Genomic DNA, 140,372 nt, shown 5'->3' on the forward strand with positions numbered 1-140,372 from the left:
CAGTCAGAGTGCTGCCATGGTAGTGTGGGGTTCAAGTCCTGCTTGAAAACAAGCCTTCTGTATTCGGTGCTGCCAGTGTATTGGGTCCTGCTTTAGGCCCATGATAAATCCACCAGCTGCCTCCACATGCAGGAAGCTCATGAGCTGAGGTGAGCCAGAGATTGAGACGGAGTCACATCTTTATTTATATCCTTTGTGAACACTGTATTTCCAGGCAGCTCATTACAAAGAACCCACAAAGAAACACAGGACTGGAATGACCCTTAGATGGGCAACTCTTGCTCCTCATCATACAGTATCTTTCATCCTGCTGAAACTAATTGTCTTCAACAAACAAACAAACAAACAAAAAACAAACCTGTTCTTTCTCTATTCCTTTTCTCTAGTCTCTCTCTCTCTGCTTGTCCTTGAATTGCAAGAGGTCTCAAGTAAGGAAACTTCATGTTTAATGTGGCAGAAAGAGGTGTCAGCATAAGGCAAATTTATAATGGAAAGAGGCATGTTTCCATGGTATAAAATGGTAAAAGGAAAAGCTACCAGAATTTTGGACTGGAGGCATAGGGGACATCCATATAATATCACAGGAAACATTTCTGTGCAGTCATCCATTAAATGACAGGCACTCACGCATGCATCATGCACGCTGCTCACTATACCTTGTGTGATAGCTCACCACGTGGTACACCCGCTCCCAGAAGGAATTTTGTTTTCTGCTTCCACCAAATCCTCTCTGAGTTTTAGACACCAGTCACCACTTTAACTTTGGTACCATAGTGTTTTTAACTATATCCCAAAGGCTGATGGATTATGTGCTCAACCAGCTCTCTTTTCACCTTGGAAAACCAAGGTAAAATATAGTTGCATCAGTGAAAGGAGGAAGCCTTATAGATCTGCTTTAGCAACATGTTCAGCTTCCATAGGGATGGGCTTTGCTTTGCCTGAGACAGCAGCCTGCAGTTCACACCGTGGAGAAGAATGCAAAACAGCACCAAGGGTTTGCTACGATCGTATCTTGGTTCACTTTATCAAAGAGTCCTTGAATTTGCTCCTGACACTGGTTGGAGAAGGAGTGAGAAGGAAGGGCTGCTTGCTGTCCTTGCCAACTTATGTCAGCTCTTCCTGAAAAAAAATGTTGAGCAGGGTGAGAAATATGCTCTGTGATCACAGGGACCCTTGATAGACAAAACAGGATCACACTGATTCTGGCTGGAGTTTTGCCTTTTTCCTGTGCTCTAGCAACAGAGAGCACTGAAACAGCTTGCTAAAACTGCAAGGCTTTCACACCATCAAGTCAGGAAATTCCTTCTTCCTTAGTATTAGTGATATCAATTGAATTGGCTAATTAGGGACATGCAGTTTCTTGGTACTGACTCTGTCAGGTAGTGGGGGTCTGGTACAGAGCTTGTGGTGTGACAGAGCAGGATGAGTTTGCACTAAAACTCCTCTCCACCTTCTGAATTTGTGCATGGGCACCTGCCTACCAATTTGTACTTTATGTTTAGAAGTCAGCGGAGAAAATGCAGCCTCTCCATGAACTTCATCTGAAGTTATTATCAGCTCCAGGAAAAATTCTAACATCAGAATTATCATTATGAGCAAACACAAGGAGAAAGGCACTGAACAGTCACATCTGCTCATGGAACAACATCCACTGCCTTAAGTCAAGAAACCACCCATCAATTCTCTACCCAAAAGCTGGGTGAAAGGATAAGCTCCAGCTGTTCAGCTCAGGCATATGTGGAAGAGGAGAGAGATGGGATGTGGAGGAGGATTTCTGAGACAGCTGGAGGGGAGGGTCTATGTGCAAAAAGAGCTTGCTGGGTGATGGCTGGGCAGACTGCAAAGTTTGGTACACAGAGATGCTTTCAGACTGCCAAGAGAGCAAGACCATATGAGTGCATTTGCATCTAAGGACCTGGGTATTTTGCAAAGATCACGAACTCTGAAGTACTGTGCAGCAATAAAGCAAACGTAGTTAAAAATTGCTCTTGCGAAGGCTGTGTTTGTGCTTTCTAGGTACATCATCCCTCAAGGGGGCACACAAGAAATCAGGTAACTGCAAACACGATATAATTATGAAGAACATGAAGCATGAGCTACCATTGCCTGAGATGTGGGCAAACACGTCAGAATTTACATCCTGAGAGGATGCTCAGAGTAGGAGGTGTGATCCAGGGAATAAGTGTCACAGGATAAAACACAAGGCAGTAAGTGGACACTAGCCAGGTCCTTTTGGCTTTGGCACTGATGGGGTCTGGACCGCTCACTGATACACATATGAATGAGTATGCTAAGAAATTGGACTTATGATGGCCTGACCTATTAGACACCTTATGAACATCAATCTCGATAATCCAAAGTAGTGAATGCTTTCCTCATTCTTCCTGTTTTCCTCTATCTCCAGATGGAGACACTGAGGAAACAAGCTGATTTGGTATATGTGGCACTTAAAGCAGCAAAGGGACTGAGGATGGGAATATGCCATATGTCCCTTCCAGAGCAAGATTTGATCCACTGGGCCCTGCTGATTTCTCATACCCATTAACCTAATTCTTTGCCTTATATATTGAAGAAGGATCTCAAGTTGCTTGCTTTGCTGTAATTAAATACCTGGCATCAGAACTTCAACAGATGTGGAAGAAAAAGACACACCTATCTATGAAATGAACAGATCTGCATGCTGCAGGGAGAAAAGATCATCTGGGAGATATTCACTGCACCTAATTGTTGGGCTAATCTCCTAATTTATGTATTTTTAATTGCCAAAATGACAATGGCATTCTTGATGTGGCATGCATCACCCAAAAATGAAATGCCCTGCAGCCACTCAGAAGGGTTTGCTTCCATTGCTGTCACCTCTGCAACCAAGGTAGAGTTGGATATAAGACTGAGATGGGACAGAAGCAAATTCAGCATTATGAATTAAAATAGGACAGGATGACAAGGGTCCGTTTTCAGTCATAGGTGAACACCTTCTTTCCTGTGGGTTTCTGTATCTAACAGGCCAACAGATTTCACAGCAGCAACCAACAGATTCTGCAAAGATACTTCTAGAAATATTAGGTTAAAGTGAAGAAAGGAGAAAAGATCTGTAGATTTAAAGCATCATGAACATTTATAAAATGCTTAGTCTTAGACAGTAGTCAACAAGTCATCGTGACAGGTGACCATCCAATTTGGTGTTCCTTCCCTGAGAAAACTAAATGCTAGGTCACCTATTTTGTAAAAAATGTAAATACTTGTTTTATATGAGTGGGACAGGAAAAAGGTGTCCATCTGTCATGACACACTGATTTTAAAGTGTGCAGACTGGGAAAAAATGTTTTGTACAGCTGTCTTGATGTTTCAGATTTATCCTGTTTATTTTCTGACCTTTATGTTTGTACTGCTCCCATTCATCAGCAATGGATTTGCATGAGAGCAGAAGCTGCTGCCTGACCTTAAAGGCAAAACCACAGCAGTACTTACATGACACTTGAGTGCCACGTATGTACACAGATACCCATCCTGGAGTCTGCTGGAAAAATGATTCTCCTGGATTGATGCTTGTGCGACCCGACAGGTTCCTCTTGCTTGTTACTTCTGTGCAATAGCAGAGATCTCATACACAAGAGAACTCAATGCAACAACAATTGACCTCACAGTTAAAAATGTGTGCAGTGTCCTGCTATAAGTTTGCTAACTCGAACTTCCACGCTTTGCATCATGTAGTGTCTTCCCCTGAGAGATTAAGGTTTTCCAGAACCAGATCCAGCTGTAAACATGCCATTATATTGACTTTCCGTTTCTTTCAGTTGGTTGCTACATTCTCTCTGAAACTGCTTGTGTGAAATACATCCACTAACTGTATTACATGAAAGAGCAAGAAAAGGAGGAAAAGTAAGAGAATCGCTTCCTTTGAACAAGCAATTCCTTTGGGAAGTTCCATTTTAATGAACAATGTCAATCTGTTTATGCAACAGAGGTCACAGTGAGGGTCCGACCCCTGTGCTGACAAGCAGAAGCTTGAGAGCTCTTACTTTTTTTTTAGCAATTTCCAAAGTGCTACTTATGTATTTGTTATGAACTGTGCTCAAAGTCAATCATCTGAAGACAAAAAAAAAACCAAGAGAGAATAAAGAGGCTGGTTAGAAAATAAGAATTTTTTCCACATATACTGGTCACATTGGTTGAGCTCTGACATACAAATATCAGTTAAACTCTTGCAATACCTCGGTGAGGAGAGTTTAAGTCCATTTTAATTCAAGTGTATTGTGCTACTCACACTGGGGAACTCAGTGGGGCCTGTTGAACCCCAAGTGTAGATTAGAGCAACCCCAAAGCTGCTTCCTTCCATAGTAGAAAGCTTCAAGAAGCACATTTGTGCCCTATCCCAGTAGCCCAAATCTCACCACTAAGCTGGGGCTTGCATGAAAGGCCAGTAATGAGCAGAAGATATTTCCAGGGGAATCAGCTCCTCCCTGTTTAAAGGGTCCTTTGATCTACAAGAGAAATCTAACAGGAATTTAGCACAGCTAATAGTCAAGCCTTTGATCTTCCCTTTGGAGTTTCACCGGCTGTTAGACAGCCTGAACCCCTACTTCCAGCAATATGAGCCAGACATTTCTCCCTTGCACATTACAGTGAATTTGCCACCTCCATAGATTCACCAGTGTTGCCAGGTCTTTTGTTCCCATTCACTTTTCTTTTGGGTCATTTCTCCCTTGAAACCTTTTCTTAGACAATGGACCTTTCCTTCAAGGTGGTGGATATTGCTACTGAGGTGGCAGGCAGCGTGCTGTGGCAGAACATAGAGTCTGAGGCATATTTGCCTTCTAAAGAATATCCTGCATTCTTTCCAGATCTAAATGGGTTTAAGTTTAAGGAGGCTTTGATGACAGATGCCAGTGCCAACCTCATATTCTATTTCTGCATCTAAATATTTGCTCTTAATTAAATTTACTGCTGAAATTAACACTGGAGGTGCCCAGATTTCTAATTGGGTCACTGCAAGCCAACTTTACATCAAGCTGAGAAGTCAGCATGCTTGAGAAATATTGGGAAAAAAACCTAAATATTTACTAAATGTAATGAGTTAGAGAAAGGTGAAATGTGTTAAGTATGTTAGTCTGTACCTCTAAATGTGTTTGACATTCTCAGTAGCTAAAATGGTGGTTTAGATTATCAAAAGGAAGGCATCCAACAGCTTTGGTATACTGGTCAGTAGTCAACTGTCAAGTACTGTCTTGACCCTATATGATGTTTTACCTAGATGGAGTTATTTTACGGTAGTATTTCCCAACCATATTGCACATGAGGACTGAGAATGTTTAAACAGCATTTTGGTCCAGCTCCTCTTCCCCCTCAACACATTCCTCCCTGGAAGGGCTACTGACAGCCCCTGACCCTACTGCTGGCATGGTGATGGACTGACCTAATCCTATTCCTATCCAGATCCCTCAACCTTTCCCCTTCTGGTTCCAGGATAGCAGTGCCTCTCCACAGCTTCCAAGGTTTATAAACTCCAAATAAACTTAAAGCAAAAAGCAAAGTCTGGTTTTTGATTTCCCAGCCTTCCACAGTCTGCAGAGCCCACACACAGCCAACAGCCAACATCACCATGCAGAACGAAAAAAGTGGTACCAAACAGCCAGACAAACAAGAGAGTCTTCCCACATCAGACTCAACCTTAGACTGGTCACATAAACAGGATGTGTTCAGTACTTGTCCTCCTGACAAGCTCCCACCCAAGTTGATCAGTCTCTGTGTAGTCCCTGGAGATGAACACCACCTTCGGGGGTCCCCAGATAGGCTGAGGCTGCTCATTAATTCCCTCCTGGTCCACACAGGGAATCCCAAGCAGATTGCATTGAAGTTGGCTGAACCTCAAAAGGATGACCTGGAAACTGCAGCAATGACCTTCTCTACCCAGTCTACATAGTCCTGCTGGTGGCGCTGGACGTGCAGCCTGCTGGTAGCATCTGAAGTCAGCATTTCTCTTCTTTGCTCCTTGATGTAAGTGGTGGGAGCCAGCAGAAACTCAGAAATGTCAAGTTTGGTATCATAAAGCCCTGTTGACTCTCAAAGATAATTTGTAGTGCATCAAGATGGGGAGCACTTCCCACCAGGAGAATATTCACAGACTGCTGAATTCAGCAAAAAGATGCAATTATTTCTTTTTCCGAGGGTGCAATCTGGTCCCAGCGGTGAGAATTAACCCCACAGACAAATATTAGCCTTAATTTTGGTTTAACAGCCGGGATCAGCTACCATAAGTTTCAAAATTGTTCTCTTGAAATGCACAACTGAACCAGGGAGGAACAGGGGAGAGCACAAGTCCCCGACAGTGCTTATTTAAATAATCTTGCTGACAGATCTGTTTTTTTCTCAAAATTTCCAGTCTGCACAACAGATCACAATATGAAATCAGGTACTGTCACTGGGCTCTGGTAAATGGGAACATAAGGACTAAAAACTCCCTTTCCATATGAATAAATACTCCAAACTGCACCACTCTCATTGATCATACTGTCACCAAAATCCTGCAGGCAGCATTATAGCCTAATACTGAGCAGCACCCATCATTACTCACTTCACAAGCAGATATAGATTTTCAGCTTTCATTTACTGATGAACATGTTCCTAGATTCTAAAGGAGATTTGGCATCTCTGCCTAGGAATTACTGACAATATTTTCAGTGTCTCTGAGACATTTAGGGAACCAACTTCCCTTTAATTTTAAGACTGCAAGCAAAGGAGAAGCTAGTACATTAATAGGGTAATTTTTGCAGTGTTTTAATGACTGACTGTTGAAAACTTACAACTCCCTTCCAGTCTGAATTTGCTGAGTTGCAAGTCCATGTCAGTGGAGCTTGTTAGATGTTTTTCTGTTTGAAACGAAAGGCAAAGTAAATACTTATGAATTGTAGTTCCATCATTCATCCTTCTTCTGCACAAATGGAACATGGCCCTAGTTACAGCCTTACTAGTAGTTAAGGCCAATTGCCAAGGCTTTTGCTATTATATAATTCTTACAGTCCTTTTCTTCACCATCTCTATCTTTGCAGTAGTCAAAAACATTTAAGATGGAATCTACACTCATTTTAGGAAGGAATTGGATAGCAAGAGCTGGGTTTACAATGCTTCTGTCTACTCCCAGAGTGCACTTCTAGCTAAAAGAGGACACAGACAATAAAACAATGATTATGCCAGATTCAGAGATTGAGAATTTGATAATCTGACATAACCCAAAATACAATCCCTGCCTTACACTTATATGGCTTCACTGTTCTGCTCCACTGCACAGCGTGGAAAGCCGTGGCTGTAAGCCAGCAAACACCCAAGCAAAGTCAGATCTGGGTGCTGCTTGTAACCAAGGGCAGCTAAGCCAGTTTGTGGTTGTTCTGTGGCCACTGTGTACTGGCTTGGTTCCCCCCAAAATCATCTTCAATCACGCAGAGATGATTTACTCCTAAGGAGAAAGAGTGATTCTTGACAATGAATCCGGAGAGGCCAGATGAAGAGAGCTGGGAAAGTGGAGGTGAATACCAGAAACTGAAGGTGCTGCTTCATGGCTGGGAAATTGGCTGCAAGAAACCTGCTCAGCCATTAACTGCTGAGGACTCTGGTTGAGACCAAGCCAGGGAGGGATCAGTTCTCTTGAAGCTCCTCACTCACCTATGTTTTCTGTAATGCCCCTCAGAGTCACTACAGCATGTTATTTTGCAGAGATGAACTGCCATCTACTAAACAAAAGTGAAAATGTAATGAGGTTTAAAGACAAGAAATAGCTCCAAGGGATATGCTCCACTTACAGAGAAGGCAGGGGAAGAGGCGAGGTGGTGGGGGAGGGGATCTGCCCATGAGAAGTCTTGATGAAGGGACAGGGATTAGTTTACAACAGCACATTTAGGGCTGTGTGTAGTACCAAAGTCAAGACACCAAATTTCCCAGGAGATTTAACACAGGACAGTTCAGAGGCATTCAGAGCTCTCAGAAAAGGCCCATACCCAGAGCCCCCTTACTGCAGATAAACTTAAAGGAGCAGAGGGGTGGCTATCAGGGTGCCACAGGATCCTATCATCCCACACATTGTGATTCTAGCTATTTTCTTCAGAAAGGCGGGAGTGATTAGGCAGAGACAGGATTTTACCAAAGGCAGCGTGAGAAGATGATTATCCTCTGCAGAACACAAGGCACTGCAGGTAATTACTTACTGCCTGTGGGACCACAAGGATTTAGCTAGGGACAGAGAGTATGGAAAATTGCAACGTACTTTAAATGACCATTTCTGCTGAATTCATGATTGTTAGTATTAAGTAAAGTTATAAATTGCAGTCCATAATCTTGTCTTTCAAAGGTATTTTGTGATCTGAGAGGACTGAGAGGGCAGAGTCTGTTTTGTCATGAACCATCTGTCTCTGATGATGGCATGTTTTTGTCCTTAACTGTTTACAAGAGTTTGGCAGAGGGTGGATGGTGATGATGGTGGTGCAGCTGGAATGGTTGGTTGGTTTTACCACACAGTTTCTATAAGATTACCTGCTGCTTTGGATGAAGCTTTTTGCTCTCTTGAAATTGCCTCTTCTAAAATGCATGAATTACTCCTCATGATTATGTACCTGGTGACAGCAAGTACAAACATGACAGCTCAGCAATGCAGCAATAAACCTGCAGACACCTCTTCTTCCAATCTTCCCTCTGATTAGGTGTTAGAGCTCAAGCTCTGAAGTTTTTAGGCTAAGAGATAAGCTCCAAAGTCAGAATGTGGGAGGGAGAAGAAAGAAGACTTGAGCAGAGGAAACTCTACCTTTGAGTCTGAACATCCTGAAATTTCTAGGATTTGTTCATTTCCCATTTATAATGGCCAAGCATAGATGAAATCTGCCACAGGGATCATCCACAAGTCACTTGTCATCACAGAGAATGTCTGCTGCTGGTGAAAGGAAGAGACCCCCCCTGAGAAGGTTAAGGCAGGCTGGTATTTTCCTGTGAGACAGTCAGAATTGCCAGTCAGATAACTTCATTTACGTTCACAGCATTCTGGAGACACCCAACACCATATAAATATAAATATACACAGAGAAGAAGATTAATGATGTGAGAAGGTGGGTTATAAACACAGATAAAGTCAAGAGCAGATGACAAGCCAATCTTGTGAAACAGGACTTAATTTTGCTGGAAGATGAATTGCAGCTACTGTGAAGCATCAAGTTTTAAATGCTTCAAAGATGTGTATTTTAGGTCAGTTGGCCCTGGCATCAGCAAGAAACTGAAATAGTATTTTTATATCAGAGCATGGATTTTACTTAGGATTGGAGGTCACCTATTACTCTGCAGAGAAACTGATGACCAGACAGTAGTGTGTGTGTGTGTGTGTACATATACATGGGTAACAGGCTCTCACAACTTCCATAAAATTTAACATGCTTGGAAAAGCTCCTTTCTAGCAGGTAAGGAGAAGAGCTAGGAGAGAAAATGTTAATATTTGCCTAGATTATTAAAATCTCCTCTTCACGGTTTCTAAAGAATCCTGTTATCACTGCTCTTGAGCTAACTGCCTAAAAAGACAGCCGTTCTGCAGCTGAGGCACTCTGCACCACAGCAGTCTGTAAAACAAGATAGATTTTTATCTGGAAGAAAAGGCTTTTGGAAAAGCAGCAGCAGCCAGGGGTAGAGAGATGTCAGAGCCACTCAGCCCTTCCCGTGTGGGCTCCATCCCGGGTGACAGCGGCCGCGGCAGCTGCAGCTGCCGCCCATGCAGGGCTGTGTCTGCTCGGATGAGGAGCGGCTGAGGCTTCATCTCTGTGACTGCAATGCTGGGAGCCAGGATGGTTGGCAAAGGGGGCTGTCAAACGATGTGACTGCAGGCTTCTGATGAGAAAGAGATGCTGTTTGGGGGGGGATTTTGCAGAGAAATGCCACAATGAGCTGGGTTTTCTTTGACTCACTCTGGGGCAAACTTGCCTCAGATTAGCACTGATACCTGAAAGAAACCTGAGATAAACCCAAATCCAAACCCTGACCAGTTTTAATACTGATATATGTGGTGGTTTACACCTCTGCAAAGCAGACCTCATGCCTTTCTGCATGCACATCTTTCTGTCAGAGGGAGGGGTTTTTAACCATCACTGTACGTGAGAATAAATAACTACATAAGGCACTCAAAGAGTAAATCTCCCACTTCACAGCACCAATGAATTAATCACAAGATTAATTTTAACCCCTGTAGAGAGAGATTATGTTTTCTCATAACAAGAAAACATCTGTAGTATTTTGGTTATGATGATTTCATGCATACCTGACTTTTCTTGGGAAACTCTGCTTCATGGATTCCATTCTGATTTTTGTGTTCTTTTTGACCTTTGCAAATCTTTCTCAAGGTCCACAAAAAAATCTCCACAGTAACTAGTTTTATTTGATGCCTATCTCTGTATTTCCAGCTATACCTGGAAGTAGATCTCAAGGAAGTTCAGACTGGACATTAGGAAAAGGTTCTTTACTGAGGGGGTTGTCAGTCACTGGAACTGACACCTTAGAGAAGTGGTCATGGCACCAAGCCTGCCAGAGTTCAAGGAGCATCAAGATAATGCTCTTAGACACATGGTTTAGTTTTAGGTAGTCCTGTGAGGAGCAGGGACCTCCACTCCACAACTCTTATGAGTCCCTTCTATGATTCTATGGTTTTCAGCAGACAGGAGCAGACCCTGACCACCACCCATCTCTGCCAGTGGGATTAGTTCACTCTCAGTTACCTCTGCAGTTTATTTGCAGCATATAAGAAAGACTCAACATTGCTCTACCACATTTTCAGCCCAGAAAATGCCTGATGTCTACTAAAAGTTCATAAAGATTTGTAGTAGAGATATATGAGATGAGCCCAAGCATTCCAAGTGACACCTATGCATGTGCTCCAACCTCCAGCATCACATCGATGCAGTGGGAGTTCTGACAACTGAGTACACCACGGCAGTGCTGATCCTCCTGGCACCGCTTCCAGGGATGCTCAGCAGTCCCAAAAAATCTCCCTCTTGCCTCTGAGTACGATGGGACGGACAGGCGGACAGGCGGACTGACGGAAGGCAGCGAGCGCATTGAAGGCAGCGCCCGGAGGAGCCGCAGCACCGCTCGGTGGTGACGGGTCCCTCTGCAAGTTAAGCATAAGGACACCAGCTCGCTCTTCTTAAACGCGCTGCTTAGCACCGCTGCATCAGTTTGTGTGGCACCAAGAAAAGCTGTTTTCACACCGTTGCGAGGCTTTTGCTCTGCTTCCTTCCCCCCGTTCTAGTTCCTCCAGGTGGAAAGTCCTCGCTACCCCAGTTTTAAAGCCCCTGCACTGGACTATACAGCAGTAATACTGGGATGCTGCTTCTTCATAACCCTATGCCTGACTGGAAGATGCAATCAGCTGTGCTTAATACCTCGAGTGAAAAAAAAAATTACTGGGGGAAAAAAAGGAAATTTCCCAATAAATTTCCCTTACTATCTTTACAACTTTTTTGCATTCTCGACATGTAAGTTAGAGAAACATAGGATCACTCCTCACAAAAGATCTGTGACATTAATCAATTTGTAATCAGTTTGTCTCTGGGGAACACATACATCATTGTTTGTGCATCCCAGTACCAAATTCAACCATGATCACAGTCAGTGCAGGTAGATTCATGTTATAACAATGTATCTGTAGCTATAGGAGTGTTCTAAGAAGTCTATGCTGTGGATTACATCTTGAAAATTCAAGAGTCCTTATCCAGTACCCCAAATGGTTGCTGCCTGAATTGCTGGCAAGAGTTAACAGAAAGTTGACTTCATATATGACATATGTCCTTGACTGTCAACATGGAAAAAGCTTGTAATGAGATATGAAGACATAATCAGCAGGTTATTTTATAAAGCCATATTCTCTATGGTTGTATTAAACCAGGTTTTTATTATGCTATAGTCATTTCAACGAAACAGCCAGGAGAAGAGTGACAGCAAACTAACCTGTGCTTGGGATTTGAGCCCTGGCAGCCAGCATCTGCAAGTCAAGTGCTAGTGCACCTACTAACCAGAAGCATCTCTGCACAGCGACAAAAAATAGGTAGTGGAATCAGTTTTTTGATGTGACTTACCTGAGGGGGTTTGGTGAACTAACACCACAGCACAGACAAACATTTTGAGTTAAAAGCCGTGAATCCAGTTATTGAAGGATATGGTCTGCTTCCTCGAGTACTCACACTGGACAAGGACTGTGTTAGTCCCAAATCCCAATGACTGCAGAGACCCAGGGTCACGGCAATGAGCTGTGTTTCATCATTTAACTTCCATTTCCTTTTAAACACCTAAACAGTCTCTGTGACATCTCTGCAAACTGAAGACAAACTGATCTCTCAAGAAAAGTTTATCTGTGGTTTTCGGCCTTTAAACTGAACTCACCAGGGGTGTAACTTCATTTTAAGAGTCTGAGGAAAACAAAACAAACCCAAAACAAACAAAAAAACCCCACTAAAATAAAACAAACAAATGAAGAACACAAGAAAAGCTGGGTAAATTTCAGCAATCTTAAATCTGCTTTTGGTGCCTGCACTTCTGTTGGTAGATATGTGAGCATTAGCAAATCAAAAAAAGCTGAAAAATCACTGAGCTGGGATACTAAGGGATCAGGATTTCTTAATTCACTCTCAAGGTGAGAAGAGACTCCATCTCAAATGATGTCACTGTAGCATCAGCTTCAAGCCAAGCAGATAAATGGCCTTGCAAAAAGCTATCTCAGTCAGAAATGGTGTGAATTATGTCAAGGTTGGGCTAATGCAGAGATCAGAAAATGGGGTTTCTACATAAGCCAGAAAGCAAAGTGCTAATGGCCAGGAGAGCAATATATAACGAGTTCTTAAGAAGAACAACAATAAGTAAGCCATATATTTTCTCACCGGCAGTCAGCTGCATGTTGATGCTTTAATGAAGTTACAAGGCAGAACACAGGAGTATCTAACCTCCAGAGAACATCATTAGTGGAGACAAACTACATTTCACAATGCTGCCATTATTTTTGCTAGCATCTCATTAATCATTTAATGGTCATTACTCATTATTTGCTTAGCCTGGGCAGAGTACACAGCTGTGGAAAAGTACTCATATTCACAGAATCATGGATTCAGGTGGTCCCTGCCCCCCAGAGCCAAGAGAGCTGTAATTTTTCTCTGCTGCCAGTGACCATCAGGAGTTTGCATAGGAGGAAATACTGCATACAGTATATTTCCTTCTTCACAAGCAGTTGAAATGGAAGTTAATTTCTGCTGTGATCACTGAAGATGCTGAAAGATTTCCAGGCAGTGAGGGATAAATTCCTCTGTCAGGTTTGGAGATGAAGGCAGTGATATTGCACCACTGCCCTCACATACCAATGGAGGACTGAAATTGTCTGAAAAAGGTCATAGAAAATAAAGCTCAGTTTCAACCTGGTAGTCAAATACAGGCAAGCTCTCAAGGTGTCTACCCATGTGCCCAGGGATTAGAAACAGGTTCACCTGAATGACAGAGGAACAAGACACTTGTCTGCAGGCACTGCTGCTGGTAAAGGCCATTTACAGTGTTAATGGCCTTCACTCAAACACAGGTTACATATTTCCTCTAAACCTTGAAAAAGCATTAACCCTTGTCCTCTCAATAAACACAGCCAGGTGGAAGGAGTTTTCCAGTTTACCAGCTGAGAGATGCCAAAACCAGAGACTGGAACACAGTCCTCCCATGGTGACCTGGGAAAGTGTAGGTGCTCTCACACCACAGGGATGTGGCATTTCACCAGTAACTTACACATCCTCCCAGCACCTGGGGGGAGGGTCCGTGCAGATCCACACTTAACCCCATAAAGGGAAACTGAGGCAAGGAATACACATTGCTCAGTACCTGCTCTTTGTGGCCATGCAGTGTTAGCTTTAACCAAACACCATGTGGAGATGGCATCTCTGTGTGGCATTTAATGACCCAAGACATTAGAAAGGAAGAGACATTCAGAACTAAACCAATTTCATAGCCATCTGCTACAGTGAATGTGCTGGGCTAGTTCTGCATCCCGGTTTATCCCAGGGTAACTCCACAGCCAGCAGCAGAGGCACAAAAAGGAGCAGAGTGGTAACTCAGTCTCCTGTGGTGCTGGGGGGGGACCCTAATTGCAGCATGCACTTGGAACAGGACCGTGTCTCTAGGTGGGTGTCAGAGTTGCTGTGCCTTTGCAGATAAATTGCACAACCTCCCATTTTTAACAGGTGAGAAGTAACTTTTTTTCCTTTGTGCCCTTATATCATCTAAGGAGCAGTTGACCAATCCATTTAACAGTTTTCTAAAGATATTTTTCCTGTGGCAGACATTTGGGACAGTAAAAACATCATTCCAGATAATTAAATAATTTGTCAAAGTTATAAACAAATGCAAATGAGTCCTAGTGAGGTAACTCATGACTTTCCATGCCACAGGCCAGGAGCGCTCCTGTGGAAGCCCTATGGGTCCTTCCTCACTGCCAGGAAAAGTGCTCTTGGCAATGGCCTGTTTCCAGCAGAGCAAGCCTTGGGACAGGTGAAATGTCTGCTCCTGCACACCGGCTTTCCTGTGGGAAAGACAGTCCAGTCCCAGCACAGAAAAAGAAGACCAAACTGTGACAAAGCAACTCACATCCCCAGCAGCTCCCTCATTGCTGGGGTTTGGGGGAGGCCAGGAACCAAGCTGTATTACTGGCATAGCCAACGTGCTCCTGCAGGAACCAACCCAAGGTGAGTGTGGAGTTGGTGGCATAGACCAGGGGCACAGGCACAGGCACGCTGGACCTGCACGGCTGGCTCTCTGCTCCCTACCAAAATATACGTATAAGGGCTTGGTCTGGATATGCCCAAGTCCAGAAGGCACGAGTGCTGCATGCACAGCATCAGTGCTGCTCCTGCATCGCAGGCTCAGGCACAAAGCCAACCACACTGTCCTGCTGTACTTATCCTATTTTAAATGACCAAGTTTTGATGATGAAATCATCCTTTTTCTCAAAGCAAGAGGGACTGATAGCTGTGTTGCACCAAAAGGGCTCTCACCTATATGGTGAGGGTTTCCCACACTTGTACCCACCACTCACTCAATCATATGAGGCAAAACGCCTACAGCTGGTATTTTACTCCCATAAAGGAGCAAGGAAAGGAGGCCCCTTCCCTTGTGCTGTGTTCTGTAATGCTGAGGGAAAAGCAAAGGGTTGTCCAACATGGACCTCCAAAAGATGCACTGAATGACAGCTTTCAGTGCAGTTTTGGAGATCTGCTGCCGAGGAACAGCTGCCTTCCTCTGAGGACAGTGCCCTGGAGAGCCACAGGGAGCCTCATAGCAGGCTCAGAAGAGTCACTACACTGCTGGGGATGTGGGGCAGGTCCACTTGCTGGAGGAGAGGAGATAGATTATTTTAGTCCTTGTTTCCTCTTCATTTCACCCTAAGAGCTGAGTAATCAAATGTGCTTAGTTTTGGGAATCATTTTGAACATTTGCCCAAGTCTAGCAATTTACTTACCTCAATAGGCCTTTCTCTCTTTCCCCTGGAGGCTTCTGATGTCTTTTTCCACAAGTTAAGGAATATTCCCTTTCTTCTACAATTCAAAAAATCCGTGTCTCAGCTCTGAGTTACTGGTGAGATCCCATATCACAACAGAGCACAGTGCTCACCCTGAAGCATCCTTTACAGACCACTAACATCGAGGCCAGGAGACTGCATTTGGAAGAAGTAAAATTCCCTTGTAGATTGTCCTGTCCAGAGGATGTTTCCAGAGGACGTTTCCTACTCCTTTTATATCTTATTTTCCTGAGTTGTGAGGAACTATTTAGCCTTTACTATGTGTTTACCCAGGAGAGCTGGAAAGGCAAAATTATTTTTTTAAAGTAATTGTTCTACAGAGAGTGCACAATACTTTCTGAAGCAAAGTCAGCACATAAAAGCAAGCCATTAAATGAGAAAACCACCGAGTATTAAAGCAGTTGAGAACCGTAACCAGCTGCACCCTGGCTAAAAATCGTCTGTGGAGTTCAGCCAGGAGTCATGATGCCCTATAACAACAACTTGAAGGGGTCCTGATATCCTATAATGTCAAAATGGAAACATGAGCTGATTAGCCGTGGTTTTTTATTGCTGATGGATGAACATTAACAGTCATTTCACCCACCGGTAAAGGAGAACACAAATATTGTGGCTGGATCAGTTGTAGTTCATTGAAGTAACTGCGCAAGTTGTTGTTCAGATTGGAAGAGATGACACTGTGGCCCTGTGAGTCATCTGTATGTGCCTGTGAACAACTACAGGTACCCCTCCCTGCTGATCCCTTTCAGCGTGATCCCATCAAGGCAACCAGCCCTGCAATGGGAGCCAGTGTGGGCAGAAACCTCAGTGCTGGCAGCGAGTGTACTTCAGTGGAGATGTTTCCTTTCACTTTAAACAAAATAGATAAACATAACACCCTTTGCCACCCCCCCCCCTTCCTGAATCCATTTGGAAACTTGAGCTGAAAAGAAACCTGAAAATGTTCTTGGAGGATAGCTGTGTAGAGAAAAATGATGTTGAATATGTCCTTGTATGGCAATGAGTTGTATTTATCTGTAAAATGAACTTTTGAGAGGAAAAGAGGAACTGCCTTCGGGATATTTAAAATGGACAGAAGATGATAATCCAATACCATGGAACAAAAGAGCCAACTGCTCTGATTGCACTGTGCCCTCTGATGGGGAGCAAGAAGTGCCCCAGTGCAAGGGGCTCGGACATGTAAGTGTGGTACAAATTCACAGTACCTATAGGATGTGTCCCAAAGTCCCATTCCAGGCTTTGGAAATGATTCTTACAGCCTTCTGACTGAAGGGTTGGTCCTTTCAACCTATTTTCATAGGGAAATCAGAGCTCACAGTGATGTGGTGTGGTCAGGGCCAGGCTGTGCTCCCTGCCTTCCCCCTGCCCCACTCAGAGTTGGGGACTTGAGTCACCAAAGAGAAACGGGGCAGCAGCAGTAACACAGATAAGCACTTTTGACTTACCTGATTTCTCCTGGTTGATGAATCACTCAACAGCCCTCGTTCAGCAGAGAGAGCAGCTCACAGGCATCCACCAATGGCTCTCCACTGAGAGTTACCATCTCCAGGAGGGAGGGACCCAGCACTACTGGAGGCTGTCACTGGCTAGCACGTGGGACAGCCCTGAAAATGAAAAACAAGGTGGAAAAAAAAGCTGCTGGAGGCTGTATCCATCACCTCACATAGAAATGCTACCAACCACTCCAGAAGGCAAGCATTGGGCGAGAGACAGACCTGTGAAAACCGTGTGCCAGTGGGGAAGCCCCAGCACAGGGTTTATCCATCTGCCACAGCAGATCTCTTCCATCCTCATCCTCCTGCCCTGGCTGACTGAGGGCTGAGCTGCATCCCCTGCCCTGTGGCAGCAGGAGAGACAAAGGGAGACAGGCTATTCTGGGCAGCCCAGGGATTTTCCAGTAGGAGCACTCCCTGCCAAAACAACATGATGGACCGTTTCCGGATGATCTTCCAGTACTTCCAGTCCAACTCAGAGTCTGTAATGAATGGGATCTGTGGGCTGTTAGCCCTGGCTAGTGTGAAGATGTATACTTGCTTTGACTTCAGCTGCCCCTGCCTGCCCCGGTACAACATGGCATATGGCTTGGGGATCATGTTCATACCCCCCATCATCCTCTTCCTATGCGGCCTCATCCTCAACAGACAGTCCCTGGTGATGCTGGATGAGTGGAGGAGACCACAGGGGCACAGAAAGAAGGACCTAGCTGTCATCAGGTGGGGTTTGCAGTGGGAGTGGCATCCCTCTTTTTACCTCCTGCTTAGTTGTCTCTCTCCATAGCTTTGATCCTCCTGGTAATTAATTTTCTTGTAAGCTCATCTCCTGAGACCCTTCTCCATGAGCCTGGAGGGGCAGAGGCTTGGCAAATGCATTTACTCCAGCAGAAATGAAGGCAGTCTATCCCATCCCAGCAAAGGAGAGCAGGAGTGCCTCAACATCTGGATTTGTGACATCACCCTGGGAAACTGTGTTGCTGCTTGCCTTCTCATGCACTTACAGGATGTCTCCTGGGGCTTCCATGTGCAAAAAGATGAGGCATTTCCATTTAAATGTGCAGAAGGTGTGTCATTTTCTTATCGTTAGGCTTGTGGTTTCCCTCCCTTCAGTTGAGTTTTTACTGACTTACACTGGTGGAAAGGAGAGGAGAATCGCATTCCATTTGTTATGTACAAAGTTTTGTGGAGAACACAGGTTGGTTCAGCGTGTAGTAAGAAAGGCTGCAGAGAAAAGGAATTTTCCAGGTAGAAACTGAACTGATGAGAAAAGAAAGTGTGAATGTGGAAGAAAAGGGAGAGCTGATAAGGATCTGTGCATGGGAGACATGAGTGTACAGTCAAGGCAAGCATGTAATGAGGAGACCATACACTGATTGAATGCAGGCAGCACACAGAGCACTGCCACGTGCTGATGCAGGTTTCACTGGGAGGCAGCACCAACAAAGACATTCCAGAGCACAAGAAGCATCAACTGGGACAATGCTGGGGAGAGTCGTGGGAGTCAGTTCCCTGGCTCCGAGAGGGCTGCTTAGCATGGAACAGCCTGCATTCATCAAGGCTCTGGATGAGGAGAAAGCTCCCAGCATTTCCCCACTCACCTCTCTCTCTCTTGCCCCAGGTACATGTGTTCCTCCATCGTGCAGCGAGCCATGGTTGCCCCTGTTGTCTGGATCATAGTCACCCTTCTGGATGGCAAATGCCTGATCTGTGCTTTCAGTGGCTCCATGGATCCCGAGAAGTTTGTGGGCTTTGCCAATGTCACCCCAGTGCAGGTGGAGCAGCTGCTGGCCAAAGTGCCCTGCAAGGACGACGAACTCATGAGGAACAACACGTCCCACAAGGCAGTGTCCAGGTACCTGCGCTGCTGGTCCCAGGTAGGTCACTGCTGGCAGAGCCCCTCATGTCAGTGAGGTGCCCAGGCATGTGGCATCTGCTTCTGCTCTTCCTTCATTTGTCTCCACTTCACCATGGTCAGGCTGGGAGCAAGGCTGTTCTGTGCTTCTTTATGCCTTAAAGTACTGCTACCCTCAGCGATAATCTCAAGTCGCTCAGGTAGGGAAAAGGAAGGAAACAACATATGGTTTAACTAACAGAACTTTCTTTCTAGAAGAACCAACAGCTTCTAAACCCAAATAACAAAAAGCAGGATGTAAGGAATGTAGATGTCTCCGAAGGCACTGTCCAATGTCAGAAGTTCTTTCTAATTCTAACCTTGCAGACAGGACCTGCTGTTTTAAGGACAGTGCAAGCATAGACAGATGAAAACAGCTTGCTCAGGAATGATAGAATAGGACATGATGGGGAGTGGAGCCCTGACTGGATTCTGCTCTTGGTACAGGAGTACCATGTCAGGGATGGGGACCGGTGGGAGGTCATTGAAAACAAGCTCTTCCCTCTTACCAGAGGGAGCTGCATGTAGTCTGGGCTGTCTTCACCCTGCTGTGAGGACTCCTGGGCCCTGGAGCCAGTGTAGGTAGCAGATGAGCATCTCACTGGAGAACGAAAGGAGTCCCCTTTCCCTGGAGCACTTCCATGCTCAAAGCAAATGCCTATCTGCTCCAGGCTAACTTTGCAAACACTTATCCTTACTGAATGACTGATGGACAGATAAATATCCTATATTTTCTGGAATGAGATTACACCAACCCTCTGAGTGCAGATGGGGGTGCTGGACTTCAGGGACAGATCAAAGACAGGAGTTCAGATATGCCACATCTCCCCTCCAGCCACACGAACTCCCTGTCTTGCTGATACAGGCAAACAGCTCGTACCTGTCCTTGTGTCTGTCTTGCTCACAGCTTATTTCTTATCATCCAGGCACTTGGCTGGAGCATTTTGTTGATCCTTATCATAGCAGCTTTCCTTGCCCGCTGGCTCAGACCTTGCTTCAACCAGGCCAGCCTCCTGCAGGCACGTCACTGGAGCAACTACATTGACATCGAGCAAAAGATATTTGAGGAAACCTGCTGTGAACACAGCCGTCTCTTTGCTCACAAATGCATCCTCCACTTCTTTGAAAGCATGCGGCAAGAGATCAAACTGCACAACTTCAACTTGCCTAGGGAGGGAGAGGGGGATGAAGGAGAGGAAGATCTTCTCCAGGGCATCACAGATCAGGACCAGGTGAACAAACTTCTGGAAACATGGTACTATGACAAACCTCCCCTGGATGTCAGTCAGGCAACCCAGAGACATCCTCTGGGGCGAGAGAGATCCCCTCTGCCCAGGGCAGACAGCCCCAGAACCCACTCCAAGTTCCCCCAGCACACCAATGTGTAAAGGGGGCTTTGTCCTGCAGACACTGAAGGAGTCCTGCCAAGTCTCTGCGCAAAGCAAGGACCAGTGGGCAGATGATAGTGGTGATCACACCTTCCCCCAAAACCCCAACTCCAAAGTCTCTGCTTCAGGGCATGCCTGGCAAAACCTCCAAAATAAACAAACTCTGAGGATCCAAAGGTCCAGGACTCAGTCACTGTTAATGACATTTCTCAGCCAAGGGATTTGTGTGGCACTTTTGCCATATTAAAGAGTTTGAAGGTCCTTACAGCTGTAATAAAACCATTCTGGCTTTAGGAAGGATTTAACCAAGGGAGCGACATCTGGCTGTGTGCACAAACCAGCTGGAGCAGCAGCCTCACAGAGGTGTGAGGAGCTCCTGCCCATTCCAGTGAAACCTGGCTCAGAGGGTTAGCAGTGCTGACTCAGAAATTATTTAATTGGCAATTCTTTTAGTACCACACTAACACGTTTACTCAAAAAGGCAAAACCACCTCCAACATCTTCCCATCTGCTGAAAGCTCTGGTTGCCCCCCAACCCAGCTGCCAAACTGTTCTCCCTCCCTCTAACAACCCATCAATACTTCCATGCATTTTAAAAATAAAATATGGCAACACGCTGAAATTTGTGGAGCAGCATAACTTGAATTGAAGATACCCCTGAATAAGAATAGGTTGGATTGGGTTGGATTTGCGGAAGGAAAAGGAGGTGGAGGCTTTGCTTAACACATCCAGAAGCACGGGACTGTGCTGGGGTTCAGGTACCTGCTCTAAGCACTGATGCTGAGCCGTAGAAAGGACACACTGACTCTGCCTGAGAAGTCTGAACAAAGATTTTAAACACTCTCCTGCTACAATTGAGTACAAAACAATCTATCCAAAGGATCATCCTTGCAACACCTATTTGGGCATTTCCATCCATAGTTAAAAACTGTTTGATTGTAACCTTGTCTCTGAGCCTCTAATGCTGGTTGTTTTCTTACCTTCCTTTTCCAGCCCCTTTTGTACATGGGGCCAACCGTGGTGCCAGTGTGACTGATATTTCTGTGTAGTGTTGCTGCTTGGATTCATTAAAGCCTTTACTGCAAACTAACCCAGTCCAGACACATCTATTCCTCCAGGCTGAGCCTCACACTGATGTTCACTTTGTCCCTGGGAGTGAGGGGTGCAAGGTGGAGGGGCTATTAGGAGGGGGGTGAAGAATAAATGTCTTCTTGGGCATGCATGGATAGATGGGGCAAGCAGGGCTTCCAGGTGGAAAGAAGAGGGTGGGAAAGAGACAAAGACACCTTGGGACTAAATCCAAAATGAGGGATCAAAATGAAAACACATATATTAATCTCCCAAATTAACTTGTGAAGCTACTGGCAGGTGGGTCGTCTTCTCCCCAGGATGGTTGTATGCATGGGTCAGAGAAAGAGGAGGTACTTGGCAAAGCACTGGGAGGACAAATAATTCCATGGCCCACCTGTGGGCAGCTGCATCCCTCTGCCATCTAAGACCCAGTCAGGAGCTGCAGGGCACAGAGAGATGGGCTGCAGAGCTTTTCTTATTTGCATAGCAAAATCATCTCTGGCTGAATCCTTGAGCTCTCTTGGACGTTCTCAGAGAGTGCACAAAGCCAGCTATGGCCTATGCTGGCTGGGAATAAAAGAGTGGTCTTCCCACCAGGAGCTCTTTAGGTCCAGGGAGCTTCCAAGCTCTCGTTTGAAATCAGCATTGCATTTTGAATTTTGTCTCTGGTTTACTTTTATCAGACACAATATCACAAATCTGAGGCTGTGACTCAGTTCGGACTCACCACTCCATACTAGTCAAATTGACTATTTTCCTAATCTGCTCAGAGCAGAGGTCTGCAGCTCCCTTTGCATGCTGCTTTCCATGTTCTCAAGTTTGAAGTCATCCCAGGGTGGCCACAAAATATGAAATGCAAAAAAGGGGAAGAGGAACAGATCTGCTATCTGTACCAGGAGTGAGATAACAGGAGGGTTTAGGGATACTGCTGTAGATTTTGCAGGTCTACAAAGGCTCATATGCTTCTGGGAGGATCAGTCTGGTCATGGAGTAGCTCCAGTTGGATGGGGCCATGGGTGTTCATTCCTCCCAGCCTCCTGTGTTTCCTTCTGAAGCCAAAGAACTCTCCTCCATTGTGGAAAGTGGATCTGGCACTCCACGGCAGGACAAGAGGCAACAGGCACAAACCCCAAATGCAGGAAATTCTATTTAAATAGAGGAAAACATTTATTTTGAGGGTGATGGAACAGGCTGCCCGGAGAGAGTGGGGCACCATCATCCATAGAAACATTCACAACCCAATGAGATGTGACCCTGAATGTGCTTTGTGCAGTGGGAGTGGACCAGACAATCTCCTGAGGTCCCTTCCCACAAGCCACACAAAGAGTGTGTGCCCTCCTGTGGAAGTTGGGGCAGAGAGGGCTGTTCACAAACTTTAGCAGCTCTGTCTCTCTGGGCTGTTCTGATGCCTGACCTACAGATATGTCTGAGGCCCTCAGGGATCCTCATCTGCCAAGAGCCTGTGAAACAGCAGGGCTGACTGCAAAGACATTTCCCCAGTCACTTTCCAAACTCTCCTGAGGGCAATTGTTATTGCTTTCATGCCCCTCCTCTCCATATCCCACACTGACTGGGACATGCAAAGCCCTCCTCAACTTCACAGCTTGGACTCTGTCTTGGCATCCAGGTGCAGGACCCCAAGGGAGGAAGGACTTGGGCATGTACCCTCTCTTCCAGGACCTGGTTTCCAAAGCACAAGCAGGTTAAGGTTGTGGAAGGAAGCATCAGCTCTGACTCCTCTTGCAAATCAGTTGGAGTGAACTTGCTGTTGGGAAGCTCATGGAAACAAAATCCTCCCTAACAAGGCAACGTGGAAAGAGAGACCCAGGCATTGGCTTCTATGGGCTCTTTGTTGGTTCCCACTGACCTATTGCTGGCTTCAGTGAAAACTGCTAGTGCTGCACACCAAGCAGACTCAGACCCTTCATTCATATTTAATGAAAGGCAGAGTCTTCCTGGAGATCAAAAAGCTCTCTGCTTTTTACAAGGTTGATTCACGCAGGCTTTGATGCGAACTGCCCTTCAAAAAGCCACTTACCAGGTGAATAGGGAAGCCAGCCTGAGTTCTTAGCTAGCAATACAATAAGCCTCATCTATATTCATGCAGCAAAATCTCTTCCCATTTGATGAGATCATGCAATTAACCTCTGCACAGCAGGCAAAGCTAAGACTGCTCAGGTATTACCCACGTGCTTTGTGCTCACCTCTGTGGTGTCTGTGAGGTGAATTCAGCTTCATCAGCTGAGCCCCAGGGCTGTTGTGGGGGAGACATCAGAAACTTCAGCGCTGACTAATGGTCAAAACACCTGGTTTGGCTTCCCACCTCTGTACTGACAAACTGCAAAACTTTGGGGAAAACTTCTCCCGTGTGCCACCCACCTTTGTACAGCTTGCCTTCCTTGGTGACACGCCCCACAGCCACCAATGCAGCCATGCTAGTGTCCAGTCAGATGTATCTTGATACTCATGTCAACAGCCTGGTGCCTGGACTGCCTGCAACTATCTGGTTTATGGCCACTCGCAGTCCCTGTAATCCCCCATCTTTTGGCCAGCTTTAGGGAGCAATCTAGTGCACCAAGGCTGCTTTGTGAACTGGGAATAGAGATGCAGGAGAGCACTACCAACACCATCCATTTCTTTTGGATTTGTCCTGTAGGAGATAAGCCTGGCCTAACTACAAGCAATCACATGTCATTAGTGTTTGCCTCAGTTCTGGCAAGCTGGGGAGGAGTCTGTCTGGTCAGATCTATGTTGGCAAGTGTGCCCCCAGGTCTGCAGAGTTGACAGCAACAAGTTTTCACTGCACTATGCACTGGCGGCATGGGAAACATGTCCTTAGACACCTTAGCCTTGGGCCAAGGCATATAGCCAAATCCCAGCCTCTCCTGCTGAATGGATGCACATTGCTGTCTCAGGTTGCCCTTGGTCTGCCCTTCCCAGAAGGATTCAAGTGATCTTTAGAGGAACAGGAGCTCCACTGCATCCTCAGCCTCCGGGGCTCCTGCTATCTGCTGACCTGATGGGCAGGAAGGGTTCTGCACAGTCCATGCCTACAGGTGATCTGGTACCTCTGGGAAACATAGAGGGAAACATATTCCTTTGGGGAATAGCAGCTACCCTTGGGCCAGAGCAGTCACTGGCAGGATTTGCACATCCTTGTTGTGTTCCCAGTTCCTGCACATCCAGGATTCATCAAGGGGTTGGGGTTATACCCACAAGAGGTAACTGCAAGAAAATCATTCAGCCTCCATCACTGCCATTCAGAGCAAAGTGCACTCAAGCCCTTCAGAAATGATCATTGAAAGTGGTTGAAAAGAAGAAATCTGAGGGAAAAACATGAATCTCAGAGCCCTACTGGGCAGGGAGCATCTCCTGAGAAGGCAAAGGTACTCAGGGCTCAGATGCTTTCAGCAGGATCCACCTGCAGCCCTCTCTCCTTTCTATGCCCTTTTTTCTTCACTCCCAAAGCCACAACAAGCACTATGTGACTCTGGGTGTTTCCAGACTATTTCAGCCAGGGTTTGAAGGATATTTTAGCAAGCCCTGAGGGCACAGGACTGTCAAAAACAGGGAGCTACAAGTGTCTGCCTGAAATGTGGATGTTTGCAAGATGGAAAGGAGCCACTAACAGACCTCGGCAATACAGATACAGAGCATCAGGAGCTTTACATCTCCTTCCTCTGCTTTTCCTTTTCCCTTCACTCTGCGGAATAAAACAGAAGAGGTATTTCCCAGTGAAGCAGGTACAGAAGAGGGGGCTGGAAAATCTGCAAGGTGCTTGCATTAGATGTTGCTGAGGCAATGCAGGCATGGAGGGAGGGGGGAAGTTCTAGCACCTCACTTTTCCGTGTGTGTCAGCACTGCAGACGTGGAGTGTTCCTTTCAGTCCTGGGAGGAGCACCCACCTCCTGCATTTGCAAACAGGTTCACAGAGGCCAATCAACCAATTCTACATGTACCCGGGGCACAGAGTGCTTTGGAGAGGACACAGCCAGGATAACACTTGCACCCTCCAGCCAAGGGGACTGGTAGCTGGGAGACTGCAGAAATGGGGATGTGGGGAAGAAAAAACTCAGGTTTTGCAAACCAGAAAAAAAACAGGTCCCATAGATCCAAAGAAGAGCAGGAGGAAACAAATTCTGAACTTTTGCAAGCAGCAAAATCATCAGAAAAAATTATTTTTAAGTATTAGGGCTGTAAGAGTGTGTGAATGAAACAGTGAACTGCACAGAGACTTGGTGATGCCCATCTTTGAAGAGGAAATCTGAAAGAATGAAGTAAACTGAGTCCACAGATTGGACCTCAGTGGGAAGAGGAATCAAGGGAAGATGGACAAGTTTCGAATGATCTTTCAGTTCTTCCAGTCCAACCAGGAGTCCTTCATGAACGGCATCTGCGGGATCATGGCCCTTGCCAGCACCCAGATGTACTCAGCCTTTGATTTCAACTGCCCCTGCCTGCCACACTACAACATGGCCTATGGGCTGGGCATCCTCCTGGTGCCCCCATTCATCCTGTTCCTGCTGGGCTTTGTGCTGAACAACAACATCTCCATGCTGGCAGAGGAGTGGAGGCGGCCGCAGGGCCAGCGAGGAAAGGACCCGGCTGTCCTGCGCTACATGTTCTGCTCCATGGCACAGCGGGCCATGATCGCCCCCGCCGTCTGGGTCTCGGTGACACTGCTGGATGGCAAGTGCATCACCTGTGCCTTCTGCACCTCCGTGCCCGTGGAGACCCTGGGCAATGCCAGCCACCCCCTCCTCTCCCAAGGGGAGATACAGCGGGTCCTTGCCCAAATCCCCTGCAAGGAGATCTACCATGGACAGGAGCTCATTGCCAATGAAGTGGCCGTCAGGTACCTGCGCTGCATCTCACAGGTAAGAGGCATTGTGGCAGTGCCCTCACTGGTGGTTTGGGGTTAGGCACTGCCAGCCTTAGTTTCCCTTCATGGAATCTCCTTGTTGAAATCAAATCGCAGAAGGAGAGACTGGTGATTTCGCAGGGGTACAAGGTGTTCAGACTCAGCTCTGCAGAGTTATGCCTCCAGTGTGGTGCAGAGGCTGTAGCTGTAGGTTGTCCTTATAATTTGGTACCCTCTCCTGCCTGGGCAGCCTGGGGCTGCAGAGCAGTGACACACAGCCAAACCATATCCAGGGATTTATTCAGAGCAAGTTCAGAAGGGTCTGATGTGGATGTTACTCAGTAGCTGGCAGGCTTTTCTGTTGCCTGCAGTTGCTCTTGCTTCTTATTATAACATGTGAAAGCAACAGGATGATAACCATCTATGCCACTTGCCTCTGCCACTTGCATGGGAATAGCCAGTGTGTGTTTATTAACCATCCCAGGGAACCACAAATGAAGATGTACCACTAACTGCTTGTCCTGTGTTTAATTCCTCTCAAGCACTCTGCTTCTGGCCATGCTGGATGGTCTGACCTACCTGTCACTCATGTATTCCTGTTTAAAAGCAGCTCTTTTGCCTGATTTCTTTAGAGCAGACAGGGGTTGTTATCCCATTTAAGAGAAATGGAGCCACAGGGACTTCTCCAAAGACACAAAGCAGATTTTCTTGGGTAGACCCCAATTACCAGCTGCTGGGAAACATTGGGAGCTACAAAACAAGAGGTCCCACCTAAACACCCCCGTCTCAGGTGCTCTTTTAGGGGGATGCATTTACAGGGGGTTTCACCCTCACAAGCTCTGCCTGCACAGCCTGGCAGCAGCCTGAGCCAAGACTGATGGTGAACAAGACAGACTGGTCCTGGCTGTGCCCTCATCTCACCCTTCCTGTCAGACCCCATTAACAGGGGAGTTGTCACTGCTGCTCACTCACAGTAGATGTTACTGAGTCCAACAGCTTGGAAAAAGAGTTAGACAGCTGTATAAACACAGGGTATCTGGAACGATACTGCAACTCAGAGGACATAGACTGTCCTAGACCCAGATGAGGTGCAGTCATATCGGAGGCAGGACCAAGGGCTGGACGCAGGATTGAGCCTGGTGTTATTTATGGTCACTGCCTGCTGATGCTCTACGAGGTGAGAAGCGAGAGGTGCTGCCTATGTGGGTGCACTGAACAAAATTTCAGCGTAGATGCACTGATGTGGTACATAGGGTCTCCTCATCCAGCTTGCAGTGTAAACACAGCCAAATGTCAAACAGCCCAAAGGAGAGCCAGGTTTGTTCACAGCCTGGGGCTCCTGCTGGCTGGTGGGAAGTGCCGGGCATGTGCTCTGCCTATCTCTGATGGGTCTGGTTCCCCCTCATCCCTGCAGGCCCTGGGCTGGTGCTTTGTGCTGCTGATGACCACGCTGGCTTTCTTGGTCAGATCCCTTCGGCCCTGCTTCAGCCAGGCCGCCTTCCTGAAGAGCAGATACTGGTCCCACTACATCGACATCGAGCGCAAGCTGTTCGACGAGACGTGTGCGGAGCATGCCAGGAGCTTTGCCAAGGTCTGCATCCAGCAGTTCTTTGAGGGCATGAGCACGGACCTGGTGGCTGCTCGCTGCCACCTGCCCAGGAAAACCTCTGAGGATGCTGGGGAAGCTTCCAAGAAGCTCTTGGGCATCACTGACCGGGGCACCATGAACATGGCCCTGAAGAGCTGGCACAGATGCAAGCCCCCATTACACCTTCTCCCACCTGCCCTCCCCAGTGGAAATGGCTGGGCAGGAGAAGGGCAGCCCCCCGTGCACCCCTCCACACCCCGAAGGGAGACAGCTGCCTACTACAGCTTGGTGTGAGGGGGTGCAGGGCTATGTAGAGGCAGATTGCACTTCTGGAAGATGGGCTGCAGAGGGGATAGACAGGGCATTCAAGCCAGGCAGAGGCAAGGGCCAGCACCACAGCAGCTGCAGGGGAACAGGCACCCAAAGCCTCAATGGTGCTGGTGCCATCCCATCTCCTCTCACATCCAATCCTACAAGCATTGGTAATTCAGGCAATGAGTTTTGTGCCAAGCAGGACAACTATGCAAGGTCATGATGGATGAGCCCTGGAGATGCTGAAGGGTGCAATGTGGTAGTCAGATGTGCCGTGTGTCCCACACCACCAAGCACCAGGTTGGTGTTATGGTGGTTGCCAAGAGAGACACGACCAGATGTGCAAAACTTCCTCTCTATTATGATGTGCTTGGCACTGAGAAGAGCATGTGGGATTAGGCAGTATTAAAAATCTCCTGGTGGAGAAAAAAGCTGGGGGTGTCCCTTTCTCCTGCCAAGTCATGAAACCCTAAAAGTCTTCCCATTCTGCACATTCTTCCACATACTACATCCCCACAGACACACAGCTTCCAGGGCAAGAAAGGCTTTAAAATAAATTTGACCCAAGCAATGAGCTAGTGAAAGAATATCCCATATGCCACTACATGTGACAGGAACAGCATGATTAGTGTCATAGGGACTATTCAACAAGGAATCCACAGAGATGCTCCTTGAAGGAAATGTCTAGACAAGGAGAACAGTTATCATTCAGCAGCGGGGATGGGGGGGGTGGGGGGAAGGGAGTGGGCCAGGCCAAGATCCTGCCACAAATCTGCCTTAGGACAGTTTATTCTTGTAATTTTTCCTGGATTCTTCCTTGACACAAAGACTGTTGTTAAAAACCACCTGGGTGTTTGTTTAAGGAGCCAAATAAATAATTAAGGCTTACTGTTCAAGCTCTGTGTGCTCAGACACAGGATTTATAAAAGCTGTTTACAAAAGCTGTTGGTGTTTCTTTACTTTGATGCGATGAAAAGGGCTGTGAGGGCCCCAGGCCAGCCCGAGCTGCTGGCGGTGTGCGAGTTGGGGTGTTTTGCTCAGAGGAGAAGTCAGAAGGTACTGCCAAACCTACACAATACAAGGTGGCTGCCCATTTCCACAGAAACTGGGGATGATGGGATACAGGCCCTTGAGATGACTATGGAAATTTCAGCCCAGAAGAGCGTTTCCCAGTGGCCCTGATTTTTTTACCAATATGCAGAAGGAAAACCCCTTTTGAGGGATGAGTTTTACCTCTGCTGCGTCCCTTCTAAAATGCTCATCCCCTTGAAATTTCTGCTGTGGTATTCTTGTTCAAACAACTTATTGTGGCTGGCTGGTAACTGAGGTGACTGTCATTTGCATAAACCTTAATTATCAATGTGTAACTCCACAGTGGCTGTGGGGAGAGGAGAACAAAGGACCAAAATGACGAGGAAATTCTCCTGGCTGCTGTGAGAGTGCCTGAGCAAGCCCGTAGTCAAGGGCAGGCTGAATCTGGCTAAGTCCCAGGAGAAAGGAGCGTGACACAGTTTTGTCATTAATCTTCACACCCCAAACTTTAATTAAGACACCTGCACTGAAATTAATAGGCACAAAACCTGATTTACATAGGAAAGGAGATTAAAAGATAAAGGCGGTTTCCACTCCTATTCTTTGCAGTTCAGTGCTGTTCGTGGCTCACTGAGAAAGGCGCGCTCTGAGTCCCCAAGATAGTGAGGAGCATGGAGGGATGGCAGGCTCCATGGCACAGCCATTAAGGTACCAAAATAAAAGGCATGTATTTGCAAAGGGAAGCTTTTGGACTTTTAATTCAGATTTTTAGGATTAGAGCTCCGCCCCCATGCAGCAGCTTCAGCAGTTGCAGAGAGTCCTCATAGATCAGGCAGGTTGTCCTCTCTGTGCTGGATTTTGGGGAATGTTGTTCACTGCCTTTGGAAGGAGTCCCTGGGGAACCTGACATGGCCCCCAGGACTTCAGCTGGGCTGTGGTCCCGGTGCTGAGCCTGTTTAGCAGCAGCGCCTTGAGTGTGGAGCAAGCCCCAGGGTCCCCATCAAGCCAGGGAGCCAGCTCCAGGCAAGCACGGAGGTGTGGGAGTGCCAAGGGGGTGCACCACACCCAAACAACTGGGAGCTGCAAAAACCCGCTTGAGGACCCCAGATCTGAGGGCAGGAAGGAGGACTTGGTCCAAAATCCCATCGGCTGAACTGCCAATGCTGGGCCGAGCCTAGATTTGCTCCAGGCAGAAGGGAACGTGGGTGTTGCTGAAGATTTGCCTGTGCTGAAGACATGCTCTGGGGAGGGCAGAGTTTAACCCTGGGGACAAGATGACAAGGAGGCTGGGGAAGGAGCACGGGGGCCTCCAGCCTCTGCAAAAGGCTGGGCAGAAGCTGGAGCTGAGGGACAGATGGCAGAGAGGAGGGAGCAACGCAAGGAGAAAGTGAGGTGTCCTTGGCTGCCTCACAGGCATCGCTCAAGCAGAGGAAGCAGCGAACAAAAAGCTGCGCCAGGCAGGAATGCACCGTGCTCACCAGACAGCAGGCTGTGCCCAGCCCTGCACATGTGGCCCCCGGCCCTGTTCAGCCCCCAGCCTGCTGCAGCAGCCCCACTGCTCAGTCCTGGGTACTGGGAAGCAAAACTTGGCCACCCCACAGAGCGTGATGGCAGGTTCATGCTTCTCTTGAAAACCCAGCCAGGCAAGTGCCTTCCCTGCTGTCTCAGCCAGCTCCCATGTACTAAAGCAGTAGTTCCTGCCCCTTCTCATGGGACCATGGGATTCCCCCTGCCTGCTTAGGGTGGCTCCCACCAGCATGACTGCATCCCCTGGGGGCCATGGGGGCTGCATCCACTGCCCAGGCTGGGGGAATCCACCATTTCCCCTTTGCACCCCAGCAAGGCACCTCAATGCTCCCGTTCTCCAGGAAAACTCCAGGCCATCCCGGCCAGCCATTGCACAGCTGCATCACGGGTCTGAAAAAGGGCAATCAGCTTTTTCCAGTGACTCATTCTCTGCTTTTCATTTCCTTTTTTTTTTTTTTTCATTTTAAAGGCACAACCTCAGCCTTGCACGCAGCAGAATCCAAGCGCCGCTCTTTGCCCCACCCAAGAACAACTTCCTCCCTCCTCCCAAAAGCCAAAAGCGGAGGGCATGTTTCAAACTAAATAAGGAAGCCTTAACAAACTCTTAAGGCTGTTTTCACCAGAGTTCATTTCACCCATCAGGCCAGCCTCAGCTGCATCCCCCCTTCTGCACAGCTCCGTGCGCTGCTGGGAACCCACCACAGCCAGAGCCCGAGCAAAAACCACGTGAGGGGCTGAGAAGGCTCCAGAACTGGTTTCAACAACCTTTCAAGTAAGTGACTTAATTTTTTCTCGTTTTCATATGTTTTGGGGAAAGACTTTAACAGAGGCTGCTAAAAAATTATCTGCTGCAAACAACTTTTCCCCTCCCCTCCTACCCAACCCTCTTCCCAGACCATAACTACCAAGCAGAGGCAGGGTAACCCCCCACCCCACCCCAAACGACATACTTCCCTTTGCCAGCTCCTCTGATTTTTGCTTTGCTGTTTGCCAGGCTCTGTCAGGAAGGTGACAGGTCTGTGTTTTTCAGGGTTGTTTGTGGGTAACTGATAACAGGGGCTTGAACTACAACAAGTTTGTGGGTTTAGCATCTGGCTGCAAACGTGGTGTTCCGCCAAGTGCGGCAGCTGGAGATGGAGGCCTGGCTCCCCACCAAGTGGTGGCAGTTTTCAGCTGGTCTGTCTCCTTTGCAGAGGGAGTTTTGTAAATGGAAAACTGGGAAGCTGCAGGAAGATGTTAAGGGCTGTTTGCAGTTGAACTCAGTGTGATTTTAATGGATTTGCCACGGGTTAGACAAAACAAAGAACAGAGGCCAAATTTCTGCCCCCGTTCCCCTCCACTGCCCCATGGCAGAAGGGGGTAAACCAGGATTTGTCAGGGCAGCAGATGAACTGTGGCACAGTGATGTAAAGCACAGTGTATGAGAAAGCCTTGTACAAGGGATCATGTCTCTTCTGCACGGATGTCCCTGAAGTCTTGTCCCTGCAGTTGGGGCTGGCCCAGGGAAGCCTTGCTCCGTGCATACCAACTGGGAAATGCTAGTACTGGGACAGATTTCAGGGCAGCCTTGCTGTGGGTCAGGCTCCCTGGGAGCCTCGGATGTGTGCCAGTGCTGCCAGCACTGCAATCTGCCAGAGACAGTTAGTGGGGTGCCCGGGTCCTTCCTGTCTCCAGCAAACCCTGGTGACAGCAGTTCCCCTAAGGCCAGCAGGTTTCATCACGTGGGTGAGGGTTCCCAGAGCTAGCAAGGTGCTTGAGGCTTCCTGAGATGAAACCCTGTGGGGATAGGGTGCAGACAGAAAGTCAACTAAGAACTTAATTAAATCTATCTTGCAAGTGGGCTGGAGGGATGGACATCACTGCAGAGAGCATGGATACATTCCCCAATTATTTCCTTATGCTTCAAAAAAATCAGGGCACATACCCTTGGTCCTGAGTGCCTGCAGCCCAGTCAGTGGGGTATAACCAGTGTTGTGCTGGGGGAAGCTACAAAGGCAAAGGGCAGTAAAGCACATCTACCACTGAGGTGCTCAGCTCAGGAGCTCAGTTTAAGGGCAGCAGTTTTGACTCTGAGCTGGGACTGCAGGCCAGGACAAGGGAGTACGATTATGTCAGCCAGCTGTGGGAGAGGGGAAGATCATCCTGCCACACCTAATCCTAGCAAAAACTCCTACGTAATTGCTGTCTCAGCTCTATTGGCATTCGGTGTTTGTGTCCCGGGTCATCAAGATAAGCTCTTTTCCCAGAAAAGCTGGCAGCAACAGCCCCTAAGCATCCCCTCACCCCTCTCAGTGGAGGCTGCTCCTGCCTGGGCCTCCCATACCACACCTCTCTGCACCCAAACCTGCTGGGCTGTCTCACAGCACCCCTTGCTGCCTCCCTCATATACCTTTGCCTATTAATTAAGTCATCAGGTCTAAAGAGGGAGGCAAAAGCCACACATGGCACCTTCAAGGCAGTACGGCACCAGCACTCACGTGCCGCATGCAGCTGGGCTAGTGTGAGTCAGTGGCAGGGCTGGGGACACATCCTAGTGCCAGTGCTCTGGACCAGTTTTCCCAGTAACATGGTGTCCTCCTTCATTGTAGGTTTGGGAGATCATCAAGAGTCTGGCAGCAACGCTGACAATAATTGCCTCTGTGGGAGGTGACTAAAACCAAAGAGATGGAAAGATGACGACCATGCAAATGACAGGGACAGAAACAGATGTCCCACCTGTAACCTTTGCTGTAGCAATGCTTTTGGAGAGCTTAGTGGGAAACTGAAGTGTCAGAAGTTTCATATATTGCTTAGGCTGAATCCCTTTACAGCCCCTTTTGAAGTATCTCTGGTATCAGCAATCAACTCCAGAGGCTCAGACACCAGGTAGGGGGAGGGGACATCAGCGAAGGTGTCTTGCTCCTGGAACAGCGCCTTGCACGTCAGCTGGCACAAGGCCTTTCTACCTCTCATTGGAGTGTTCCTCGGTGCTGGGAGGTGAGCCAGCACAGCCCCCCACAGCAGCACACACCTCCTCTCACCCCCGGGACGAGATGGCTGCCCTCATCGCTGAGAACTTCCGCTTCCTCTCCTTGTTCTTCAAGAGCAAAGACGTGATGATCTTCAATGGTTTGGTGGCCCTGGGCACAGTGGGGAGCGAGGAGCTCTTCTCGGTCGTTGCCTTCCACTGCCCCTGTTCCCCTGCCCGCAACTACATCTATGGGCTGGCTGCCATTGGTGTCCCAGCCCTGGCCCTCTTCCTCATTGGCGTCATCTGGAACAACCACACCTGGAACCTGGTGGCCGAGTGCCACAAGCGTGGTGTCAAGAACTTCTCTGCCGCTGCCACCTTCCTCCTCTTCGGCTCCATCATGGGCCGGGCAGCTGTGGCACCCGTCACCTGGTCGGTCATTTCACTGCTGAGAGGGGAAGCTTACATCTGTGCCCTCAGTGAGTTTGTCAAGCCATCCTCCCTGGACAAGTTTCCACCTGAGTACGGGGCTGACGTGCTGGCCAGGTTCCCCTGCAGAGATGTACCAGCAAACCTCACCAAGTTCAGGGACGAGGTGACACGGAGGCTGAGATACGAGTCCCAGGTAGGCATGCCAGGGGAAAAGCCACATGGAGTGGGTAAGACCCCCTTGCCATGTCCTAACGCAGCCTCTCTCTTCTCTCTCAGCTCTTTGGCTGGCTGCTCATTGGCATCGTTGCAGTCCTGGTTTTCCTCACCAAGTGCCTGAAGCACTGCTGCTCGCCACTGAGCTACCGGCAGGAGGCTTACTGGGCCCAGTACCGCTCCAATGAGGACAAGCTCTTCCGACGTACAGCCGAGGTCCACTCCAGGATCCTGGCAGCCAAGAATGTGAAGCACTTCTTTGGCTTTGTGGCACTGGACAAGGAGGAAAAGGAGCTGGTACAGGAGTTCCCGGTGGAGGGTGTTCAGCCGAGCCCCCAGTGGAATGCCATCACAGGCGTCTACATCTACCGGGAGAACAAGGGCTTCCCCCTCTACAGCCGGCTCCACAAATGGGCCAAAGGAGTGGAAGGGAATGGGCCAACCCCAGAAGGCCACGAACTGCTCTTTTTGGCTTCCTAAGACAGATGGGTGCTGGCAGCGGTTCCCCAGACTGCCTGGCAGGCCTTCCATATCAGTGCTCAGTGAGAAATTCACTGGGAACATTCCTCCCGGCAGGATTACTTCTCTCAGAAGGCAAACAGGGACCAACAGCCTCAAGGTAGAGAGTAGAAAGCAACACACTGAACTGGGGAACCCCTCCCTCAGAGAACAGTCTCACTGCTGCTCCCAGAGACACGGCTGAGCAAAGAGAAGGTGCAGCCCCTACCAGCGCATCCCATCTGATGCTGCAGCAGAAGCCTTCAGGAGTAAGAGATGGGCACAACATTTCTCACTGTGACTCCTCCAGTCCCACTTGTCTCCCCTGTGGCAGAGTTAGCCTCAGCCATCCTGCACATCTACTTGTTTTATTGACATTGGTATCTTCTTACCGCAATTGTGCAATGCCTGTTACACAGGCAGGCCCAGAGCAGTTTACAGACTTTACAGTACAGGGAAAAGAGGGAAACAGTAAATTCCTGTGTAAAGGGGGATGCAATATCATCTGGGAAGGAACGGATCAGTAATATAGCCACACATCAAATAACTGAAAGACTAAGGCAGGAGGAATCACCAATATTCCTGATATTCAGAAAGGCACTCTGTGATTATTAAGTTGAAATTTGGGTAGGACACCAACCTCCCTTTGTTCTTACTGAAGTGCCTAACAATTGCTAATGAGCCCAAATGGTCATCCCCATTTTATAAACCTGGGGGAGGCCATCAGCAGAATAGTTTTTGGGCAAGGTGGTGAGGTGGAGGCTGAGAGGAATCACTACAGTGAGCCACACCACTATCTGCAGCTCATTGAATTTCTCATCCAACCATTGGATAAGTTGTCTTTTTTCGGGTTGCAAGTTGCAGGATGACTTCAACCAGAATTAGTTTTACATTATATATAAACATATATATAGTGTATATACTAGCTAACTGTAGTTAGTTGTATTAATGGAGCATCTTTCTTGGAGGGGAAGGGGGATGAGAAAGCTGCCAGCCAAAAAAGTACATTGCATACACCCATCTGCTGCACTGGGACTGCAGCCCTGGAACAACGAGGGAAAGAACAGGATGGGGAAGCAGCCCTCTCCCTACCCTTCTACCACTGAATTTTCTAAAACTCTTTCCGCTGCCTTAAATGGTCCCTGTGAACAGGTCTCTTTTATGGACTTGGCCATACTCTGAGAAAGCAAAACCAGAAGGGTGTAAAATTACTGCCCTCACCATGACAGTGTGACTATGGCTTCAAGGCTGCTCTTCTGGCATTGCACAGTCCCTCTTCTCCCAAGGGTCAGCCCTATGTACACAACACTGTTTCAAGAGCTGGCAGGACAGTGAAATTTGTTTTTCCTAGTTGTACTGTTTCATTTTAGGTACAACTTCCTTTTACACTGTACCATCTACCAAAAAGCCTTAAGTTGTTAAAAAAACTGCTCAAACCCACAGAACTCAGAGGGGCTTACATACAAGAAGATTTGAAATAAATTATTAAATGAGAGTTATTTTTCATTGCCTTCTGAGTTGGTTTTTTTCCAGGGTGGCACAAAAGGCATAATTTAACATTCTCTTTGAACTGAAGAACTGGGAACTTATTTTTTCTTTCTATTAAACATTCAGATCCTCTCCTATCCAGATCATCCTAGAATGTTTTCAAGTATTACCACATATTACAAGTTAGTAACACAGCTTTTTAGTTATTCTTGCAGTGAGTAGCACAAATCTTGTACATCAGGATACATAATTGCAGCAAAGGAGAGAAAATTATTTAGAAACTTTTTTACAAGTATGGTGCCTTGCAAGAAACAGCTGGAGGGTATTCCCTGACATAAAGAGGCTGGAACAACCACTTAATGGGTGAGGCATGGCAGGATCCCTGTTCAGCTTCTCTACAGATTTGCTTTGCATTTGTGGGAAGGCTTGGCTCCCAGCCTCATCATCAGCTAATCTGCAGAAATGATCAGATGGGAATTAAATGAAATTGCATTAACTTGAGATGAAAGAGAATTCATTTGCATTTCTTCTCACTGGCCCTCGAGTGCGAACATGCAGACATGCACACCACCCCCACACACCAGCAGACACAAGGTAACTTGCTGGAACAAAGCAGTGTTCTTCTTACTTCCTTTATTTCCCTTGCCTTTCTCCTTGATAGTCCTAGTTGTTCCTTTGAACCACCTCCACTCTGGTTCCTTCTCTTTCCCTTTCCTCCTTTGAAGGAGCAAGACACGTAATGCTTGAGAATTGATTTTTATCCTAAGAATAAACCATTAGCACAAACCATCTTTTGCTCTGTTTACCTCCCTTCTCTTCTGCATTAAATCCAGTCACTTTCCTTGTGCTGAGATGGGCTAGAGGCTTATCCACCTTGTCCGTTTTCCCTCCCTCTTGTTGGAGAGGCATGTTTGAGTGGAGAGCCGACAGTGAGGAAGTAAGCCACCACACTCAGCAATAATTGTTTGCAATTGTGGAGATTTGTTTTTTCTCTCCTCTGCCACCCTAAGCATGGCCCCCACTGAGGCAACCTTGGGCTTCTACCCCTCATGGCCCCTCATCAGCACCCTCATGAATATCCCTGCTGTTCGTGTCACTCATCTTCCCCTAGTGACAATGCTGAGGTGAGGAACATTAACCCACATGACTTTACACACTGGAACAAGCAGCCAGGCTAGGATTCTCACTGAAAAGCCAAGAGGGAGATTAAGCCACTTGTCTTCCTGGTGTGCCAGATCACACAGGCTGTAAGCTCACACCCTCTGCTTTTCCTCCAAAGACTGACAACAACCCATCGCAGAGCAGCCTACAGGCTGCCAGGTAGAGCACACTTCCCAGCAGCAAGATGGGCTCAAACCAGGCTCCTCCAGTACAGAGAATTACATACAGGTATTTCCCTGCCCACTGTAGAGACTATAATAGCTCCAGTAATGAAGAAGAAAAAATACCTCAAAGGGATCTTGGTTTCTATTGCAACGCTTATTTATGTGTTCTATTATGCAACTAATTAAACCAAAAGAAACACCCACCATCATTGAAGTTGTGTTCTTTAAAAAAAAGCAGCAGCTGCTACTGGATGTTGCAGTCAGCTTCCTCCACTACAAGAGCATTAAGCAAAATTCAAATATAGTACCCTGCACTCCCTAGGGGCAAGAAGGGAAATTACTTGTTTCTGGATCCCAATGGATTTGGGAATGAAATAAATGCTGACTCATTCAGCCTTGCCAACACTGGGCATTCACAGAGGAAGAGCTGGGTCCTGCAGAGCTCTGGTTGTGAGTTCAAGGCACCTACAATGAGTAAGACTCCTCAAGTTTGGTATTTTAAAGCTGGGCACCCACTCACTAGTGTCTATGCTGGGTAATCACACCTGTTTGCATACTCTGCTTCTCCCCTTGCCTTGAGCTTTTCCTCTGTAAAACGTGGATGATCACATCCACATCTTAGTGGAGAGTTACAAGAATAGAATCATAAGGATATGGACCACAAGGCACTGACATCAGTGACAGAGCCTATGCAAGTAAGCAAGACACCTGGCTTTTTCCAAGCAGAAGGTTAGATTGGGATGACTTTTTTTCAGCACAAAACCCCTGCTTTTTTCTTTGACTTCAGTGATTTCTTTTAAGAGACAATGACTACTGAAAATCACAATTTTTTCTGTCATCAATCCCTGGCAGCTTGTTACAACAGATGGTTACTCAGAGAGGTTGTGAAGTCTCCATTCTTGGGGAAATCAAAACCAAACAGGATGTGAACCTGAGCAGCCTAGCCTAGCTGACCCCTGCTTTGAGGAAGAGCTTGAACCAGATATCTCCAGAAATCCCTTCAAACTTCAACTATGCCACAATCCTGTGCTGCTCTGACAATTCCTAGGAGCACAAAGGCACCTGAGATAGATCTTTTGAAGTGTTAATTCATCCAAAAGGCAAGAATCTTCTCTGCTATCTTGACAGTGAGAGAAATCAATTTATAAGACATTGTTGTACTTAAAATCAGTGCACCATAACTGCACTATCTCCCCCAGAAAGTAGAACAGGTATGGCTGATATGTCTTTTGAATATAAAACAGTCTATATTTAAAAATGTGTCATCAACAGAGTAGGATTATTTGTAACATCTGGACAAAGCTGCAAACCTTTACCTAATCATTTCATTTCATTGTTTGTTCTTTCCAGGCTGGTTTGGTCATAGACCAACACTCTCCAGAAATTCACTGTCCATGGACAGTCACAGCAGAACTCCATACTCTCAGTTCCCACACTGCATGGAGAGTCAAGTCTCTCTGCTTTTACTTGCACCATTATTTAGGTGTCAGTAAGGGAACTCTTGGTCTCCACATACTCAAGTGCTGCTCTTTTAACAGCCAGGACACTTTCTGCTGTACCAAATTTCTTTTCATAATCCAGGTAGCGTTTGAAGAAGAATTTCATCTTCTTTGGTGCCAAGCTCAGGTGTATGACTCTCTCAAAGATGTCCCTGCAAGAAACCAAAGTGATTCAGATCGCTGTGTCAGTGGCAGCACTCAATACAAGCCCTGTAACCTGTCTTAACAACAAGCAGAAAGTCAGGGGAAATACACAATCTACTGTGAAGTGCTTGTGCTTGAAGAAAGAGATTCCTGACAATTGGCCAAAATCTCTAAGTAGAAGTTTTCTATTTGCTTTCAGAACTCTAAAGCTGCTGGTCAACTTAAGCAAAGATCCATTCACTGTATTGGACCCTGCATTCATTAAGTAGATGTGGAAAATTACTTCCTTTCATCAACTCTCAGAAAACAGAAAAAAAAGCTACAAGATATAAAAGGGCTTGATCTCACCCTTCAGATATAAGGCAATCCCTCCAGAGGGACTGATCAACCTCAGTGCAAGGCCTCTACTTTCTGTCATGCAGGCCAATCAGAATCCCTCTGTCTTATGGAACTCTTTGGAGTCTCCTCAGTCCCAGCAAAGACTTCGTCTAGGTGATAAAAATTCTTTTTTGCTCTGCTCTGGGAAGTCCTGTACAACCTCACACTGCAGGGCACCTCTGCTCTTTTTGAGTGACCCTCCAGACACTGTGTTCTGCCCCTTCCCAGCCTGGTGCACCACAACTCACCGTACTTCCTTCTGGCTGCCATGTTTGATCATGATGTCCATGTAGATGGACCAAATGTCTGTCCGCTTGGGATAGCTACTGAGAGTGCTCTCAAAGAGGGCCTTGGCATGCTCTGTGTCCTCAAAACGGAACTCCAGCTGTGCAAACCTTGAAATGACATCCACATCTGGAACAAGTAATGATATCTTAGGGTATCACAGCAGCTCTCTCCATATGAACAAACACAAGTGATAATGACACAAACAGAGGCAAGCATAGAGACAGAACCACCTCCACCCAGAGACAAAAGGCTCTGTTGTAAAGTGGTCCTGGACTAAGGTGGGATCAAAGTGGGAGAGAGAAGGGTCACAGTTCACTTCCCATTTCAGCTCTCTGCAGGAGAGGTTTGTTCTTACATTCAAAATGTATCATGCAGCATCTACGGGCAGCCCCACAAACCTAGGACTAGACCAAGTGAATGGTCGTAAAGCTCAAAGTTGCCTTTGCTCTGAGTGCTTTGCTTCTGTGTATCACAGCAAATTCTATTACAGGTGGATTTAGCATTGACATCCAGCTTGATATTTCCCCTCCTGAGAGACAAGGGCAGCATGTTCAGCATCAACTGGTTGCACTTTTCACTTATTACAAATGGTGTCACAGGCAAAGATATCAGAGAGAGGCCCATCTCCTGGAGACCTGTCACCATTAAGATCCACATTAAGGATGGGGCACAGTGCTTACGTTCTTTTGTGGGCAAAGCCTTGAGAGCACGCTCCAAAAGTCTGTGTGTAGCCTCAGTCTGGCCTTGCTTCAAGAGGAACGAGGCATATTTCAGCCACACGGATTTCTCCTGACGAAAACGCTTCAGCATTGTGTGGTACAATTCTTCTGCTTGCTGGAAGGGCAGAGTTGGGTTAGATCACACAGATTCATAACTAAGACTTGTAGCTTTAAAACTCTTATTCTTAGGCCAGGTATCTCCAAACACTTATGACAGAAAATCATCAATGCATCCTTGTCCGCTGTCAATCATAACTATTAATTCCATTTAGGAACAGGACAGGTCTAACATCTGCCAGTTGGAAGCTTACACAGCCAGCATTCAAAGTTTACTGGCGTGACTGAATGGGATAAGTGCCTGGGACCTGTCTGCACTACCTTACCTTGTACTTCTCAGAATTGGCATAGATGTCACACAGATGCTGGAAGACTTTCAGAGGTTCATTGTATTGGACAGCTCTCTCAAAGACCTTCATCAGTGTCTCCTCAGTACCATACATGTTCTCCAAGTTCAGCAGAGCTACCCAGACATTCAGCTTCTCCTGTTCTTCCCTTAGAGCAGATATGAACAAGAATATTTAGCCTTTTGCCAGTCTTCAACAGGTTTTGCAAACCACCCTGCATACACTCACTGACTTGTAGCCTGCCTCCAGGACAAAGAAAGAGGACATACTGCTCCCTGAAACACCACTTTTGGAATAGAGCACAGCAGTTGTTTCACACTACAATTTTTGATCACTGTTGTTTGTAATTAAAAACCACAAGGATGATTCAAGAAAGCACAATATACTTAATCATGCAGTAGAGATGATTTAAGGTGCAGCCCTATGGCAAAAGCGACAAGAGTTTCACAGTTTGTTTCATGTTTTGATTTAAGGACAACATCACTGAAAGCATTATGCTCTTCCAAACCATTCTGACTGCTCAGAAGAATGTCTGTGCACCCAGTACCACCTTTGGGAGCTGCTGTGCTTGTGAGCTGCAGCAGGTCAGCTGTAGGTCAACTGTGGTGACTCAAGCCAGACCTTCAAAGGACCAGCTGACAATTGCTACCATTTAATCCTTCTGAGCTCACTGAAACAGACTCTGCCACTCCACACATACTGATACTACCAGTGTTCTTTCACAACTACCCCATCACTAGCCCCATTATTACCTGAAAGAGATTGTTTTAAGTGCTCTCTCTGCTACAGCTCTGGCCTTCTCAATCTCTGTAGCCTGGAGGTGGAAAGCCATGTACTGCAGCCAGAGGATGGAACTGTTGGGACTGCTCAGCACCAGGCGGTCAAAGTCATCTGCTGACTGGGGCTGTCGAGTGGGGTCCATCAGAGCTGCCTCTACTTTGCAAAGCTCCTTCTCCTTCTTCTGCTTCTCTAGCTCCTTCTCCTTCTTTGTTTTTTTCTTTAACTGAAAGAGCAAAACAGGAGGATGACGAAGTGCAGGCACTTCATGTGGGAATAGGCAGGCCTCACTATGTCCAAGGATAGGAAGTTTCCTCAGGAAGAGATGAAGCCAATTTCTTAAGATAAGAGGAAAATGGTACACAGACCCCACCACTCCATACACTGTTCACACCTCAAGAAAGAGCAGCAGTAAATTAAATGCCTTTTCTTTTAAAGAAATACATTGAGGGACCAAATACTTTGCTAGTTTGGCACCCCCAGCTGCAAGATTCACACTTCCCTTTCATTCTTCCATCTTTACCATCCAGGCCAATACTCACCACTATCCTTCACTCCATAAAAATCCAGGATACATGGGAAGAAATTGTGCGAGATTGGGGCATGCTGCTGGATCACTAGGGTGACTCAGATCTAAATTGGGAACTGACAGTGCCATAGTTCTCTGCCTTGTTACCCTGAGCAACAAAGCATTGGCCACGTATGGCCTTCACAGAGGTGAGTTTTGAAGGATGGGGGAAATCCTGAAGATCAAACATGAAAGGAGTCCATGAGCTGGTTTCTGCTTTTGCTGAATTGCTCACACTGGAAAACTCTTTCTAGAGGTTAGAGCATAAAAGATTTTTTTGGTGTTTTTCTAAATAAGAGGACTGTAATTTGAGAAGTCTTTCACCTCCAGGTTTTCCTGTAAATTTACAACACTCCAGAAAGTAAAAAACAGAGCTGACATCAAATACAAAAAAATTTCACTTTCATGAAACATTGTTAGACTTTAAATACTCATTTCTTTAAAATGTCAATGTGAGAAGCCCTATTTTTCATGCAGCCATGCTAAAGTAGTGCCTTTTCTCCTCTGCTTCAGAGATATCTGCTACTAACTCCAGTGTTCGGAGTAGTTAAACAAGTTCTGTGTCAGCTGCCAGAGATGTTCCTTTGGGTTAGAAGGCTTTGCTATGGGGCAGACAGACATGCAAACACCAAAACATCACATTGCAGCCACTGTTTGGTGTCTCCTATGCAGACAACACTAGAATACAGTACCTTGGACTGCGGATCTTCCTCCTCCTCGCTCTCTGAGCTTTCTTCCTTCTGATTCACCAGAGGTATATCCATTGCATTCATGTCCTCATCCCAGGTGAAACCCATGGAAACCTGCAGCCTGGGAGCTTCACCAGGTTTCCTTATCTGTTTGTAGGAAGACAGAAGATGCCATGAATTTTAAGTTTTTACACTAAGATCAGACAACTGCTCCTTGCTTGTGGCATCTCTCTGGCCAGTACTATTGACTTCTTACACTTGCAAGCAGCCTACTAGCAAAAACATTAACTCTGTGGTCACCTTTGCTGTAATTTAAACTCAAGCCATCTCAAGCCATTTTCATAATGTATCACTCCTATCTGCAGCAATGATACTTATTGTCATCCAACGCAGAAGTGACATCTCAATAGGGATAGAAAGTCATTTCAGGCTCCTACAAACTTCTCACCTCAGATTTCTTTTTAGCTGCCTCTTCCTCCTGGTCATCCTCATCCTCCTCACGGTAATATACCTCAATTCCACTGTCATTTTCATCTGCTGGGCAGATCTTCCTTTTTTTTGGCTTCGCCTCCTGCAAGAAGGGGAAATGAATGGATGGTGGAGAGCAAAAACTGCGATGATCTTAAAGGCAATTCTTATCACTAAGTAAAGAGCCTGACAGCAGAGAGAGGGCAATGCCCCGGCAGAACATCTTCCACTGTCCTCTCACATAACAGAGACAGCAGATTATTAAACCCGCACTCACCTACATCAGGGTGTCAAGACCAAAAGGACATGTCACACAGGCAACACAAGTGGGCTGCTATCTCAGCTCCCCCCCAAAAAGAACAGTATCTGACCTTTGCTAATCTCCAATGCAATTTAATTTTTTTTACAAGTCTGTATAATTCCTCAGCCTCATCCCAGTGGATCTTCCTAGTCCCTTTAGTATTTGAGCCAAAGAAATCTTTTAGCATGAGCTGTGCAATCACATTCATACCTGCCCACTTTCAGAGTTTCCTCTTCTCCTTTTTGTCTTCAACTTAGGCTCTTCACTTTTTTTCTTACTATGTGCCTCTCTTTTCTCCTCCTCTGCACCATATTGTGGCAGGCCTAGGGATTCAGGCAAGACACTTGGCATCCCAGTGTCCTCAGGCAGGAGAGAAAGCTCAATATGTTTTTCTTTTCCATTTACACTGTGGTTCATTGGCAGGAGTAGCAGGACAAAAGAAGAAAAAAATCAGAGCACTTACAATGACTGCAAGTATCTGAAATTCTTTCAAACCTTCTTGTCTTTTATCCTCCCTTTTTAGATCCTCTCCTCCTCCATTGTCTCCTTTCTCTTAATTCATGGTCCCTTTTAAAGAACACTGGACCTACCCAAGCACTTTAGCAGTGAGCAGCTTTCCTTCAGGCAGGTATTTTTCATATAAGGAGTGTTTCTGTACAAAGTAAGGGGAAACATTCTGGAACAGGATTCGGCCCAGAAGAGAAGTGGACAAGCTGAGAAGAGGAAGAAAACCAAAAATAAATATTTCATAGGGGAAGGGGGAGAAATAAGGTGCAGTGATTGTATTTGTGGCATCACTAGTTCTGTATAGTGTCACACAAACTTTCCCTACTTTAATTTCATAGGCTCAAGAAAGTATCAATGACATCTTGACTTCCAGGAGGAAATTCATTTTGCGACATCGCATTATGCCAGAGACCACACCCAAACAAGATTCCACAATTGTACATTCTAAGTAAGTTCTCCAAAACACATCACCTGCCAGAATAATATTCTTACGTGTGGTGGGTCTGGCTGAGCCAGAATTTATTTCCCCACAGTAGCCCTCACAGTGCTGTGCTCTGCATTGGTAGCTAGAGGGGTGTTGATAACACACCCACATTTTGGCTACTGCTGAGCACAGCACTGTAACATTCCTTCTTCAATCGAGGGAGAGATCCTGGGAGGGGACACAAGTAGGCCAGCTGACCCACACTGACCAAGGGGATATTCCAGACCATATGATGTCAACCCAGATATAAAAGCTGAGGCAAGGAGCAAGACCGGAGGCACTCATTGTCTCTCATGGCTGCCTGCTGACAACCCTTACATGTGCTGGAGCCCTGCTCCTCAGAGAAGTGGCCAACCACCACTGCTCATGGGAAGTAGAGATTAACTGCTGGCTCTGGCTTTGTGCACACTGCTTTTGCTGTCTTTTTTGCATAAACATAAGCTGCCTTATCTGAACCCACAATTTGTGTTGTTTTCTTTTCCCACCTTACTCTCTCCCCTGTCCGGCTGGGAAGGGGAGGGATAGAGTGGCTGGGTGGGCACCTGGCGTTCAGCCAAGGTGAAGCCACCACATTAGGCTACTCACCCAAAGAATACACCTGATGGAGTGATTGATTTGACATAGCCTCTCACTAGCTGGCCTTTTTTAACATCCTTAATACATGTTATTTCAACATCTTCCACTTTGCTGTAGATCTTTGGATTCAGCCTGAAAGAAAAGAGAGGTTAGAAGCTACAGCACTTTCCTGAATAATCCACACTGCTCTAGATGTCAAAAAAAAGATCAGTATTAACAACAGCTAGTACTCTCTGGAAAACATTCTGGATCAGAGACACCCTTCAGTTTATTCAAATGTACTAATGGACTACCAGCATCTCTGCCAAGATATAAGTAGCAGTAGGGAATATACAAGCTGCTGCAAACAAAGCCAAACAGATCAGCCTGGCTTCCTCTAAGAAAATGAGGAGAGTAAAATGCTGTCTGAAATTCTGCACATCATTTCCTTGTTTTTTGCCCCACTTATTTCTAAGATACTTCATTCCACATGGTTTACATATTTTTGTTCAACAAGGAAGACAAAGCAAGAGGCTCAGTTTTAAGAGATATTTAGGGCTAAGTCTGCTATGTAATCAAAATGGTTAAAATGCAGCTGAACACTGAAGCATAACATGTTTGTATTGCAAATTCAATGGCAGAACTTTCCCTTTCTTCCTAAATAAACAAACAAACTAGATAAGTCAGGCCTAGGAACTACAATAAACAGAAATTAAATCTGAACCCAGGTGAGCAGCTCTACATTAAGTGTCAGACACTTCCATGTTTGCTGATACAGGAAAGTTGTTCTGAAGTAGGAGCAAGTATCATCCCTTAAAAAAAAATGTAGTCCTTGTCCTTTTAACACTTTACACTGATGTGCCCAAACCAATGGTTACTGTATTTCACTATCCTTTTCTTCCCTAGTAGGAGACCAACAGACTAGAGGGATGACACATACCGGGATTGCCGGAGAGATAACTGGATTTTGCCGTTTTCGTTGGAGAGGATGTAACACCTGCATGGGAGAGTAAGGGGAGAAAACAAAGCTTTTTAACCCATTAAAAAAAGCCACAGGTAGGAAATAGATATTTTCACTAGCAGAATGCAGCTCTAGAGGAAACAAAGCATTCTGTTCCTTTGAGCACTTGCTGTCTAATGTAAACCCGTATGACACAACAGTTCATAAAACCAGCCAAAGGGCTTTTTGAAACACATGTACTTACTTTACTCAGGCTCTATTGCTAATACAAAAGCATTAAAGATTGTTACATCTGAATCACTTGGCCTGTTGCACTCTCCAGCATTCCCAAAAAGTCTGTGAAGCAGGGAAATGCAATTACTTGTGCATTACAAATGTAAAGACAACTGAACTGCCAAACAAGTAATTCAAAGCAGAGCTGGGATACCTGGCTTCCCTCAGTCCCATCAGCACCTTAGCTAAGAGAGTAGCTACTCTCAAAAAGACAGCCCGAGAAGGGAGCTGAAAAGGGGCTTCTTCGCAAATGGAAAGTACAAGACTTTCACCCAAACGTACATAAGGTAAGTCAGCATTACTTCTTAGCCACAGACTGGACCTTACAGTCTGGCATCATCTTATGGCAGTGGAAAGCCTCTCACCAAAGGCGGATATTTCTAAGCTTTAAAGCCTGAGGGAACAAGGAAGAGATTTACTGACCTGACGATCTTGCCAACTTTGAAGTTACCCAGAGGATTCTCTGTGTAAGTATCATTCAGGTGAAAGATGCTGACTTTGCCAGTCTTCCCACCTGGCAGTGCAACGGTCAAACCGACATGTGGGGTCACCTTTGTTACCATGCCTACAGTGACAGTGCCCTGCTCCAGTGACTGAATTCCTGGGAAAAGTGAAGGAGGGAGAGGGCTTCATAACACTTGAAAATATGAAGCAGCGGGAGTAATATGTCAGTGAAGCTAATTTTAGTTGTCTTAGTTACATATCAAATCCACCAGCTTTTGGCAAGGTGCAGTCTATGAAATCTCTCAGTTCACAGCAACATTTGCCTTGATAGTCAAAACTAGGCCAACCCTAGTTGAACAATTCCAAGATCCAGAATAACTGTCAAATGTTGACAAATGTACCATCTCATGTCTGAGAGCAGAAGGGAACATGTTTACAAGGGCTCACAGAAGGGTTTCAGTCTGAGACAGTAGGAAAGTGATTCTTTAGTCTAAAGGTCTGACCTCTCTTGTCTTACATGCTGTTACATTTAGGTCAGGGCCCCAGGAGTTAGTTCTGTTCTACAAGAAGGTACAGCTTGGCTCTGGAGTGTAACATCTTCACCTGATAACCCACCTCTGAGTAAAGGATTGTATGTGGTGGGGTCTTGCTATTAATGCTCCACAATACCTGTGAGTGACAAACAGAGGTTTGTTTCTGTGACATCTGTTCCAGTCACTGTAGCTGATATTGCCTGGCCAATTTTAAAGCTCTTTTCTGGATGTTTTAAGACCTGAAAGAAAAGACATATTTCCACTTATTTCCAGAAAATGAGCTTTGTACAACTCTTGACAGGTGTTTCTTCTATGAACTTTTACACTTTCTATACACATCTTTGATGTGCACATTTGACTGATAGCTCAGCATTGCTCCAATGGCTCTGCTACCCTGAGCCAAACAAGCTACAGGCACAGTACTCACTTGTCAGTGAGAGGCAGTGATGCCTAAAGGGCAGAGCACTGGGTTACGAGTTCACACGGATGTCACAAGTGTTTGCAGTCATTACTTGTGGCCATGAGCACAATTAAAAAAAACCAAACGTGTAGCTCACCTGTAACAGCCTCTTACCTTGGTGTTCATAGACAGCAGCAGATGAGGAACTCTTCCTCGAATGTCAGGGGCAACTTCTACCTCCAGCCAATTTTTGAGGATGTTATACTAAGAAGACACGAAATAACCAGAAAAGACAGCATGATACCTTGGGGGAAAAAAACCCCTTTCCTGGCAGAAATTTTTAAGGCTAGAAGGAATTAGTCCAGCCTTGCCTTTTTCACCCAGCAAAAATGGTGATTTGGAGTCTACTCTTACAAGCATAACACTGCTGTGGTTTACAGGCAAGTGCACACGGGATCAGCAGTGAGTGCAGTTTGTGGCAGACTCAAAGGCCATTTTGCTCAAGTGCAAGGTGGGAAGCAACTGCTGGCAACAAACAGGCATGTTGAAGAGGATGAGTCAGCTTGATTCCATCAAGTACAGAACAGTTTGACTTCTTTCTCCTACTTTCCCTGTAAGACACTGCACTTGGTATGGGCCACTCTCATAGTTAATAATAGCGTCACTGTTTAGCTAAAGCCCCTGAGGACACCCGGACTTGCTGCCTCCCCCAGCACATTTCCTAAGAAGACTCTGATCTCACCTTTTTTACAAAACAGGTGACTCTTTGTCCCACACTGTAGAGTCCAAGTTTCTTGCAGGCATTGTCTTCTTTAAGGTTCAGCATTGCTGTGACTTCCCCTTCTTTTTCACTGTTCGCAAAAAAAGAGAGGACATCAGTGACACGGCTTTGGTCCTAATGATGAAAATGGAAGTTAGAAGCCTGGGAAATTATGGTGAACCAGTACCAAGACAATGTCTTTGTGACATTCATCCCCATCCCCTCCCAGTTGCATCTTTCTGCAAGGAATTAATTCTTCCCTGGCCATAAGAGGGAATCTTTCTGAGATGACTAGACATGACAAAGTCCAGATTGTCAGAACCTGAAGCCAAAAGGACATTCAAAGGAAATCATGTGCTACAAGAGCACACATGCTAGGAGAACACAACTCCCAGACCCAACTTAGTGTGAAAGAGAGAGTAAGAGGCCTTGCCTCACTTGCATACATGTGGAAGTCCCTGCTCATAGCTGGCTCCTTCACAAATGGGAGGTACAAGGGAGGGAACCTTCAAGGATACAAAGTCTGTGAAGTATCTGCAGATACAAAGAGGCCAACACTTACCTTGGTCGAATGCTGAGCTCTGGAATGGATTGAGTGAAGTGTGGATGGGTGATGGGCAGGTACCTAAAGAAGAGGAAAAGGATCAGAGTTTCTCATGCTCTCCCCAGGCCCCAGTCACTCACATTTAATCCCTGCACTGGCAAGAAAACCCAGGTGCAAGTCCTCTAAAACTACCAGAGCCTTCCAGTTCCAGTTCTTCCTAGTATTATTTCAATGGCAATTTAGGTAACCAAAATACTCCAGCAAATTTAGCTCGAATTTAGACATCTTTTTTCCTTGCAATCTATACTCAAGATAAATACAGCAACACAAGTAGAAAGATAATTCACTGAAACCTGGATCTGGGATGAAATATAATAGCAGATTTCCTCTAGCCTCAACTATTCCAGCAAAGGCAGCTGTACCAGCATCTGCCGACTGAGGGAACTGTCTAAATGATTTGAATTGAGTAACTGTTTCACCCCTTGCATTCCCCCAGAAGCGATATCATGTACATGTTTTCCCACCTGTGAGTATTCACATCTCTAACTCCAATGACTCGAGCAGTCACCTTCTGTCCAGCTTTCAGAGTAAACGTTGGAAAAGAGCCTATGGGTACTTCATCCAGAATCCGGGATGCATGGATTGAACCTGTCAGCTTGTCATCAATAGCAACTGTAACATGGGTTGGTTTGACAGATTTAATGGTCCCAGTAACAATATCCCCTGGGGAAAGCGAGTGTTTCACAGCAGGAAGCATCTCTTCTAATACTGTCTCCGATTCATTCCGGACCCTCACAAAAAAATTCTTCTTTGCTGGGCCCTGCACTGCTAACAAGACCCCGTGGTCATTCTCTTTCACCGCTCTTAAGGTTGCAGAGATTGTTTGTCCCACCTTCAGTTTTTCTGAGTCAAAGCGGAAGGTGTCGTTGAAGTGAGACGGGATGGGCACAGCTGCCAGCTGGCCTGTTTCCAACAGAGACACCAGGGCAAACTGTTCTGCAATGTGCTGCACAACAGCAGAGTGCTGGGAGTTCTCTCTGAGCTGCTAGACAGAAATAGAGATAGTCACTTCTCCTGCTGAGATTTTGATTCCCTCCACCCTCTCTCCCAGAGTTCTAAAAGAGGAAACAGACCCCCCTTGACATTTATTATTCACGTAGAGTTTGCCAGGCAAACAGAAACACACAGATCCAAAAACTGAACACATACTCGCTTGGGTCTTTGCTTTAACAGTTCTTCCCGAAGAGAAACATACACCTCGGATGTGGGGGCATCCACATGAAGAACCAACGCCTTCATTTTCTTACCAGGGACAATATTTTTATCTATAAATGAGAATAAAGAGCTTATATCCTGGTGACAGAGAATCCTGAGCAACTGAGATAGCAGCACATGACAAACAGGAAGGGTTTAATTTCCTGGAGACCAAAAACTGCTTAATTACCTGAGTTACAAAGTCAACCTAGTACCAAATGTATAATAAGTCTCTTTAAGAAAAGAAAAGAGTCTTCCAACATTAATGGCAATGAGAAAAAGAAAGAGAGCTTTTTATTTGGAAAAAAGTCTGATGTTTTCATGGAAAAGCTAAATTGATTTTATGAAGATACAATTCTTAAATAATGCAGACAAGGCTGACTAAAAACAAACTTAAGATAATATAGGTTTTGAAAAAGATCTTCCTAACGTTTGCATGAAACTATCTCTAGTCTATCTGTTGCTAAAGAAAGAAAGGAAAAGAAAAAAAATAAGAAAACAGAAAACTCTTCTGAACACAGAATTGCTATTACTCCTGCTGAAGTTAGCAGTTTATCTTGCTTTCACTAGTATATTCATTACCTCAGCATGTACTTGTTTGGTTCTGCATAATATGACACTTTTCTGATTTAATTACAAAAATACTGGAATTGCAGTCCTGCTTTAAAGTCACATAGATTTTCAAGAGAAAATGGCAGCAATTTCAGATAGAGCATACAAGAAATATCATTCTAAAGAAAGAAGGAAAAAAAACATGAAAGCTGGAGCTTGTATTAATACTTTGTCTATATACAGTATGGTTCAACTAAGGATCTCAGGGCACAAACTAGACCTTACAAGATGCCCAAAATATGAGGTGGGGTTAACAGAGGCACAGGTAGGTTTATATTAAGTTTTCTGAATCACACAAATGGGTTGGCAAGACATTAAGAAACTAAACTACTCTTCAAGGCCATCCATACTCTGATCAGACTCCTCCCATGTTAGTTCCCCATCAGCAGAATTCATTTCAGAACAGAAGTTTTTAAGTACAAGTCTGAAAACCAACCCAAGGTAAGGAAAGACCCTCACCTCCCACATGGTAGCGAGTGGCGGTTACAGTCAATCCTGTGACACAGCTGCCACTGAACAGTGCTGAGCCATCCTCCCTTACATCCTGCACGACCAGCTGCAGCTCCTTCCCAGGCACCAACTCACAAAGGGCTTGGGCCATGCTGGGCTCCCCTAAATTAAGGGAAGAAAAAAGCGGGAAGTCAGTTTTACCTACATTGTTTCTTTGCAAAACAAAGACAATCCTCCACATTTACTCAGTGGTGCATGAACAAGCATCTATATCCACCTTTATAAGGGAAAACAAAGTTTAGGCTCCTGAATCTGTAGAAATACAAAGTCAGTTCTAAGAGTTAATCAAAGTAGAAACACTTTTTTGACAATAAGGATCTGATAACTTTGGAGAGAATATTTCCAGTCTTATAGAAACACTGGCACACAGCATTGCATATAGAAAAAGGTGAAAGCAAAGCAGATTAATACTAAAACCACAAAACAGACCTGCCACTTCACAATTATAGGTAACAAAACATTAAAAAATACTGGATATAAGAAGAATCTAAAAAGGCAAAGTCAGAATTTGCTAAAATCAACTGCAATACATCCAGTGTACATAACACTAGAAAAACAGCATGTGAGAAAACCTTTGCTGGAGGACCTGTAATACAAGTAGCAAATCTATCTGAACAAAGTCGTGCTCATGTGAGTGCTGGGTTTGGGTTATCACAAGCACTTGAGTGCCTTGGACTTTCTAGCTAAGCAGATCCTGGCAAAGGCTCAGGGCAGTTGAAAACTTCCTCTGTGCAAATCAGGCATCCCATGCCCAAATATCAACAATAAAAAACAACTTGAGGATCACAGCATGCACAAATGCACATTTCTGTAACATAAGCAGGAACAGTTCCTGACTGCGGTAAAATGTCCTTCACTGTCACTGTTAAAAAAGCACCATTAGAATAAGGTAGAAATCGTAAGTTCTCATCAGGTATGAGTTACCAGCATACAAATAATACATCATTAGTTGTCAATGATTCCTCCTCATTTTTATGGACAAAGCTAGTCCTATTTGCCTAAACACAGTAAGAGCACCTGCTGCTTGCTGTGTATAATATGCAAGGAAGGAAATCCTTCTTAAAACAAAGCCTTCTCCTTTATTATTTTAGCCCTCCAAAAGCATCCTTCACTTTATATAGATGTACTATTCTTCAGAAAGCACCAGGGGAAAAAAATCACTACCATCAGACAGATAACTTGCCCAGCCTTTCTAATGTCATAGCTAGTTACACTGACACACTGACTTGGGTTCTTCCATCATTTTTCAGTACAGAAAACTGATATGATGTCCACGCTCGTTCTTATATATCTATCACCCTCCTATCCAGGCACCAGTACTGTTTTTTCTAAACTAAGTAATTACCAGGGGTAGGGCTCAAGTGCCTGTTTCTAAAACATGAGTTTGCACGCAATGAGAGCCTCCCATAATACTTATAATCACTCCCTTTTCAGGCATTGGGGGAAATTCACGTTTGGGCACTGAGCAGCCTGTTTTGCTTCACTGGTGCTTTGCAGCAATGCATTCAGGCACATAGAAATAAACTCCTAGACTTCCATGAGTCACTCTCCCACTTAAAAAACCAAAACCAAAACCACAACAAAACCATACGCTTCCACCTCTACTGGCACATTAGATAAGTTTCACAGCTTGCTCAATATCCATAAGCTCTTTAGAGTTCAACATCTGGCAGATAACCAAAAAAATCAGGTCTGCAGGTTAAGGCTCTTAAAATACAAGAGCAGAGAGTACTAAAAATTAACCATTGCCAGTTTCAAAATACACAAGCCTGGAGAAAGGTTCCAGTTCACAGAACATCCAGTCTTATCCTGGCCTTCCTTATTACCAGCTCCATGCCCTTCATGGAAACCATCCTTTTGTACCATTCTATCTCCCTTCCTCTTTTGGTATATGGACCTCACAGCATATCTATCTATCCCCCTATTTTAATTATCTAAGCTTCAACCCAAAATCAATGCAAGAGACCTAGCAAACTTCAGAGAAAAGAGCAGCTTCTTTGGTTTGTTTCAGCTGTACTTCCAAAAAGCCCCTTGTTAATGGTAGACACTGCATACACATCCTTTTTCTAATAAACTACTCTTGGAAGTGAAGTCTTTGCTTGAACTGACCTTTCTTTTACTTAAAAGAAAATGGTTTTCCCTTCTTGTTCCTTTAGAGCCCCTTTTTTTTGACATGATCCCCTTTAGCAGAACATGTGCAATCTTTTACCTCTTTTCAACAAGTCCCTGATTTCTTTCAGCTCCCTGAAATATTGATTCAGGAGGGCAAAGCTCTCTGCAGCAGAATCACCCGAGCTGCACTCTGACACCTTCAGATTGAGGAGCACACGCCGCTTCTCCTCATCAATGCTCATCACCTTCGCAATCACAGTCTGTCCCACCACAAAGTGGTCCTTGGTGTCTGTCACAAACTTGTCACTCATGCTCTGTGCAAAGGAAACAAGGGACAAAGGTTACTGAGCACAGCTGCTACCTATCAACCACCCACAGTGCTATTCAGAAGGGTCTGAGCTAAAATTTTGTGAAAATGCATAAGAGAAATTAACATAAACTAACAAAGCCCCATCAATTAAAAGTAATTACTGAAACCATGTGAAGTCCTTGTTGAAGCTTAAGCTCACTTGAATAAAGCCCTTTGTTTCACTTTGGAAGTGAATTAAAATGCAAACCTAAAACCTTTTACCCTACAGGAAGGAAGCTGTGCAAATGCAGGGTCTGCAACCCAATTGTTCCTTTCCTTGCTAAAAGCATGTTTCAAGCAGCCTTATCACACACATGTTGCTTACTGCAGTGAAGGCATCGCTTACCACTTTGGGTGCCAGTCCTGTCACACCAAAAGGGAACTCCACAAACACCCCAAAGGGCATCACATTCCTCACGTAACCAGTCAACAGCATGCCAGGCTGGATTTCAGAGAAGCTTCTCACAACTTGCTCCTCCTGTACAGCAGAAATCACTGCAGACTTTCTGCTCAAGATCTGAACAACCAATTAAGAAAAATCAGAAAAGATGAATGAAAGGAGCATGATGCCAAGCAAATCTCTTGGTGCTGCTAACCATTGGGATAGAGCACTTGTTGCAACCTACAGAATATAGGAGCTGTAAGTGTGGCAATTCCAATTTCTATCTTGATCTCTCCACACAAAAATTTAGCAACCGATGTCTTTAAAGTTGCTCAGCACTGAAGACACATGCTCCATACACCAGAAATATCAACTTCCTAACTTTTCAATTCTGATTTTGAGTATAAGAACAGCAACCTTTGCTAAGGTTGTGATACGATTAACAGCCCAGAAGCTGGCTGGGAAAATCAGCCAATTCACAACCAAGTCCTGGTTCTGAAGGGATTCTAACAGAGGAGTCTCATTTTTAGCACAAGTTATAATGACTCTTTGAAGTATCACTAGCTTGACAGGCACTTCTACTTCAACACACTAACTAGTGTATCTTCTGTTTGCTGCAGATACTCTGGATTCCTGGCAGATATCTCCTTCCCCCCACTTTGTTTGACTGGTTCAGGTGGCAAAGGATACAATATGCTCTCCCTTGTCACTTAGACACATAACCCTGGGCAGGACATCTCCCTCTTGAAGACAGTGCCATAGGAGCTTGGAGGTAGCAACAAAGTCAGAGAGGTGCTGCGTGGGGATCCAGGCAACCACATTGCCTTCATCTTCTAAGATAGAAACTTCTAATCCATTATCTTTCTTCTTCAAGACTTTCACATCAACTATCTGAAAAGAGAATAATACAGCAATATAAAATTCCAAGTGTTTTTGAAGTTATCTCTTTTCATGCACAGAGTACCAAATGCTGTGCTGCAGGGGCTCTGACGTCGCCTCCCAGGTAAATATGAGAAATTCTCACATCAACAGGCTGAGCCTAAAAAGCATTGATAGTAAAATAAAAACTAATTCTCAGCTCCCAGAAAAATAAAGAGTTAGAAACATTCTCTTGGTTGTGACTTTTTATTTGAAGGGTGAAAGGAATAATGTAATCTAGAACTGTCCTGTTCCTGTATTAACAGTATCTGCAGGGAGTTGGAAAGTGTTCATTGCAAAGACAACAAGAAAGTGTTTCAAAACATTTCTCTGATGTTGTCTTTTTCCAGGGAGCAAAAGCAGTTGCTTTTGGAGTGAGAACATCAGCAGCATCCAGGAAAAAAACAGGACTCCACCTAGGAGTAGGAGTACTAAATGGTACATCTAGAAGGACTATCCTGGGACTCCTTTATCCTGACCTCTGAAACCAGAGATGTTCTTTTTGATCCAGGAGGCCAACCACACAATAAGAAATGTACATTTAATGCTATTTCCTGACCACCATCAGCTTTCCTTAAAGTAAAGTTGTTCACAGTGATACCAAATCATATGGAAAATGAGTAGGAAAAGGTAAAAAAGGAATCAGTCATTGAATTCAATACCTCTCCTATTTGATATTTCACTTCCTGTTTTTCCTTTGAAGTACATTCCCTTTTGTCCTCAGGGCCAGACTTGCTTGACAACCTGAAGGACAACAAGAGTCTTTCCTGCTGGGGTTCACATTTTAAGACCATTACTTTAACAACCTGCAGCAAAAAAAAAAAAAAATATAAAAGAGAAGTTTAATTGAGGTTACTCTCCTCCTCAGTGTGCTATCACCTACAGAATGAGACAGGAAAATACATACACATACACACACTTCTCTCTCACACCTGAGGATAGCAGGTCACTGACTACAACTTAACAGGTTCAACCAGAGACTGAAGTCCTTCTAATCACACAGATAGAAAATGGAAGTACATAATCAAATGACTTGCTAAAAGTATGTAGCAGTTCTGTTGCAGAGTTGAGAATAAAATTCAGACCTCTGGATCTGCAGTCAGAAAACCTGACTAGAAAATTGCCTTCCTCCTTAGCCAGCCAAGAAACAGCAGGACTAAAGACAAACAAAAGCACCAGAAAAAAATAATGAAGATGGCTGAGATCGCTATAAGCTTGTCCACAACAAAGACCAGAACTTGGTGAACATGGTTCCCAAAGTGCCTGGGATTTGAAACCAACAGGAAAATCACAATAATGCAGAGGAAGAAAACATCATCCTTATGGTTCTGTAGTTAAGAGTTCTAACTTCCTTAGAAGCAACCGCAGCCTAGAATCCCAAAACTTCTACTGAGATCTAAGTAACTCAACCACATGTAGTCCCTGCATCACATACCATGCTGCCTCCCACATATCAGAACAGAGAGGGCCCACAAAAAAAGGCAAGCCTATGACATACTCGAAGACGAGCTGCCCTTTTTACAGCCTAATCTGCTTAAATGGAGCACGATTAAGTAGTTAAGTGAAAGGACATAAACATCTCTCGGTGTAGCTGGTTCCTCAGGGGAAAACCCACATTGGAGTAAACTGCAGATTTCCATTTTGCATTCAAACACACAGCACAGCATAGGTACATTAATTACCTGGCCTTCATAGAAGACTTTATCTGGACAAGATATGGGTTCTGAGCTCAGCTCATTCTTGGGTACCAGACCTTTGACATCATTATAGAACTTCACAATGCAGCCAAATTCCCTTGCACACACCACAAAGCCATGTGTGATCAGACCTGGTTTTGCATCTTCATAATTTGTGAGGACTGGAAGCTTTGACTGGATGAGACTTTTCTTTAGAGTAAGGATCAGCTTCTTTCCTGCAGGATTGCACTCTAGCACCTGCAAGAATGGAGTACAAAAAGGTTCAAAAAGCATGTCGGCCCTTTCCTGATCAATCCAGCTGCTAAATACTCAGAACAGAAGAGTGCAAAGCAGCTGAAGATCCTGTCTGGCAGCTCTCACCCGACACTTGACTTCATCTCCTATGCTGTACTTCTTCTCAGGCTGCTTCAGGATCACATCAGCGAGATGGAGGGATGGCACAAGTCCTCTAATCCCATCAGCTACTTTCACCTGCATCCCAATGGGTTTCAGAGAAAGCACTTTGCCCTAGAGCCCAAAACAGAGGAAACAATCAGCAAATTCAGCATGAAAAACAGACTGCACAGGTAGGTAGCAACAGCCAAGACACTACAGTACCTATTGTCACCAAATCTAATCACATTCAAAAAACCGATAATCTTAGACCAACTTACACTTCACCCAACTAATCCGACCCATTAACTTTTATATACACTGGTTGTTGTACAGCCTCTTCTCCTTAAATATAAGCTACTTCTGCAGAAGCCCTAATGACTCTGGAAAACTAGAACTGTTTCCATAGACATATCCAACACAGCCATGACTCAGACACAAGAATGATCATAACTGAGTAACTTTCTGCCCATCGGCTGATTGTGATAGTTCATAAACCGACTTTTACTTGGAGTGCAAGGTGAGGTTTGGTTTCTTTCACCCAGGCCTTTCTAAAAAGACCATAAATAGAAGACTGACCATGGCTAAAATTTGATTGCCTTGGCCATATCATGAACAAAACCCTGAACAAACTGGGGGAAAGTATTGCATTCCACTAATTAAGTCCTGCAAGGAAAGGTTTTTCTCATTTTCATCTCACTAGTCTGCACTGTAAGTTGCACATACATATTAGACAGAAGAAATACTCATTAGCTACATCTTTGTCCTCAGCCTAATGGCCACACAGTACTGCATAAGTCCTTCAGAAACTCACCTCAACCACATCACCTGTGTGGATATCTTGGTATTGCAGAAACCGTGCTTCAATAATCTGACTAGGAAAGAGACACAAAGAGAAGACCAATCAGTCAACTTGAAACAAAGTAAGGATAAGACAAGACAGCCCCCTCTTTGACTTGTCCCAAATATCCATTATTCAGCACACTACCCAGTGCTCTACAACTCCAAAGTTCTGTGTTTTACTCCAACTGACCTATCTCCCAAAATAGCTCTCTGGACATAAAGGTCAGGGAGGTTTACCCAGCTCCATTCCAGGTGACAGTCCCACAGGTCTCCCCATGAAAGGAGAACCCATCATCTGCTTTGCTTAAAGCCACACAGATGGAAATACTGAAAATGAGGAGCCAAATGAGCTGAAAGATCAAGATTCAACTTCCTGTTCAGCCATAGTCTTCTGACTTGATCTTGGCAGAAGTAATTTAGCCTCCCTGTGCCTCAGCTCACCAACTATATAGATGGTGCCTCAATTCCAAAGAGTATGGCAAAGACATGCGAGATGCCTATACAACCTAATGTGACACAGAGATACAAGTCAAAACCCCCAAATGGCAAGTTCCACTCCAGCAAAGCAATGTAATATTTTCCACTCTCAGCCACACCCTTCAACCAATTTTCTGTAACAGTCCTTGATACCTACTGCTTCAGAGACACAAGACACATCTCGTCCATCAGGCTGTAGTCAATGATCCGACATTTGTGTTTGCATCCTTCCTTAAATGCCCCAGGTTTAAACGATTTTCTGTTCTTTGAAAGATGCTTCAACTAGAAACAAAGAAATTACAAGTTAGTGTTTGGAAAGTGGAAGCATCGATATAGATTTTAGGTTGAAGTGGCAGCATTTGACAAATTTGTTCCTCTAACATTCTCTTTGTGCAGCAGATTTTACCAGCTCTTCCACAACAGCCCTCATACATTTAAATTCAAACAACAGGGGATGTATGATTTGACAAATATCTTCCATGATATCTTAATTTGTTTGTAATGCCTCCCAAAGAGCACACAGGTAGAAAATAAAACCTCCTACTAGCCTGCTTTCCCAGAAGGCTTAGATAGATATGGAGGCCTTGCCCCACCAGCCTGGTACTTACCCGTGCAAACGCAAGAGTGCCATCATCGAGCTCAAAGAGGGCACCAAACTGCTTATAGAAAGCTTTCACTGTGGACTCCTCCACCACGGCCCCCACGCGGTCACTGGAGAGCTGGTTGGGGGCTCCCCCAGGGTGGAGGAAGGCCGGACGCAGCGTGAGCCGCACCGCCTTGGAGCTGGGGTGCACAGACAGGATGCAAGCCTTCACCTGGGAGAAGATGGTGTGTTCATCACACACAGGTTTGTAAGCAAAACAGGAGAGAGGCACATCACTCATGCTTTTAGACATTCTGCTTGGTACCTTTGTGAACTCTTTGTCCACATACAAGCATTTTCCAGTATTAAACTAAGTCATCACTTCAGCTCTAACAACTTTACTGAGCAGGGATTTTTTGCTTTTGTCTATTGTTTACAGACTAGTCTGATATTAATGCAGGGAGGGGAACATGACCACACAAGTTGTGTTTCTATCCCTTGCAAGTCTTTCAGGCTTTCTAAATAAGTCTTCCAGTAACCCAGGAATGGCTTTGCTCTTCACAGCTCTAAAGCACCCATGATAGTAATTCAAGTAAAAGGTGGGAAAGAGAGCTATCAGTAGTAAGATTTCAGAGATAATTCCACAGAAATGTTGGAGAAGGTAAGAGATGGTGTAAGCAACATACCAACTCCAGCCATCCTCCACCCTCCTTACCACTTGATCTGGAGAATAGTTCATGGATTTCTCCGGGTCCATGTGCATGAAATCCACAATGCCAGTGAAGTAAGACAGAAATGTCAGTTTCATTCCAAACGGGGTCATCTAGGAAGGGGAAGGAAAAGGTGGCAAAAAAAATTTGCACTCAAGTTTTCATGCAGCACAAACAGAGAGCAGTTCACACAGTTCAAGAAAAAGCACTGTCAGTGTTAATCAACAAGCACATCATAAGAGACAGAAAAACTGCTAAAAATTCTGCTTTGTACACTGTGTTGCAAAAACAATCCTTTAATTTTTTGATAATGCTGTGTGTACCCTGAAGACTACTGCTACCCTGTTGAATACTTTACCTAGGAAAAGGCCACAGAAGCACAAAAAGGATCCTGTTCTGCTTCAGATTTCATCACCAACTTCAGGCTGAAGCCTTTATACTTACGGCATCACAACCAGAACAGAGATCAGGCCTCAGGTGAATGTGGTGGAGGGAGTGTCTAGCAGATAATAATGTCTGCTAATGTTAAGAGCCCAAACAGAAATGTTCCACACCATAAATTTCTGTCTCTGTTTCACCTGTCTCCTGCCTTCAACAAGGCTCAAAAGAAACACATTCAACAAAAGAAACCCAAACCAGAACTTACCTTCTGCACTCGAGCTTTCACCACTAGCCCTGGTAGTAAGTTAGAGAGTGCCCAGTTCTGTTTCTCTGTGGCAAGGGATGCAGCAACCTCTGACCGCTCAATGGACAAACGGACCACTCTGCCCTCGTTCTTCACTTCCACGATGACACAGGTCAGGTTCTGGCCTATTTTCAAGTCAGGCCCTACAAAGACAAGTCACAGCATAAAACCTCCACCAGGAACACTCAGGGATTCCTTTCCACTCTTTCCAATGCTTTTTCAGAGTTCCCTCTATTTTAAGAGGTTGTAACTCCTCTCAATCTAAGTGAAGTTTACTTCCAGCAGGGATGGATGGGCTTGGAACAGTAATGTCATCTGTCAGAACCCAGACTGAAACACAAAGGCTTGTTGCAGACCAGTCACAAAACTGCTGTTTTCAGCAACCTGCAAAGACTCCACTTTGACCCAATCCCACCAAGGTGCACGAACACTATAGATGTAACACACTTCAATCCCTGTCATTATCCACCTCCATTTTAACCCCAACAGATCCTCCTGCACTTCTTACCTCTCTTGAGTGCTTTGATGTAATTTTTGGCTTTCTCATGAGGCAGGAAAGCATGAGTCCCACTGACTCCAATATCTATGAGGTAGCCATGGTCTTCCACACTAGATACAGAGCCAGAGAGCAGCTGTTGGGAGGGAAGCACTGCAACTCAGTAATATGACAAAACAGCTGAGTCTTCAAAGAATGCACATTTGGTAAGAGATTCCCCATCCAAGTACTCGCTTGTTTATATGGACAGAGAACTAAGTTTTCCAGAGCCACAGAAAGAACACTACATTCTTTCTTACTACACAGCTCATCTGGCAGTGAGATCTCAACTCTACCCTTATCCAGCTATGCATGTATGGAGATCACAAACCAGTAGGAAAAAACCTGTGATGCTCAAAAATAGCAGGTGCTCTAATTGCAGGCACCTGCCTACAGTCATACAGGTACAAGCACAAAACCTAAACAACCAAGCACCTCTGCAAGGCACATTGTATATTACTCTCCGCAAAAATAACAAAGAAGCCTACTCAGGAAGAAATAATTAAATAACTTGTCCATACTGAAACAGAATCAGGTGAATGGATTTCATGAGTGACAACCTGAAGACAAGAACCAATACCACCCTCTCCCCTCCAGGTCTCTTCCACGGTGGGAGCAGCTCCACATGCTGCTCTGACCCCATGCAATCAAAAACTAAAATGTTCTCCACAAACTGTGCAAGAGCCTAGAGGAGCTGTGACAGACCCAGAAAACATACCATGCCTGTTGCTAGGGCTAAGGCATTCAGGCCCTTATTGACCTTCTTGGGGTCAATCGATAATTTGATGCTGCGACGTCCATCATCACTTTTCTCCACGCTGGTCACGATGCACCTGACCAGTGTCCCTGGAGAATACACGTCCGAGAGCGAATTCAAGCCCTGCCCAGCAAGATGATCAAGAGAGAAACATACAAATTTTACAATATCAAATAATATAAGAAGGCCAGAATTTGTTACTGAAGTAGCTTTTGAAAACAAAATCCATTAGGAAAGTCCTGTTTCTCTGTCAACGCTACCATAAAAAGCAGGAAATGCCACAAATGGCAGGATCTCAACAGAGAGGCAGGGATGACACTGTGTTATGTCAGCAAGACTGACAGGCTTTGCTTAAAACCGAACACTGGAGTTCAGGAGACTGCAGCTGAGGAAACATCTCCAATGCTTACAGTGACCCTACTCTCATCTCCCTCTTTAGCAGAGAAAAACACCACCATCAACAGGGTAGTGCAGATCCCACATCCAAAACATCTTGGGAAAACTTATGGACCGCTGACACCAGAGACAGGGTAACAGATTACTCCATCCTCTTTCTTTCTAGCAATCAGCCATTATCAGGATCATTGCAAAGTTAGCTTGGAAAAGCAGGTTCCAAAACAAGGTCAGCCTATGTTAGCACCACGCAGCAGCACATGGCACGTGCCAACACACAACTAAACTGCAAGGACCGTGTTCTTCCCCGGGCCCCTGAGAAATGCTTCCACCCTCACATCATTTTCCAATCAACTCCCTAACTTCTTCCCATTGTTGCCTACAGCCAGGGATCAGTATTTAGCTTCAGCAGCAGAGAGATAACAAAAAAATCTCTTTATGTTCAACAGGCTTTTTACAAAGCTCAAGGATTATTTAGCCAAGGCTAAGGGCTGCAGGTGATCAAAATCAAGTCAGCTGTGAGACTGGTGACCAGACATTAGACTCCTGAGCAAGACCTCAGGGTTGGTTCTGAGGTATTAACACTCCTTAGCTCTGGGCACAGATCACAGCCCCAGCCCAAGGCCTTACCTCTGGGAGTTCTCCTTGGGCCACCTGCTGGCTCAGCAGTTTGCTGTAGGCATCGCTGATCTGCGTGATCGGCACAAATCCCAAAAGACCATTGGGCAAACTGATGACCAGCTCGTAGTCAGTGATCTCCTTTATACACCCAAGGAGAAGCATGTCCTCACACAGCGCCTGGGAAAGCAGAAAGAACGGCACACTATGGACATCTTGGCAAGCCAGTGATAACAGAGTGATAAACACGGTTTTGTACGGAATCACTGATACATTTTACAGATTTAGGGAGGAAGAAAATGCCATTTTTATGCAGCCCAGAAAAGAGATGCACACAAATTCAAAAACTTATGCACCAACCTGAATTGTGAGTGGTCCAATATTCACAACATTGTCTTTAGCGGTGGCTGTTTTGTCTGCCTTGAACTTTTTCTGCTTTCCTTGATCCTTTTGGCTCCTTTTTCTTTTCTGGGATTTTTCTTCATGGTGAACCTAGCAGTTTATAAGCAGAGAGGGAGAAAATAAAAGCGGATAAAGATATAAACTTTGCACTAAGGCAGAACTCTGCTGCCATGAATAAAATCAGAAGAAAATACTAGGACTAGAGGAAAAAAGAGAACCGCCTTGCTAACTGCTATATGTCTGTCTACATGCAAGTCTTACAAAGTATCTTCTTTGGACTGAGGCTGATTATTTATAAAACTGTGAATCTTGGGAATGGAAACAAATGATCTGCACTACACTCTACTAACAGAAAGAGAAAGACCAAATTTAGCCTATATCCAGTAACATCAGCCTTGCTACACAGTACTTTGGGATAAGATGCTTGTGGAAAGTTTAAAAGCTAAAGCCTGATCAACAATTTTCACTGAAATTTCTCTATTTCTCTGTCATCACATTCAGCATCCATCAGACATTAGGGATCTTAAAGAGATCAGGAGAAAGGTGAATGTCAGTAGCAATCTATTCCTGGGAGTGCCTTCTATAGTTTACTGTAGAAATAACAGGTAGGAAGGATTGCAGGTCAAATTCTGACAGCAGAAGAGCTCTGAGAAGTTAATCAAGAACATGCAAACAACGTACATCAAACAAATTGTCCTGCTCTAACTTTGGTTTGGACGTTTTTCTCTCTGCAGGTTTTTTCTGGATACCTCCTCGAGGAAAGTTTTCTTCCAAAGACGCCATCCTTGCACTGCTATGGGACAAATGGCAAAACAGAGGTGAAATGCACAGTTGTTACACTTGTTCCTCACAAAAACCGAAGAGACATAAGAGTGCACTATACCCAAACAAAGAAAGTTTTTGGATGGCTGCTCCACAAGTAGTCAGTGACAAAACACCAACTCTTATCCAAACGTATTTAACATTTGACTAAACTGAAGTATTACAGTAGTTCATCTAAATATGCACATCCCTAACATTTTTTACTATTGTCCAATTCTACTAAACTGAAGTATTAAAGTATTAATTTCTAAGGCATTTAGAGGCACCGAATATGTATTCATAAGACTGCTTTAACCATAAATTTCCTAAAACAATATTTATTATATTCAGTGGACAAGTTGAAATTAAGAGATTTAGTCATCAAGGAGAAAACTGTGAGCAAAGCACTACTTAAACTTGGTCTGCATTTTTACTTTTTGGATACTACTCATAAAGGTTAATATAATTTGATACCTCTTTGTGCAAGTTGCAAGTATATGTGCAGAGGTACACAATGGATGTTTAACCTTATTGTTTCAATCCGTAAACAACATCTTATTTATCAGGTCACAATGAACACGTTATTACTAATAATACATAACAGTAAGCAGTAATAGTTGCAGCTATTCTTATTTATTACTTATACTGTTATTATTATTATGCTCATGCTATTATTTATACCATTATTATTAACCAACAGTACTTCTACAGAAATCAGCGCTGAAACACTAACTATGCTGTCTGTAAGACATATAAAACTCCTGTAAACGTGAAAACACATGACAAAACTAAAGTTCATCAAGGCACGCTTCACCTAAGGGCTCGCCAAGCAACACAGACAGCTCCTCACGGCCGGCAGCAGAGCCCCACTGGAGCAGCAGAGCCCCACTGGAGCAGCAGAGCCCCACTGGAGCAGCAGAGCCCCACTGGAGCAGCAGAGCCCCACTGGAGCGGGCAGAGCTGACACTCTTACCTGTCCCGGGTCGCTCCCGTGGGGAAGCCCGGGCGAGAGGAGCAGGATCGGTGCCGGGATCGCGAGGCGCACGCGGAGCGCCGGCCGGAAGTAACGCAAAGGGCGAAGGTCAAAGGTCGGGCGGAAGTGACGTCACTGCCCCACTGGAAAAAGGGGGCGGGGACGACCCGCTCCCCGCACGAGCTGCAGCCAATCGGCGCGGGGTGGGGCGGCTGCGCGCGCCGCTCCGCGGCCGCCATCTTGTGGGAGGGCGCAGGCGAAGGGCAGGACGAGGCGGGCACGGCGGCGGCAGCGGCCGAGGTACTGTGGGGTGGGGGGCGCCCCGGGGCTGGGGTCGGTCCGGTACCGCGGGGCGGGAGGACGGCTCTTCGCAGCGCCGGGCCGAGGCTGTTCTCTGGGGCACCCGCGACCTTCGGCGGCTCCGTCCCTCCCTCCGTATCCGCGGCGCCGCCGCGTTGCTTCCCGGCCCGAGGCAAATGTGGGGTCGCGGGTGTCAGGGCAGCCGGCGTTGTCAGGGGTCAGGGCAGCAGGGCAAGGGCACCCGGCTCCTCCGGGAAATAGGGCCCGTGTGGTGCTTTCTCGCCCTCGAAAGGGCGCAGCGGCGCCTTTCCAGGCTTTTACATCGGTCAGGCACGAGAAAAGATGACCTTGGCTCTCCAAAGTCTTTCCAGGTCGTGTGCGGCAAACGTTTAGGGGGCTGTTTTATTACGGTTTTTAGCTATGGCATAGTCAGTCGAGTTACCTTTACCTGGTTATACGCCAGAAGTAACACTACTGGATTATGTTAGATAAGAGACAGATAATACATAAGGGCTGTTTTAGTGAGCACAGGATTGGCTGTGTAGTTTCTTGTGTCTTCCTCGGGAACACTGGTGACTGCGGCATCTGCCGGGTTTGGCGGGTAAGTGGGGGGGGTGTGATGCTCTTGGGCTGAGTCAGAAAATAAACAACAAATGTTTGTCCTATACGTAAAATTCTCTTAAGAAAAACATATCTCTAAACATTAAAAAACCCCACCTAGCAAACACTGGAACGGGTTTCCCTGAACAGTTATGGAGTCTCCATCTCTGAAGATGCTAAAAGCCTGACTGTATGTGTTCCTGGGTGACCTGCTGTAGACTGTGCAATCTGCAGAGGTGCCAACCTGAACGTGCCAGTGAACCTGCAATTTGCTGCTGCTGCAGCCGCACCAGGCTTTTGTGTTTCTGAACTTCTTAGAGCAGATCTGAAACTTTAGTCCAGACACGGATAAAATACAAAAGTCTGCCCTCCTCTTAGTAGTTCTGGTGTGAAAGCACTTCTAAGGCTCTGTAACTGGCTTAAGTAATTTTCTGATCTGAAAAGTAACTGGGGGAAAAAAGTATTTTTATGCTGGGATGGGCAAGTAAGATGCAATAGAAGTGCGCAACTGAGAGCAGAGCAGTTCTTGTTAACAATCCTTGCGCTCTACTTTGGTGTAAAAGTTGCAAAATGGCATTACTCTGCCATTTGGCATTACTCTGCCAAAACAGAGTAGTGGTCTATCCTGCATCTTGTCATCAAGTTTTTGAGTATGTAATTGAAGCTGTTTCTTAGCTGAACTAGTGAAGAATTGATCTCAGTTGAGTGTTGCAGATTCCAGAACAGTTGGTAGAAATTTGTCTGAGTTCAATGGTTGGTAGGCGGGACTGGCAAGTCTCTTCTTTATAAGTGCTTTGAGGAATTTTCCCTTTTATAATCATCATCCTGGCTTTTTTTTTATGTTTAAACTTGATTGAATGAACTCTGAAAATTATAAATGTTCTTCCCTTCAGAATCCCTCGTTTGCTTATCTGCTCGTGTCAGCTGTTTTGTACCTCAAAATACAGTGCTCTGGATGTGCCTGCTCCTTTATGTGTGTCCCCTGCTTGTTGAGTGTCCCGAAAGCAGGTTTAGTAGCTGACAATGGAATGGGGAAGCTCAGTGTAGAGACAGATTTGATTTTCCTATCCTGTCCAACTGACTTTAAATTAATTGACTGTCTTGTATTGCTTGTTAGGACAAGCAGCCATGGCTGGCCATGACTCAGGATCTCAACACCAGTTCACTGGATTTCAGAAGTACTTTAATTCCTATACCATCATAGGCAGAAGGAATGTATGTATATGTACATTAAGTTTTGTAGTCTAGTATAATGGTGTTTTCTGGGATTTAGACTGAAACTAAATTTAACTTTGTTTTCCAGTATGTAATAGCAACGTACACAGCTGTTGCACTCATCGCCCTGTATTTCAAGTTTAGGCCTAAGAAGCAAACTCCTGCTGTGGCAGATAAGTAAATGGTAAGTGGCTGATGTTGTTCCAGGACCAAAATGCTTCAGTGCCAGCTCAGGAAGGAGTGATGAAGGGCAGGTTGCCAATAAGACAAGGCAGTGAGAGAGAGATAAACACAGGCATGTGAACTTTGTATTTATAATTTTAAACCTCAGATAAACTATAGCATCGACTTATTTGGGGGCATTCTGGATGAAGTGAGCTATTAAAGGGAGTGTAGAAAGTATGGCATACCAGTATGTATCTTTTTCTTCTGACATGGTAGATGGGACTGGGGCAGGATGCAGGGAGGAAGAGTAAGCAAGGAAGGAGGACTGGAAGGATCTTGCATTGAGGTCTGCCTATGACTATTAGGTGCTTCTGGTCTGTGCTTTTGCTGTCAGATAGGGATAACTTGCTTTATAGATTATTGAAATAATAAAGTAGTACTTGAGGACTTACTTCTTGGTTGTATTAGAATTCCAAATAGAGATTAATGCATTGTGTTAAAACCTTTCTTTGAACCAAGTAAAGGAGCACTGTATGATGGAACTGTGTATGTTGCACCCCTCCTTATTCAAAGCTCATGCAGAAGTGACTGGACTTGTATAGCAACAACACAGTGTTAACAAAATTTTTGAGTCACTTTCAAATACAGGATTTCCACTGAAATGGCATTTTCATGACAAAATGCAAGCTATGGGCTGTCGTCATAGCCTGCAAAAAGGGATATAACACAATAAGCTTGAGCACTGTTGTTGTGTGTTAAGGGGACATCAGTCACTTCTTCCTGAGTGTGCTGAAATCTGTTTGCTCGTAACTAAAAATGTTTGGGCCTGGGGCAAGGGGATTCTCAGTTACCGCCGTGCAAGACTTGCTATGTTTGATCTCTGTTCTCTTGGCAGGTTGCTGGCATGTCTGAACCTCCAATCTATGTCACTGTAACGCAAGCTGATGGCCTGTTCTGCTAATAAAATATAAATAATTACTTGTTTTATTGGAAATATGAAATGGTGCATAAAAGCTTATGTGTGGCACTTCTCTTTGTTTTCTTATCAAAAATAATTATTTGTAGTGGAGATGGAGCAGCTGATCCCTATCACTACTGTTTAGGATGTGTTTCAACAACAGCAAACTTAAGGTGTTCTGAGCTCCCAGCAGTAACCTAGGAAATGTTCAAGGGCTTTTTTTTTTTTCTTAAAGCCATTTGTACGTGCTGGCCCTGTTGAACAAACCCAGTTTTCCTTTCCTATGAGCGTGTTTGCTGCACAGATGGCTTCAGCTGTATTCCATGTTCTGGCTGAATCATGGTGGTTGTAACAGCATAATAAAGTAGCTAGAACCTGTCACCCACCTTTACAACAATATTTACGTGACATGGGTACTCATCAATGTAACCAGTTCTGGTTACTTTGTTTCTCTTAGCAGAGTGCTCACAGTTTCAAGCACTGCTCTTGCTTCCATCACAGCCATCGAGGGAAGAAAGTATCTTCGTGTAACATATAGGCACAAGCTATGTGGTTTTAGTATTTATTGTAATATCAAAAGTATAAAACTGTACAAAATACAAAGGCAGAATGTGGCAGTGTTTTCTTTAAGCTGTCAAAAAATTGTACTTAAATCCAACTGGTTATACTGAGAGCTAGGAAATTTTGTTGAGGTACCATTAGACAAGTAAAATCATAATAATTTAATTTTAACCTTTTTTCTTTAAAGAAAATTTCTAAGTAAGCTTTCTAGTGACTTTTCCACACTTTATTTTGATGTATAATGCCTGCAGAATACCTTTACTCCAAGAGTTAGAGCCAGAGAAGAGATGAGAGGGGAGGTAGTTTTCCATTTACTCGGCCTTAGAAATGACACGTTTTTATTTTCACTAGAGAGCCAGCAGAGTGTTTAAGTGTTCAAGCCCTTCCTGGGAAGTGATGAGGAACACACAACAGATTTCCCTGCATACATCTTGTAAGAGATTGAAAATGAGAACAAACCCACACCACACTGGGCCTGACCTTTAGTGGTGGCAGTTTCTGTTCAAAATCAGACACTGCTTCTCAATGTTCTGCATGTTTCACTGTTCTTTAGAAATAAACCACTGAGCTTTACTGGTTGCTCAGGAGGACTCACTGTGGTACAATGCTTTTGTGGGTGGAAACTGTCACTTAAGCAGACAAGCTGGCCTTTCAAAAGCAAACTGATCATACACTTATCCTTTCACTCTGCTATATTGTTTCAATTTCTTAGCTTTCTTACATTTTTTTATGTTAAACCTTATGTAGCAAAGACACAGGGTTTTAAAGTTCTTTTAGATCTACTACAAAGTAAAGGGTTTAAGTCCACTTTTTTAATAGTGAGTATTTCAGTTGTGCATCAGTCCCCCTTTTTATTTTCTCACTCAATAAAGTATGAAAGTAAATAAAGTTCACATTGGTTGCTTGTCACACTGACAGTACTGGCTACCTGTGAAAAACAGAGTAACAAGATCTGTGTTTCTGACACCTCAAAAGAGCACAAGAGTTTGAAATCTTTTCAGGACTTAGCACTTGGCTGATAAAACCTGTGCCCAGAGCTTCACGGCTGTTCCACGACCACAAGCATTGGAGTGTCAGGGCGGCTCCGCCCTGGTTGTTGCTGTGATCCTCTCACCAAACCTGCTGCCCAGCACAGGATATAGTGAATCAAATTACAGTCTTCTTTCCTGAAACTGGACAGTTTTTGCTTGTGTTTGAGACTGATGAAACATTTACTAACCATAAATTAAGTGCTTTAAAAAAAACATCAAGGCTGTTAACTTTTCACAAGTTTCAGCAGAGCTCAGTACCATCTCAGAGGAGACAGCTCATTTCAAATATACATATACATGTATCAAAAGCACCACGAACAGTTCCTTCTTTTACAGCCATGATGTCTTGTCAATCTCCAGCAGTTTCAAACTGCAGATAAATATGAAACAGCAGAACTGAGAAACGCTGCCTGCATTAATTTACACAGTTCCATTTTCCCTGCAGCAGACTCGTGGGGATCCTTCTGTACAAGACATTTCTCCTTGTCTCACATCCTGAGGTCAGTTCTGCAATGCCTTGGCACAGTCCATCCCAGCTTCCCAATTTACTGTGAACTGTAGGCTCCCGCAGCCAACAGCAGGTTCCTGCGCGTGAAATGGAGATGAACAACTGGGGTTGATTTGGTCATGTATGTACCCAGTAACAAGTCCTGTGAGTTTTCAGGCAAGTTTATGTGTCCAGTGGCTGTAGTAAAGTCATCAGTTTCTAAATCTTCAAATGCCTTCACAGCATCCCACAGACGAACTGTGTTATCCATTGAACCTAAAAAGAAAAAAAAAACACACAACAGTTTATAGGTATTTTATTAATAAAATGGTATATAAAAAATGTTGCTGGGGAGCATGTTAACAGAACTAAAAGCTCTGAAAGCAAGAGACTATAGCAAGCATCTAACATACTGCATACACACATAAAAGTTACCAGGATTTCAGCTTTGCTGTAGTCTAAGCTGGTGTCCTGTAGACAAAGCAAAAAGAACTGCTCTCAAAACACCTGGGTTTGGATCAAATCACCTACTACTGAAAAAGCAGGACCATCCTGTGGGCTGGTCCTCCTTTTCAGTGGTAGGTGATGTGATCCAATGATCCAATGCCAACTGCAGGTAAAGTTTATGATTTTAAGTCACATAATAAGAGTTTCTTTGTATGGTATAGGGAATACAGTGGAATTTTGCAAGCTCAGTGGCCTGTGCTTTCACTGGAGCACAGGCAGATAAATTGGAATAACCACTAAGCAGGCTGGATCAAACCTGTACCCTATCTGTTAGCTTTCACTCCTGCGGCAGTAGCTCCCAGAGGAATCTCACTGCACTGTATTTAGGAACATATTACTAAACAAATCTAGAATATTCCTAGCCTGGTTTCATGAGGAAATTACCCTCATGTAATTAGTGTCTGTCCATCATTTCTTCAACTTATTGGCTAATTTCAAGCAGTTGACAAAACAGACTAAGTTTCAAATTCATGAAAGAACTACACATTTTAAAAAAACAGTTCACTGAACATAGACAAAACTTTGTGCCTCCATGAAGGGAAAACTGGCAAAGGAGTTCTAATATATTAGACACCAGAGAACCCATGTGGACAGGAAGGAAACACAAGCAAGCTTCACAAGTTCTGCTGCTCACAGGCCTGTTCATTAATATTATATGCCCATATCTACATCAAAAATCTACCATGAAGAAATAGTAAGGGTGTGCATAACTCATATTCCTTTCTATCCCTTCCTCTTTCTTTAGTCCTTCTGCATTCCCAGTCCCATCCCATTCCAGTATCCTGCACCTCTCTAGTCCAGCCACTTTTTGTCTGCCCTAGGGTTATTGCTACAGATTCCACCCCCAACACTGTACAGATTCACAACCTTCACTATCATCTAAGTGCATAACACCTTCCCTTCAATTCCTGGAAGGGTGAGGGGTCACACTTCAGTGAAGTACTCGCCTTTGTACCAGCAGTTTTAAGTTGCTGCTTTTGCTAAGCAAGTGATTCTTCTTTGTCTTTCTCAATTTAAGGAACCAATTATATCATTCCTGTTCAGACTTATGGAACACGATGGAAACTTCACTGTTTCTGGTGATTTTACCTGATGCTAAAATCTCCCCATCTCTACTGAATCTGAGCGCGTAGATAGTGTCAGTGTGCCCTTTCAATTCGCCAACCATCAAGCCATGTCCGATATCCCACAGCAGAACTCTTCCATCTGTTGCTCCAGTAGCCAGGAATCTTCCATTAGGGGAAAATGCCAATGAATGAATTGGTCCCTAAAATAGACATTGAGGGGCAACCAAACAAGTTAATTAAGTCTACTCACATTCAGTCAGTCACGCTGTGTTTGTTTGAAACAGTATTGTTTAGAATCTCGTCACAGAAATAAAATCTCTTTTACACTGAATGATATGGCTTTACCTTGTGTCCAGTGAATATTCTCACACAATTCCCATTCAAAACATCCCAGAGCCGTATAGTCCTGTCTGCTGAGCCTGTGGCAATATAGTTGGAATTCGGATGAAATCGGGTACACGTGACATCAGCAAGATGGCCAGCAAATATCCGTAGTGGCTGATAGTGATCTGTTGCCCACAGACTGAAAAGAAAAGCTTTATTAATAAAAAGAACCCTAAAGAAGTTCAGTACCTGTCCCTGTGGGTGCAGCTCCAGAAGAAGCCACAAACATGCTCAGAGGACTGAAGAACCTCTCCTATGAGGAAAGGCTGAGAGAGCTGGGCCTGTTCAGCCTGGAGAAGAGTTGCCTCTGGGGAGACCCTATTGTGGCCCTTCAGTACTTGTAAGAAATGTGAGGACAGACTTTTTATCAGGGCCTGTTGCAACAGGACAAGGGATAACAGTTTTAAACTAAAGGAGGGTAACTTTAGACCAGATAAAAGAAGACATTTTTATAATGAGGGTGGTGAAACACTGGCACAGGTTGCATAGAGACGTGGTGGATTCCCCATCCCTGGAACATTCAAGGTCAGGTTGGACGGGGCTCTGAGCAACCTGATCTTGTTGAACATGTCCCTGCTCGTTGCAGGGGAGTTGGACTAGATGACTTTAAAGGTCCCTTCCAACCCGAACTATTCCGTGATTCTATGACCTGTAGCTCAGTGAGAAATAAAAGTATTTATGTAGTGATTTCATACAGGTCATTTTATTAAATTAGCAGGAGATTTTTTTTTTGAAAAATATACCTCAGAAGTGAGAAATAAAGAATATTCTGTCAAGCTGGTAAACAACTGGAAGAGAATACTTCTAATCAGAGGAGTCACATTAGAGGACATCATCTCTTTAGTCATCAGATAATATGATGTGTGTTGAAAAAAATAGTAAAACTACATTAAAATATTTCTTCGGTATTTTAACTGACATGAAATAAAATTAATTTTCAGTAATAGGGTAGACTAGAGTATATCTCAGCAAATCACTTTCAGGGTTAATCCACCACAAACTGACCCAGACAAATAAAAAACACATCCAGTTTCTTACCGAGCCACTCTGTCATGTCCCCCTGACACAAAGTAATAACCATAAGGAGAGAACTGTGTATCCCATACTGGATAGTTGTGTCCTTTATATCCCACCAAACATGTAAATGTTTGGAGACTCCACAATCTGACAGTGCCATCCTCAGAACAGGACAACAGATAGTTCCTGTCACAGGAGGAAAGTACAGTGTATTACATATCCAGCTCACACTGGGGCTGTGTAACCATTGCATAAACACTGCAAAATGTCCATGATAAAACTGTCCCCTGAGCAGCACCTGTTTAGCATGTCATACATAAATCAGCATTTTGGTGGGGTAAGCAACAATAACCAATTCAAGCAAAATCCAGTCCTAGGCCCTTATGCAAAAGAGAAGATTGGACACTGATGATTAATTCTGTACTGAGGGGAGAGAGAAAACCCCACACACACCACAGAGTTGGTCTTTACTCAGGAATTCCAGTTATATGAAAACATTACTAGTAAACTGCTATGCTATGTTACTTTTAAAAAATCTTTTACTGTAACTCTGAACAAAATTTCAGGATTTCTTGAAATAGAAATCATATCGTGTTCACATTCTCAATTAATAATTATAGACTATGAACACATAGTCTATAATGTTCCACTCAAAGTTCACTTATCAGTTGTGTTTCTGTGATGGTTGTTTCCCAACTAGACACAAGCAAAAGCAAAAATTGAGACATTTAAACCTTTTTTCTACTGTCCAGACTCCCATAACTATGTAATGGGTTTAAATCTCTTATTTTAAAGACGCTGATACATTTTGAAAATGTCTCAATAGAATATGAGAAATTTGAAGTGTAATGATGTGCTACAGATTCTGGTTTTATATTTTGCAATACTATAAGTTAAATCAGTGCTGCAGTATTTTTCCTCTATCTCAGTTAGTTAAAACCCAGCTTAAACTACAGTTTGCAAAATAGATGGTCTATTTTGCTATCTATGAACCTCCAAAACAGTGCTGGTATTCTCAGCTTCCATTGATTTCAGTAATAGTTGACAGTGCTCAACACCCTGAGCATTATGAGCACTTGCATAGTTTCTTACAAGCTACATGAACAAGAATTGCTTTAACCTGGAATAAGCTTCATTAAGAGTAGGTTTTCATTCATTAGCATGCAATTAAAACTGAAGACAAGCAAACTAGTTGGCTTTTACCTATCAGGACTGAAGCTGGTGCCATAGACAGGTCCACTGTGACCATATAAAATCTTCAACTCACTTGCTGTTTTCTCATCCATGATCCTCTCCAAGACATCATCCGATTCTTTGTCAATAAGACTGAGGTCTGCAAGATTTCAAAGTTCATGTATCAGAATAACTGTCAGAAGTTCAAAAATAAATGTCATCATGACATCATCTCAGTTAAATATCAAGATTAAGAAATGTTTGCATGGTATCCAGTTTCCACCACAATACATTATAACACAAACAGCAGAATTAAAGAAGCCTAGTTTCCATGAATTTGTGTAGGTGTTGAGCTACAGGACCTTTTCCTCAATCCTTCTCAGTTCCCTCCTATCATTTCCTCCAGGATACCTCTAGTCTCTCGCCTAGATCACCTAAATCTAACTGTCCAATACACCCAGTGGTTACCATCCAGTTAAGAAGCAAGATGGCTAGTTCCACACTAGTTAGGGCCAGTTCCATACTAGCTATGGCTAGTTCCAAGCTCTGTGCACTGACCACCTCACAGCAGGGGTACATGACCAGATTTCTCATTCCTTTAGAATGTTTCTAATGGTAGTACATAAGATGTAATCATACATCTGTGCACATTTTTTTCTATGAAGTGAAGCATCTAACCACTGAAGACAACTCCCCTGTCACAGATATCTTTCCCTGTTCAGGCAGAACACAGCTGTCACAAGGCATGCATGCTCATATTAAGTGTTACTGTCTTAATTACCTGCTGCTGTTTTCACACTACGTAGCTTTTTTGGAGTCACAGACCACACTCTGACAGTAGAGTCAGCAAAGCCTCCTACAATCATGCTGGAGTCATCTGTAATATCCACTGCAGTCAGACCCTAGACACAAAATATCCATTTATATTGGTTGCACCTGTCATGATGCATTTCAAGTACCACAAAATCCTAAGAACTAATAAAAAGATAATTCAACTTATTTACAAAAATAGATGGAATTATTCTAGGATAAACATAAACACATGTGAATTCTTGCCCTATTAAAAATAAAGCTTTATGTATGAAGCACAGTCAACAGCAACAAATAGTAACTGCCTTCCAGTATTCTGGTGCCAAACACCTACTGCATTCTGTAGGATACACTTAAGGCCCCACAGGAAAAGTGAAAGAAGGAATTATGGCAAAATCCAAGCAAAACCAAGGACCATGGAAATTTTATAGTTTAAGGAGTCTTTAAAGAGAATTTTGAATATTTTGGAACATAAACTTTGCAATGCCTATTCCAAATACTCCAATAACCCTTGCCGACACCGTTGTGTCTTCTTTCTTTTTTAAGAGTAATGTTCATAATTTTGATTCCCTTTTCCATATTATCCAAACTCTTCTTTCACCAACCTGGTAAGCGTTAAGGAATGTGTAGAAACAGATGGAGGGCAGGCACTCTGGGCCAAGACGCACACGCCTTGCAGCTTCCTTCATATTCATTACTTTATCCAGCTTGTCAGAGTCTTTCAGTTCAGGCAGAGGAATTCTACACAAGAAGCACATGTTTTTACAAAATAAAAGCACCTTCCTTATTATTAATCCAAACAAATACTGTGAAACCTTCACATGCAACCCTATACCTCAATATTCAAATAAGAAACAAGAATTAGAAAAATGAAAGATTATGTAGAAGACTAACTGATGAGAGAGCAAGCCAGTAGCTTCAGGAATTTCAGACAGGCAGAGGAACAAGACAATTAATAAATTGATTATGACCTGAAAAGACTAGTGGGTAACTAAGTAAAACTTTATCAAGGGAAATGAGATTGACTTGAAGGGCAATGACAAGGGTTATATGCTAAGGTTTCCATTACCTCCCTTAGAAGTCTTATGGCTAAAGCTGTGTACAGCTGAAATAGCCAACTGCTAAAAATGCCATGTGAACAGTGACACAGACTTGGCACAACAAGCCTGGATTTTAAAGGCTTCCCTATGCATCGTTTCCTTGGTACCTGTTTTGGGGAGGAGCATTAGGGTCCTGCTTTTTACTTTTTGACCCTACATTATCTTTTTTAGGTTTTTTCTTCTTTGGCTTTCCTTCTTCATTTTCTCCTTCTTCATCTTCATCATCCAAAGGCACATCAAACTCTGGTTCTTTCAATAAGCCAAAGAAAACCTACAAGCCAAGAAAACACACAAGACAAAACAGTAATTGCTGTTCTTACCAAAACCTAATTTTTTAATGGCAACTTTTCAGTGTAAAAGTCCAAGCAATAGAGCTGCCCCTTTAAAACTTCTGTTTAATATTACCACATATGTTACTGCTCAGCCCATAACAAATGTAGTACATGTTTTTCTGGTTTACTTAGCAACTGATCTGGACAACTATAAGTTCTTCCACCATCTCTTAGCCCTTCCTTAAGGTGGAATCCCTAGACCTTACCTAATTTATTTGTATAGTACTGTGGTATTACACAAACAGCCCTTGCAGTAACAACTGGTGGCAAGTAAAAATTACATCTGTTGTACAAAAGAGGAAGCCAAGTAGTCAAGTGTCCATTTTAAAACTCCAGAGTAATTAATGAATTGGTTTATTTCAGTGGGCTGGACACAAGGTTGTCTCTCAAAAGGTTCAGCAGTTTCTTCCACCAAAGAGTGACATACCTTGATCTCTCTATTCCTGTCAACAACTATTTGTACAGTTCACTTCCTTTGTTCAGTTCATGCTGTCTTTTAAGATCTCAAGCTACAATTGTCAGTCTACACTATGGGATCTCCCTAAAAAACTAGGGAAATTTGTTTAATTATAGAAGTGCAAAAATCTTTGCCTCCTACCTTTGCTTTATTAGCCTCTCGTTTTGCCTCCCCAGCCAAGCTTCCAACCATAGCATCTATCTGTTGTTTGCTGCGAGGCATTCCATCAAAGATATCAATGTAAAGATGCTCCTGAACAATGTTCCAGATCTGATTGTTCTGCTTTTCCTGAAGATGCCTCTTCAAGAGCTGGTAAGAGTCACGGGAAATACGCAGCACAAACTTGCTTGTTCGGAAATCCAGCATGGTCTCATTACCTTTCATATGCTCTTTTTTGGTTAAGCTGGACAGTACACGCAGGTCATCCTGGTAATAGCACTCCTGATCCCCATGAAACCTATTGAAACAATTTAACAAAGGTTTATTAGGAAAACATTATCTTCTAAGGGCACACTTATTTACATTGCTTGAACATAAAACATATATGTAAGGACCATTTGGAAGCTACTGACTACATATGGGATTATTTTTCTGATGAAATTAAATTCATCCAGGGGAAGATACACCAGTGATTTACTCTGCATAGTAAGAGCATTCAGCAGTTAAAAAACAAGATGAAGAGAATACACAAATGGAACCTCTCAGGATGTCATACACCCAAAGGGTTCTTGCCTGAAGTAAATAGTTATGCTTACATGTTTATTTCTAGAAATTAAACCCTAATTTGTGGTACCATATAGTACAGGGCATTTTTTATTACACAGGACTACTTGGATGCCTTTATGTCTGATTCATTATATGAATATATACATTTCACAGTCTACGTGTTTCTCACTCTCCACTTGCATTATCTAATACCTAACACATATTTAGAATTTTCCATTTTTACTCAACTTGTTATAAAATACTTGTGGCAAGGGGCATTTTAACTATTTATTGTTACAGAACCATTTTTGCTGATCATGTGGAGGGAGACACAGTTATCCTTTTGGATTGAAGTATTTCATAACTGGTCTGAATCCAAAAAACAAATTAAATTTAATTTTATTTTCAATTAATAAACAAATAAAACATAGCAAGAGCACAGACAATTATAGATTAGCCATAAATTAACATCTTTAATCTCATTTGAAGAATTTCAATGTACATGCTATGATATTAGCAAATACTTAGAGTGTACATTACTTTGGCATCTCAGTGCAATTTTCAAGTGCTAAAAAACGACCCCACAATCTTTCCCTAAAGATGAAACATCTCTTCATTGATACTTCTGCAGCAAGGAGCCCATCAGCACACCATAAACATGGTTCAAAATTTTCCAATGGACAGTTCAAAAGCATGTAGTCTGCACATGCAGACTACAGGAGACTGGAAAACAATTTAAGAACAGTTACTGCAATCCATGATGGCATCATTACTTCAGATTTCAAATCTCTTCAACTTTAAATAAGAAAAATAATATGGACATATGTATATGTATACAAACCTATGCTACTGTAGCTCACAGGTTTAACCAAAACAGCAAACACAAAATAACACAAATGCACAAACGAAAATGAATTACCTTTCAAAAAAAGACTTTGCCTCACTCTCGTGTTGATTGTAGACCAATTCCAAGTACATGTGCACAAAGAGAGGATAAAACAGCTGAGACAACTCTGCTCGATGACAGTCCAGGGAACACTCGATGAAGTGTTTCAACCCGCTGTAGTACTCCTCGTACAGCGTCGGGTCCCCTTGCTGGTTGTAGGCCGACAGCACTGCGCTCACATCTGGCTGATCCTCCACAACCACGGCACCTCCGACTGCAAAACCATCAGCAAACAACAAGAGCTTGTCAGCCTGGAAGAGCCGGTGAGCAAACAGTGGCCACAACCCCAGTGGCCACAACCCGCTGGTCAGGTGAGGCAACAAGCAAAACACGCCTGTGACTGTTCAGCACCAAGTCTAAACCACAGAGGTGAAAGGGTGGTGGCACTTTACAGTCCAGCAGCCGATTTTCCCACGACCTCCAGCAGTTTTTTGGGCTTTTCCTGCCAACAGCTGCCTGTAAGGTATCTAACCCAGTGCCTAATTATTATACATATAAAGCCAGTATTATACATATAAAGGAAAAAGCCACTAACATCACCAGAATAAGTTATCTTTACCACTAGGGCTAGAAACTCTCAAAAGAGGAGCAGAATGTAAGACATACCCACTATAGTTATTTTGCATCCAGTAAAAAAGCAACTTAAGCTCATTAAGTGAACAATTCACTAAGAGCACCTCGCAACTGTCACAGAACAGGGACACTTTTAACATTCCGACAGCTCTGTTCTACACAGCAGTCGTTACACACTTTCATTGTCTTGTCTTCTACATAAAAACAATCGTATTAGGTGTGGCAGGAACAAGCTGACTTTATGCTGTACATTGACTGGAACTCAGACTATCAGTTCCTGAAATTTCATTATACTATTCTGTAAAGCTGCCTCACGGAACCCCTTGATTAACAATACTCAGAAATTAATTATCCAAAGGACATCTCAGGTATCCAGCAACTCGATCCAGAAATGCAGAATGCCTCATCCACAAGCACCTTATGCTTCCATCAAAATGCAGCCTGTACATCAGACCTCCGTTCTCATCCCTGCTAACTACAATGGAAATCGAGAGTCTCCTGCTATTGTTAGTCGAAATGGGACACGAAGATAAGGGGAAGCACCTCTCACTTCGACAGTGCTCCCTTCAAACACGACAGACACCCTATCCTTGGTCCCTTGCTCCAGGAGATCCGGACTTCTCCACGGATTGCATGGGAAATGACACGTGTACACAGGGACCTCCCAGAAGTCCGGGGTAGACTCTCGGGGGCATGACCTGACACCGACCCTCGTGTTCCAGCACCACGGGGAAACCCCGAGGCTGCGAGCGGCACACTTGGCCCCCTCTCCCAGGGGTCCCGCCGGAAGGAGGCACCGACCCCGCAGCGGCCGCGGGCCCCACCTTTCCCCGGCGGCACGGCGGCAACTGCGGCCACCCCGGGGCTGGAAGTCGCGACAGTGGCGACGCTGCCTCCGATGGCGATGGCGGCAGCGCCGGTGCCCCGGCCGAGCAGCGCCTCTCCGGAGTCCGCGTCGCTGCCGGAGCCCCCCAGGAGCCCGGCGCTGGCGGGGCTGAGCGCGGCGGAGCCCAGGTCGTCGCCGAGCAGGCGGGCTTCGCGGCGCAGGATCTCCTCGGACTCGCGGAGGTTGCTGCGCCGCAGGAACTGCAGCACGGCCACGAGCGTCTGCCGGTCCAGCGCCGCCGGGGAGGCGGCCGGGCCCGGCCCCGCGGGCTTCGCGGGCGCCGCATCCCCAGCGCCCGCCGCGGCCTCTCCCTCCGCCGCGGCGGCCATGGCGGCGGCGGGAGCGGCGGCGGGAGCGGCGGTGGCGGTAGGCACCGCGGGCGGCGGCGGCGGCGTCCCCGCCTCGGGGTCCGGCTGCGCCGCCGCCACCTCCGCCGGCTCCTCATGCAGCGCCGCCATCTTGCGCCGCCGCGGCCGCCGCCACGCGCGACCGCCCTTGCGACAGTGAGGGCAAAGGACGGGCAAGCCGCCGCTGCTTCGGGCACGCGACGGCTTCGTTTTGCGACGCTGGCGGGAGCGCTTTCCGGCTGTGAGGGGCGGCGGGAGCAGGTTTGTGAGGGGGTTTCTCGGGGCTCCTTGGAGGGTACCAAGGATGGCCTTGGGATTGTGTGCCCTCTGGGGCCTTAGCGGCCGTGCTCCGAATTAGGTTAATTATGGCTGGGCCGCTCGGTTTTTCAGGTATTTCTAATACTGCTTCTTTTATTCGTGTTTGTTAAACAGAAGTTCTTTTGTACTCGTGGAAAGGGTGAGAGAGCAGGGGGTGTTCGGGTTGGAAAAGGCTCCGAGGAGACCTTAGACCACCTTCCAGTGCCTAAAGGGGCTACAAAAGAGCTGGAAAGTGACTTCTTACAAGGGCGCATAGTGACAGGACAAGGGAGAATGGCTTTAGACTGACAGAGGGCAGGTTTAAATTAGATATTGGGAAGAAATTCTTCCCTGTGAGGATGGTAAGGAACGGGAACAGGTTGCTCAGAGAAGCTGTGGCTGCCCCATCCCTGGAAGCGTTGAAGGCCAGGTTGGATGGGGCTTTGAGCAGCCTGGTCTAGTGAATGGTGTCCCTGCCCATGGCAGAGGGTTGGAACTGGGTGATCTTTAAGGTCCCTTCCATTTCATTATGTTACAGAATTAAAACCTTATTTCGAATGAAACTGGTATCTTGTGATTGACGTTATTTTGTGACAAATTAAACGTGTGCCATCGCTTCACTAGAGAGTCAATTGAAAAAAACTAAGAAAAAGAACCCTCGGGCTATAAAAACTGCAGACCAGTTGTGACTTAGCGCATGCGTGGTGGCTCTGTCCCGTGTCCGCTTTGACTACATTTCCCAGCGTGCCCCGCGGCGTCCCCGCGCATGCTCCCGGCGCCGCGGAGAGACCCGCGGTGATCGCGGTCCGTGGACATGGAGGAGGGCGCTGGGAGCGGGGTCTCGGGGCCGTCGAGCGCGGATGGAGCGGGAGCGGGAGCGGGAGCGGGAGCGGGAGCGGGAGCAGGAGCAGGAGCAGGCCCGGCCCCGGCCGATGAGGACCGGGACATGGAGGGGGCCCCCAGCTGCTCGGGGTCGCGCTCCGTCCCCTTCGAGTTCCAGCGGAGCCGCTCGGAGTCCACCGGCGATGAGGACGACGACGACGACGAAGACGACGACGAGGAGGAAGAGGAGCTGGAGGGGGACGCCGGGGCTCGGTTCGGGACGGATGACGGGGAGCACGACTCGGGCGACGACCGGGAGGTAAAAGGGGCGGGAGGGTTCCCGGGGCTCTCCAGGCCCCGCTCCCGACGTGCCCCGCGTGTGGGAATGGGGCGGTTTAATGTTTGTTTTATTGTTACCCGAGTTCACTTTGTCCATCTCATTCCAAAGAAGCCCTTACAAACTCTCGGCGTGGCTGAGAGGGTGGTAGGCGGTTGCATGTGGGCGAAATGAATGGTGGTGTTGAGTGAAAGAAAGCCCTTCAGTCGGCTTTCAGACGAGAGCAAACGGGACGTAAAAACCTAATGTGTTACCTTCTTCACACGCATCTCAGATCGTTGCTATTGAAAAATTTGTTCTTTTTTTGAGATAGTGTTGTTCAGATAGGAAAGTTGTTGTGGAACTACTTGTGTGCTTTCCTGATAAGTGTATTTTCGTGAACAGAATTCAGAGCAGTGAAGTTTCACTTTTTGCTTCAATATGTGTTTGTATAATCCCTAACTGTGTGTAGAAACAAGAGATGGCTGTCCCTTGTGATATAAACTCGTTATATATCTTGATTGTGGGCCCCAAAACGCCTGATGAGCATTTTCAAATAATGATATTGTTTGCTACCCCTATCCACTTCAACCTTGCTGACTATTTGATATTTTTTAAAAGAGTTTATGCAAAAGAACTTTTCTCAAAATGATTGTTTAAAGTTTGCTTTTTAGATATGATTCATGAAACCAGTTGGATTGCCATTCTCCAAAAGGTCAATTTAGAAGACTAGGTGAAAGTCTTTAGAAAAGATCTGTATGTGAGGAGTGATTGACCTCTTAGGAAAAGTCATTCCTCTAGCCTGTTGATCCCAGGTTTTTTCATGGTTTAAGGCTACGGTATATTGGAAGTTGCAATCAGGAAATTTCAGGGCTTAGCCTGTGTATTCAAACTCTTACAAACTGTCTTTGTTTGTAGCGTATGATAAACCTCACAGAGTTGACCCCTTATATCCTGTGTTCCATCTGCAAAGGTTACTTTATTGATGCTACAACTATTACAGAATGTCTGCACACCTGTAAGTATCAGTGTTATCTGTTTAAGAGTTTAGTTGCAAATTCAAACAAAATCAGTGTTGAGATGTTCTGGGTTCACAAAAATAATTGTTTGAAGTGAATGTGTGTTGTGTTTATTCTGTTCCATAAGGGACATATATTTGTGCATACTTAAAGCATCAGAAAATCATGAAATCACTCGATCACCAAGTCTGCTTTCCAAGTTAAGAGGGAAAACGATGTAAGAGAAGAAAAAGCCCAAATAAGACAAAAATAGAGCTGCTATGTACACTTTCTTAATTACTTTTTTTAAGTAGGCTCCAGTAATTTGAGTATATAACTGAGAAAAGAAAGTTAAGTGGCTCTGCTTATAGTGGACTAAAGAGTTTCCTAAACTGTTGTTGATGTGAATTCACAAAGTTCCATAAGCACCTGTGTGGAAGTACTACTTCAGATATAGAAATTGTGGTCTGCACCCATGGAAAAGTTTGTCTATAATCTCATTAATAGAAATAGATGGGTAATAAAAAAAAATTATTTCGATATGCTTGTCTTGTTCTTCTTCCCCTCAGTCCTAGTGCCAACAGCTTTTCCCTTGGTAACAGAACCATTTTCTCTTAAAGCTAGTATAACCCTTTCTGTGAAGCTGATTTTCAGCTACACCCATGTTCCTACCTGAATCCGAGAATCCTGGCTTCCTAGACCTCCCAACCACTCACAATACAAAGAGGGAAAACTCTTTTTCATTTTTTTTCCCCCTTTTTGGGGGCACTGCTGACTAGTTTGTTATATAGCTGATAGTGTTCAGCACAGTTTGTAATTTAGGAAAAAGCAGAGCTGTTAGTAAGGACAACGTAATGTTGCAAGTGCAGCTGTGGTGGTCTCGTAGAAGTTTCCTGGTAAATGCTGTGGAAAAGTTTGTTGTATTCAGGCTTGTAGGGAGCTGATTTGATAGTAGGTTATATATTCTAGATATTTTCACTTGTTAGCTTTTCTTCCAAGTTTTTTAAGTACATGTAAAACAGAATGAAAATGGCAGTTATGATTTCTTACTTTGCTTCTACTGAAACTGTTTTAGGATATTTTTCAGCAGTCAGTATTCTGTTGTCTTAGTTCTACTCATGTTCTAGATAACGCAGTTGCAACATTGAACACCCACCTTTGCATCAGTTGAATTAGGAGTGTTCAATGACTTACTTCATTTTGCCTCTTGACAAATTTTATTTGGGAGGTCTGGGTGTAATTGTTCCTCTTGCCTGAGCAGATGGCACTGTATAACGGACATGTGACTCCCACGGGGTTTCTTTTCTTTACAGTTTGTAAAAGCTGCCTTGTGAGACACTTCTACTATAGCAACAGATGTCCAAAATGCAATATTGTTGTACATCAGACACAGCCCCTTTATAATATCAGGTAATAAGTTTGTGCCATTTTTTATAGATTTGCTGCTTGCTTTTAAATGTTTTGGTTTGCAGACTTGTAGCACTTTCCTATTTCAAATGAAGGAACAGCTGCAAGAAACACATTGTGTTCTTTGTTTATGTAAGTTTCATCTCAATAGTTAAGATAAAACCCCCTCAATATACTGTTTTATCTAGTTTGTATCCATTTCTAGGGTTTATTACCTTCTACCCTGGTTATTTTTATGTGTTTACTCAATGTTGGAGGTGATATGAGCTGCATCATACAAAGATGAAGCTTTGTTGGCATGGTATACTTATTAACTGAAAATTGAGTTTTAACTTTTTGAGCTGTTCACAAAGAGTGGTGCTTTGAACTTTACATGACTTTTGTTGGAGCTCTGCTGTCAGGATGTGTATTTTGAAAGATGTGGAGTTGCTGCTCCACATGCTCCTTTACATACGTCATCTTTCAACAGCGAATTTTGCATCTTTGTTACAATAAAATGAAACCCTTTCATGTTGCACCAAAGACTTTCTTTTCTTTTTTCTATTTTGTAGACTGGACCGGCAACTGCAAGACATAGTCTATAAATTAGTTGTCAATCTTGAGGAAAGTAAGTCCCTTTCTTTATTGCCATATAGAAATTGAAAAGACTGAACAGGAAACAGAGTAATTAAAAGCCCTGTTTCTACTCTGGACTCTTTAAAATAGTTTTGTAATGTTTGGTTATAAACCTTAATGAATTAACTGTGATTACTGTCATGTTTCTGCCTGCTAAGCGCTATTAAGGGTAGCAATGTGTACCCTATCTCGTGAAACACAGGTGTCACTGTATTCAGGTAAACATCCAGGCAATATTTCATAGTCATGCCTCTTACTTTTGTAGAAGTATACCATATTCTGTGTAACAAGTTCACTTGACTTGGTTGAAATAAGTTGCTAAGACTGATTCTCTCAAATTCTTTTATTTTTTCTTCTTTTCTGCCATATTTATTTGTCTGATTTTTAAATGTGTTCACTTTCTCATTTACTTTCAACTTTGGGAGCCAACAATCTAGTGGATATGTATGGACTATAAAAAGTATAAAAAACAGTCATGGATGCAGAAGGGTACTGTTTTTTGCAGCTGTCTCAATATGATTTATGGCAAGTTTCTCTGATTTCTTCACAGTTTTTACTAACAAAATGTTATTCTGACTATCTTAAGTATCTCAACCTCATATGGAATACTAGTGATGGTGAAGGTCTGTAGGAAATTTGAAAATTTTTACTGTTCTGACCATTGGAATTTACATAGATATTTTCAGCATCTGAAATAACATTTCAATCTGTGTATTGTGGCTTTTCTTTTTTTCAGGAGAGAAAAAACAAATGCATGACTTCTATAAAGAAAGAGGATTAGAAGTGCCCAAACCAGGTGAGCTGTAATCACTTTAGGGGACACTGTTAGAGAAGTACTTACTATATAATTTATTCATAAGACCTTAAAATATTAGCTCATAACTGACAGAGATGTGTGTATTGGAAATTTGGAATTCTTGGTTATCTGACTACTATAACTTGTCACAAATCTCAGATTACGAAAATAGATGGAATTGGCAACACTTAAACCAGATAACAGTTGGATTGTTTTAGCTATATATTTGCCTATGACCAGGAAATGTATGTTATATTGCGCATTAATTTTATTTTCTGGACCTTAATAAATAATAGACATTACAAAGGAGTAAAAAATAAGAACTTCAAAGTCTGCTCACAGATTAGGGATTATTCTAATTATTTTGTGTTTTACTATCAAACAAACAGCTCTTAGGAGAAGGGCCTTGCTGGAAGTACTAAAATGCTGGTTCAAATACACAGCATACAATGTAGGAAGACCTGATTTAGTAATAAAAAATAGGATAAATTGTATGGGCTTTTTTTCCTGATGAGTTCTTCTGTTTTGCTTGGTGCATATTAGCATCTTATGCTGTTTTTATTTCAAATTGTCTTTGCATTTTGGCTTTTTGAATATTTTAGCTGTCCCACAGCCAGTTCCAACGAGCAGAGGAAGACCTCGTAAGGTTCTAGGCTCAGTGTTCCAGATTCCACCAGAACTTGACATCTCCATACTTCTGGAGTTTATTGGGTGAGTTGTGGGCAAGTGTAAGAGCAGCTGGCTGACACGAAGGTGCTGCTTGTGTGTGTTGGACCATTAACTGGCCCTTGGTTTTCATTAAATGTGCATTTCTTCATCTCAAATAGCAGTGGGGAGTTGGTTTTAACTTACAGTGCAATAGTGACATCCAATCATAGCTAGATAATGCAAATAATTAAATGCTTAAGATGTGTCTTTCTATGAAAATAGCTTCCCAGAAAGTGTAGTTTTAAAACTTACATGTGTTTTGGTTTTGACAAGGCAGCACAGTCTCAGTAAACTGAACGGTGGAATCCCTGTCTGTTCCAGTCCCCTCATCCCTGTAGGTGGCAGTACTGTTAATGCTGGCTGTCCTTGGATTGGCTTGTGGGAAGTGTAACTTTTACCTCTACCCAGATTGTGCCTCCTTTTGGCCTGAATTTGTCTGAACAAAACATTGAGACCTCCAATACATAATCATAACAAACTATTACACAAGTGACATAAAATTAAGCCCTCGGAAACTCAGAAGTTCTATTGGCAAAGCATATCTTGGTTCAGCCTCACTCTCTGTAGACATCTTTTTATATGTTATGTCCAGTTTCTCCACTGTGTGTCACTTTATTCAGAGTACAGAACAAATTTTCTTCATGGGTAAATTTTAGTAAGGTAGGTGGTGGCGTGTGATTTTCTGTTTTGTTGGCTTTATTTTTTTGTTGCCCATCGTGTGTCTTCTTTATTTCTTTAAATGGATGAGGAGTGGGACTGCAGGAAGAAAAGGGAAGGTCTTAAAGCCGAACCTCTAGGGAACAAAAGAATATCCTTGTGTGTTAAAGTTTTGACTCCAGGCTCTCAACTCCATTAGATAGGTTTACTGGCACAAATCAGTCATCTAGTAGCTCAAGCTGGTACCTCACTAGAGGGACCAGAACAAAAGAAATCCCTGGGCAACTACACTCTTATGACCTAAACTCCCCATCCCTCATGGAAGTCCAGAACAATAGTGATTTTAGGGTCTGGGATCTTCTCATTCTTCTTTGATTCACTGTTTCGTTATCCAGTGCTTGCTGTGTGATCATCTTCACATCCTCTTTAGTCTGTTTTGGTCAGTTCTGTGGTCCATGTTGTAATATGGTTGTTACTGTTCATATACGACAATTTATGGGCTGTCCACTCCCGCTGTTATTTTTTAAATAATATTTAAGGTGCTAGCTTTGTCCGTTCGAACTCTTGTTAATGTTCAAGTTGTTAGCTGCAGGTTTTGCTGTAACCCATCTTTGATTTATGCAACAGAGCCATGTAGTTCAAGTAGAGTTCAACTTGCGGCCTAACAAACAATCCTTGCTACTAATGTCAAGCAAGCACTCAGCTGCTTTCAAATAAGATAAAATTCTTGACACTGTGAATCCACATACCTGACTTAATTTCAGTTCATTTTCTCATGCCTGCCTTCCAGCTGAATGCTTACAAGCACAGCTGACAGCAGTGGGAGTCATTACTAAAACTATCGAGTGTTCTGCAGGCAAAACCAATCTTGGTTCATCTTGGTTATGAGGGATTAATAAAGCATTTTGGATAAAGCAAACTTGGAATAGCCAGAAGAAATTGTTACTTTGAAATTCTCTATTGTGTGTTTAGAGTATATAATCTAGTCACCTGTGGCTGTGGAACTGTATCAAATAAAATGACAGCTGTAGTGAAAAAGCTTTTCTATGTTTCTTAGCTCATGATAGCTTTACTTAACTCTGATATCTGGTATATATTTAGAGGTGGAGATGCTCAATTACGGTAACTTGAAGTACTGTGCTAATGTGTGGTCTGCACATTTATTTGTTATACCAAATGGTCAGTTGATTTACAGTGATGTTTGATTTTTGCCTTCTCCAGTGCAATGAAATACTTCATTTTTTCCTCTCTCATGTGTACTTGCTAATGCAGTGCAAGAATAATGAAATGTCGTGGATTGGGTTTAATTAAGGGGCAAATTTATATGTTGCACTACAAGAAGGTGTGAAGTATGGATGATCAGTGGTAGGTCACAGGCTCCGGATGTGCAAATCAGTGAACCTTGGTGGAAGCCAGCTGGGAATTTGGTCATTTGCCATCTTTGTGTGTATTTCACATTCCAGAGAAACGCTGCTTTTCTGAGTTCCGAGATAACATTAATATTGTCATATAAATAGTCTGGAAGGCCAGCAACTGGCTCAGAGAGCCCTTTAGGTGTTTATGTGTGTTCTGTGAGTAACTTCTTAGGTACTGTCTGCTGAAGTTCCAAATATCAAGGACCTTGAAGTATGGATATTTAAGCAGCATTAATATTTGCAACCAACTCCTATGAAATTTAATGTTGTGTTTAAAAATGGCTGTAGGCTGTGTTGGTTTTTACTCCCATTTCATGTAGACAAAACTTAAAGTCATAAATAGTTGAATTCACAAGAAAAAATTGAGCAGAAAAATAAGGGATAGGAGAAAAAGATGTATAAATTTAGTCTAATATTATTTCATGTATTAGAGCCTGAACTGGGAAAATAAACTTGATATGCAAGACTCATAAATCAATAAGTCTCTGTTATAAAGAGCTTGAGGATATTATTAACTGTTAGATTTAGCAATATTGACTGTGTTTACTCTTGGGTTTTTTCGCAGAGCTAACGAAGGCACAGGGAATTTTAAGGTACAGATGTGATTTGAATTTTTCTTTTATGGTTTATTTCAGAAATAAATATACCCTGAATGTATTTAATTTAGTTTGGTTTTCTTACACTGAATGCAACCTGAACTTTCATCAGCATAGTAATAACCAATATTGGATTGCAGTGTGTACTTTCAAACCTATTGTTATATACCATCATGCCTATCCAGCATTTTTTCTTCTTTTTACCCTTACATTTCATGTTCTTGCCCTTATATCACCTCCTACCCTTTCTGTCTCACTCCTTTCTGCTTTGTTGTTTGTCCTGTTTGTTTTGGGCTACACAAAACAGGGCAGTTGTGATGCCCCACCCTTAAGGGAAATTCCCTCACGAGAACTAGGTGTAGAACTTAATATATATATATATATATATATATATATAAGGGATATTTTATATATATATATATATATAAGGAGTTATACTTAATATATAAGGGGTTTCAACTGTCCTTTTTTTAAGTGGGGATGGGGGAATAGAGGACAGGTTACCAGGTCCATGGCCATAAACTGATTTATACATGCAGCAAGCCTAAATTCAGCATCCTCGAGCTTGCAGCAGCAGGGTCCCCAGATCAGGTCTGACTGTAATTTCTAGCTCTTGCACATGAATAAATCAAACTATTGTCCCAAAGCAGAGTTATCATGGATACTTATTTAAATGCATGATTGAATTCAAGGGTAGTCCATGACCCTCAGCTCGTTCTTTTATTTTGAAAGAATACGATGAACCTGGGTAGTAAATCACATCTGTTCAGAAGTCAACATAAAAATCCAATCAATTGACACAAAAAGTAATCCATGTATCACACCGAATGCAGTCATCTGCTCTGCCTTTGTGCCTTTTCGTGTAGTCATCCATATCACCAGTCAGCTGTTTAAAATTTAATCCATAGAATGGAAGCCTATTAAAATTTTTGAGTCTGACATAATGAATGTCTTCTTGTTGCAGTCCTGTCTGTGAAAGTATTTAGGAAAAAGCAAAAAGATTTAAGACTAGTCTTGCCCTTGTTTTCTGCATAATAGTGTATTTTAATTGATTCTGGAATTTCATGGGCTATTAAGCATGAGCCATACTACTTCTAGAATGCTAAAGGACTTAAGCTCCTTGCATCATAAAATGATGGGGTTTAAGTATCTGAATTGTGTTTAGTATCCAAATCGCCTGATTTGGAGAAAATATGGAAACATTAGGAAATTTTCTTGTGCTTCAGATGAGTAAATCCTTGTAGGGGGAGAAGTTCTTAAAATAAAATAGGACCAAAGTCAGTCGCTGGTTATTTTTTAAATGTTTTAAACAGAAGGAAGTTTGAATACAGAGTCTTAATACATATTTATTTCTTTCCCTATGAGGTAATCTGCAAGTAGATCAGAGAAAGGTCCAAAAATTTAAGCTGTCTCCCTTTGTTATTGGACGGTCACTTGGGTTTGGAGTTTACAAGGGATGAGGGCTGAAAATGTACATTGTCTTAAAATCTTTACTTATTCTTTGCAGCCTTTGGAAAAGAAGTTTGTACGTGTTTCTGGGGAGGCAACAATTGGACATGTGGAGAAATTCCTCAGAAGAAAAATGGATCTGGACCCTGCTTGTCAGGTATGCACTTGCAGTGGCACTTACAAGTTCCCTGTGATCAGTGTAATGCCTCTGCTTTGGGCAGACATTACCATTGTTCTTTAGATTCTAGAAGTGATGTTAGATTAATGCAGTAAGGATTAAAAACCTAATTGTTTGAAATGTTGTGATCTGCAAGGAGCAGCTCTCCTAGCTCATTCGCAACCTCTTTAAATTTTCATAATACTTTATTAATTGGATAGAGTTTTTAAAGTGCCATTTAAGATTTCAGCTGATGAAATTCAAAACTAAGAGATACTGCTGTTTCAAAGGTAAAACTGGGCAGGAAAGTGTGGGAATGTGGGAGTATATGAAGGCAGGAGCTGAATAACAATAAAATTTAACTGAATACAAACAAGGGCTAAGAAAGAATGATGGATGTGTTGAAATGAAAGGTGCGAATGCAAATATAGACACTTCCCTCCAAATAAGAATTCAAAGGAGCAAAATAATTTAGCTTCATATTTCTCAACCATTTTGAGAGGAACTGCATGTCAAAACCAGTTTTTCAATTCTTCAGTGTATTTCAGCAACCATTCTGTTGAGAAAATGTGGGAGTTCTGTAAGGTGTAAATAATTCTTAAAGCTGTCAATTATTGGAAAATCAAGCTGATACTGCTGTGAATAGGCAAATGGTGGAACTTAAATGCTGGGTTTGGAGTTAAGGCTGTTTTCATACAGCAGTAAGTGTCTGAGACAATACTGCATGGCTGTGTGCCTCAGTAATGAGTGTTTATTCATGCTGCTTACCTTTTAGTGGTGACAAAGCAAATCAGATATAAATTATTCATCGTGCTGAGGAAGTAATGTATTTTCATTTGCTGGTTTCCTCTCAGTGGGAGTTTCTAGCTTTCAGGTGGTGATGACTTGATATTCTGAACAAATAAAAGTATCCTCAAAATGAGGCTAGAGAAGCTTTTTGCATTGTGTTGTGGTTTATTTGAGGGGAATGAGTTGTTTTGTTTGGATTTTCTTAAGTAGGACACCGGAATCTCAGTTTTCAGGAATACTGAGCAGCTGTCATGGAAATTGCAGGTATTCATTTTTCAAAATTAGGCTGGGCCCATGTGTAGTGGTCTTTCAGATTTTGCAATCTTGAGATCATCTAACAGAGCTAACTTGAGCGGTTTTCCCCCATTAGTTACTTTCTACTTGGACTTTGCCAGACAGATATGATCCCCTATTAGTGGGCAAATGTTTTACTCATTCCCTGTTAGAGCTGATTCAGTGACCAAGGGATAGGTGTGTTACCCGTTCTCCTGAACTGCTGACTGTGCTCGGGCCTCTTCGGCTTAATTTGTTCGTGTGCAATGTTAGCCAATACTCGCCTTTCTTCATTGACCTGCACCACACTGAGGTTAATGAAATTGTACAATAAGCCAGCTGACTCATGTGTGACAGTATATATAAAAGCAATTTTGAAGCCACTGCCTTTGTTCTTTTTTTTCCTAGTCTGAGGCTTCAAATTATTTTCAAATTTCTGTATTTGAGTTTGCAAATGGAATATGATTCAAATTTCCTAGTTTATCTGAAGGTTAAGGCTTCATTTTTATCTACTTCTTGAGCTGGTAATTTATTCTTTCTGATGCTTTGTTTTGATCTCTGTGCTTTGGGCAATGATTAATTTTCTGTATATGTTTATGTATACTTCTAATTACACGGTCTTTCTTGAATATTCTTGCTGGAATTTGTTAGGAGAGGGTGAAAATAATTTTTGAGAAACTGGAATCGCTGTTAATAGCTGAGTACGTAACATTACATGTGAGCTAAATACAGGCTATGGTGTTTGGAGCCATTAGATTCTTGTCTTCAGCATCTGATGCAGAAGTTTTCTTTACAGTGTGATTTCCTTTGAGGTCATCCTGCAGCAGCAGTATCCCTTCTTGGTATTCATTCTGTAAGGATGAGAGTGATTGCTGAAAGACTTGTGGCTTGGCTGGTCCAAATACATTAACGTAGTTTGTGGAATAGAAGTGTTCCATTACCAGATGTGCATTCCTGAAAGTGTGTGTGTGAACTGCAGCGTAGGGGAAGACTGGAAGAAAGGAAGTCTGTGCTCATACAGTGTAGCTGTTGATGCAGTTTCTTTATGCCATTCTTAAACCCTGGAATAGAGGTATCCGGTACCTTTTGAAAAGTAAATAGCAGCTAGAGGAAATGGGAAACTTTGACAGCTTTTTGAATAACTAGCCCAAATTCTCATGTCAATCTCTAAAACTCTGTGTTTTCCTTGCCCTTCCCTGGATAGTATGGGTTGGCATAGAAACTATTGATTGAAGTCTACTGTTTTCTGGGCCAAATTCTCCCTTGGGATGAAGCTTATATGCAGTGTCCCTTACATGAACTTTTTCTATTTTTATTTCTGTCTTACTTAGTGATTATGAATTTATAAATGTCATCGTGGCTTTTAGAGAAATAGCTCTTATAGCAGATAAGCCACCTAAAGAAAAGAAATGGCATAATAGAAAGCCTACTTTATTTTAGTAAGAATTGTAACAAGTGACTGAGTATTCAGCATCTACACCTTCATGCTTCTTTTCAGCAAAGGGTCAAGCTACATTTATTACTCACAAGCAATCAGTACCAGCTGATTTCAATTATACCAAATTTTAGTAAATCTATAGTACTCATTGCCTCTTTTGCAATGCAATGTATTAATTCCTAAACAAGGATTCCTCTGAAACACATCCCACAACTCATTTTCACACTGAACTGGGATTTTTTTTAAGTATATATTTCGTTCTTTTGTCCTTACAGAATGAATTCTAGCATAACAATTAGCAGGCAGAATTTCAGGCTTTGGTGCTGGAATTAGATGGTCAGGCATTTGGTATTCAGAGCATTCTAGTACAATAAATGTGAAAAACTCTTCTCAATTTATTATTAGACACTGGCTCTTTAATGACTATCACTTGAAACTGGAGCAGCAGGTACAACAATGGGATACTTTCAAACAAGCATTCTAATTCTGTTTCGAGAGATTGTCAGCAGCTGCGACTGTGTCTGTTTGCATCTTATATTGGTCAAACAGATTAAATTTTCTGTTTCTTTAGAATATATAAAATATGTATGTATGTATGTATATATGTTTCAATGGGACCAGGATTGAGTTTTCAGTACCTTATAGTATAAAAATAAGCTTATAAAACAGAAGTAATTAAACTCATATATCACTGAAAAGCAAAGCAGACATGTCTGTCTTCCTGCAGCATTAACTGTAGAGGCTGAAATGCATGGAAAATAGGAGAAATAACTAGCCAATTTTCAAAAAGAAAAGAAATATATGTCTTTCAGGTGCCATGTTAAATATATGCATTTGTGTGTATATGGATCAGTATTTAATCTTACATCCAGATTAGTTTTTACTTGCTGGTTTACTTCTAGAAGCTAAAAGCAGAAATAATGCTAAGCAGTTTACATCTTCTGCATGTAAACAATCAACCTAACTTGAAGAGAATGTTCTACATCGTCCTCATAGGATACAGATGGTGAAGTAAATTAGCCCCTTTTGAGCCTCTGAGGAGTAGAATTCCTGTGTTCCCGAGTCTCAGAACAATGTGGTCTGCCAGCATGAGGCATAAATCTTGCCAAATCTCTTCATGAAGAACAAGAGAGATATAGTGGGTCAGCACACAGAAGAATATAAATCCAGGGGAATTGAATAGCTGCAGCACAGAGTGCATCCTGTCCTGGAAAGTGGCCATATAAGAGAATACGTCATGATATTGCAGTGTGCTCCCCGACTGCTGCAGGGGCAGAGCTGAGACAATTTCCTTGCAGAAAGCTGTGGGACAGCTCAGTGTCAATGCTCTTAACTTCAATTTTAAGGTTTTTTCAAGTCACAAACGAGAGCACTCTCACTTCCATATCTAGAAATAGCTCATAAGGGAAATTTAAGCATGCTGCAGTTGAGAGAGAAACAGTGCTGTGTTAGCTGCTCTAATTTGGGATGTTAAAGACTGGATTTGCGTTGCACAGTAAATTAATATAATTTTATAAAGAAGCCTATTTTTTATAATAGTTAAGGCAAGGAATTCAGAATACCTCGTTATGGGCTTTTTCCCCACAAAATTACTGGTTTTGTGGGCAGTTACTTAAAAAAAGTGCCTCGTCTGAAATTGCATACAGCATTGACACAGTTTAGCTGCAGAAGAGGACAATGCATAGAAGTGCTGAGTATGTCCTGCAGTTGTATCCCAGAAATACTGACTGGGTGCATGTTAAAGGAGGACTGTGTGATGTACCAGCTGACAGGGGCATGCAGTGAGATTAAAACACTTCTTCCAAACACTTCTTAAGTGAACTTAGTCACATGTTTTCTCACTCTAGGTAGGAATGAGGCTCACTTTCTGTCAGCGGCACAAACAACTGTCTTTTGCCACTGATGTGACAAATGATTCCAGATGGTTTTGGCATCACTGTAATACATGATCTAAATTCCCATTAAATTCATCACAGCTATTACTAAACAGCTTCTTTCAGTGGGTGCACCAAATTGTGAGTGAAACAATAAACTGTCCACTCTGTTCCAGCAGTGAGCCCCAAGTCAGGGCCATGGGGTGAGAGGCATTAGGGCAGTGCAGTAGTGCTGTGCATGCTAAATACGTTTGCACAATAAAGGTAAAGATGACTTGAGTGTCTAACATGCTAGAATTGAACTCTGCTAATCAAATTAAAAGGCCTTAGGTATGGTTTTGCTACTGCAAAGGTAGTTGAACTTGACCATGTTTGTGTTCTTTCACAGGTGGACATAATATGTGGTGATCACCTGCTGGAGCACTACCAGACACTGAGGGAAATTCGTCAAGTCATAGGAGAGAGCGCAGTGCAGGTACGTGTGGCAGCTGGGGCTTTGTTCCAGGTTTTCTCTTTTCAGAGAGAAGATTGGTTCTTAAGCTATCAGGAAGCACCAGCTTGTCTGAAGAAGTTGCTCAGAAGATCTCTCCAGCTTATGCAAAATGTTGTTTATCTTTTAAGTAGAATTGAGAAGTGCACCATGTGCTGACAGTGTTCTTGACCATTTTCATGATGTTCTGGATATGAGGTTTTTGTGTTGGGTTTTGTTTGGGGTTTGGGTTTTTTTTCCCCCAAAACAAAAAAGGGATATATTATATCAGCCATTCTTTCAATTACCATGGCTTGTTTTTCCTCCCTGGTAATTGCATCTCTGCAAGAAATTGGAGGACAAATCCTAAATAAGGCTATCCTTGTAACTGAGTAAGGAGGATAAACTTGCTCATAAAAACACAAACCAAAGATGGAGGGTAGTGAATGCAGTTAATAGGCTTGATGCATATTGTACTGGTTCTGCTCACAGCATGGCCAACTATTCCTTGTTGGTAACTTACTGTCCTTAGTGCTGCTGGCTTTACAAATAAGAAAGCGTTTGGTTTTAAGTCTTTGTGAACCTTTTCAAGCATCTTTATAATGGGAAGGATCACACCAGTTTACAAGTGCTGCAAAAACAATGAAGTAGTCTGCATAGTGCATAGTAGAATAGAGATGTAAAATCATGATATGGTAAACTGTATATTAATATGAACTTTGAAGTTTGAGAAGGTAATGTTTAGTCTAATACAGTGGGGAAAATAGGATTTAGATTGGTGTTTTATTTGGAAAGCAATCTAAACAGATAGTAGAAGGGCTGAAAAAGTTGCAGAATCGTTTCTCTTCACTTCTTTGTGCACACATATGCACATACTTTTACATTGAAATTTCCTGCTGAGCCCTCTCATGCTACAGGGAGGCTTCTGTGTCAGGGCCAAGAAGTGGAAAGGTGATTTTGAGATATCTTGGGCTTTGCATCACCTGTACCTGATTTGAGTCACTAGGAGGAATCCCACAGTCAAGGCAGAGGTATTTGGTTTGTAGTTTTGGCAGACATTAAGTCTCTAAAGCTTGTGCTGTTTCTGCAGTCAAAGTGAATATATGCCATAATTGATGTTTTAGCTGTTTATATTTGAAGAAAAATGAAAATGTAACCTAACCCTCTTTGAGGAGCAGAGGATAGAAACTGTGAGGAAGCAGGTACTGGTAACAAGCTTGTTTCTAACATAATATGTTCATTTTAAGTAAATTCAGCAGTCAGCATATAATGCTGGAAGTGCCATTTACTAAAAGCTTCAGTAAATGGCGGGGGGATTACATGTTTCTCAGTCCAGGGGTATAGTCACAAAAATGCTTTTTAAACTTGATCTTAGCATGAAAGCCTTTAATGTATGGAAAATACTCTTGGGGAAGCACTTTAAGGAATACTGCCTGAGTTTCATTTCTTGTCAGAAATGGATCTGTCTGGTTGAAGTTTAGTGTCTTTCATTTGTTGTCAGAAGTGGGTCTGCCTGATTGATGTTTAGTGATGAGGTACCAGTCAGCAGCTCCACAAAGAGAACAGTTGTCTTGGGATACATTTTGCAGTGAGGTTTCAAGTCTCATTTATTACAAAATCAGTATGCTAGCAGTTAATTCCCTCAAGACTGCTCTATTGGACAAATAAACAAAAAATATCTTTGCTGTTTTTGAAGTCCTGTGCTTTCATAGTCACTCCCGACAGGAAACTTGAAAGATCAGGTTCATCCTTAATTTTTCTTCATTTTGTTAGAAAATCTCTTAGGATACCAAATAGTTACAGTAGGAACGTTGCAAATAAACCACAGTTGCTTCTTTTTTCATATTGAAATAATTGTGACATTTTCATGTTCTTTAGTCTAACATTATATTATCTTTTAGAAATCATGAGGATGCATTTCTAGGATGAAATAAACCTTGGAAAATATTTTTAGATAATTATCCAGGAAAAAAAATAAACTGATAGGTCAAGTCTAAAAATAATGAGTGTTTATTTTTCACCAGGACCTGAAATTCAATAAGAGGCACAGTTGTCCTGGCCAGTGAGACATCTACAGAGGAATATTTGATGAATTTTACATTAAGCTCCAAGGGCATCTTGTGCCTCTGTAACTTTCCAGCCTTTCCAAATTAGTGTTGGAGCTTGGAACGTCCCTAACAGCTCTCACCGGGACACTGAGACACTCTTCAAAACTGCTCTTGTCATTTACCAGTTTCTGAGGTTCATTATAGATGCTTCATGCTAAGAAAATAGCTTCAGTAGCTACTTCTGCAACACAAAGTCATTTAAGGGAATAAACACTGGGCTTTTGTTTAGATGACTACAGCCACTGTTAGAGGGGAAAAAAGACCTGCTGTTTTTCACTTGCTAGTTCATTCGTGTCAGCAGTTATTCTTTTTGCTGGGGAAAGTGATTTTAAAAATGCAGATAAATTTCTTTTTCCCAAAGACATTAATTTTAATGTGCATTCTTTGGTAGCATTTGCAATGCAGCATAACATATGTTTGTGTGATTTATTCTTGTGGACCATAATCACTGTGACTTTTTATTTTTAGTGTCTTTTACTCCTCCTGAATTGTTCTTAAATGCTCAGATTGTGAGCACAGTCTTGTGAAGATTTTGGGTCCTGTATTTGTTTTTTTTCCTGCTGACTGGCACTGTGTAGTGGTGCTGTAGAGTCTCAGTAAATTAAAGTCTCCTCTAGGTGCAACTAGCAGGATTTTAGCTGTTCTGAATATGTATGTACCTGTCCAGCAAGTGTGGGAAGATCAAGTGTGATCTGATGATAAAATAAGTGTTTCTGACTCTGGCCCCATAGTAATCTACTCAGGTTGTTTTAATTGAAGTAAATAAGCAACTAATTTTAGTGGTTGAATGTAAGCATGTTAGTTTCTGAGTAGTTGATAGAAGGCTAAAAAAGAATCAGCAATAAATCTTGTTTAATCTTGTAGATCTCAAGATGTTTTGACATTTCAGAAATTGGGTGGTTGGTTGAATCTTCCTAATTAGCTGGAAGTAGGCTTTCTAGCTCTGTTTAGGGCAAAAACATTAAAAAAATTGCTGCACAGAATTTATATAAAAAGAAGCAACTTTGTTTTATTTTTAAAACAGTGTAGAACTTGTGGAATTTACTGCAAGGAGTGATCAAAGACACAGAAAATTTTAAAGGCTGAATTTTGTTACCAAGCATTGAGATCTGTAATTAAGAGTTTGATCAAGTAGCTGAGGAAGGAAGCTTATTATTAACTTTATGGGAATATAATTTCTTCTCTGTATTACCTTCCTCCCCTCTGCTGCACAAATGCAACATGATCCAAGCTGCTGGTTATTTTCATTTGTCTGAAACTGGGCCTTCTCAGAGTTCTGCATCACTGATGGATATAATGAGCTCACACATGGGAAAAGCTAAAAGGAGTGCCTTCCGTGATGTCCTTGGCCCTTGGCACAGAGGTTTGGCAGATTCTAATGGTTTCTTTGTAGCTCTCACCTTTTTGTAACCCAATGCTATTGCGCTATTTTTTTGGTCTCCTGAGCTAGGCAGCAAGAGCTGTGCTCTAATTTAATTACTGTGACCTTCTAGCACACATTTGCTACGGAAGTGTTTTACTCTTTGCTGTGGGATTATTGAACTTGGAAAGTGGGGCACTTTTTTTTGCTGCTGCTCTTATAACATCAGAGGGGGTGTATACTCTGATGTTTCAGTCTGTCAGTTCAACTCTATAGTTGGGTGTAACAGGTTGGGTCCTTTTAAATTTTTTCAGGTCAGGGTCACAAATGTGTGGCAAAGAACACTAGAGAGCTTTGCGTTTCTTTTGAGCCTGAGTTAAACTGGCTTGAGATTTGTAATAAGCAGTGAGAGCACATTCTCTGTTTGGGCTTCCTTTTAAGAACAGTGTCTAGAGAAAGACATGTAGAAATGTGTAATACTTTAGAAGTGAATAATTCCAGAGTAAGAAGTGCCAGTACTGGGGTAACTCAGTTTTGCTTTGTGCCAAAGGAATTGCAGTGGGTTTGGCCTTTGGTTTACCAGGGATATTTCCTGTGTAAATAGATAATTTCTTTAAATGTCCTACTGTTAAACGTACCATTTGAAAACCCATTCATCAAAGAATATATTGTAGCATTTTCTTCTTTTATAAATATTTCTTTAAGAAACTGCCATAGAGGAAGAACTGATTTTGACAACAGTTCTCCAAAAAACAAAGCTTGAAAATGTCTTTATTTTCTCTGTTGAAGTAGCTAATGGGCACAAGGAGTAAGTAGCTTTGTGAAGGTGTAACAACGTCCTGTGTGCCAAGAGGTTCCTAAGTAACCTCATGGGACCTGTTCCGCGTAACAAGAAGTGAGAACAATCATGATTCTTTCTTCATTTTGCAACGTCACCATCCCACTTTAACTCACTTCTTCAGTGTCTAGTATAAAGTTCCTGTATCCTTCTGTATCGTTTTAGGAGTTAGCAATCTATTCCTGGTTAATAACAGGATGAGAAGATGAAGGAAAGTTAGTCAGTTGGCACTAATAACACAGGAATGCATTTGAGGGTTTTAATTGCTGACCATTGAAGCTGAGGTTCATTGACATCTACACTACACTAGGCCTCATTTGTCATCGTAAGCAGCCATGAAACAAAGTGAAGTGCGTGACACTCATGGAGGAACATGCTCTGGAGCTGTTGGTGATCAATTGCTTAATCTTAAATTTAATCCAATACAAAATGGCTCAAAGATTATTTTTTTATGAATAGCTGAGGCTGCACAAACTAGTCAAAACCATTTTTACACAGATAACAAATTATGGTTTAAATAAATAAATATATATATTCTTCCAAAACACCGTGTTCAGACTAAAACAGCACTTTCTCCTGTTACTGTATGATAATACAGGACCTGTAAAGCGATGGCAGTCTTGTTACTTTTTTTGGGTAATTAACTTTTTTATTAAAGATTATTTTTAATATGCTGATATACCCTCTCACACAGAACTGTGTAACTTCTCTGGAACATGTTGTCTTACATCCTGTATGTTAGTAGATAAAAACATCGGAAGCAAAATACAGTAGATAATACTGTGTCAGTTATGATTAATGTAGTTCTCTCTTCAAAAGAAAACTTTTTTTCAAGTCTGTCCATGTAAAGAGGTCTAATGCAATAAGTCAGATTCCCATTGAAGGCAGACTAAGTGCTAGGCCTTTCACCAGCTGAGTGTGAATTAAGTGGCATTAGTAAAGCTAATGGGTCAGAAGTGTCCTGTTTCCCAGGTGAAAGTTTTTTTTTATTATGTGGAGCAGTCTCTGAAGAGGAGAAACATAACTTAATAAACTAATGGTTTGTCATTTGGAGTGTTTTTAATCCAATGTGTTTATTACTTAATAAATGTATATAGTAGTAGTCTAGACTCTTTTACTGCAACTTCTGGCAGCACCTTCTAGAACTACTTAATGGATTACTTTTTCTGCCCCACAGTATCATGTGGAAAGCAGCATGACTTGTAAGCAAGAGCCTATTGCATGGAGATATTTCAATTGTAACTTTAAAATAAAATCAAAGTACCAGATTCTACTTTCTTTTAACACCTTTCTCCATCTCAAGGAGGAAAGGGCAACGTAATTATTTGCCTTCGTATTTCAAAACTTGCATTCTCCGTGTGGAAGGGACACTGTATAAAATGGTGAGATAGTGCCTGGGGTCCTGCCATGCAGTGACTGTCGTGCCAGGTGGTGATGGAAATGCCTCACAGAAAAGGTGAAGTAGGTGATACAGTTTCTTTCTCTTCTCTATAGGATGGTTTGCTTGTACTGCACTATGGCCTGGTGGTATCTCCGCTAACTTAAAGATTGCTGGAATATTACAAGGCAAAAGAATCGGAAGAGTCATGGCGCTTCTTCACTGCTGTTTCTCACCAAAGAAGCCAGCGTATTTCCTGTGGCAGGAAGCAAGTTAAAGGAACTACCACTAACTGCTGTGTGATCGTAGTGTAACATCTGACTTCACCACTGTAAAAAATTGCAGCTTCTGTAAGTACAGCTGTAGATGTTGGTATGCTTCATGTTACAAATTACTGTCTTCAAATTTCACTCAGCTCAGGGAATTTAAATGCTCAGAGTAGCTGCATTTTTTTTACTTTCTAAAAACCACAAGATTTCACAGGGTTAACGGCCTTTTTTTCCTCTAAGCTCTGAGATATCTCTTGCTTTCTAAGTGTCTAGCTAGAACAGTGCTCTCAGGGATGATCTTCAGTGAGCAGTATATCTTCAGTGTATTTTTGGGAGGAGACAGTGAGTTGCCTAAAAAAATGTGTACTGTGATCATCTGTCTTCATATGTGATTTGGGGGTAGGAAGGAAACTAGAAATGCAGACCAAAATAGGTAGAAAACGATGCAACATAAGCATTGGGTTTTTTGAGAAGTAGCATTAAATTTAGTTGTTTTTCTTGAAGAAAGACAATTTTGTTTGCACTGGAAGTATATTTGCTGGTAGTTTGGCTTATACCAAATGGTGGATCATGCATCTCTAGTCTTAATGGAGATGCGCTGGCTGTAAGCTGGTTAAACTATGCATGAAAAAAAAAAGTAGCACCTCTTTCTACCTGCTTGCTGTGTGTAAAGTGATCACTGTCGGCGTGATTCTGCTATCATGAATCTGTCAACTGGCTTGACTGTCAGGAGCATAAATCCATTCACTTTAGCACATACCTCTCTAGCAGCTGTGAAAATGGTTGCTTTTTCCACTCTTTTTAATGTGTTTTAGTGCATCGCAGTGGAGAGCAGGGTTGAGTAATGTAATACTTGCCTGTTACTACCAGATGTGCAGAGGATTTTAGGTAACTTTAACATATTAAAATACTATGGTTTGTGACAACTCTAATACTTCAGATTTTCTTCTGTTTAAGATTTCCATATTTTCTTGTGCAGCACTAAGGACCAGAGTGCTCTGTGTGTTATGGTCTTGCTGGTCATTGGTGTGGGGATCCATGAAAGCTACCAGGAGGTACCAGGCTTCTTCCCTTCCCTATAGTCAGTGTAGGGAAAAGGAGTCTCAAACCTCCATTCCAGTGGAGAAGCAGGTGGACTCAGAGCCCTGCAAGGCAGTTAGTCAAGGGTCTCTTGAAGATGAAGGCTGGAAGCAGGTCACTGCACCAACCAGGAGGAAGGTTGTTCCTCCTTCTGAAAACTTAACAAATAGGACTGACACCTTCTACAACAGCTATGAGGCCCTGGAACTAGAAGACCAGACAGCTGATGCAGTGGGCAAAGGTCCTTCTGGGACTGAAGGGTCCCCTAAACCAACACCACCTGTACCCCACATCACAACCACCTCTGTTAAGAGGAAAAGAAGGGTGGTTGATGGTTGTAATGAGAGACTCCCTTCTAAGGGGAACAGAGGGCCTGATACAGACAGGACCCAACTCACAGGGTAGTCTGCTGTCTCCCAGGGGCTCAGATGGGACATCACTGGAAAACTCTCCAGTCTAGTAAGGCCCTCTGATTACTACCCACTGCTAAGCCAGCAGCGACAAAATAACAAAGAGAAGTCTGAGGGCAATCAAAAGAGACTTCAGGGCCTTGGGGCAATTGGTAGCAGGATCAGGAGCACAGGTAATAATTTCCTCAATCCTTCCAGTAACAAAGAATAATACTGAGAGGAATAGGCAAATCCATCATGTCAACGTGTGGCTCAGAGTCTGGTATAAGCAGAAAAATTTGTAGTTTTTTGACCATAGGATAATCTATTCAACACCTGGTCTACTGACACCTGATGGGATGCACCTTTCTCAGGGGGGAAAAAGCGTTCTAACACAGGAGCTGGTGGGGCTTGTTGATAGAGCTTTAAGCTGGCTTGGAAGGGGGAAAGGGGCAAAACCAGGCTTACTAGTAATGAGCAAGGGATGGTGTGCAAAACTCGAGGAAGGGAACACTAATGGAATCCCTCAATCTGCCTCACGAGTTATTGGGTACAATGTACCACACTTGAAATGTTTCTATAGCAGTGCACACAGCACAAGGAACAAACAAGAGGAGCTCAAAGCTTTGGCCCAGTCCCAGAGATCTGATATCAATGGCATAAGTGAAACCTGGTGGGATGAGTTCTGTGACTGGAGTGCCCTCTGGGATCGTTACAGGCTTTTTGGGGGACAGGCAGAGCAGAGGAGGCAAGGAGTATCCCTGCATCTTTTCCATAGCTGTATGTGAAGGGTTAAAATGTATGGAGCTCACAGTTGGCAATGGCACAGTTGAGAGCCTCTGGGTAATAATCAAGGGGCAAACCAATAATGCAGATGTCACAGTGGGAGTCTGCTGTAGACCTCCCAGCCAGGACAGTGACACTGACAAATTATTCTTTGAGAAACTAAGGGACAATTCCAAGGCAACTGCCCTTGTCCTTATGAGGGACTTCAGATTGCCAGAAATCAACTGAGAGCATCACACAGCTGGTACAACCCGGGCCAGAAGATTCTTAAAAAAACTGGATGACAGCTTTATGGAACAGGTCCTAAGGGAGCCAACTTGGAAAGATGCCCTCCTTGATCTGCTGCTTGTCAACAGAGTGGATCTCATGAGCAAAGTGGAGATCAGTGGCCATCTTGGCCACAGCAACCGTGAAGGGATCAAGTTTAAAATCTCTGTTGACAGGAGGAAAAGTGCCAGCAAAACTTCGACTCTGGACATGGGGAGAGCAGACTTCAGGCTGCTCAAGGAACTAGTAAGTAAAGTCCCCTGGGAAAATGTTTTTGCAGATGCTGGGATCCATCAGTGCTGGTCTCAAAGGAACACTAACTAAGTTTGCTGACAACACTAAACTGGGAGGAGCTGTTGACTCCCTTGAGGGCAGAGAGGCCTTGCAGAGAGACCTTGACAAATTAGAGAGATGGGCAATCACCAGCTGTATGAAGTTTCACAAGGACAAATGGAGATTCTGCACCTGGGATGGGACAACCCTGGCTGTGTGTATAGACTGGGGAATGGGAGTCTGGAGAGCAGTGCTGCAGAAAGGGACCTGGGGATCCTGATTGATGGCAACTTGAATATGAGTCAGCAGTGCCCTGGCAGACAAGAGGGCCAACTGTGTCGGGGGGGGGGGGGGCCATCAGGCAAAGTGTCGCCAGCTGGTCGAGGGAGGGGATTGTCTTGCTCTGCTCTGCACTGGGGCAGCCTCACCTTGAATATTGTGTGCAGTTTTGGGCACCACAATATAAAAAAGACATTAAGCTATTAGAGTGTGCAAAGGAGGGTCACAAGGATGGATGGTGAAGGATCTGGAGGGGAAGCTGTACGAGGAGCAGCTGAGGTCACATGGTTTGTTCAGCCTGAAGAAGAGGAGACTGAGGGGAGACCTCCTTGGGGTCTTCAAAATCCTTATGAGGGGAAGTGGAGGGACAGGCACTGATCTCTTCACTCTCATGATCAGTGGCAGGACTCATGGAAACAGCATGAAGCTGAGTCTGCATAGGTTTAGTTTGGATACTGGGAAAAGGCTTTTCACCCAGTGGGTAGTTGGGCACTGAACAGGCTCCCCAGGGAAGTGGTCTCAGCACCAAGCCTGACAGAGTTCAAGAAGCATTTGGACAATGCTCTTGGGCACATGGTGTGACTCCTGGGGTGTCCTGCGCAGGGTCAAGAGTTGGACTCAATGATCCTGACAGGTCCCTTCCAACTCAATGTATTCTGTGATTATTCATGTTGAGGTGAAACTGCTTGTGTTTTAGTTTATGGCCATTGCTCCTTGTCCTGTCACTGGGCACCACCGAAAAGGGCCTGGCACCATTCTCTTGGCACCTGCCTTTGAGATATTTATATGCATTGATGAGATCCCCTCTCAGACTTCTCTAGACTGAACAGGCCCAGCTCCCGCAGTCTCTCCTCATAAGAGGGATGCTCCAGACACCAAATGATCTTTGTGGCCTCTGCTGGACCCTCTCCAGCAGCTCCTTGTCCTTCTTGTATTGAAGAGCCCAGAACTGAACACGGCACTCCTGATGTGGCCTCGCTAGAGCCAAGTAGAGAGGGGGAGGATCAGCTCCCTTGACTGGCTGGCCACGTTCTTCCTGATGCACCCCAGGATACAATTGGCCCTCCTGGCCACAAGGGCACGGCGATGGCTCAAATATTAGCTCAAATGCATTTGCTCACTGTCAGACTAGGAGGACTGGCATCCTTTGTCTAAAGAAAGCTTTCATGAATCCTCCTACAGGTCTTTACAATAAACATTCAGTTTTGTCTGTGAAGATGGCACCAAGAAAAAAAAAATCTTGTTTGAAGTAATTCTTGTGATACTTCTAAAAATGTAACAAAAAACGTTTTAGCTACAAACTCCTATTTTACCTTTGAAGTTTGTATAAAAGTAGTGTTTAAAATGCAGCAGAAAATGAGATTATTTTGTAAACACCTTGTGAGTTGTGTTGATAAAAGATTATATATTGTAACAGTAAAATAAACTTTATTTTAGCCAATTTAAATTGAGTTCTCGTGTTTCCATGCCTTGTTCCTTATATCAGCCCCAAACTTATAGCAGATGATAGTGAAACTGCTGGATATGCTCTGGAGTTGTTAGAATGACAGCCCCAATTAGGAGGTTGAATGGCGAAGGGTAATGCAATACCAGAATCTCTGCTGGAGCTAAGTGTGATATTGTTAGCTGGAGTAACATGAAATCTCTGGGGCTCTCCTTTTAATGAGGATTTTGGTGAGAAATAGCTCGATAAAGTTGTGAAGATGATTTTTCAACATAAATACTGTAGAAATCATCCTATGTAGTTACAGGACCCTTTTTCGTGAATGAGAACATCTTTTTATGAAAGCCACCTCTCGATTTTATTCTTTCATCTTTGTGGCTGTTGCTATCAAGTCCCCTGTGAACTGGATCTTTCTCTGCCACTTGGATCAAGGCATCTGGCTCAAATACTCCATACCGGCCCTTCCTGCTTAATTATCACTCAGAGGCTTGTTTTCTATGTATAACTCTATGCTTAAAGGAAAGTTATCAGTGTAGTCACATTTTACATTGCAAATTCACCCTTACACCAGGCTTGAACTTTATGTCTACAGAAGGGCACATTTGCAGAGTTTAACAATTGTAGCTGATAGTTAATTCAAATTAATGTTATTCTAGGATGCAGCTGACTTGCATAGCCCCAAGAGGACGGTGGTGCTGCTGGCACTGATGTCAATTACTGTTTGTTTGTTGTTTTTTTTTAATTTTAAAATAGGGCTTCTGGATATCTTCAAAGAGTTCTTCTGCAGGGTAAATCACATGCCAGCTAAAATGCAGAAGGCCAGCACTTCTTAGTTCATTCTTTTGGTGGCTTAATAAGGAGGATTGAAGATCTGTTGCCTGTGATGTTTTGGTATGAATGCTTAGTGACCCCTTAATTCCCTTTTTTCCACGTCTCTCTCTATTTCTTCTTCACCTGCCTTCAGAAGCATATTTTTACCGTGGTTTTCCTGGCTGAACATCCTGCTTTCTTTCACCTGAAGGCACTGATGTGTTATCTGCTCCCCAGTGCTGCAGTGCCCCTAGGGCACATCTGCGTGCAGCAGGGGTGACCTTTAGCTATTGCCAAGGCTGACTTGGGGGCTCTGTGGTTTCCTGCATAATCAGTCTGCTTGCTTTAAAATGTGCCAATCTCCTTTCAGCTCTCCTACTGCTGTTTTATTTCTGTTGGTCTCCTTTTAACCTTGGCTTCCCTCCAGTCACTTTTGGTCCTGATGATAGAAGAGCTTCTGTAACAACAGGCCATCTATGGGATGTCATCTCTGCCCTCATGGGAGATGAGCCAGGGGTGTGCTCTGGAAGTAAGGGAAAGTGTGCTTGGACTCATTCATTGTTTTACAGACACTATTGTTTCTTTGCTTGATGAAATAATTCTGCATTTATTTTCTTGTTACCTATTAAGCAATATCATGGCTAACACAATTCCTAATTAAATACTACTTGTAAATGCAGCATAATTCTGAGTTCCTTTACAGATTTGCTAATTCCCAGGAAGGGGAGATGATGAGCCTTAGTTTCAGGAGTTCTTATAAATCCAGAATCAAGCTACAACCAAGTCTTGAGCATTGAGTCATACTGGTTACATTCTGCCTGTTTTATTTGTGTTCAATACCAATTTAGTATAATTAGAAGATAAAGCTTGAGAGATTGGTGAAATGTGCAGCTGAGCCCTCTAAACAGGGGACCTGCAGTGGCCAGGGATAAATGTCATTTATGTCCTGAACACAACAGTGCGCCCAGCCTGGATCTGTACTGCCACCAGACTGTGGCACACATGAGCCAGGGGAGCTCTTGACACTTATTTCCATAGATGTGAAACAATCAATGAGTTTTATTGAAAAACCATTCGAGCTTGTCTAATACTAGTCCGTGTTGAATTTCTTTTCAGGGAATCATCAGGCATTTATGTGCAATGATTTATGTTAATACATTTTTAACAGTCACTAACAAAATTACATCCCTGGCATTTCCAATTTTACTTTTCTTTTGTGTGGAGTATCATTATTATGAAATCTGTGCTTCATACAAATGAATGGAGGGGGTTGGGATTCACTCTAGCAGTTGAGAGAGAGACTATTAAGAGGCAGAGGAGATTTTATGTGTTACATTTCTTGCTTTTAAAGGGAGATTGTCACATTGTCCCCATCAATCTTCTAATATGCTGCATGCTCAATAGAGTGCACCAGGGTCCAGCCTGAATATTAGGGTGCTTTAAAATGTACTCATTCTGCTGTGATAGATATCTGCTGAGAGATGAAGAGAATGTTGTAAATGGCACATTCTCTTCATTTATCCTTTTATTTGGTTTTGCTGCCTCCTGTTTTTTCTGTAACCCTAACTAGTTCAGCAGAAAGAGAAGCAAGGTGACCATAAGTTGAATTTTACCATATCATCTTTAAGGGACCCTTGCTGAATTAACCAGTGAATGTTTACATTTGCTAAAGTTTCAGAAACTTGCCATAGATACAAGTTTAATCTCTGGACAGGTCAAATTTTATTGGTTTTGAGAGATAAATGGTAATCCCATCTGTGATGAAATGCAATATTGATTGGCTGCCCTGCAGCTGCAAAATTCTTACTGGAGCTGTATCACCATCATTACTGAGTTTGGATTTAGTATAACAATAATGTATTTGTGTCAAAGCAGCAGTGATCTGCAAAAAAAATATTTTCCAAAGTGGAAAAGAGAGCTTGTATTCTCTGTGTGGTAATATAGTCTATTTGGAAATGAAATCTTAAAATGTCTGTTTTCTTCCAAGGGAAACATTAAACAGTAGAAAAGTGGGTGGTGGAGGCTTGGCAAAGATTGAGAAAAATAGTGTGTTCCTGTGAGAACTGCCTTGGAGCACTTTTCATGTGGTGCTGGGAGGCACCAGTCATTCCGAGACCCCACACTGTGCTCAGAGCACGCTGCCTGCAGCAGGCTTTTCTGTAGCTTGTGGTGACAGAAGTGGTTAAGTGATGGACCAGTGTCCTTTCTTGCATATACCTGGGACTGAAAGGTAAGAACTTGTGAGGTGAGAAGCCCAGCACCCTTCAAAAGGACCTGCAAACTGTTATCTTCCTCAGGGAAAACATTTTGTGTTTTGGTGGCCATACAGTAGTAGATTATTTGTGTGCCATGACGTACAGAACAGCAGTGGAGGTAGTCATCCTCCTCTGTGCGAGCGGGTCAGCAGAACACGGGGACGGACACCTGAATTCAGTTCTCAGCTCTGTCCTTGGCTTGCTGTATGACCTGGAGCAGAGTTCTTCTCAGCTCTGTCCATCTAGAGCAATAATTTCTATAAAGTGCTGCGTGCACAAACTCCACGCTACTGCTGGGTATGTGAGGGCAGGCAATTAACAAACTACTGGTGAGATCCCTTCATGAATGCAGGTGTAACAGGACTGGTAACCTGTTCTCAAAGCAACCACATGTGTTTCTTCCGAAGACTACGTGTTTAAAATTTTGCAAAGTGATATTTGTGGGGTGAATTTGTTGTGTTGCAGGTTGTTCCAGATGCAAGTGGATTGATTTAGCTATCTATGGAGAAGTTAAACCAAAAGGATTCAGCAGGTTTTAAGGAACAAATAGCTGATGAACAGCTTGGAAAAAAAACATTTTGTTTCATTCTGGAGTGATTTGGGTTTTATTTTCTATTTTTTCCTTTTACAGCTTTGTCATTTGGTTGCAAATGAGCTCACAATGAAGCTTGCTTTGGTGTTGAGGCATCCATAACCTCTGCCCTCTGAATGGGTTTTCTGGTGTCTAGTAAGGGAAGCTCAGCTTCTCAATCAGTGGTGGTGTTTTACCTGTGCACCTGATAGCATGAAACTTGGAGAAGTTTGGTATCTTTGAGACTTTCAGTGCTCTCAAATGTGGCTGAAGTTAAGCTCTTGAGCATAAAAAATTACTAGAGAAGGATTCGGGGGGTAAAGGGGACATGCAGTCACACTATGATCCTATAATCCTTGCTTCCTTAAGAATCTATCCTGAATATTTTGGCTTGCTGAGACATTTTGGCTTGCTTCAGGCATTCTTATTCGTACATCTCTCTGGCCTCATTGCTAGACTAGGAATTTGCTAATGAGGTGCCTTGTATCTGGGGACTAGATTTTTTTTTTTTTCATTTCCATTGAAAATTTGCTTAAACTTAATGAAGTTTTAAGCCTCAGTGCAAACTGCATTTTTCAGTCTGACCTCAGCTTTTCCAAATGGCATCTCCAAACAGCTTGTTCTTATAGACCATACCTGGGTCTGCATGTACATAATCTGAGAGAATGACTTACATGTCTGTCAGAGCCTTTACAAGGCAGCTGTGGACATTGGGGAGCCAAGAGCTTGTGTCTCCTGTGCTCTCTTGGATGCAGGCAGGCAGCAGCTGCCTCTTGTTTCAAAGCCAAAGTTGCTGAGCTGGCCCTGCTGCAGTAGGAATGGACATTGGGCCTCTGTTGTTTCAGAACTGATGCTTGTGGCACCTCAGGAGCTTTGCTGTCTTCAGCAAGTGAACGTGTACCTGGGGCTCTGGAATTGCACTTTGAAATTTTCAAGGTATTTGCCTTATGTCTAAGCAGGTATGTCTGTGTTTAGCATAAACACTGTTCCTTTGTGCTATGGTCGACCCAGCCAAGCTCCAACAGAGCCATCAGTTCTGGGCAGCGCAGTGTCTGCAGTACATCAGTAGTATCCTGCTTTAACAAGGACATAATTGCTTGCAGAGTTGCAGTTCCCCTCTGGTTTAGCTGGGTTTTGGAAGAAAACCCCTGCACAAGCTGTAGGAGTGCATCCCCCCGACCCCATAGTTGCAGACCCCAACTGTGCAGCCCTTCTGGTTCAGCTGGAAGTGCTGGGACAGACCAGGGTCAATGAGCATTCTCTCACCCCACCCCAAGCAGTGCCCTGTTTGCACATTGTGCTGCATTTGCCAAGCGATTCTTATTCTCATATGCCTGCAAAGACTTGCTTGAAGGATCTGCCATTGCTTATGCTATTTATATATGCTCTGCTTCAAAGTGTCAGACTCCACTGATGTGGACATCTGATCAGTCAGATGCATCTGTTTGGCTACTGGCATTAGGGCTCTGCGTAGGTCACTCTCTTGGGAAAGAAGCCCTTCTCCTCAAGGAGATCTCTGTGCTAAGAGCTGGCAAGGAGAGAGTTGGCTGGATCCAGCCAAAGGTGCCGGAAGAGACTTTGCTCTGAATTGCCTATTGATTCCTTCTTGCTGAATGACGGGGTTCTTCCCCAGTCTGGAAAAGGAGATGTTTGCATTCCTGCCAAAGGAAAATGTTTGGTTTTTTTTTTATTTCAGCTGCTTTTTCTTTGGCTTACTTTTTAATGAATTCCAGCCTCTGGATAAGCATCATTAGCAAAACTTCTCCGTGTGCAGCTACTCTCTCTGTTTTTGAGGAGCTGTATGTCTCAGCACAGATAGTTGTTGCAGGAACCTCCAGTGGAGCCAAAGGACCCTTGATTCCAGGATCGTGATGGGAGTAAGGCTCTTTTATCTGTGGAGGAGCAGCAGCAGTGTGACCCATCTCACCTACGTGACAACAGAACTAGCAGAGCTGAGCAGCCTCAAAGCACAGCTGTGTGGGCCATCGTCTCCACCCAGGGAAAAAACAAAGGGCCAGCCGTGAAAGTGGGAGTTTGAACCTCTGTGTGGAGGCTGTAGTTCTCCCCAGCATAAAGATGAATGCAATGCATCATCATGGAGAAATAGCTGCTCTCTGCTGAGGGAGGGAGCAGTCTGTCCACAGCTGCCTTTTGTCTGAGAGGTCGAGGTTCTACAGAGCTATAAATCTTTCAGCATCTGCAGTGACTCCTTTCCTCTGGCAGCCTGGGTGTCTATCCCAGTAGGAAAGATGGAACCTGAAAGGAGGATTTATTGCCCCTGTTCCAGCTTAGAAGTTTCTGGTGCAAATAAGCCAGCAGGTGAAAGGAGTCACTCTGAAGAAGATGGCGATGGAAAATGAGACCTGAATGAAGGTAGTCAGAGGTCAGCATTGCTGTCATTGTTCTCATAAAGATAAGGAGAGTGTGGACATGGGCCTCCCTTAGAGTAAGTAGGATCCACACATCATCACATGTTCAATGAGGAGCTCAGCCCTCAATAGCAGCAGCCACCTGGGGCCCTCAAGCTGGACAGATGGGGCTTAGGATGCCTCAGTTGGGCATTAAGCAACTGCAGCCCATCTGGGCAGAGCCCTGGGAAATGCCCAGAGCAGTGTCCCCAGGGGTATCCCCATTGGGATGCCAGGGTCCCACATCACAGGTATTGTGGCCAAAGACTGGACACAGGTAGCTGGGAGGCTGCTGCAGAGCTGGGGGCAGCCCTGGCCCCCTTTGGGAGCTGTTCCCTTACACAGTACCTGTGGTTGGCTTGTGTCCTTCAGGAAGGTGATGTATGTCCCTTCTGCAAGGGCTCTCCTTGCCCTTGGTCCTGGTAGAGCATTTGTGGGGTTGGTCAGTTTTACCTACTATCCGAGTAAGTAAAACTTGGCACCTCCAATCCTGTAACATCACAGGGAAAGACCCCAGCAGAGGCATGTCAAAACTGTAAGGTAATCTAAACTCCAGCCTAGTTCTGTTTTGTGTATCCTAAATGCCCAGGTCCTTTCCCTGCCTGTTGCCCCTCTGCCACCTCTGGAGCTTAACACTGTGAGACAGCACCAAAACACTGCAGAGCTCCAGAAATGTAGGAAATCTCTGGGCTGGCCCTTGCAATGCAGGCATTTTCCAAAATAGCTCCTTGGCCTCCCCGCAGCTCCTTAACCCTCCCCCGCAACTGCTTCACATTGGTATCATCAAAGTAATATTCCCATCCTCGTTGCTAGCATCCAGCCAGCTGAGCAAGCAGGAATCCTGACAATGGCTTGTGCTGGGAACAAAGGACAGGTCAGGCTGATTATGCTCAAGGGACAGAAAGCAGCAGAGGTGGAGAGTCTTTGAGGTTCAGAATATATTACATTAGCTGCACAGTCACATTTGCTTTTTATTTCCCCTATGGTTTGGGGGAAATTCTGTGTGTTTGCATTTCCTAACTGATGGCTGAGCCGGGAGATATTTGGAGATTGCTTGGTCCTTGCTTTTTGTGCCAGTGCCTTGGACTTGGTGCTGGCTCCCTCGAGCTCTGTCTGGGCACCCCAAGTTGCTCTGTGCTGTTTTTCTGGTGGCTGCTGCTCCAACCATGCCCGAGCCCCCTTCCCTGCCTCCAAAAGGTACCCTTTGCTTCACCCACCCACAGGGCTACCCTCCCCAGGGCTGTGTCACCCCACAGTGAGCAGCCTCGTCAGGGCATAATTCCCCAAAGTTATCAGTGTGATGGGATCAAGGGACATAGCCATGCTGTTCCTGGCCTGCAGCACTAGTGGAGAAGCCTGTGACTGTCACACTGTGTCCCTGGGGCTCTGAGGCAGTTTGCCATGACATGGTGCGACAAAGCAGGAATGGGAAGGCAATAGGACACTGCTGCCAGCAGGGCCACTCGAGAGAAGCTTCCTGTGCTCTTTCCCTCTACAAACATATCTCAAGCAGAGCATGGGCATCTTCCAAATATTAGCTAGCGGTGGTCACAGCAGCTCTGTGGACACCTGTGACTGCTGGGTTTACTTGGGAGGTGTGTGCACCCTCCCTTCTTCCATCTGCTATTGTGTAAATTGCTTTATCTTCACTTGTGCAGGCAAACCAAGAGGGTGCTTCTAAGCCCTTAGCACACAGGCAGGGTGGAGAGGAAATGATGGGTAGTTTGGGACTGAGCTGTCAGGAATGCGATGCTAATCAAAGCCTCTGAGGCTGTTTTCTGGGCAAGTGAGGGTGCACTCAGCCATGACAGACCTTGATCCCTTCGCCAGCTGGCCATGAACTCTTCTGCAAAGCAGGGCTACTGTGACAGGCCTCTGGGGTGAGCCCCCTGCCATCAGTGGGACTAGGCTCACCTTGCAGCCCCAGCAGCAGGGGTTGGCAGCTACACCCCAACACCAAGCTCTTTGCAGAGGCCCAGAGGGACAGCTGGCCACTGAACCAGCTGTAGGCCAGACACCGAGGTGTGTTCCCGAGGTGAAGCAACAGCAAAGACAACAAAACAGCTTGGTTTGATCCACACAGATATTTCTTTTTTTTAATTATTAACTTGTGCCTTACAATAGAAGAGAAAAGAGTGCGAGCAAACAATTTGCTGGTTCCAGGAACTACTCTGGCACCGCCGCAAGGGCAGCGAGGTCTCGTGATGATAACCTTGCCAGGGCACTGACACGCAGCACGTGCACACGCGGAGTCTCCGGCTCTTGCAAAAGCGATCGCTGGCAATTTAAGGCATTGAAGGAAACCTATGGTTGTTAAATCCTATATCAAATTTGGCACACATTGGAACAGTTAGAGTGGAGACAAGGATGCTTTGTGGGCTGGTGTTCAGGAGTCCTGCAGCTTCCCAGTGCCGGCTGGGGCATGATGCTAATCTGGGCACTGGGTTTCCCTGTGAAGACTGTGCAGCCAAACAAGGGTCCTTCAGACCCTTTTGGAGCCAGTGATACCAGATGAGGTGCTGTACCCTGTGCCACGGTGGTGCTTTCACCTCTGGTATACCAGTTCCCTGCCCTCTGCCTGCTGCTTATAAACCCCACATGCCTTGGCTGGACTAAAGCTGCCAGAAAACAAGAGTTGTTAGGACAAAAAATAATTAACACTTGTAGTTCAAAACATACGTGGCTCAGACCAGACCTCAGGTGTGGTTACAGTCCAGTATGGCTATTTCTGTGCTTCTAGGATTAAAAGTGGACAGCTACGACTTGAGGAGTGGGGAAGAGTTTATCTGTACATGGATTTGTGTAGTTGATGAAGGTCTGTCGCCTTGAAACTAGTGATAGTAAACATGTTGAGTTGTTTCCTTCCCCAGAGAGCTGGCTCAGCAGCAGGCCCAGCCAGCTCCCCCTTGCCTGCCACAGGAGGAGGGAGGGAGGGTGCTATGAATCCATGTGCTACCACAACAACAACCAACATGCATCTATTTACCTGTTCTGCTGTGCCTCCACCCCATTTAAAAGGGAGCAATGTGCCAAGCTCGGCCTCTGCGTGGCAGGACCCGCAGGGAAGCCATCCCTGGGTAAGTGTCTCTGGGGAGTTATGTGTTTCTAAGGGGGGCTTCCCACGAGTTCAGTGTGGCTTCATGCCCAGAGAAGCAATTTAAAGGCCGAGTGGAGACTGTTCCCCCTCAAATGCATATGAACAGGGTCCCAGTGGTTACATTTTTGCATTTGCAATGATTCCTCCATGCAGGTTTAACCTCCCTCTTTTCTTGACAGAGGTTATGGTCCCCTCAATCACCTCAGCCCTGCTGGATGATATTTTAGAGGTCACTTTAATAACCTCTCCTTGCTCCTCCTCCTTGAAGGACAGAGTAGAGGAACTAAAGCTTCTTGGCTCAAAGGAATAAGTAGGGTTGGGGAGGGAATTGAGTGCTGGAAGGCCAACGCTTCCCATGTTGAAGAGGGTCTCCTCTCCCTCCAGCAGCTTCCTGCAAGTGCATCACAAGGAAAGAGGTTAGTCTCGGAGTGTGAAACATGTGCAAAACTTGAGGGCAAGTTGTGCCCTGCAGGAAAGTCTAAGCACTCCAGACCATCACCCCAGGTCACACTGCACCATGAAACTGGTTCCAAGTCATGTCTTGGTCAATGATTTCTGGAGCATTTACAATATGGGGTGCATGAGAGCAACTTTCCAGAAATGCCAGGAAAATAAATACCCAAACAACAGGGACTTGGCCTTTTGCATCTAGTTTGACTTTGCAAGAGACAAGTTTCCAACCCGAATTGTACCCATTAAACACTGTTTCTGGGATGGCTGGGGAACACAGTTCACAGCTGGTAGATTAAGGCATGACATGGAGCCATGGCTGCTCCCCAGGCAGGAGCCAGCAGGCCCAGGCAGCAAAGATGAGCAGCACAATTGTGGTGCCCCTTGAGTGTGTACCCAGGTATGTTCTGGGCCCTTGAAAATATGCCAGCCTCGTGGAGTCATGGGATTGAGCTTGGGAGGTGGCCAGGCAGAGCAGGAATAAAGCAGCCTTACCTGTAGGCAGCTATCTCAATATCAAGGGCCATCTTGACGTTAAGCAGGTCTTGGTACTCCCTCAGGTGCCGAGCCATCTCATTTTTGGTGTTTCGCAGGTCATCCTCCAGCTGCCCGATGGTGTCCTGCAAAGGCAAGGGCACTCAGGGCTGTGTTTTGGAACAGGGACTTCTTCCACAGGTTTTCTGCTCTGCCCATTGCCAAAGATAGGAAAGTTGCAATGGGCAGTTTGTTCACGATGGCACATCCCACCAGGAGCTTGGGACCATGAAATCTCATGCTAACAGGGATGAAAAAGCAGGCTGAGCACTGGCTGTGGCTTGTGAGCGTGTGCAGTGGGGGAGGCTTTAGATATTGATGGATTTATATAGTTTCCCATCTGCAGCAGGGTCTGTGAGGCAGGCAAATAGTGCATGGTGGTGGAACCCCCAGTCCTGCAGGGAACAAGGCAGGCTGCTACAGAGGGAAGAGAAATTTTGGGCTTAAGCATCATCAAAGCAGAGTCAGTAGCTCAACAGGACAAGTGAAAGCACCCAGCACTGCAGCAGCAGAGAAGAAGGGCTGCAGTCTGCATCCGTGGGGCTTAAGGAGGGTTGGACACATGTCTAAGTGGTGGAAGGAGGGGTGGTGCTGCCAGGGCTGCCCTCCAGGAAGGGAAGTCTGTCACCTTCCCTGGAAAATGCGTCAGAGCCCCAGACTGGGGTACTCAGCTGGGCAATGATGTTCTAGCATCCTTCTCATCAGCTTTGCCCTGCCTTTTGCCCCCTATTCATCCAGTTCTACCTGCAATGTGGAGGACTCCAAGGCCAGATTTCCTGCTAACAAAGGAGACTAATCTTTTCTTCTATTTTTTTGCTCAGAAAACAAGCAGCCTGGTTTTCTCCCACATGCATCCAAATATCTAAGAAGCAGTCTGAAAGCAGTGAAACCCACTCTCTTTCCTGCTGCCAGCTGCCCTGCTGTGCCACCAGAGGAGCATGATTTGGAACAGGAATGAGTCAGCAGTTTGCATTTAAGTTATGGTGTAGCCCTGCCTGCAAGTCCCTGCAATGGGCACTGCCAACCTCTGCTCTCCTGCACCCACTCGAACAGTTGGGCGTCTGTGATTGTTTCCAGATACTCTGTTCCAGCAAACAATCTTTGTCCTGCCATGTCATCCCCATCTTGTCCCCATCCTCATTCCCATCCTGTCCCCTCCCTCCTCTCCAGCATAACCTTCCTTGTTCATAGTGCAGAGACAGCCACAAGATGTGGAGCTGCCCAAGGAGAAGGGAGCTGTGCTGACCTTGGTGCAGCGAGCCCAGTATGAGCAGTGCCCCTCAGGGAAGCAGTGACAGCTTGTCCTGAATGCAGCACAGGGCATCTCACAGTCAAATTAGCTGGACACATCCAGCCTTGGGGGACATTTCGGGGCCATCCTTGGGGTCTCTGCCTTGACCTGTGCTGCTCTGACTATTTTCCACAGCAAGAGAGCTGTGTAAAGTTGTGCCTCAGAGAAGATCATTGGGCCATCAACTGAAAAGCCTCAGGACATGCATGGATGTCACTGCTGTACCAATTAAAACCTCTTCTCCCAAAGCAGACAGACTACTGCTGCACAGAGCCGTGACAGGAGGGAAGAACTCGGGGTGACCCCACCCTGGGACAGCTCCACTCTTGCTGCTGTGACCCTCTGTGCCTTCAGCCCTCTTCCCTCTGCCTGCAGTCCACATGAACAAAAAGCTCATTTGAAATGGGTTGTTACCCTCTCTGCACCTCTCTTCCACATCCCAGCCCTACCAGCTGGTTGAATAAAAACCCATTCCCACACCATTGCAAACCAAAGCTCTCTCATGTTGGTTCAGATTTGACTGGGCAGTCTATGGGAACATTTTAAAAGCTCAGACAATAGGAATATTATCTTTTAATACACACTTCCATCTTTTTCCACTGGTTGCAGCTGAGGAAATTACTTACCTGCTACACATGCACATTGCTCAAAAGACTCCTAAGTAATGCTACACATAAAGCAGATCCTGAGAGTGATACAGGAAAACACTGCTGTGATGTCATTAAGCAATTTCAATTATGGTACTGTTCAATCCAGGTGCATTAATTTTTTTCTCCAATTGATAGGTTGCTCCTGGAATCCCTCTTTCACATGGCATCAAGACCATTTAAGAAGATTACTGTGTGTAATTTTCTCACCCACTATAGAGAATATTGTATATTGCCTATTTCCATAATACTTGTTGAAGACTGCATCAACTATTCAGGAAGATTGCAGGCAGCTTGGAGCAAAGCCATGAATTCTAGAGTGCCTGGTAAAATTTGGCCTTAGAAATGACAAGGCATTACTTGGGTGTGAAACAACATCCTCTAGGTATGATTTAAGGCAGCTCCTTCAGTATTTAGAAGGAAATGGCTTGATTTAGAAACCACAGATCATTTAATAGCCATGTAATAGAACAATTTCAAGATATATTTTATTATAAATCATTAACATTTCCCTGTACTAAGAAAATGTGGTAATACTGCGGTAATGGAATAAAAGATATGGAGCACTCAGTATCCCACATGAGTCTTGCCACAGACATAAGAGGTGCTGGGATCTGTCTGCAAATTCAGACTTAGTCTTTATAAAGCTCCAATTTCTGCAGTGCAGGTGCCAAGAGCCAGGCCACAGGGCAAGGGGCCAAGCCTGAGCAGATGGCTTTGAGGAATTACCCACAACAATGGGAAATGTGTGGGCAATTTTGGACCTGATCCTTAAGGGACAGGAACATCACTAAGGGTAGGGATGGAGCGATGCCCCAAACAGCATTGCCATGTGCAGAGATGTCCCCTGCAGGAAGGGTGTGTCCTGGCCTCTTTCCCAGAAACCTGCCCTGTCTGTTTTTGCCTATGGATAAAGGGTGAAGGCAACAGGCAATGCCCTGGCAGGGCAGGACCTGTGTGCAGGGCAGAGAGGCACTGTGCTGGGTGGTAGGAAGGCTGCAGGGGTGCCTGGCACTGCGCAGCGCTGTGGGGGCACTGCCCCTGCCCGGGCGGGTGCCGCACTGTGCTCGGGTGTTGCGGGTAGCGCAGCACAGATCGGGATTGTGGGGGTGCTGGGCAAAGTGGAAAGGGGGGGCACCGCATTGGGCCGAGGTGTCCAGCGCTGCACAGAGCGGCGGGAGGGGCTGCTGCAGGGGATGGAGCTGCGCTGCAGGATTTCATAGGCAGCGGAGGTTCTCAGCACTGCACAGCACCAGGGGAAGGGGAATGCGGAGTCGGAGGTGCCGGTACGGCACAGCGCCGGGGGATTGCGTGGGATGAAGATGCCCGGTGCTACACGTTACGGGGGGCGGCTGCTGGGATGGAAGTGGCGAGTGGCGCGGATTGCACGGGAGGAGGATGCTCGGTACCGCACAGTGCCCGGCGCTGCCCGGTGTCAGGGGAGAGGACGGTGACGGTTCCCGGCGCCGCCCGGCTCACCTGCAGACCGGCGGCCTCGGCGTTGTGCCGCTCCTCCAGCTCCTGCAGCTGCCTCTCCAGGGACTGGTGGGCGCCGCGCAGGCTCTCCATCTCCACCAGGCGCGCCTGGAGCTGGCGGCGGCACTCGCCGGCCTCCCTGCGGCTGGCTTGCACGGCCTCCTGGCTGCGGGCCGCCCGCTCGTGCAGGCGGGCGCAGCGGGCGCGGTACCAGTCCTCGGCAGCCTGCAGGTTGCGGGCCGCCAGCGCCTCGTACTGTGCGCGCAGCTCCCGCAGCGCCGCGGCCAGGTCGGGCCGCGGGGCCGGGGCGGGGGCCGGGGCCGGGAGAGCGGCGCCCAGCTCGGCGAGCTGCTCGGCGTGGGCGCTGCGCAGCTCCGCCAGCTCCTCCCGCAGCGCCGCCGCCCGCCGCTCCAGGTCGATGCGGGCGCGGGAGGCCGCCTCGGCCGCCTGCTGCCGGGAGCGCAGCGCCCGCTCCGCCTCGGCGCGGCTCCGCGCCTCCTCCTCGCAGCGCGCCCGCAGCCGCTGCGTCTCCTCGGCCAGGCGCGCCCGCTCCAGCATCGCCTGCGCCCGCTCCCCGTGCGCCTCCTCCAGCCGAGCCCGCAGGGCGCGCAGCTCCCCGCCCAGCAGCTGCCCCAGCCGGCGCGGCTCGTCCGAGCGCTGCCGCAGTGCCGCCAGCTCCGCCGCCAGCGCCCGGTTCCGCTCCTCCAGCGCCCGCACCCTCTCGATGTAGCCGGCGAAGCGCTCGTTGAGGCCCTGCAGCTGCTCCTTCTCGCTGCCCCGCGGCCGTCGCGGCTCCGCGCCGCGCTCCCGCACCGCCGCCGGCTCCGTGCCCGGGCGCGCCCGCCGGGCCGGCGGCACCTCGGGGCGCCGCGGGGCCTCCGCGAAGAGGTGGCGGTAGGAGGCGGCCAGAGCCGCCGGCTCCGCGCTGTAGCTCATGGTGGCGGAGCGGGACCAGCGGCGCCGCCGGCGCTTATGTACGGCGGGGCGGGGCGCGGCGAGGTGCGGAGGGGGTGCGGGGCGGAGCGCTCCAGCAGAGTGAGGCGCGACGCGGTGCGGTGCGGTGCGGTGCGGTGCGGTGCGCCAGTGCGCGGGTGCGCGGTGCCGCCACGGCGGGAGGCGGCGGGAGCTGTCCGTGCACCGCGGTGCTGAAGAGCCGCGGCGGCGGGCGGGGCACGGGGCGGGATGGATGGATGGATGGATGGATGGATGGATGGATGGATGGATGGATGGATGGATGGATGGATGGATGGATGGATGAACGGACGTGTAGAGGGAATGGACGGACACATGGACTCTGAAAGAGCACGCGAACATACACGGGCAGATGGACGAGGTCACACGCACACAGACAAAGATGCACAGGCACACCGAAAGGGTCAGGCACATTCACAGTAAGACTCACACGTTCACATGCTCAAAGCCAAACAAGGGGACAAGCAGCCGTTCAGAGAGACTCACAGATGCACACACAGATGCACACACAGATGCACTGGTAAGGGGAGGCAGAAACACAGAAGGAAGCAGGCAGAAATGGGCAGGTGGAGAGACAGAGTCAGGCAGACACAGAGAGACAAAAAGGCAGGCACACAGGTGCACACACACACACACAAGTCACTCCTGCTGGAGTATCTCCAGCTGTCTCTGCCAATGCTCAAGGGAAGCTGTGCTGTACGTCTATGTCTGGTGTGAACGTGTCCCGGGAGGACTGGTCCCAGCCCCTCCCCTCTGATAAGAACCAGGGTGCCCACAGCTGTGTGAGGTCTCTGTGGGATGGGGCTGTGGGATGTTGGGGTGCAGAGTTGGGGACATACCTGGAGGAGGGGGTGCCCAGGACAGAGACTGACGATGATCAGTCCAGATGTGCCACAGGAGACACACATGGAGGATTTTGCCTTCAGATTGTTTGCCGTGAACTGAAACACTTTTGTTTCTCTACCGTCCGTGCAAGCAGGCTGCCACTCCCCCACTGGCAAGAGTTTGCTAGGAGCACCCAGGACTGCAGAGCTGACGGGAAGTTCATGTACACTCCACCTCCAGGACAAGTGCAATGCCTGGGAACATGGCTCCCCAGAGCAAGACCTGCCAAGAGACCAGTGAGAAGTGTCTGATCTCTGGGAGCAGCAGCACAAAATGTAACTGTGAGAAGGAAAAACAACTTTAAATATCTGTGATCCACGTGTGAGAAACACTGTGAAATGTAAAAACAGATCCTGTCCCCTGCTGTACATCTCTGTGCCACTGAGCCCTGCACTGATGCCCAGTTTCTCTACTACATTCATCCCTGTTTGTCCTCCCAGGTGGCCAGGGTACAGCATGAGAGAGTTCCAGGAAATGAGCAGGGAGGACAAACAAGCCAGGGCTGGCATTGGAGAGAGCCATGACTTCCAAAAGAGCTGTTGCTGTTGAGGAATACTTCAGTGCAGGTAGCTTGGTGTGGAGGTTGAGCTGTAGGTTGAGCTCTGGGTAGTCGGAGTCCCAGGCAAGATGTTGTGAACTGCTGACCCTTTGCATAACAAAGGTCACAGGGACCTATGGCCTAGCCAGGTGACCCGACACAGCGACATGCATGGCAGGAGCCAAGGACCCAACACTTTTGAGCACTTAAAATTTAAGGGCATAAAAGTCTAGGATTTCCTTGGTTTGCGGTCCCTCCTCAGAGGAACCCAGACTGAGCTGTTCTTTTGTTATTCATTTATTGCACCAAGATTAAACTATTTAAAGGATCTGGAGATCTGGAGATCTGAGACTATGCTGTGGTTGAGCCAGTAAGGAAACCTGATCTGACTGTATGAGTGTGGGGCGTGCAGTTGTGAAGGGGTTTTGGTCCTAGCTCAGGTGGTACAAGTGTGACTGCCGGAGTGGCTCCTGGATGGTTGGAAAGGGAAATTTCCTTAAAAGCTGTTTCAAAGAGATCAGCCAAATGGGGAGAAAGATTGCTCCACGTCTCCTTGGGATCAGAAGTTAATCATAACAGTGGCTATGAAAAAGGCTCTGCAAGCACAGAAGCAACCCTGGCTGGAGTTCATGTCCCTGCAGCTGTGCTTACAAGGGCATTGCCAGGAGCAGAAATTCCAGGGGGAAAACATCCCTTTCACTTGGGAGTGAGGAGAGCCCAGCTCAAGGCAGAGCACTGCCCTACTGCAGAAGCAGGCTGATCCTAGGAGTGCAGTCAGGGATTGGTGATAGGATCAACACACACGTGTATATGCCCCACCTTAGCCCCATAGGGCATAGGAGGAATGAGGATGTCAGTTGGTGGAGGCAGTGGTCAGTGAAAAGAGAGGAGCTATGCACACACTCGGGTGAGAGACCTCACTTGTTCCTGTTTTTTTCAGCACTTAAATCTGCTCACAGGTAGTTTTCCAAAAAAACCTCAGTTTTCCTGAAGCCCATCTTAGGTCAGTGATGGTGAGGCTACAACACTTGGATCATCCCAGCAGCTTATGTTTTGATGGCAGAGCAGCTCAGGGAGAGAGCCTCACCCACAGGCTGTGGGCTGCTAACAGTCCTTGGCTGGGCTGCCTGGCTCACACTACCAATGCAGAAATCCTCTTCTTGGTCTGTCTTTTTTTTCCAGGTATTTCACATACTCCTCACACACAAGTGTGTTTTACCACTTCCTCAACATCTGTTGCTTTGCATTACGATATCCTAAATCAGGTTTCTACTACTGGGAGTAACTGACCACACAACTGAGAAGTTTCCAGCTCTGCTTAGTTATGTGTGTGGTATTTTTTGATGACTTTGCACTGATGCTTATTACTGATGATAGAGGCTTCTCTGGTTCTCTTTTGTCTTGGAGTGCAGCTTACCCTGGCTTCCTCACTTGTGCTGTTTCAGCAGTGGCATATATATGCAGTCTAACAGTGGAGTTAGGAGTGTCACAGTCTCCTCTAGTAGATGAAATACAAGGTAGTCTGCAGGGACTGCTGACATCTATGGGTAAAGACCCTGGGATCAAATCCCTTTGCCTGGGATCTTGTAGCTGAATGAACACAAGGAGTTGGAGTCATTAAATTAAAGTGAGTGCTGCTGTCCCACAGAACAAGGATGTGATTCCAGCTCACTAGAAGGCTGCTTCTTTCAAAGGAGAAAAGGGTGGCTGAGACCTTGTTATCAACCTCAGCATGAGTTGCCATTTCTGGGGGTGCTCCCATGTTCCAGGCAGCTGCAGCAGGACTCCCATTCCAGGTGGTTGGCACCCAAATGCAATTCCTTTGTGAGCCCCTTGAGCCGTTACCTAGCTTTCAGAGGTTGACTTGGGCAACAAACCTGTGAGCTGTACAGCCCTTCCAGAGAGAGGGAAAGCTGCAGTGTGGCCGTGCCTTGGAGACTTGAAGGAAGCCCTTGAAAGATCCAGATCCAAATACCCAAAAATCCCCAAATTATCCAAATTCTATCCTATCCTATTCTAGTCTAGTCTATTCTACTCTGTGTTGGAGACAAGTTGAACACTGGCATGTCAGACCTGAAATAAGATGGCAAGCTGGAACTGGACACAAACTGAAATGAGGGCAGTGCCTCTGATGAGTTCAGCCTCAGGAAACCTTGACACCTTGGAGTAACACATGGATCTCTGTTGGGACACGCACACACGGCATCAGGGGGAATGTTATAAGTCTAGAAAACAGGCAGAAGAACAAAGAGAAACAGTCCCATAGCTAAGAATTGTACACCACTGAAGAAATGGTGGGTTGTATTAGGGATTAAATTGCCCAGGACCATTCCATACCTCCCAGTTGCTTCAAAAATCAAGTCTTGCATGTGAGACAGCAGGAAGACTCCTTGAAATTCTGTGATGCTCTCCGCACAGCATCTGCCTGCTGATGGGGCTTGTTAAACAACTTATCTCCGGAGCTGCAATCAGGCTGGGCTTGTGAGTCAGAGGGAAAGCTGTACTCTGAGCTGTGCATACACGGCAACAAGATACACACCTTCTGGCCGGCACAGTCCATTACACTAATGCTCTGGGGATGTGTTTTGCCACACAGCAGCTGAGTGAGAGGGAAATGCTTCCCAGCAGCGGGAAAAAGGCATATCCCAGTGTCTCCCAGGAGGTGCTGCCAGATCTCCTGTGGCAGATGTGGATCTGAGCCCCTGCAGAAGGGAGAGCTCTGTGGGTAAGGGCAGCGAAGTCAAGGAGCAAACATGCAAGTAATAAACATACATGTAAAGTAGATGGATGTATTCGCTTAACTGCACACAGAAAAACACTAACAAAATAGGAAAATGGTTGTACTGGATCCCTCTAATTCACTCAAGAGTTTCTTTCTGACAGTAGGAGATTTATGCTTCCCTGGTATAACTTTTCTGATTATGTCTGTCTGCGTCTCTGGGGTTCCCCTGGCAGCAGTCACATCCTTGTGTTTGTTGGCCCTTATCTAATCGGTGCGAGTTCATGTCCTGGATGCCACTGTGCTCTGTAATCCACAGTTTGATAATGCACTCTGAAAAAAAATCATCTTTCTTCATGTTTCAGTGTCTGCCAGTTAATTTAATTCCATGCCCCTGGCATGTGGGACATAGGGGAAGAGCTGGGACATAGGTCCTCCCCAGCCACCTCCCAGTGCAGGATTTTGCAGACCTCTGCCTTACCCCCCCTTCAGTTCTTTCCCAGGCTGAAGGATTTTTCTCTATTCAATTTTCCTTCGTAGAAAAGCCATTTCACACTTTTAGTCATCCTTGCTGTCTTCAATGAATCTCCTGGGGTTATGTGTTGGAAAGATGCACAGACAGACATACATTTCACAATTGAGCATTGGGAAGTGTAGGCTGAGCTTTCCTGACAGGCAATGCCTCCCTGCCACAGGCTTGGCACTGAAAACAGGCTTTGGTGTAGCCGGAACTAATGGTTCTGGTGCCATTGGGTGCTTCCCCATGGTAAGGCAATGGAGCAAATCTCACAGAGACTGGAGGGACACAATGGACCAAGTGTGTCCAACTCAGCAAAACGCTGCCCGGCAGCATGTCCCCGTGCCAGAGGGAAGTGACAGTGCCTTATCACCCAAAGCAGAGCAGAGCAGAGCAGAGCAGAGCAGAGCAGAGGGCAATTGGGAAAGCTGAGGGAAGCCAAAGGAAGCATCATGGCAGCAGTGATGGAAGAGCTGCTGCTGGAGGCGGGGAGACATTCCCAACCTCTGGCCACCACGGAGGCACAGGAAGGGAGACTGGACATGTGGGCCAGCAGCTTGGCAGAGCAGTGTGGGCCTGGATGAGGTGGGGCAGTCGTCTGGCTGCCATCACCCTTGTCTCTGGCAGGGACCAACCTGAGGTGGCCAGGATCCCACCTTTTCCAGGCCTCCAGAGTCAGAAAAAACAGGCAGAAAAAGGGAGGCTTGTTTTGCCGGGGAGGGCTTTTTTGCCCTGCACTTTTTGTGGTGGTGCTGACTCAGTGTGGCACAAACAGAGATGGACCATGGGGCAGTTTCTGCTCTACACAACCATCCCCTCAGCCTGCCCAGCCGGATGGTCATGCCCAGAGGTGTGATGGATGCAGTCTGTGCTCACAGTTGACCTTTGCTGGGATGGGCAGGCAGGACCCCCCTCTGCTGATTGCTGTGGCCACCATCCCCCAAGCCCCCAGCCATCACCCTCGTGCCACCTGCAGCTGCTCAGGGATCTCCTCAACACCCTCCTGGCAGTGGATGGGACACACCCTGTCCCCCCTTGTCCCAGCCTGCACTGCAGACACACTCCCCAAAGTATCAATGATTAATTGGGTAATTTTAACCAAAGCTCTGGCTCCCTCAGCCATCGTGGAGCTTTAAAATAAATGAAAATTGTGCAGCATGGGGAGCTGATGTCAAAGTAGACTGAATAGGTTTTTATTTAATACTAAAGCCTATGCTTCCTAAAGCTCCTAGCTTGAGGCATTGTAATTCAATGGCAAACTAACATGAAGTAGCCTCATAACAGACTTTGAGCATTATGTGGGATGCAGCAACACTGAGGCCAATGGACAGAATGGGGGGAGCTCAGGCAGGTTGAGAGGGTGCAGGGCTGGGTGTGCAGCCCCAGAGATTTTGGCTGGAGCAATGCCAGGCCATGTGGAGAGCTGCCGGGGGAGAGGGCTGTGAGGCTGTTACATGGGTTGGCACATTAAATCACAGAATCACAGAACTGTTAGCACTGGAAGGGATCTCTGAAGATCATCTAGTGCAACCCCTGCCCAGGCAGGGTCACCTAGAGCAGGTGACACAGGAACGTGTCCAGATGGGTTTGGAATGTCTGCAGAGAAGGAGACTCCACGCCCTCCCTGGGCAGCCTCTCCCATTGCTCTGCCACCCTCAGCGTACAGAAGTTCTTCATCACCAAGGAAGGTCAAGAATCTGGAAAATCTCTCTCACGAGAAAAGGCTGAGGGAGGTGGGCCAGTTCAGCCTCAAGAGGAGGCGACTGAGAGGGGATCTCTTCAATGCGTATATAAATACCTGAAGGAAGGGTGTCAGAGGATGGAGCCAGGCTCTTCTCCGTGGTGCCATGCAACAGGACAAGAGGCAATGGGCAGAAACTGATGCACAAGAAAGTTCCAACTGAACATGTGTGGGCGACCGAGCACTGGAACAGATTGCCCAGAGAGGTTGTGGAATTTCCCTCACTGGAGATATTCCACAACCATCTGGACACAATCCTGTGCCATGTGCTTGAGGATAACTCTGCTTGGGCACGGAGGTTGGACTAGGTGACCAACTTGTGGTCCCTTTCAACCTGACCCATTCTGTGATGGTGTGACTCATGCTGAGGTGGAACTTCTTGTGTTTTAGTTTATGGCCATTGCTCCTTGCCCTGTGGCTGGGCACCACCAAAAAGAGCCTGGCACCATCCTCTTGGCACCTGCCTTTGAGATATTTCACAAAATCAATAAGGTTGGCAAAGACTGCTGATATCATTGAGTCCAACCTTGGACTTAACACCACTCTGTCTACTAGACCACGGAACTAAGTGTTACATCCTCATAGCTAGGCTTCGCGAATGAAGATTTGGGAAGGGCTCTACCCACGTTTGTTACAAGCGAATTGGTGGCTAAAAAAGCCAATATGAGACAGGCACATCCGGTTGCAAAAGGCACAACAGAAAGATTCCTTAGGATGTATATTCTGCAAGGCACGATTCTTTCTGTGTTGTCTTTTCTCCTCAAGAGTGATTGTGCATGCTTTCTCAAAAGCATCAGCAGCGTTATAGATGGTGTGTCTCCAGACCTCCCGATTGGAGGCCAGAGTAGACCAGTTATGTTGATCAATATGGCCAAGGCTGAGATGTTGTTTCAGGGAGTCCTTGTATCTTCTCTTAGGGGCTTCTCTCATGCGGCAGCCGGTGGCAAGTTCACCATAAAGCAAGATCTTAAGGAGGCGGTGGTCCTTCATCCTTCATACCCTCCTTGCTACAACCTTTCAGGTAATTACATGCATTCATGCGATCTCCTCTCAGTCTTCACTTCTCCAGACTGATCAGGTCCAGCTCCCGCAGTCCCTTCTCACGAGGGAGATGCCCGAGTCCCCTCATCCCCTCCGCGCCCCCGCTGGCCGCTCCGCAGCCGCTCCCCGTCCCGCACTTTGCCGACGCTCCCTGGGGCCGCGGCTCTGCGGCTCCGCGCGGGGCTCGCACGCTCTCCCCGCTCCCTGGGGCGGGGCGGGGCGGGGTCGGGGCGCGCGTGCGCAGAGCGTGCGGCGCGGGCGCTGCGGCAGTTGGTGCGGGGCAGTTCCACCCGAGCGCGGCGCGAGGTGAGAGCGGCCGCGGGCGCGCGCGGGGCGGGGTGCGCGCGCGGGGCTGTGCCTGGGTGCGGGAGCGGGTGCGCGCGCGGCGGGTGCGCGCCGGGCACCGTCGGGGCGGGGGGCGGGTGATGGGTGGGGAGCTCCCCCTCCCCTCGGGTGCGCGCCCCGGCCGCGGGGTAACCGTGCCCGGGGCGGGGGCGGCGCGGGGAGAGACCCCCCGGAGGCAGCGCCCGCCAGCCCCGCCGCTCCCGCTGTCCTGCCCCGGGGAGCCCCCGCTGCCCCGTCCCGTGCCGGGCAGGGCGGCTCCCGCGGTGCCTCGGCCCCCGCCCGGGACAGGGCGGCGGTTCCGTGCCCACTCCGCCGCCCCGAGCCGCCGGGACGGGGAGTAGGGAGGGCCGGGACCGGCGCCCCGTGCCTGCGTTTCCGCCTTCCTCCCGCCCCACGTGGAGCGGAGGGTCCCGGCGGCGCCTTCCCGCTCGCAGCTGCCCCCGGGGCGGCCGCCGCCCGGCCGAGACAGGCAGGAGAAGCGATCCATCCTCCCCCGGCGCCGGGGGAAGAGCCCGGTCCCGGACAGCCTTGGATCGGGGCGAGGGTTCATTGTCACCGCTCCGTTTCATTGGAGTTGCTGTTGGCAATCCGGCTGTGTCAGGCTGGAGCTGATATACCAAAGCCAGGAGCAAAGCACCAAATAAATAAGTAAATAAATGAAACCAGTGCAAAACTGCTTTGCTCGCATTTTGCTTATGCTTTTTTTTTTTTTCTTAAATCCATCCTTTCGTGCCAAAAATAATGTTGCAAAATGTATGATACAAACAAACCTACACTGGTTTTCAGATAGACCAGATGACTTAATACGACAGTGCTGCTTCTTGTGGCACAGGCAGTTTTGAAAATTCCTGGAACCGCTGAGATTATGAAACCCTCAAGTTTATTCCCTTGCTAGTGGTTCTAAAGGCTGCCAAGCTGGTTTTTTTTTTTACATGGTCTTGAGAACATTCCTCCCAAGACATAATCACTCATGTTTTAAAAGATTTTTTTTAGCTCTGGAAGATTTATTGTTTGAACCTCAAAGATTGCAAAAGGCTCTCTAAGTAGTCACTTAGAAACGTTTTCCTCTTACTTATCCAAGTGATGCCCTGTGTCATTTTTGACTAACATCATCACCGACTGAAATATGTTGTATTGATCCATATAACTGTTTGTCACTAGTGATTAAACAGAAAATATGAATATTTTCAGGTCCTTTCAGGTGCTACATGGCCTCGCTGAAAATCAGAAACAAAACTCAAAACTGCATTTTGATCTTGGGTTCAAGTGCTGAATTTGTAGTTCCAGCAGTGAGCAAAAAGCCCAGTGTTTGACTTGCAAACTGATCAGCTTAGCTCAGGAAGTCTGTCACTGTCCCTGTCAGCCTGTGTCAACCTAAACATATTTTAGAGTGGAACTGCTATTTAAAATAATCTATTGCCATTAGTCCAGAGTCCAGAAGATTGTTCAGGAACCTGCTGCTTTGATTAACAGCTGTTGGGGTTTGTTCACGCATAGACGTAGTTTCATTATATAGCACAATACAACCTTTACTCTGTACAGTGTCATTCAAACAAATTGTATGGCAAAATGCACCACCGAATTGCATTTAGAATGGTCCATTGAATTAAGTACAATTGCTGAGAGAAATGGGCAGAAAAACTGTAAGAATGGGAGAGACGTTTTCAGCTGAGGTTTGAAATTAACAGCCTGTTAGTATATTTGCACTGGTAGCATTAGTGTTATATACCCATTCTAGTATATATGCTAGTGAAAATCAGATGCAAGCTGACATTTTCCCAGGCAAATTTCCAGTTTGTAGGCAATTTTTAATCATAATAATGATGATAATGATGACGATAATAATATCCCCCTTGAATTGTTGCTCCTTGTCATGTATGATTCCTGATATAACTTGAATTGAAAGCTAATAAACCCTTCCTAAGATCACTAGAAATATTTATCCTAGACTTTTTTTAACTTTCGGGGGAATCAGTTTTTTGAAAAACCAGAAAGCTTAGTGTGGTGTTTACTGGTAGACACTGTGGTATTGTGCTCTTTGGGGAAACATTGAAAGGAGTGTTTTATTTCCTTCAAAAATATACAAATATATTATTTTTGCATTGAAAGTAGAAGGGAAGCAAACAATTAAAATACAATGTTTAACTGATGCTTACTGAAGAAGCAGATAGGTTTATTTAATAACATCATAACTGTTATTTGCAGTTCAACTTAATAAAATAATGCTTGTTGAAAACTGATAGATGGGTGGGTAGCTTGCAGTGTGAGCCTTTATCTGGGGATGGTGTGGGCTGGCTGCAGAGTAGGTTTGCAGTGCTCCAGGACAAGCTGAGATGATCTGCAACCTTTGAATCCAGCAGGAATTGTAGGTACCAATATGCAAGGGGGTGCAGGAAAAAAGGCTGACCACAGCTCTTCCCCGGAAATCTTAGGCAAGGGACAGAAGTGGAGTCCTGCAGTTGCACTCAGTGAATCCATTATTTTGTGGGAATTTGAAACTGGGGAGTACTGTGAGGTCTGAGTGGTTCAGTACCATGCAATTGCCATTGCTTGAGCACTGGTGACAGTCCTACACAAAGCAGTATTACCACGTAGAAGCTGCTTGGCCTGGAGAAGGTGAATTAATGGTCTCCAGCCAGGCTGCAGTGGAAAGTTGTCATAGGAACTGGCTTGCCATTTGACAGGCCTGTGCCTTGTCCTCACTCCTTTAAAAGAACACCTCAGTAACTAATCACCTCAGGATAAGAAATACTCACATGCCATGCAGCGTAAACCCATGAAGAGAGCAGGGCTCTACCCAAGGGAAACTGAGGACAGCGCTGCACTCAGCAGGACACAGCCTGGATGATGTACCTTGGGATGAGCTTGCAGTGCCTGCTCTGTGCTAGGTCTTTGCCTCGGGGTGGCCCATAAACACTGGGTGTCCTGATATAAAACAGCTGTGGCTTTTTTAGCAGTGAGAATAATAGGGTAGAAGACTGAACAGAATGTGCCCTGGAGTGGAAGACTTGCCTCACTCTTCGAGACACGTTTGGGATGAGATGTATCCAAGTCAGCACATGGAAATTCCTTGCTTATTGTCTGTACTGCATTTATTTTTAAATTTTATTTATAGTGTCAGGAGCACAAATATAATTTGAAATGTTATTTGAAATGACCACAATCCAAGTCTTCAAAAGTTGGCTATTCTGTGCTGAAGCATATCCTATTCTTTATGAGTATCTTCGAAGTGCACATTGATAGAAATATTTCCTATTTTTAAATGTCTGGTTTTTGCTACTAAAGAAATTATTATGTGCCATGATGTGTAGCAATGAGCTGTGTTTTGCTTTTTAATCATTATGACTCCTTAACTGGAATGATTCCTAAAACCTTGGACTCTGCACTCTGCATAGAGAGCATGTATAACATGAGTTTGCTTTCTTAACACAACCATGGAGTGGCTTTGTAATCATAAGACAGAGAGAATCCAGCACATACAATAAATAGGACTTAATGTACCTTAATGTGTAATTAAGGTAAATAAACCTTAAGCAACATCTGGAAAAAATTGCGTAGGTATTGAAGGTAACCACTGTAAGCAATTGATGATCTAAACCCACCTACATAAATGTAGTTACTAAGTCTCACACGTGGTTGCAGGGCTAAAAGGGTGCTGGGGAGACCTGCCTGCATGAAGCCATACTAGGAGAAATACATTTTTTTATGGCAGCATGAGACTGAGGAGGGAGCCTGAGTAATTCAGCCTAAAAAACCCACAGCAAGCAGTCTCTGTCGAATATTTACTACTACCTGAATGTGTAACAGTGTGTGCACTGTGCTATAAGGTCAAAAGCATATTCGCTCTAACTTCCTGGACAGTTGGGTCCCCAAACGTAGGAGCAGTGAGTGGCTGTGTGCCAGCCCTCTTAGTCCTGTCACTTTTCCAAGTCTGGTACTGAATGGTAGAGGCTAAACTTGTGGCTTGCTGGTGACCTTAACCTATTATCCTCTGGGCATGAATACCTGCCGTGGGTTTTACCAGCACAGGCAGCCCTTTTTTGGTGGTTTCATTAATGTTCTGACTAAACTGGGGAGGTTGGAAACCCCACCGTGATCATCTGCATGCTGCCTTCTCTTAACACCTAAGGAAGAAACCAAGTAGGTTCTTACCCTGTGCATCATACCAGCTAAAACTGATTTAAATTCTGCAAAGGTGTGAACCCATCAAATATGGAGAGCAGGAGTCACAGTAATGAGATACCTATAGAAATGATGCTGGGACATGAGCAGCCTGTTGGTTTCTCTTTTGAAATTGAAGGACGCGTGGGCAGATCTTCTGTAGGTGGATGGAAGAAGAAAGGGAGGCCTGAGGAGATGTGATTCTTTTGAGATTTGAAGGTGACTCTAAAGTGAAGTAAGTTAGTAGAAACAGATGTGTGGGAACAATATGGTCTAGTACTGCTCGTGTTGTACCCAGCCTGTAAATAAGAAGATGGTTGTGGTTGCTATAACTACCATTCCGGCTCTTTTCACCACAAGTGATTTATTTAGAAACAAAAGCTCCTTGAAGTCATTATGTGGTCCAAACTTAGCTTAATTTAGTTATAGAGTATTTACAGCTCCCAGCTGCATTTCAGATATTTTCAAAGACTTGCTATTTTGCATATGTGCTTACTACAATATTACCATTTAACCTTGCTTGGCACAATTGGTTCAGAGGAAGGGGTAAAACAGAGATTTCCTGTACATGTTTCTACAAGAGGCTCTGAAGTAGAGTGGTTTTCCACTTTTTATTTAAGAGCAGGCCTTTGGATTAGTGGGCTTTGACTCAGGCCTTGTTCTCCCTGTTAACCTTGGCCTAATACATAAAACACTGAAGATACATTCTTGCTAGATTTTCAAGAAGCAAATTCTCCCTGAACCCTCCAGGAAGGTATACTTCCCCAAAGTACTTTCCAGCTGGGGTGGTCCAGCTTTGGCAGTTATGGTGGCCAGGTCTGGATTGTACGACCTTCTGGGTGGGTTGTCCCTCTCTTGTGTGAGCTGCTGCCTTTCCCCTGGCAGCAGCTGCTGCCTGCACTGCTGCGGTAGGAACAGCTGCATCCCAGCTGTGTCTGTGACTTCAGGAGGAAGTGTTTAGCTGTTCATGCAGTGTTTACTGCTGAAATCAGTATTCCTTATCTCCTTTGGAGAATGGTAGCTGTGGATGGGAACCAACACATACTTTACTGCTTGGACCGTGCTCCTCTTGGCGTTTGTGTCAAATGTGGTACATCTGGCCATGGTGTATAGCAAGAGAAACTTTCTAGTTGACTTCTAAAGTAACCTGGAAAGGAAGAAGGTAAGTTCAAAAGCTCAATGACCAAGTGTTTAGCAGAAACCATCCAGAGTTCTCTGGACTGGCTGAATTCAGCTAGTGTTTGGGTTGATTCATTTGGTGGTGACTTGCATATAGGCATGCACGATGATTAATTAGGAACATGAGGTCAAAGAAGAGCATGCAAATGTTCTGCTCTCAGAGACCCAAAGAGGTGCTGAGTGAGATTTATGCCAGTACTTTGTAATCATAACACAGCAATTACCAATAATAACATCCAAGTGCTAGTGAAGGGCAGGCAGCTCAGGTAATTTTGGAAGTCAATAAATAGAACAGTTGCAATTAAAAATAAATAATCTTTTTATGTTGATTTCATTTGCTTTCTCTGTCTCTGAGGAAGAGCTGAACATATTGGCAAAGGTATTTCAAATGTTTCTCTCTAATCTTTTTAAGTCACCTTTTCAGATATTACAAAGCAATTCCATTTCAAGACTATGCAAAGATTTTTTTGGCCTTTGAAGTCACAGGAAAGGGCTACAAACTTTGGTCCCAAGTGTCCTGCATAAATCATGTCTTTTCTGACAGCATATGCAGTATTCTCTGAGAGCTTTTATGAAAAATTGCTTGTAAAAGCTGCGTAGTTATTTCTTTTTCATTGCTTGTTCAGTTCCACTTTTATAATGTTATTCTCAGTGTGTTCTTTGAGGTCGGGATGAGTTCATTCCCTAAAAAAAATCCTGGTCAGTTGAACATAAATTACAGGTGCTCTGAGCATCAGTTAGCTTGGGACTGACCCTGGAAACTGCTCTTCCAGTCCAGTTCCTGTAGCTTTCCAGTTATTGAATACAAGTGGCTGAGTGGAGCTGGGAAGAAGAATTTCACATAGAAGCAAGCCAGACTGGTAAATCATCTGTTAGTTCTGCTGTCTGGAAACTGAGGCAGGAGTCAGATTTCATTTTCCGCTTCATGTTGCGAGCATCAGTCGGTGCACCAGTGATGTTTTTTAAGGGCAGGTCAGCAAGACGGTCTTGAGTCTTTCAGTGTTTTGGGATGCTGCATTTCTCCATTGCTTTCCTTTGTTAAAAAAAAAAAAAAAAGAAAAAAATAGCCTAAAGAAAAGTACAAACACATGAACCAGGTCTCTCTCAAGGAAGAAGTGGTCAGCAGTTCTTTTCCACAGCAAGACTGCAGCTGACAGGGCTGGGTAGAGCTCTGCTAGGGAAAAAGGATAAAAATGGGCATTTGTTGCCTAAAGCTATAAGTGGTTCAGGTAAGTAGACACAAACCCCATCTTTTCTATTCTAAAATGCTTACTCTACCTGAAAGTGTCCCTCCTAAGCAGTGACTAGCATACCAGATGATCTTCTGCTAAGTCCTTTTAAGTTAATGATGTGAATTTAGCCTCTAGAAGGCATTAGCTTGCCTGTACCCTGAACCACTTGGTGACTGCAGACATCCTGAGCAGAATGTGTCTCGCACATGTTCTGGTGTTCATTAGTATCTTCCATATAGTGGTGTTGAAACAGAATGATTTTATAAAGAGTAAGTATGTTAAAAATGTCATTGCTGGAATTATCAGCAGATGTGTGTGATATTTTGTGAGCAAATTTTATACAAGAGTTTTACTTGCTGTGATCTGAGATGAAGTATCCGTCTATAGCCTTCAATTATTGGGGGACTTTTTCACTTATCATCAAAGGAAATAATGATTTAGCCTTTCTAAGAGTTATTAAAAAACACGTCTGCAATCTAACCTTTCCTTTTTTTTCATGTGATAATAGATTAGGTAGGTTCTTAACCTCTTGTTTTATATGTATTTTAACTTCTCTTTCAATATTGCACTGGCAGTTTCATGAGCCAAGGCCAAAAAACTCTGCTTGCTAAACTTGAGCAATCAGGAGGGAACAGATGATGAAAAGCTAACAGTGTTTTACTCATCTACCACTCACTTTTCTTCACAGACATGTAGTGAGTAGATATTAACAAAGACAGTAATAAAACGCACTTTGAGTCCTCATAAATCGATGTGTGCTGCTGGGGTCAAGAACGAATATTGGAAAGGTTAGAACATGTGGAGAACTGTCTTACTGTGTTGTGATGCTCAAAGCAAGGCTGGGGTTTTTTTCAATTGCTGATTTGAAAGCAATTAGAAGGAGGCATGTCTGTGGCTGCACAGGAGGCTTTGTGTTGGCTGGGCATATGGTCAGCTTTTTTTTTAAGAGGCTACAGTAGGTCAGGTAACATGCTGAAAAAGAAGTCCTCTGTGAATCAGGGCCATTGTGCTATTCTGCTAGGGACAGGTGTTTTTAAAGGCATCTCAGAACCCAGGAGATTCAAGCTGTTTGCTCATCCACAGCAGTAAAACAAGATTGCGCTGTTGAATGCACCTTCGAGTCTACCTACATTGACGAGATTCTTGAGGTTCCCTGAAGAGAGAAATCCCAGACAGAGGGAAGGTTCAGTGTTGGGAACTCTTGACTCTGGTTTTGGGATAACAGGGATGTGCTGATGATGCCTTCTTAGTTATATATTAATGTTCTCTCACCCTTCAGGCTGACACTTTTCTTCCAGGTTGCAGCTGATAGAGTAGGTCTGTCACTTCATTGTGTTCCTTCTGAGAACTGCCTATGCTGAGACAAGTGCGGAGACAGCACTATGTGTGTCCTCCTCTGCTCCTGCCAGGGAGCAATCTCCTGTGTCAGCAGGACTAATTTAACATTAAAAACCAGGGAACTGAAGGGCCCATGGAAAGATGACTTTGTTTTCCCCAAATGAACTTAGTGGTTTGTGTTTTGCTTGGACAGGATAGTAAGAAGTTTCTGAAGAAAAGAGATTGATACAGTTGGAAAACGGTTTATTATGGGCCTTTGGAATCACTTGATAAAGCTGAGACGGTTAGGTTATCAAAGAGAAGCCAGAAATGTAGCAAGAGCTCGAAGCCATCATAGATGTTCAGTTATTTTACTGATTAATGTAGTCATGTAGGTTGCCTAACGAAAGCTGTGCAAATTAGCAGTCTTTTGGAAGACCATGGGAATACTGCAGAGAAAGTATTCATAAAATTAATTTACTTCTAGAGTTTCCTATAGTGGTGCCTCAGTACTACACATCTGTCAAGATTAAATGAGATTTGGGGACTGATAACATCTAGATGGAGACACTATTGTGCCCTTAGGACAGATTTGTAATTTCATTTGTAATCAGGCAGACTATAATTACTATATTTGCGTCTGATTGAAAAAACAGGTCAGAAAAGTAATGAATTGTGCTCTTTATGTGGAGGGGAACTTCACACTGGAAGAACACTTCAAAACACCTACAGTCTTCACGTTCCCTGATTTTCCATCTTTGTCCTTGCTCTGTTAGTAGGTCTGTGTGTCTTGCTTCTCACTGGCAAGAAGCTGCTGTGTGGGACTGCTTACTGAGAACAGAGTGCAGGAAAGGTTTTGAGTACGTGCCTTTCTGATCTCCATGATGAGTGATAAGTACCTGTCAACCTCTGATTTGGGGAGAATGAGGATTTTTTCTGTTGTTCAGGTGAAGGGGACCTGTGGTTGCTAAACTAGGAGGAACATAGAGCCTGGAGTTGTGCTTCTGGCCTTTGTGAGCATTTCAGGGGAGTATTGGAGCCAGCTCAGGGTTGATTTCGAGGACCTGAGCATGGATGCAGAAGACTCCTGCTGTGTTCTCACCTGTGGGCTAGATCAGTCTCAGGGAAGGCTTCTTGGAAGAGAGGTGGATAACCATTATTAAGGACAAAAGTGGGAAGCCCATAAAATCTGTATTAGGCTAGTATTTGTTTGGAGCCCTATATGTTAGGACAGCAGACAATTAAGATCATCTTTAATAAATGATTTCAGTATTTGCTTTCACAGTGCCCTTTATAGCTGAGAAGTATCATTATTTTGTCTTGTTTGTGTTTTGTGAACAAACAGCAAGTTGAAAATTGGCTGAGTTTTGCATATGAAGTCCATGGCCTTGCTGGATATTGTACTGTGTCTGTCTTAGTTCCACAGTCCTCTGCTTATCCTTTTTTTTTTTTGAAAGATAGATTTATTTGTCAATGATCTGTCTCTTATGGGTGGGTAAGGTCTCATACAGAAGAGAAACCAAGTTAATATATGAGCATTTGGTAAGCTTTTTCCTTTAAGAAGCTGGGAGGAGAAGGGAATGGTGCTGGAGAAGAAAACTCTTGTCAGGGAAAGAAAAAGTTGTCCCTGGTTTTGAGAGAGCAGTTCTCAGATTCTCTTCAGCTGTTGATCTCAGTGTTTATTTTCAATTCCTTTATTTATGAAGGAGGAGCCAGAGTTCCCCAGTTCTTTACTCAGCAGCATGTCCCTTGGGGAGTGTTGTGTCCAGAGCCCTGGGATGCAGGCTGAGTAGCCAGTTGGCTATCCTCGCTGGGGCTGAGCAGTGGCTGCTTTCTGCCAAGGCTGGAGTGAGACATGAGTTCATGTTTCCAGCCTGCAGAGACGGTTCAGATTCTGATTCTGCTGTCACATCTGTTTGTGTAGCCCATAAATATGTAGAGAAGGCCCATCCAGCATGGAAGAGGATTCAAGTGTCTCTAAAAAAAACCCCTCTTCTTCTTCTTTTTACTTTCAAATATTAGAAAAAAAGGCCAGAATGAGGTTTCAGTATCTTTGCTTTTCCTGTAAAATATTAATGAAGCAGGTATGTGATCTTCAGAGACAAGAGGTTTTTTTACCAGTAAGCACAGTCAGTGAGGAAGGACAATGAAAATGTCCTCCCTCACCTTCAGTGTTCAGAAGATAAAGCGGACTTTTGTCTGTTTGGTTATCCAAGCTGGCACCTTGCATACTTTCAGAGTGACTGTGCTGCTGGTTGGAGTTGTGTGTCTCAAATACTTTGTCGGTTGCTACTGTGCTTCTGGAAAGGCCCACTAAGTCTGTGTTTGCCTCCTGAAAAGCGTCATTGTTTTGAAACACCGTGATCTGCTGCCAAAAGAGCTACTTTTGTATAATCCTTAATAGCAGGTTGGAGTGGCAGTTGCTCCTTGGTTTGAAACTGGTATGTGGAAGGATGGTTTCCCAGTTCTCTGGGGATTGCATGTCTCATCTTGTTCTCTCTCTTTGGTAATTGTAACTCGTATGGTATTACTGGCGTGGTAATAGATCTTGCACATGTTTGAACACCAAGAGTGTTTCTTAGGAGTGATAAGCTGAAGGGGAGGGAAGAGAAACTGGCAGTTTCCTTTGAGAAGGGGGCTAATGAGTACCAGGGTTATGTTTGTCTGTTCTTGCTGGCACATTGTTCTGATGTAAAAGAGCAGAGTTGGAATAAAAAAAAAATTATCTTGACTTTCCTTTCTGATTTGTAGAACTCAATGTGTTCACTTCTGTGCTGACATTTCTGCCTTTCGTGCTCTTTACATTAACCTGCAGCTTGGCTGGCGCGCCGTCATGCTTCGGCTTTGTAGCGAGGATATTAGTATTTGCAGGTATCATTCAAACACTGAGTTCCTGTTGTGGTGGGCATTGGCATCAAAGCTTACCATCTAGTTTTCAACTAAAGCAAATACATGGGAACTCTGACAAATATTTTTTTATAAATATCTTATGAATATTTTCTTTAGGGTGGACTGTATTGCAGCAGAGGGATCAAATTCATCTCTACTTTCTAATCTTCCAAGGCCCTGGACAACTAGAGCAATTGCTTACAGGAAAAGCAGTGTGACTAAAATATTTGAATTATGTTATGTGTTTCTTGCTGGAATTTAACAGCTGGAAACAAAAAGCAGTGAGAACATCCTCTTAGCCAGGTCCATGCTTGCCATTGGCAGGCACTCAGTTGGACAGCAGTTTGGGAACCTCCATGGCAGAGGTTGCCACAGGCTGCTGAAGACCTTTTCCCAAGGAAGAGAGTTTCCCAGGACCATCAGTGTGCACAGTTTATATTGGTGTTGGCTCAGAAGAGCCTTTGTTTATCCATTCACCTTCTCTCTAGGTGAAATCACTCTCTGGAGGTTTCTTTCCGATATTGCTTGTGCCTCAGCTTTGTACTCTGTGATACATCGATGTATAAGGTGAGGAAGAGTCGCCTGAGGCACAATACTCAGTTGGACTGACCTGCTGTATAGCTCAGACTGTTTGACTTTTCTGCATTAATTCTTGACTCTCTGAAAAAGGCTAATTTAACCCCCCCACACACACTTCATTTATAGCCCTCTGATCACAGAAAATCTATTTCAGAAATTTATTGTTTTATAGCTAACTGTCCTCTCTGTTAATATTTTTTGTATTGGTTGATTTATTTAATTCCCAGTCATGGGCTCTTGTTC

General features: G+C 44.7%; 9 protein-coding genes across 13 annotated transcripts in view; 6 read left to right on the top strand and 3 right to left on the bottom strand.

The window, feature by feature from the left end:
• The first annotated feature begins 17,482 nt into the window (after positions 1–17,482).
• CALHM3 (calcium homeostasis modulator 3) lies at positions 17,483–20,331 on the top strand. Its single transcript, XM_017839415.1, has 3 exons — positions 17,483–17,772; positions 18,671–18,926; positions 19,870–20,331. Exons 1-3 carry the CDS (start codon positions 17,483–17,485, stop codon positions 20,329–20,331), a joined length of 1,008 nt encoding a protein of 335 aa, XP_017694904.1.
• A 5,399-nt stretch (positions 20,332–25,730) lies between these two features.
• On the top strand, positions 25,731–28,145 carry CALHM1 (calcium homeostasis modulator 1). The gene is made up of 2 exons (XM_017839428.1): positions 25,731–26,279; positions 27,678–28,145. The coding sequence occupies exons 1-2, from the start codon at positions 25,731–25,733 to the stop codon at positions 28,143–28,145; spliced, it is 1,017 nt and encodes a 338-aa protein (XP_017694917.1).
• A 3,139-nt stretch (positions 28,146–31,284) lies between these two features.
• CALHM2 (calcium homeostasis modulator 2) lies at positions 31,285–37,064 on the top strand. The gene is made up of 3 exons (XM_017804078.1): positions 31,285–31,494; positions 33,311–34,297; positions 34,381–37,064. The coding sequence occupies exons 2-3, from the start codon at positions 33,755–33,757 to the stop codon at positions 34,795–34,797; spliced, it is 960 nt and encodes a 319-aa protein (XP_017659567.1). The 5' UTR covers positions 31,285–31,494; positions 33,311–33,754; the 3' UTR covers positions 34,798–37,064.
• Positions 37,065–38,853: 1,789 nt separating this feature from the next.
• On the bottom strand, positions 38,854–65,398 carry PDCD11 (programmed cell death 11). 3 transcript variants are annotated; one of them, XM_017804076.1, is made up of 36 exons: positions 65,308–65,398; positions 64,215–64,326; positions 63,492–63,623; positions 63,144–63,311; positions 62,082–62,243; positions 61,337–61,460; positions 60,790–60,971; positions 60,149–60,256; positions 59,459–59,665; positions 59,008–59,132; positions 58,345–58,405; positions 57,519–57,665; positions 57,144–57,395; positions 56,124–56,267; positions 55,234–55,434; positions 54,508–54,678; positions 53,910–54,126; positions 51,650–51,802; positions 50,534–50,649; positions 49,849–50,366; positions 49,343–49,405; positions 48,763–48,871; positions 48,195–48,284; positions 47,757–47,859; positions 47,067–47,244; positions 46,350–46,406; positions 45,440–45,562; positions 44,454–44,576; positions 44,074–44,269; positions 43,543–43,665; positions 43,098–43,241; positions 41,813–42,063; positions 41,040–41,208; positions 40,618–40,771; positions 39,898–40,063; positions 38,854–39,279 (listed from the first exon to the last, which is right to left on the bottom strand). In XM_017804076.1, the coding sequence occupies exons 2-36, from the start codon at positions 64,314–64,316 to the stop codon at positions 39,108–39,110; spliced, it is 5,511 nt and encodes a 1,836-aa protein (XP_017659565.1). In that variant the 5' UTR covers positions 64,317–64,326; positions 65,308–65,398; the 3' UTR covers positions 38,854–39,107. The 3 variants fall into 3 exon arrangements, with proteins under 3 accessions (XP_017659565.1, XP_017659563.1, XP_017659564.1); XM_017804074.1 differs by having other exon boundaries at positions 49,849–50,369; XM_017804075.1 differs by having other exon boundaries at positions 49,849–50,369; positions 64,215–64,323; positions 65,308–65,391.
• An 81-nt stretch (positions 65,399–65,479) lies between these two features.
• Positions 65,480–68,595, top strand: USMG5 (up-regulated during skeletal muscle growth 5 homolog (mouse)). Its single transcript, XM_017804054.1, has 4 exons — positions 65,480–65,607; positions 67,325–67,422; positions 67,511–67,606; positions 68,483–68,595. Exons 2-3 carry the CDS (start codon positions 67,336–67,338, stop codon positions 67,601–67,603), a joined length of 180 nt encoding a protein of 59 aa, XP_017659543.1. The 5' UTR covers positions 65,480–65,607; positions 67,325–67,335; the 3' UTR covers positions 67,604–67,606; positions 68,483–68,595.
• Positions 68,596–69,093: 498 nt separating this feature from the next.
• On the bottom strand, positions 69,094–81,044 carry TAF5 (TATA-box binding protein associated factor 5). Its single transcript, XM_017804053.1, has 11 exons — positions 80,520–81,044; positions 79,096–79,336; positions 77,613–77,928; positions 76,790–76,953; positions 76,188–76,323; positions 75,554–75,674; positions 74,803–74,932; positions 73,621–73,785; positions 72,544–72,721; positions 72,221–72,398; positions 69,094–70,900 (listed from the first exon to the last, which is right to left on the bottom strand). The coding sequence occupies exons 1-11, from the start codon at positions 81,037–81,039 to the stop codon at positions 70,683–70,685; spliced, it is 2,367 nt and encodes a 788-aa protein (XP_017659542.1). The 5' UTR covers positions 81,040–81,044; the 3' UTR covers positions 69,094–70,682.
• A 644-nt stretch (positions 81,045–81,688) lies between these two features.
• On the top strand, positions 81,689–102,889 carry PCGF6 (polycomb group ring finger 6). 3 transcript variants are annotated; one of them, XR_001873019.1, is made up of 11 exons: positions 81,691–82,366; positions 83,282–83,381; positions 84,675–84,771; positions 85,320–85,375; positions 86,120–86,179; positions 86,782–86,890; positions 89,525–89,552; positions 91,063–91,161; positions 95,924–96,010; positions 99,344–99,475; positions 101,805–102,889. XR_001873019.1 is itself a non-coding variant. In XM_017804127.1 (10 exons), the coding sequence occupies exons 1-10, from the start codon at positions 82,040–82,042 to the stop codon at positions 101,853–101,855; spliced, it is 1,014 nt and encodes a 337-aa protein (XP_017659616.1). In that variant the 5' UTR covers positions 81,692–82,039; the 3' UTR covers positions 101,856–102,889. The 3 variants fall into 3 exon arrangements, 1 of the variants encoding a protein (XP_017659616.1); XM_017804127.1 differs by lacking the exon at positions 99,344–99,475 and having other exon boundaries at positions 81,692–82,366; XR_001873020.1 differs by lacking the exons at positions 89,525–89,552; positions 99,344–99,475 and having other exon boundaries at positions 81,689–82,366; positions 101,805–101,840.
• An 11,699-nt stretch (positions 102,890–114,588) lies between these two features.
• On the bottom strand, positions 114,589–120,950 carry INA (internexin neuronal intermediate filament protein alpha). The gene is made up of 4 exons (XM_017804153.1): positions 120,873–120,950; positions 120,018–120,818; positions 116,562–116,686; positions 114,589–116,007 (listed from the first exon to the last, which is right to left on the bottom strand). The coding sequence occupies exons 1-4, from the start codon at positions 120,948–120,950 to the stop codon at positions 115,734–115,736; spliced, it is 1,278 nt and encodes a 425-aa protein (XP_017659642.1). The 3' UTR covers positions 114,589–115,733.
• A 7,722-nt stretch (positions 120,951–128,672) lies between these two features.
• Positions 128,673–140,372, top strand: part of NT5C2 (5'-nucleotidase, cytosolic II) — a 60,419-nt gene continuing 48,719 nt past the window's right edge. Inside the window, exon 1 of the mRNA XM_017804006.1 lies at positions 128,673–128,733. The gene's annotated coding sequence lies outside the window, so the exon portion shown is untranslated. The remainder of the gene's footprint in view (positions 128,734–140,372) is intronic.

The sequence above is a fragment of the Lepidothrix coronata genome, unplaced genomic scaffold, assembly GCF_001604755.1.
Source record: "Lepidothrix coronata isolate B3197 unplaced genomic scaffold, Lepidothrix_coronata-1.0 Scaffold8, whole genome shotgun sequence".
NCBI lineage: Eukaryota > Metazoa > Chordata > Aves > Passeriformes > Pipridae > Lepidothrix > Lepidothrix coronata.

Excerpts from the sequence above, each read along its gene's own strand:
- TAF5 (XM_017804053.1), bottom strand. The coding sequence starts at position 81,039 with ATGGCGGCGCTGCATGAGGAGCCGGCGGAGGTGGCGGCGGCGCAGCCG. Across the intron at positions 76,954-77,612 it reads GAGAGGCTAATAAAGCAAAG|GTTTTCTTTGGCTTATTGAA; the intron begins GTAGGAGGCAAA and ends CTTGGCTTGTAG. Across the intron at positions 73,786-74,802 it reads ACCAGCTTCAGTCCTGATAG|GAACTATCTGTTGTCCTGTT; the intron begins GTAAAAGCCAAC and ends CTCCTGTGACAG.
- PDCD11 (XM_017804074.1), bottom strand. The coding sequence starts at position 64,316 with ATGGCGTCTTTGGAAGAAAACTTTCCTCGAGGAGGTATCCAGAAAAAA. Across the intron at positions 58,406-59,007 it reads TGTCTTGTGTCTCTGAAGCA|TCAGATTATTGAAGCACGGT; the intron begins GTAGGTATCAAG and ends TCTCTTTCCTAG. Across the intron at positions 40,772-41,039 it reads CCAATTCTGAGAAGTACAAG|CAAGCAGAAGAATTGTACCA; the intron begins GTAAGGTAGTGC and ends CTGCCCTTCCAG.
- CALHM2 (XM_017804078.1), top strand. The coding sequence starts at position 33,755 with ATGGCTGCCCTCATCGCTGAGAACTTCCGCTTCCTCTCCTTGTTCTTC. Across the intron at positions 34,298-34,380 it reads GGCTGAGATACGAGTCCCAG|CTCTTTGGCTGGCTGCTCAT; the intron begins GTAGGCATGCCA and ends CTTCTCTCTCAG.
- CALHM1 (XM_017839428.1), top strand. The coding sequence starts at position 25,731 with ATGGACAAGTTTCGAATGATCTTTCAGTTCTTCCAGTCCAACCAGGAG. Across the intron at positions 26,280-27,677 it reads ACCTGCGCTGCATCTCACAG|GCCCTGGGCTGGTGCTTTGT; the intron begins GTAAGAGGCATT and ends TCATCCCTGCAG.
- CALHM3 (XM_017839415.1), top strand. The coding sequence starts at position 17,483 with ATGATGGACCGTTTCCGGATGATCTTCCAGTACTTCCAGTCCAACTCA. Across the intron at positions 17,773-18,670 it reads AAGGACCTAGCTGTCATCAG|GTACATGTGTTCCTCCATCG; the intron begins GTGGGGTTTGCA and ends CTCTTGCCCCAG. Across the intron at positions 18,927-19,869 it reads ACCTGCGCTGCTGGTCCCAG|GCACTTGGCTGGAGCATTTT; the intron begins GTAGGTCACTGC and ends CTTATCATCCAG.
- PCGF6 (XM_017804127.1), top strand. The coding sequence starts at position 82,040 with ATGGAGGAGGGCGCTGGGAGCGGGGTCTCGGGGCCGTCGAGCGCGGAT. Across the intron at positions 83,382-84,674 it reads TACAGAATGTCTGCACACCT|TTTGTAAAAGCTGCCTTGTG; the intron begins GTAAGTATCAGT and ends TTTTCTTTACAG. Across the intron at positions 89,553-91,062 it reads AAGGCACAGGGAATTTTAAG|CCTTTGGAAAAGAAGTTTGT; the intron begins GTACAGATGTGA and ends TATTCTTTGCAG.
- INA (XM_017804153.1), bottom strand. The coding sequence starts at position 120,950 with ATGAGCTACAGCGCGGAGCCGGCGGCTCTGGCCGCCTCCTACCGCCAC. Across the intron at positions 120,819-120,872 it reads AGGCCCCGCGGCGCCCCGAG|CGCGGCGCGGAGCCGCGACG; the intron begins GTGCCGCCGGCC and ends GCGGTGCGGGAG. Across the intron at positions 116,008-116,561 it reads ATTGAGATAGCTGCCTACAG|GAAGCTGCTGGAGGGAGAGG; the intron begins GTAAGGCTGCTT and ends ATGCACTTGCAG.
- USMG5 (XM_017804054.1), top strand. The coding sequence starts at position 67,336 with ATGGCTGGCCATGACTCAGGATCTCAACACCAGTTCACTGGATTTCAG. Across the intron at positions 67,423-67,510 it reads CCATCATAGGCAGAAGGAAT|TATGTAATAGCAACGTACAC; the intron begins GTATGTATATGT and ends TTTGTTTTCCAG.